General features: G+C 42.2%; 3 protein-coding genes across 6 annotated transcripts; 2 read left to right on the top strand and 1 right to left on the bottom strand.

The window, feature by feature from the left end:
* Window positions 1-18,050: 18,050 nt before the first annotated feature.
* On the bottom strand, window positions 18,051-45,303 carry rbl1 (retinoblastoma-like 1 (p107)). 2 transcript variants are annotated; one of them, XM_083770519.1, is made up of 23 exons: window positions 44,992-45,303; window positions 41,843-41,979; window positions 41,352-41,451; window positions 40,633-40,736; window positions 40,471-40,535; window positions 39,947-40,075; window positions 39,291-39,469; window positions 39,111-39,175; window positions 36,402-36,549; window positions 35,815-35,984; window positions 31,828-31,940; window positions 31,451-31,554; window positions 29,912-30,049; window positions 29,254-29,418; window positions 27,616-27,760; window positions 26,460-26,753; window positions 24,720-24,928; window positions 24,205-24,381; window positions 23,083-23,154; window positions 22,400-22,490; window positions 20,623-20,774; window positions 19,452-19,646; window positions 18,051-18,406 (listed from the first exon to the last, which is right to left on the bottom strand). In XM_083770519.1, the coding sequence occupies exons 1-23, from the start codon at window positions 45,160-45,162 to the stop codon at window positions 18,173-18,175; spliced, it is 3,357 nt and encodes a 1,118-aa protein (XP_083626645.1). In that variant the 5' UTR covers window positions 45,163-45,303; the 3' UTR covers window positions 18,051-18,172. The 2 variants fall into 2 exon arrangements, with proteins under 2 accessions (XP_083626645.1, XP_083626646.1); XM_083770520.1 differs by having other exon boundaries at window positions 35,815-35,981.
* A 4,922-nt stretch (window positions 45,304-50,225) lies between these two features.
* Window positions 50,226-81,023, top strand: znfx1 (zinc finger, NFX1-type containing 1). The gene is made up of 17 exons (XM_083770518.1): window positions 50,226-50,761; window positions 50,950-51,184; window positions 51,572-51,921; window positions 52,618-52,797; window positions 55,400-55,506; window positions 56,397-56,635; window positions 60,887-61,021; window positions 62,426-62,574; window positions 63,250-63,402; window positions 64,763-64,883; window positions 65,505-65,737; window positions 71,935-72,074; window positions 74,150-74,282; window positions 75,949-76,116; window positions 77,546-77,656; window positions 77,810-77,905; window positions 78,122-81,023. The coding sequence occupies exons 1-17, from the start codon at window positions 50,252-50,254 to the stop codon at window positions 80,555-80,557; spliced, it is 5,496 nt and encodes a 1,831-aa protein (XP_083626644.1). The 5' UTR covers window positions 50,226-50,251; the 3' UTR covers window positions 80,558-81,023.
* A 27,479-nt stretch (window positions 81,024-108,502) lies between these two features.
* On the top strand, window positions 108,503-129,877 carry nat8l2 (N-acetyltransferase 8-like 2). Of its 3 annotated transcripts, XM_083770997.1 has the most exons (4): window positions 108,503-108,560; window positions 110,793-110,918; window positions 125,846-125,908; window positions 129,168-129,877. In XM_083770997.1, the coding sequence occupies exon 4, from the start codon at window positions 129,170-129,172 to the stop codon at window positions 129,872-129,874; it is 705 nt and encodes a 234-aa protein (XP_083627123.1). In that variant the 5' UTR covers window positions 108,503-108,560; window positions 110,793-110,918; window positions 125,846-125,908; window positions 129,168-129,169; the 3' UTR covers window positions 129,875-129,877. The 3 variants fall into 3 exon arrangements, 2 of the variants coding, with proteins under 2 accessions (XP_083627123.1, XP_083627122.1); XR_014569633.1 differs by lacking the exons at window positions 125,846-125,908; window positions 129,168-129,877 and adding an exon at window positions 112,194-112,364; XM_083770996.1 differs by lacking the exon at window positions 125,846-125,908.
* Window positions 129,878-138,526: the final 8,649 nt, after the last annotated feature.

Genomic DNA, 138,526 nt, shown 5'->3' with positions numbered 1-138,526 from the left:
GTCGTCTCTGTCGGGTGGAAGAGAAAATAGCAAAAGTAGCAGATCTAGGGGCTGCAGTGGCTCAGGGGGTAGAGTTGCCGGTAGAACGGCCGGATGGGAAAACCGTGAGGCTCCCAGTTCAATCACGGTTCTTGAGCAAGACGTTAAAAGGCGCACCAATTTGGTTACACCAACCTGCACATCAGGAGCAATAGGCCTATCTCACAGCCCTTCCTCGCCCCCTTTCCCCGCCACCTTTTCTGAGCTAATGGTGTTGACGTGACGTCACTCCATAGACATTACATGTTCAAAGACCTACATTCAGAAGCAGGTAGGGATGTAGCTCTGGTCCATAGCCTTACACATGGACCAGAGCTACATCCCTACCTGCTTTCTCTGCATCCAAATGTTACAATGTAAAAGACCAATATTATTATGAAGAAAACAAGATAGTACGACCGCTAAAACAAATAGAATAAAGTTTACCTTCAGAAAAAGCGTTGTTTATGGCTTCTGAATGTAGGTCTTTTAACATGTCTATGGAGTGACGTCACGTCAACACCACCACTAGGTCTGGAAAAGGGGTGTGGAAAGGGGCGGGGAATGGCTGTGAGATAGGCCTATAGAGCGTCGCAGTCCCGCCCCCTCGAGAGACCTGGAAAATAAATCACCGTTCATTTTCCTCATAGACTTTTCAGAAAGTATTTATTTAAAGACGTTTACGCCGCAGACAAAGCCAACTCTTGTCGTGACAAATCATGACAACAAACACAATTTTTCGGGCTGAACAAATAATTAGAAAGAAGAAGAAAACGGCAGGTTACAACACTTTTGTTTAGTTTTTCTTCTTTGTAATTATTTGTTTGGTCCAACATATCGTGTTTGTTGTCATGATTTGTCACGACAAGAGTTGGCTCTGTACGACCCGCTTATAAGGTCTTTAAATAAATACGTTTTGAAATGTCTATGGGAAAAATGCATTGGAAACTATTTCCTGGGCAGTCGCCGTTCTGAAAGGGGGCGGGACTGCGACGCTCTATTAGGGGTTCAGAGTCTGAACCCATAATTGCGCCTGATGTGCAGGTTGGTGCCTTGCATGGTTGCCTTACTTGCCTCCGCCATCTATGTATGTGCACTTAAGCCTCTCCAGCTGATCCAAAATGCCGCAGCTCGCTTGGTCTTCAACCAGCCAAAATTCTCACATGTCTCCCCCCTGCTCCGCTCCCTCCACTGGCTCCCGGTCGCTGCCCGCACAGAATACAAAACTCTGATGCTGGCATTCAAGGCAACCAAAGGTATGGCTACCCCATATCTTGTATGATTGAACCCTACAAACCCTCCCGCGCACTCAGATCAGCCACGCAGGGAAGCTGGAAGTACCCTCACTAAAATCGCCGGGACAACGCTCCACACGTCCCAAACTCTTCTCCCTTCTGGCTCCAAAACTGTGGAATGCACTTCCCATTGCAGTCAGAACTGCAGCATCACTCCCAATCTTCTGCCGTAGTCTGAAAACCCACCTTTTTAGACTCCATCATGGCCCATAGCACTTACCCTACCCCCTTAGATAGCATTTCTGTAGACTTAGATAGCATCTGATACAGACTTATAGCATGTTATGTAGACGGCACTATAATTGCATTGTATATAGTCCTAGCACGCCATAGTACATATGTATAGCATAGTAGTATATATATACCGGTATATAGTTTATATGTATAGTCTCATAATATAGATATTCCACTGTTACTTTCTTAGCTTACGCATGTTTTATGATAAATGCTTTTGTGATGTATTTCCCATGCTTTTGTTCTTGATTATTGTAAGTCGCTCTGGATTAAGAGCGTCTGCAAATGCCTAAATTGTAATTGTAAATTGAATGTAAAGTTCTTTGGATAAAAGCACTATATAAATGTACCATTTTACAAGCTGGAAATGTGTCGCTTAGGAGCTTGTGGATCTGCTGATTTTGATGTGTGCTGTCTGTGTTTACCTCCTCCACGGCAAACAGCCTGACGATATTGTTGTGGTTCAGCTTCCTCAGCATCTCGAACTCTCTCATCTGGACCTCGTACGGACGGCTGTAACTCTGGATGGTGAACACCTTCACTGCTACCTGTTCCCCTGTCCTCTACACACACACACACACGCACACACACACACACACGATCCACATCAAAGCCCAAATGGTTACATTTAAACCCCAGCGTCCGTATTAAAAATATCGACAAGCTCTCTCCCTTTTCCCGGTGTTTCGCACAGGTGGGCGGGGGTTTGAGGTTAGGTTTAGGCATAGTTTATGTGAGGTTAAAGAAGCAATAATATGGCTACCTTGTTGCGTGCCTTGTAGACGCTGGCGGTCGCACCTTGACCCAGGACATCCTCTACTGACCACAGGAAGTTGGCTGTACTGGCCGTGGTCATCTCTCTCTCTCGCACACACACACGCACACACACACGCACGCACACATGCGCACACACACACACACACACACACGACCCGCGCTGTCAAAGACAGTAACACATACTCATTAAGAAGGGTGGAGCCAAGTTTGGAGAAGAAAGCAGCATGACGTCCGGAAGGTTCGCAGAAATTGAAATTGAACTTGCCTGGGCCGGCCTAGCGGTCCGGGCACCTAGGCTGCTAATCCAGCCTGACAGCTTGTCGCGGGTTCGACTCCCACTCCTGACGACCTTTGCTGCGTGTCACTCCCAAGTCCCCATCTCTCTCCTCTACCCCCTTTTCCTGTCTGCATATATCATTCATACCTATCAAATAAAGGCAGAAAAAGACCCAAAAAATATCTTCAACCCTTCGGGTGTTACATAAGCCGCTCTAGCCCCGGGCCCCACAACCTGCGGAGTGTCAACTTCATAGGCATCACGCTGGACTCAGTCTCCTACGCGGGACGGCTGAGCCCAGACAGAGTCAACCACCTACTGAAGTTTTGGGCACGGTTCAAGACGGGTCGCACACGCTTGGAACATGCCTACAAAATGGCCGGCCTCATGGCTTCGACCGTTTCCTTGGTACGACTATAGGCAGACTACACATGAGACATTTTCCAGCAGTGGCTGAGGTCTCTGCCCAACCAAGTTCACACAACGACTCGTGAAAGTGTCTCCGACCTGCACGCTGGCCCTGAAATCGAACAGGAGTGTCCTGACAGAAGGGGTTCCTCTGACCAGGAAGGTCACTGGTCACCACGGACGCCAGCCTCTCGGGGTGGGGGGGGGGCCAGTGGCCACCCACGAAGGCAGATCGGCCAGAGGAGCGTGGGACGGAGCCCTGCGCTGCGGTCCGCCCACATCCACTATCTGGAACTCCTGACGGTCCTCCTCACGCTGCGGGAGTTCGAACCGTTCATCGAGGGTCACCACGTCTTGCTGCGTACCGACAATAAGTGACTTTCCTTCTCGAGTCGCTCAATTAACTGAGGTTACTAAAGTAACCCGAGAGTTTTCTCATGCCGATAAAAGCTCCTTTGGATTGAATTGTAACACCAACAAAAAAAGTAACTACAAGAATATTGAAACAAACTTGACCACTTGATCAGAGTAAATGCAGAAAAATTATAAATTATTTATTTACGTTTTTTTATAAAGCAACGGTTGTTCTCAACCAGTGTGGTCCGGGGACCACCAGTGGTCCGTGAGGGGTGTTCCAGGTGGTCCCCAGCTAAATGATGGAGAGTTGGTAACCAAATGGACCCTTATAGATCTTTGAAATGAACCCATTCTACATACCATGAAAAATTAATTTCAATCATCAACCAATTAACCAACCAACCAACTATCAATCAATCAATCAATCAATCAATCAATCAATCACTCTTGACCCTTGTTATGGGTAAGGTTTCATTTTACACTCTCAACTTCTCAAGAGTTAAAGTATTGTTAAACGTCTGCATTACTACATTTACAAGAAGTCTACAGAATTAGATAAAGTAGAAGAATTGTTATTTTATATCAACGTTTGCCTGCATGGTAACAACATCAATACAGCATGGATTTGTGGACTAAATCCTATCCACGGTACCACCAATATTTCCCGAGTGGCTAAATCTCATCAAATGACGAATACATAATGGACCTTGATATGAAAAGGGTTGAAACCCGCCACTGCTATAAAGTCTATAACAGTCTGCGACAATGCAAGGCTCTTCAGATACTACTGTATAACAAGCCTTACCTGTGTAGAATGAACAAACAGCTCCTGTAAATGTAAAACCTTCTGTAATGAAGTAAAATAAGTTGTATTCTAGGCTACAGGCTGGCGCAGTGGCACCAGACCCTGGGCACAGTAGGTACAGTTACAGTGTAGTTGGAGATTTTGGTTATCGGGAATCTAATGAAATTTAGCCTGAAACTTTAAGAATGACATGACTTCCTCGTTCAGTAGTGTTTAGTAGAACCTATAAGAACCCAAAGATCCATTCACTTTGCATGTTTGCATATCCGGCCTGGACAGGATACGGAAACAGTCCATGTTATGTGTATGCATGTGTCTGCTTCTGCTTTGGCAATGTAAACGTATGTTTTCTCATGCCAATAAAGCCCTTTGAATTGAATTGAATTGTGTCTGCGGTGAAACAACCGGATGGCGTGGGCGGGCTCTAGACCAGAAGTTGTTTGTTATCAACAGAATGAGAGAAAAAAGGCTTTCGCTTTCCACACGTAACTGCGGAAAGCCTAGAATGACGCAAGGTTAAGTTTAGCCCAATAAGAAGCGCTTTGTGGTTTTATTTATAACCATCTTCAGCATATTATTATGCCGAGGTCGGAACAGTGAGTCAATCATTGGTAGATTACATAATCCATATAGCAGCAATATTACCGTAGATTGAGTGAAGGGAATTGAAGATATTATAGCTAATCTCTTGCTGTGCCTGTGCATTGATGACACCTAGCGGTAGGCTAGGGTGGCTGTGGGTCAGGAGGTAGAGCAGGTCGTCCAATGATCCCTGGGTCGGCGGTTCGAATCCCGGCTCCTCCTGTCCACATGTCGAAGTGTCCATGTAATGGGCAGTGTGAATGTGGGAAGTGAGGACGCTGGCGTCGACTGTTCTCCGCTTCACCTCCCAATATGTGAATGAATGAACCATAAAAGCACTATAAAAATGCAATTAATTAGGCTAAATGATCAAATGCTGTATCAATTTTGTTAAAACAATAATGATGATCTCAAATAACGTATCGCAAGGCTACATGGTATTTCAATTATCTTGGCTTTTAGCGATAATAATCAGTCCAAAGCAATGATATATATATATATATATATATATATATATATATATATATATATATATTTATAGCAAGCAATATTCATTAAAAAAAAATCTACTACAAGAACTACACATTTAATTATATAAGGCCTTGATTAAACTACTATTGCTATTACTGTACAATATTGTACAAAAAAGAGTGTACCTCTGCAATGTACAACATTGTATATACAAAGTAACATTTTGAACACAGGATTATCCAATAATACAGAGACAACTATAAATAGATTTGACGTTACAGTCATTTTTTTCTCTCTTATCTTTTTTAGTTCTGCTGTTTTCAAACTAAAAAAATGCATATTTAACAATAAGTCAGTTCCAACCAAAAAAACGAAAACAAGTCATCATCCCCATCCACACACCGGGTTTTGCTTCAAGTGCACAATAATGATTGATATGAAACTGAGAAGGTTGGTGACAGGAAAATCTCCCAGCTTTCTTCACAGCCCAGCCATGGGCCCAAGCAAGCAAGCAAGCAAGCAAACCAACCATACACTCACTCACGTACGTGTGGGGCCTTCAATGTTCTTCAGGCCAACAACCCCTTTAGCTAGAGAGAGAGAGAGAGATGAAGCAGGGACCCCCCCACAATATTGGTTTTATGTTAAATGTGTGTTTTCAGACCACCATTTAACCATGCACTCAAAACGTGACCTTTGGCTCTGTACTTGGCTGGTCTGCTATTTTTTCCCCCTGTAGTCCTACACGCCAAATCTCTTCGCAGAGAATAGACAATCTGTGCGATGCGTTGGGAGCTTACAGATGGGCTCACCCCCGAAAATAGGGATGCTAGGGTTCAAGCAATATGGGAACCCATAGGCAAAAAAAACAAACATCTTGAGAGATTAGGGTTGAAGTGGTTAATGTAAAATAAATAAATAAATGAAGTCCCTATCACACAAAGATTTTGATGGCCCTCTACAGTATCTCTGAGGACCCCCTAGGGGGTCCCAGACCCCCTGTTGAAGACCCCTGACTTAAACCATAATTATGTGTCAATCGTGTGCTGTAAATGTCACGTAACGTCAGTTTCTGAACGTAAACCATGAGGTTGGTTTGTCTATTGGCTGAGTTTTACATAGGCAGCGGCTCAATTTACATATAAGACAGAGACGCCATCCTATACCACACTGGATTTGTTTACATTCAGTATGTATGTTAAATGTATATATATCTGCCCTCTGTAATTTATCTTTTCGTTCCCACAACAATATACAGAGAAACATGGCATATTTTGGACTATATTACTTGCAGGCAGCACACTTAATGTATTTTTATTTCCTTTGTTGACTTATATTTTATACTTTTCTGACTGTTTAGTCTGTTTTAATGTTAGTTTTACCCTCTATCATTATTTTGCACAATTTATTTGTTTCTTAAAACAAAGTTAATTTAAAGTTCTATGTTCCAATAATATAGCTATGGGATAATAATCATATTGTCGGGCACAAAACTCCCATCTCCATATTTAAGCTTATAACTTTGTTTAATAAATCAGTGCTAATGAACAGCCTTTATGTCGGTCTGTGGGTTTATAAATCACTGCTGTTGAACAGCCCTTATGTCTGTGTGGGTTTATAAATCAGTGCTATTGAACATTGTGTCTGTGTGGGTTTTACAAATATTGATACAATGAAATGTATTAAAAAGTGCTTCTTACTAAACCGCCTAACTCCATTGGATCCTCAAGGCTCAAACTGTTGTTCAAACACCACTGATATACTTTGGCATATCTAAAATAGATCTACAAGGTTGGAAACAAGCCACCATTTGGCGGACGCGGACGCGCGGGGTATTTGACAGGGGCGGGTGGAGGTGCCGCGCGCTCAAATACGGAGCATGTCAAACAAAGCACTGCGCATTCAGTGGCCTCTCCAATATGACACAGTCACAGTGCATGCATCATCTATATCAGAGGTTCCCAAACACCGGTGCCGGTCCGCGGGACACGTGGCACTGGTACGCAAGAGGGGAATTCTAAGTTTTGCGTCGTTTAAAAATGTCCAATCTTTGGTATCTTTAGCAGCAGCAGCTGTAGGCTATTTTGTGAAACCAAACGCTACACGCGGTTCCGGTACAGGATTATTATTTCATGTGAATCATGTCAAAATGAAAAGATGATGTTATCCAGGTAAAGTAGTGGTATTGGCACACAGCGCAGCAGCAGTGCAGCACACAATAAGAGATATAACATTATTATTCTCCTCCTCCTCCTCCAACAACTCGATAACGTTCTCATGTTAGTTTGTTACTCATTTTCTGAGCCATGCAAATAAACAACAACCCGCACTGACCGGAGACGGAGAGGTTCATGTGCCCTGCGCGTAAAGCTTAGCCAGAAACAGACAGTCATTGCGTCAGCATGAATGTAGCCTCGGGAACCCAGACGTTATATTTCCAGCACGGAGGTGAGGGGGATATCGTTTGGGGGTAACGTTTGCGTGCTTCTATCTGTTACTTCTCTGACACAGCGCAGTTCAAACAGACTTCAGCCAGTCAATAGTGGGACACCGCGCGCTGAGAGCCACATAGCCTACACAGCTGCATTTGGTTTTTAATTAAGGGCGCGTTCTGAATGCAATGAAAAAAGAAAAAAAAAAAAAAAAGAAAAAAGCTCAACTTTCGACTCGCGCTGCTGCGAGTCGACTCGTGACTCGTTTATCGATAAATCGATAAATCGATTTTTTGATGAATGCCCTAATGCATTGTGACCTTGTAGATCTGCTATTTTCAAACACTTTGTCCAAAATAGGGACACCTGGATGAAAGTTTTTAAGTGTGCCCAAAGCACACCCGGGCTTCCCGCTTCCCAGTTCCCATAGACGTTTTTATATCGCGTCAAATAAGAACTGTGTTCCAAAAATAAACAAACGCTCCCGGCGGCTTGACTCATATGGATTATGTAAAATCAACTGACAGCGAGAAACCGCTAATGTTATACCACCGCCAAATTAGTTACATTTTCACCAAAATCAGACTATCAAAATAATATGAGTGATGAAGAAGTGACGTCAGGACTTCAGTGCCCTATTATGTTACATTTAACGGACAGTAGGCTACAGTTTTTCTTCATCTTCATTTGATGCCTTTAGCCTACAGCTCGTCCCTCACTCTGCCCAGGTACAGTATCCTAACCTGTGGGAAACAACACAACAACATGTCTGACTATCCATTTCAGGTCACATGAAATCACTAGTCCTACAGCAGTGTTTCTCAACGATTTCAGGCCACAACCATCCCCCCCCCCCCCCCCCCTCCCAAATAATCCTATTTGAACTTAGGACCCCCCAAAATACTATTTGAACTGAGGACCCCCAAAAAATGATCTTATTTGAAATTCAACCCCCAAAAAATAATCATTTAAAACTGGGGACCTCATAAAACAATCAAAATTCCTTAAATTGTCTTGAAGCTTGTCTGTTACCTTCTGGGACTCCTGGTCGGGGAGCTGTGGGGAGAAGCCCATGGTCGACGACGTCACAACCTTCTGGTAGAGACGCAGCAGAGCTCTGAAGGCGTGGCTCTCCAGGGAGTTGGCTGCTACGGTGCTGCTGCTGCCAGCAGCTTTCACCCGAACCGTGACTTCATCCCGAGAGAACTCTGGCTCTAATGACACGCTGTACTTTGTCTTGATGTTCGCCAGCACCCTGTCAAACGTCATAGTCATTGCCATCCAGTGGCTCTGATGCATGGGCAGCCCGCCGGAGACCGACGGGTCCTTCCTGAACATGCCGATCTTCGGTGCAGCTGTAGCTCCTCCAGCCACCGCGGCTGTCATGTTACGGTCTTTGTACACGTCGTGAATCAGCCTCTGCATCTCTTTACTGAGTGTGTTCGTCAGATGACCCAACGCTGTCCTCGCAGTCCCCACGTATGAAGATGGATGGACACTGACCTTTGTCCAGTCCTTGATGGATACAGGGATGTTGATGGGTGTAAAGTTCTGGAGAAGTTGGAGGTGGTCTTCAGTGTGTGAGAGCTGCTTCAGCTCAGAGCTTCTCTTCTCCAACTGAGTGATTTCCTGTTGCAGCTCTTTGATGAAAACGTCAGCCTGTTTCTCTGTTGTTTTCTGCTTATGTTCGATCACATTCCTGACCTCAACCTGGCTTCTCTGAATACAGCTGATCAGAGCAGTGAAGACCTTCGCACTGTCTGCTATCTCTCTGTCTGCAGCTTTCTTGCTGAGCTCTACTGATTGTCTGGCCTCGGAAATCTTCACTTGTCTCTCCCGTATCATCAGCTGAACTTCAGCCTCTGTCTTTCCCAGCTCAGCCTTCTTCCCGTCATATGCCTCTTTCAGAGATACGATTTGATGTAACTTGTGGTCCGACTCAGTGCAGAACTGACAAACACACACAAGGTCAGTCTTACAGAACAGCTCCAGAGGTCTATCATGTTTCTGACACATAATGTCTTCCAGGTTCTTCACAGGGTCGATTAGTTTGTGTCGTTTAAACGCTGTGGCTCTCAGATGAGGCTCCAGGTGAGTCTCACAGTAGGAGGCCAGACACACCAGGCAGGACTTCAGGGCCTTGGATTTTGGCTCAGTACAGGAATCACAGGACACTTCATCTGGTTTAGCAGGTTCTTGGTTGGTGATGGAATTCCTGAACTGATCAGCCATCTCAGAGAGGACTTTATTAACGGAGCATTCTGGTCTCTTATAGAAGGTTTTGTTACATAGTGGACACTTACACACAGATTCACTGCTGTCCCAGTGCTGTGTGATACAGGCGTTGCAGTAGTTGTGTCCACATGGAGTGGTGATTGGATCAGTGAACACAGACAGACAGATCGAACACAGGAACTGCTCTTCAGACAGCAGACTGCTGGCAGACGCCATTTCTACACACTGGGAATGGAAACAAAAGTTGTGTTTTTGAATGATACTTGATGAAACCTTGATTCATAGAATAGTGTATATACAATACATTTTGTATTGACTAAATACTAAAATTGTCGTTCTGATAAATAGAAATGTATCATGGACTTAAAATGTAATTTATTTCCCCATACGTGCATACTGTGCTTTCAACGCTGAAATAAGTGTTTTTTCAGTGCGTTTTTTTCAGCAGCCACATCTTGATCTGTTCAATCATCTGCGCACTTATATCCTATTTCCACCCATGTACAGAACTGTTTATAAACATGTTTTTAACTGATTTCTCCCCGCTTTTACTGTATACAGGCAATACACAATTTAAAGTAAAATAATTTAGTGAAGTGACATGGTATTTAAGCCATGCCCATAGCCTACTAATGATGAAGCTGGAATTTTCACAATAGGGGAGAAGCTTGTTACGCACGCCATTGCTCCATTGATCATAGTTCATACTATATGCACACATGGCATCAACGCATGGTGTTGTGTGCAGGCAGCCAGGCACCCCACACTTTGTCTTTCTTTTATCTGTATTGTACTGTGTTTTTGTATGGACGTGGTGTTGGGTGCCTGCACATATGCACACATGGCATCAACGCATGGTGTTGAGTGCAGGCGCCCCACACTTTGTCTTTCTTTTATCTGTTGTACTGTGTTTTTTTATGGACGTAGGGATGGGTGCCTGCCTGCACATATGCACACATGGCATCAACGCATGGTGTTGTGTGCAGGCGCACACTCTTTCTTTTATCATTTACTTTTTAAGAGCCTGCCTGCCTGCTTTTCTCTGTCCGATGAAGCTTTTATTAACTTATAAAATTTGACCGATGTCCGTGTGTATACAGCTCCATCTCAATGAATTATAATATTGTGTAAAAGTAAATTTTCTTCCGTAAAAACAAATCAAAAAGTGAAACTTTCATATATTCCCAATTCATTGGGCATAAAGTAAGTATTTAAAACCTTTTTTTTGTTTTAATCGTGATGATTATTGCATACGGTACAGCTCATGAAAATAAAAAAATCCTATCTCAACAAATTTGAATATTTTACGAGATACCACTAAAAAAAAAAAAAATTTTAAAACAAGAAATGTCGACCATCTGAAAAGTATATTATTGTATGCAGTCAATACTTGGTCTGGGCTACTTTTGAACAAATTACTTCATCAATGGGGCGTGGCATGGAGATGATCAGCCTGTGGCACTGTTGAGGTTATGGAAGGCCATGAGGTTTGTTTGATAACAGCCGTAAATTAATTTGTATTGTTGAGTCTCATGTCTCACACCTTCCTCTTGACAATATAACCTATCTCTGTGGGGTTCAGGTCAGGCCAGTTCGCTGGTCAGTTAAGCACAATAATAGGGTCAGTACACCAAATACTAGTAGTTTTGTCTCTCTTCATGCCTATGCATGGAGAGGTCCTTGGCCTGAAAAACATTGAAGACCCCTGGTATAGGATATGCCTTTCAAAGTAACCCGAGATGGGCCACCCATAAAGTAGGCTACAGTTTGATGTTGATACGAGCACAAACTCGCCCAGCTATACCTTTGATATCAATATAGGCCTATGCCAGCCTGAGCCAGCCATAAATAAAAAAATAAAAAAATAATATTAATAATAATAATAATAACTAGATAAAGTCCCCCTCGGGGCACGGGTCTCCACCAGGGCAGGTCAGGTTAAGGCCTCATGGTGGCGCTATAATAGGCCATGTGAAAAGGGTGCAATTTCTTCTTACGCCTTGGATGGCAATTGGATGATTTGAGGCATTTTGTTCCAAAAATGTGTTTTTAAAAATCCACCTGTTGGTGGCTCTATAAAAGGGCAATGTGAAAAGGGTGGGATATATTCCTCGGCCTAGTAGGAAAGTCTGTGAAAGATTTCGCGTAAATTGCACGCTGCGTTCATAGTTTGAGGCTTTTTGTTCAAATTGGGCAAAGCCTGCCAACTTTGAAAGCCAATGTTAGCCAATTAGGATGGAATATGAAATATCGGACAGATCCTTCTTGAACACATGACTATAGAAATAGTGTTTTTGGAGAGAATCTGGAGGAGTAAAAATAGTTTTTCCTGGTGGCGCTATAACAGTTCGTGGAAAATCGACCGGGTTAACGGTGCCGGAGATTAGCTGTACACAGACGGACGGACGCAGACACACACGGACGGACACACACACACACACGGATGCAGTGCAAAACATATACTCTCTCTCTCCATGCCTTCGGCCTGGTGGAGAAAATAACAATAAATAAAGAAATAATCACGATATTGGTTATTTGATCCCATTATAGGCAGCCTTGGATTACAAGATGGTCGTGAGTGACAGCTAGATGCAGTCTCTTGAAAATTGTATCATCAAGGCTAGCCCTGGAACATGACTGCCATGATGATTATCATGACAGTCATGTTCCAGGGCTAGCCTGCTCCACTTTACATTGTGCAAATGCAACGGCAGTAAAGTGCAGGAGGCTATTAAGGCTATGATCCCAATTATGATTTTAAACCAATTCGAATGCCATTTTAACGTGACGTATGCTCCGATATGTTACAGCACTTGTTTGGTCTATATTCTGAAAACATCATAGTCTAAGTATTTAGATGACTATTATTGGTAGCCTGGTAGGAGACTCACTCAGTCACTGTGTTCGTGGTGTTCCAACAACTTCCAGATAAATGAAAGTGAAAGCGTCACAGTCTAAAAACACATGACTGGTGAGGATTCACTTTGGTGTTTGCATATCCGCTCTAGAGTGCAGGATACGGATACATGGTGTACAATAAATCACATCGTGTGCCGTTGGGATTCCGGCATGTGTTTATTTATATTATGTAGCCCATAATATATATTATATAATGTATTGTAGCCTATATTTTAAACTGTCATTTGTAGAGAACAGCGTGCATTTTGTGTGGTGGTGATTGCTGATCGAGCGTTACAGTTTGTGGGTGGGTTAGGAGCATCTAAAATGAAAGATCTTCTCTGTCAATCAATGCCAAACACCTTTTGAACTTTGTTCCTGCTGCCCATAAAACGCTGGTACACGACCATAGAGCTAGTACAGGCAGGAATGAATGCAGTCCACTAAGGGGCACTGTAACACAGGGGAAACAACACAATGTATCTAAAATACTACTGCTAAGAGGATTTAAACCCTTCATACTCAAGGATGTAAAGCCTTCATATTAGCCTACTCAATGCATTAAAAACATTGATTGATTGATTGGTTGGTTGAATGATTGATTGATAACTGTATTAACAGTTTGCTAAATAGTACAGTGGTATAAAAGTATAGGCCTACAATGCTGTTAAAAGGATTAGGCCTAAACAAAATAAATGTTAGAGAACCACTGTCCTTGTGAACTCCTAATAATCCAAATAAAAATAAGAACATCATTTTGTGTGTAAAAAAACAATACAAATACATAAAGAAAAATCTAAAATGTGCCACAGACAAGGACAAATCAACATAAATTGCCCAGTTTGGGACCTTGGAAGTCTTGCCACATACACATTTGTTCATGAATCAGCCCATGAGTCAGTGTCCTGTTTTATAACTGTTCTATGAACTATGAGTTTCTACATTCACATTATTTGTGTTGTTCAATTTATTGGCAAATATTCTAAAATGAGTGATGATTTAAAACAACCCCCAGCCCCCCCCCCCCCCCCCTATAGCTCCAGGATTGGGGCAACTTATGAACAAATAAGTAAAATGATGAAAATAAAGGAGATGACAGTAACACTGAAGTTGACACATTGCTCCAATAATACTAATAATAAATCCTTGTTAAAAATGTTTTTTAGTTCCCTTTTAAAAGCGTCAACAGACTGTGGTGCTCTCAGATGGTCAGGGAGGACATTCCACAGCTGAGCAGAAGGCCTGGTCAGTCCCCCATGGTCTTGTCATGTCACATATGACTCAATATATGACATGTGATGATGATGACAGTGATGAGGAGGAGCAGCATCTTGCAGTTCCTCCGCCAGTACTTCCTCTTCACCTTCCAGGTGATGGTCTGGAGCTGCATCCGGGATGTGGTACTATAGTCAATCAGAGAAGAAGGGCTGGACTTTTGCCTTTGAAATGTTTTGTAGTTTCTGAGTTATTTAACTTAAACGCCCAATGCATTCTCAATGGCAATATAATAGCACAAATATGCTACTAGTCCTACATACTTACACCTAGAAACCTGGCCCATTCCAACCTATTTAGGTTAATTTTACGGTGGCCATGTTTGCCTGAAAAGGAATCTTTGAAATGTCTCATAGTTTTAGAAATATAGTGCTTTCAAATTTGAGAAATGTATAATGGGGCTCAATATAGGGTTAGGGTAGGATATTGGCACGTCAAAAAAGCACTTTCACCTAGAAACTCCATTCACACTTTTTATCAGCTTTCTGTGGAGACACATAATGGAACTTTTTACTTTGAAATGTTATGTAGTTTCTTAGTTATTTAACTTAAACGTTATATAATTCAGCTTTCTGTGGAGACACATGTTGGAACTTTTTAATTTGAAATGTTTTGTAGTTTCTGAGTTATTTAACTTAAACGCCCAATGCATTCTTAATGGCAATAGCACAAACTTTGGCATGCTACTACATACTTACACCTAGAAACCCCATTCCAACCTATTTAGGTTCATCTTACGGTGAACATGTTTGCCTGAAAAGGAATCTTTGAAATGTTTCATATAGTTTTAGAAATATAGTGCTTGCAAATTTGAGAAATGTATAATGGGGCTCAATTGCAGATCTTGGCACGTCAAAAAAGCACTTTCTCCTAGAAACTCCATTCACAGTTTTTATAATTCAGCTTACTGTGGAGACACATGCCGGAACTTTTTTACTTTGAAATGTTTTGTAGTTTGAGTTATTTAACTTTTTAAATACAAACGTTTCAAAGGTTCCCCTTCCATGACCATCATCATCCATCACCATTCTACCATCTCAGAAACATCTGAAACATTTTCTAAATATGAATTTAAGCACATGCTACTTGTGTCTCATTTTAATTCAGTCATGCTAGTGTTAATGGCTCAATGTTTACAATGTTACAGCTGGGCAACCACAGCACAATGGGTAAAGTGACTGCCTCATAAGCACAATGTCAGAGGTAGGCCTATGGGTCCCCAGCAGGTAAAAACTGCCGGATGCTAACTTGCAACTTAACTAGGCTAAACAAATCAATGTAGCATGTGATGTATCAAACTAGGGCCTTTTTATGAGGCTGAATCCATTCCAAGCATTAGTTTTGCAAAACAAATAAAACACACTCCTTGGGATATAAACGGCCATAGGTACTTGCCCAAATGTGCTGAAAGATGGCTATGGCTGTTTTTAACACAATGAGAATGGGAATGGATTCAGCATCATGGAAACCCCCTAATGCTTGGAATGGATTCAGCATCATGAAAACCCCATATGGCACATGCTACATAAAGCATGATGATATTTTGAATTATATTTCATAGTCTCATATTTTGAACCTACTTCTGTAGCCTGTAGGTTGTTAATGGTGTGGTCTATGCCAATTATGAAAATTGCTCAACATATATGTTGATAGTTAGCATCCGGCAGTTTCTACATGCTGGGGACCCATACTCAACATTTCTATCATAAAACGTGGTGTACTCAACATGCCTTGGTAGTCGGTTCTATGGACTACCAAGTGGACTATCAACAGAGAATTGAGGAGAAAATAAATCATAGTAGGCCTACAGTCAACCTAATTTGATCTACAACATGCTGATTTGTAGTAGAAAATGCCTCCCAAATTCACTGGGTCAGTCCTTTCAGACTTCTTACATTAGTTGTTCACATTTTACAGGTTAATGTGGAAAATCAGGCAACATAAAAGCTTTGCTGCCACCATGTGGTGACAATGGACAATCGCAGAATGCATCAACAGTGATATGCGCTTTATTTTTGGAAATCTCTATGGGAAAAATGAATGGCGTGAATTTGAGTGGAACCACATAATTGCTGCCACTGCTATGCTCTACTATTTGCACACATTTCAACCAACTTTAAAACAAAGTTAATTCAATAAATAACAGCGTGGTGATAAAACAATTAACCCAACGTTTTATTGTACAAATTGCAATTTAACATATAAGCAGAACATATTCCACTTGCTGAAAAATAATAGTAATTCCTCTGTTAAAACAGAGTGTTCAGTTTTAGTCATTTTAGAAAAATGTGATCTTTGAACATAATTGTCGTTAGAAACTCAGTTGAGATTATTTACATACAACATACGATGATTGGGTGTCTTATAAATACAAAGCTGACCGGAGTCCCCCAGGGGCCTGTACTAGTCTCCCTCATTTTCACCACGCCTCTCTACACTAAATATCTTCGCAGAAAATAGTCGAAAAGCTTTATAGATCAGTGGTTCTCAAAGTGGTCAAAATGTCGAATAATTTAGATTTCTTTCTTTTTCTTTTACACAATCATCTTCAATTATCTTTAAAGTCTTCTCTTCGGGGGTCCGCGGCTACATAAATATCAATTTGGGGGTCCTTGACGTGAACAAGTGTTGAGAAACACTTTTTGGAGATTTTGGTCTGGGGACCACAAGTGGTCCTTGATTGGAACATGGGTTCCAGGTGGTCCCAATGCAGCTAAATGATGTAATGTTGGTAACCTACACAATTAGAGAATGTGTAGAATAATTGCTATTTTTGATTGCCTGATTGAGTGTTTGCCTGTTATCTCTCCTAATGGTACCAACATCAATACAGCATGGAATTGTGGACAAAATCATATCTGGAAAAAAAAAAAAAAATAATCTGAGGCTAAATGTCACAAATGATGGTCCATGGCTCGACTAATGCCAATAAATAATAGAGCTTGATATGAAAAAGGCTGAAAACCACTGATATAACAGAAGCAATATGATGAGAGGCAACTGGGTGTGAGTTTTGGGACATTAAACAGCATTAACAAATACAAATAAAACATTCGATTAACAATCCAAAAAAAAACGCTCCTCACAGAACACACACTTCCTGTTGGAACAGACAAGTTACTGTCCAATGAAGTGAAATTTTAATATTACTTGTGTCGACAGCTTTCCTGTCTCTCTACACAGAACTGAACCGTCTGAAATTAAGCATCCGATGACTAAAATATATATAATATGAAATAAAATAAAAAGGCAAACAATCATAAAATGTGGACTTTCCTATATTGGGGAAATAATTTGTTCAGTATGTCCAGCGCTGACGTGTATTATTCTTCAAATGTCACTTTGTAACAAATTGTCCCGCTAGTGTACCGTCTGTATATTGTGAAAATAATATAAGAGTACAAACGATTCACATCGACGATCCATAATGGATTCACATGGATCCACATCGCCTCCTGGGAAACCGCACCATGTTCATAACTTTGTTATGTCTTTCAGCTGAATGTTGTGTCGCTAACTCTCGTGAGTCCGAATCATTGAATAGTTGTCACTGTGTGTCGTTTTACTGTTGCTTTGGCAAAACATGCCAATAAATGATCAATCTACGCTTTTCCTTTCCATCGTCACAAAGCGATGTGACAAGAGGAGCACAAGATAACCGTGGTTAATTATAAATGTATTATTATTATTATAAATGTAATTGTCAACACGTCCTTTAGATGTGTTGAAGAATGATGTCCTTTTCATTACCGTGTGTGTGTGTGTACACATGTCACAGTATGATTGGAAAAGGTGCACTCGGTTTCACAGAGGTTGAGGATGACTTGCGCCAAGAGAGGCACCGGATGACATATTATGTACCGAGGGGGACAGAATCGTGAAACTGGAGGCGAAGAGACCGAAGAGGAAACTTCGTGAAGCAGCCCCCACCCCTGTGTGTGTGTGTGTGCATAACGTGTGCCCCCCCCCCCCCCACACACACACACACACACACACACACGTCATCAGAATACTTGTGTTTTTCCAACAGAAGATTAAATGTGTTTGAAAATGTTCATGTTAAACATTAGTCCACTTCCAACATTTCACTCGTCTGTCTGCCTGCCTGTCAGAGACTCTGTCTCTCTGACACAACGTCCTGCAGGCGTTTTAGCAACACATCGGGGCCGCCTGTCCCTCCCACGCCTGTCCCTCCCCCGTTCTCGGGACACGCCCTCTTGCTGGGTGATTGGCAGTCTGGCGGTAACGTCATCGGTGACATCATTACGTCTCCGTCCAAGGTGAACGCCCTCTTCCTGCTCACGCAGCCCTGACGAATCATCCTGTTGATGTCCGTCAACTCCTGTGTGAAAATAATAATAATTATACCGTCAACTCGTGTGAAAAGTATTTATATATACCGTAAAAAAACAAACTATAACTGATTAACATCTTGAAGGCTGGCATGCCTGCATCTGCCCCCAAAAACAGCAGATCTACAAGCTACAAGCAATGTGACACGTTGTGAGCTTGTATGTAGATCTTCAATTATTTGACAGAGAGATTTTGTAGAAGGAAAAAAACGTAGACCAAGTACAGCGAAGAATAAGAGGGTTAAAATCATATAGAGCGTCACAGTCCCGCCCCCTTTCAGAACGACGAGTGGCCCAGGAAATTATTCTCCATTCATTTTCTCCATAGGCTTTTCAAAAAGTATTTATATAAAGACGGTTACACCGCGGACAAAGCCAACTGGGATCATGACAATAATTACAATGTTTTGGGCCGATCAAATAATTAGTAAGAAGAAAAACAAACAGTGTTGTATCCTGCCTTTATTTTCTTCTTTCAAATTATTTGATCGGCACAAAATATTGTGTTTGTTGTCATGATTTGTCACGATCCGAGTTGGCTTTGTCTGCGGCGTAACAGTCTTTATATAAATACTTTTTGAAAAGCCTATGGAGAAAATGAATGGAGAATCATTTCCTGGGCCACTCGTCGTTCTGAAAGGCGGGACTGCGACGCTCTATAGACATAGAAAGGTAGACGCCTCCTTCGGTTCTGGGGGGCGAGTGAGTACTCAAGTGAGGGCACGTTGGTGCTTCACTAGTCTCGCGTGGCCAGACTAACTATATAGAGGCAACAGTCTGGCCACATGCGACTAGTGCTTCACAGAAGCTTCGGCATGCGCCACAGAGCGGACGTCCGGGTCTGACGCGCCCCGGAAAAGTACTGGATAATGTGATTGGCCAGTATAGTCACTTGAGTGACAGTGTGACGGCATGGCGAAAGCGTGTCTTCCGCCCTCCCGTCGCTCCAATGAACTGCAGCGGCCAATGAAGCTATTTAAAAAATATATATATATATGGTTCAAATGGTGTGTGTGTCCTCTAAGGTGCGCTCACCTTAGAGGGGCTCCCGTTGATCCTGTAGGTGTAGGAGGAGCCCCCCGGGGTGGTCATGTGACCTGGGGCGGTCATGTGACGACTCGGGGAGGACTTGTGAGGAGAGACGTACAGAGAGTGTCTCTGGGACACGCGGCGGGGCGAGAGAGGCTGAGACCGGAACGACGGGAAGGGCGAGAGAGCAGGGGCGTCCATCTGAGAGAGAGAGAGAGAGAGGGCGGGACGGGACAGACAGACAGAGACAGACAGACAGACAGACAGACGTTAGTAACCATTTGGCATATCGGAAGTGACAGTTTGAGAAGTTCACATGTCCGGAGCATTGTCAGAAACAGAACATCCAGAGATTAGAATAGGCTGCACTTTGCATCCCAAAAACGCAGTTCATAGTTAAGGGACGCAATAAAACAAATGACCTCTGCATCCACGGCATGCACTACTGTAGTACTGTACTGTTTTTTTTATTCTCGTTTATTTAACCTATTTACATCACTGAACGTCGTCAGTGAGAAAGGGGGCATTTACATGCGTTTATGTTCATTCTATTCAGATTCCCTGAACAGATATAGAGTTCCTCTGCTAGACACTTCTTTTCAGTAGCAAAGCAGTACAATTAGCATTAGGCTAATCAGTCAATAAAACCTGCAGGGAAAACATGCATTTTCAGAAAACGTTCAGGAAAAGATCAGGAAAGTGTGAAGAGTTGGAACGGTACATTTTTTGAGGGGCGATAGACCCCCTATATCCAGCTTGTAGTGTGTGTGCTAACACAAACCTTGTCCTACACAAACATTGAAGACGAAGGTGAGGACGCAGATTCTGATTGGCCGGAATGAGCTGATGTATGATGATGTACGATGATAAGATCTCCCCTCACTTCACACGGGTGTGGTTTTTTTTACAATCTATTCTGTTAGAAACTTTGTGTTTTTTTTGTAAATTAGTGTCCTACTTGATCACACTACACTACAGCGTCACACAAAAGCTTCAAAAGTACCAGATCTACAAGCCAGGAACACGGTGTGTAAATCTACGCTTTTCCTTTCCATCGTGTCTCTGTCACAAGACACGTGTGTGTGTGTCCAGTGTGTGTTTGTGCGTGTGTGTCTACCTTGGTATCCATGGTAACGTATGTGTGTGTGTGCGTGTGTGTGCGCGTGCGTGCACGTACCTTGTTATCCATGGTAACATATCTCAGGGCGAAGCTCTTCATCTTGAGGACAAAAACGGAGTTGTAAAACTGGATGAGGTCGCCGCGCTCTTCCTCTCCCGATTGGCCACAAGCAGCCCCGCCGCCCTCACCCCGATTGGCCTTCTCTGCAGCTGAGGATTCAGATCAATGATAATAAAATAATGTTAAAATCAATGAATATATATATATATCTATCTACACCCCCCACATGGGGGTTCCACACCCACGCAGGGAGTGCAGTGCCCGGTGTCGAGTCGGTCGAACCCACGGTTGTCCAGAACCGCCACAAAAGGCCTACATGGAGCTGGCCTGTTCCAGTGATGTTCTGACATCGGCATAGATCAGTGTTGTTTTCGTCGACTAAAACTAAGACGAAAAATGTTCGTCGACTATGTTTTTTCACTAACGAAAAATAAATGGAAACTAAATTAAACTAAGCTATGATGACTAAAACTAAGACTAAATGAAGTTGTGATTTTTATTATTTTATTGTAAAGCACTTTGGTACAACTTGTTGTTATATAAATGTGCTATAGAAATAAAGATGGTATGGTATGGTATGGTAAATATACTGACAATTTCGTCAACAAATAAAAACTAGACTAAATGTTAGGAAGGGACTAGTGGACAAGAGATCCAGTGTAAGTCATTTTACACTTGTTTGCATGCTGAAAATAGCAGATCTACAAGCTGACAACGCGTCGCAGCGAGACATATGTCAAATCTGCCATTACGACGGCATCAAGGCCAGTCAGAATTCATTTTAGTAGAGTAAATCAACTGTAGATTTAGTCGACTAAAAGCTCATGACATTTAGTCGACTGAAACTAGACTAACACTAAAACATTCCGGGTGACAAAAACTAAATTAACACTATTCCAAAGACTATGACTCGGGGTCTCCCAGGGCTCTGCACTAGATCCACTAGCGTTTCCCTCTACAGCGGCCATATCTCTTTGTAGTAAGCCGATCTACAAGCGCACAATGTGACAAGCTGTGAGCTTGTAGATCTGCTATTTTCACCCAATCTCTCAGACCCAGAAAAGGGACTGATATGAAGCATATTTAGAGAAATGCGTCGCTAAATGAGTTTCTAAATCCAGCTCATCTTTGGCCACCGACCAAACGTTCATGCACTTTCCTCCATCCGGCCCCTAAGTTGACTCAAATGCTGATGTAAGGGCTTTATATTGTGTTTGCTGGCACATAGGCTACAACAGTGAGCCCTTTACCTGCGGAAATGTACCAGAGTTAATCCAACTCCGACAGTGTTATCGACTCTGAGAATTGACTCCGAGACTCTCCAGATGTTCTGAAACAATGTCACTTTAGATTGAGCTCAGTTCAAGTGTAGAAAGCAACATGGAGTGTATTTAAAAAAAAAAATACATTTCAGGTACAGAAAGTTGACATCATCGCTCAGCAGGCATGGACACAACCGTGTCCATTTTGTTCGAGGAAAAATGTCTGTCTACCTACGACCTTTTGTTCACTGATGAAAACTAAATAAAAAACAAAACCATGAAGTCTCCTCTTCTCTCACACCAGCTAACTTCCTGTCCTCTTTCACTACATCCATGAATCATCTCTTTGGTCCAATCTCAACATCCTTCTACCGATATACTCACTATCCCTCCTCTGTACATGTCCAAACCAATCTCAGTCTGGCCTTAGTGGTGTGTGTGTGTGTGTGTGCGTGTGCGTGTATGTGTGTGTGTGTGCGTGCACGTACGTGTGTGTGTGTTCGCTCACTTACATTCGGCTCCTGAAGCAGGATCCACCTCCATGTTTTCATCTGACGTTTGTTCTCTGCTCTCTCTTCGACGAAGCAGAACACTACGATATACCTACACACACACACAAAATGGTGAATTGTTGGTCCATAAATCTTAAAAAATCTGGATCAGACCCCCCCCCCCAAAAAAACATGCATGGATTAAAGTGAAGCCATACCGCCAGGTGAAGAAATTGTGTGTCACTTAGTTTAGATTGAGCTCAGTTCAAGTGTAGAAAGCAACATTTGTGTATTTTAAATAAATACACTTCAGGTACAGAATGTTGACATCATCGCTCAGACAGACAGAGTTACAAATAACACCACTCAGAGTTACAAAAATGTTGAATAGAATTTGGCAAAAACATTTCTTTCTTCTTTCTTTTAAACCTCTTAAAGACCTATAGCTCTGTGATGGTATGAAGAAGCGACTGCTATTTAATGATTTAAAGGAGAAATCCCAACTACTAAGTGCAAGCTAGCGATGGGCTGATTCATCATGGGTACCTGTGTTTTGGTGTGGATTTCTCCTTTCAATCATAAAACGATCCTGAAGCAGGACAACATCTGGTGGATTACATGTAGCAGACAGACAGACAGGACAACATCTGGTGTGTGTGTGTGTGTGTGTGTGTGTGTGTGTGTGTGTGTGCATGCATGCTCACATGGCTGCTGGCTTGTGGTTGGCTGCGGTAACACTTCATAATGTCCTGGAAGGTGTGTGTCTCTTTGGCGATCTGAATGAAAGAGTTTAATATGTCATATGTCAACATTACAGTGTGTTTACCGTGGACATAAAAGTAAAACGCACACACTCTGTATTCATATTAACGTGATTTCCACCAATGTCTCTCACTGACTAAGACGTCTTTGACGTCTTTTTAGTTTTTTGTAGTTTAAACACTAGGTTTTTATTGATTCATTTTAGGTTTTTATTGATAACGTTTCCGATCACTCTTCACCACATTGAATTCCGTTCATTGGTTCAATATTTGTAACACCCAAACACAGATGTAAAAACTGCACAGACATAAACAATTAAATAAAATAATCGAAAGATAGTTGGTTTCTGCCCGACAGCGACGAAATATGACAGTTCGCTCGTAGCGCGCCACTCGGTGGCGCGCTATGAGCTTGTAGGTCTGCTATTTTTTATTATTATCGAAGAACCACTGACATAGAAACATAGCTTTTTTCAGAAAACTGTCAGGATGTAGAAGAATTTTCTTTAGAATCTGATCTCAGGTCAGAATGGGACAATAATAACCTTGGAGATGATGTAGACGCTACAGAGCAGTATCTGATCTCAGGTGAGAATGAGACAATAATAACCTTGGAGATGATGCAGACGCTACAGAGCAGTATCTGATCTCAGGTCAGAATGGGACAATGATAACCTTGGAGATGATGCAGACGCTACAGAGCAGTATCTGATCTCAGGTCAGAATGGGACAATAATAACCTTGGAGATGATGTAGACGCTACGGAGCAGTATCTGATCTCAGGTGAGAATGGGACAATAATAACCTTGGAGATGATATAGACGCTACAGAGCAGTATCTGATCTCAGGTCAGAATGGGACAATGATAACCTTGGAGATGATGCAGACGCTACAGAGCAGTATCTGATCTCAGGTCAGAATGGGACAATAATAACCTTGGAGATGATGCAGACGCTACAGAGCAGTATCTGATCTCAGGTCAGAATGGGACAATAATAACCTTGGAGATGATGTAGACGCTACGGAGCAGTATCTGATCTCAGGTGAGAATGGGACAATAATAACCTTGGAGATGATATAGACGCTACAGAGCAGTATCTGGTCCAGGTGTCTGTCCTTCATCAGGTCCGTGCAGTGGACCACGGCGTGCTCCAAACACGTCCAGATCTTCCCCCGGAGCTCAGAGGAGATGTCCAGCTTCACACACAGGTCTCTGAGACGCACCGAGGCCAGGTGGTACACCTGGACACACACACGCACGGACACACACACACACACACACACACAGTGTGAGTGGTTGGGCCAACTTGGGGGCATGACGATATGGTGAATTGTTGGTCCATAAATCTCAGACCCCCCCCCCAAAAAAAAAACATGCATGGATTAAAGCGAAGCCATACCGCCAGGTGAAGATATTGCGTGTCACTTAGTTTAGATTGAGCTCAGTTCAAGTGTAGAAAGCAACATGGTGTATTTTAAATAAATACACTTCAGGTACAGAATGTTGACATCATTGCTCAGACAGACGGGCAGAGATAGGCAGGCAGGCAGGCAGGCAGACAGACAGACACCCATCTTACCTTCCTGAAGAACAGAGAGAGAGACCCGGTGCGTCGAGGCTTCTGGCTTCCAGGCGGGGGCTCGGAGGCCACGGGGGGGGCCGGGCGGCTTGGGGAGGGGACCGGGCGGCTGGGCGAGGTCAGCAGGAACTGGGCCGTGATAGGTCCAGAGGGGTCACATGGGCCCGGCTGAACCTGGATCAGAGTAAAGGTACCGTCGTTCTTTATGCCTGGAGAGAGAGAGAGAAAGAGCGAGAGAGAGAGAGAGATGTTTAGTTTAGTGGACGCTGTAGTGGGATAGTGTGTACTATGTTTAGTTTACTGGACGAGTAATCCGTTTGTCAATTACGTTCACTAAAATATATTTAGGGCTCATCTTTTTATTTCCATTTTGGCTAAGCAGCACGCTATATGTGTTTAGATGATTTCTATTTATATTAGTGAAAATTTGCACGACTGTAAAGACGAAACGGAAGTGGGGAGGAGGCTCCACTTCCGTTTTACATTTTACTCATGATCAGAGCTTCCGTTGCTCCAGACTGTATGACGGTAGAATTCGAAAATTGCGAGAGGCAACAGTCTGGCAGCGCGAGACTACCTTAAAACGGCCGAAATCCTCGCGTGCACGGTCGATCACGCACACGCGTGGTCTTTATGTGCATCGTTGCGTAAAATGCGATATTCTGAGCTTAATTTGACTTGGATATAAAAATATACGATGATAGCTTAGCATCCCGGACATCTGACAGTGCAAAAAACTAGCGGATGTTATTGTCCGTTGAACCAGAATTTCGCCAGCTTTGGTCAAAATCGTCATAATGTTGAAGTTACCGCCACCATCAGCCAGGACTGGGTATAATACTACAGGATTGCCGTGTCAGAATGAGATATAGTGTGTATATCACAGATTTGTCTATTGGCATTAAAATGGTGAATTAAAAATCTGAATATAGAGCTGGCAGAAGGCACTGAAAAGCTGCTATTGTGCTGGCAGTCCGAGGTTTAAGTTGCAGTGGGATACGTTGGTGTGTACTATGTTTAGTGTGTAGTTGGCAGTGTTTAGCGTAGTGTACTTTGTTACCTTGCAGTGGGATGCAGTAGTGTGTACTATGTTTAGTGTGTAGTTGGCAGTGTTTAGCGTAGTGTACTTTGTTACCTTGCAGTGGGATACAGTAGTGTGTACTATGTTTAGTGTGTAGTTGGCAGTGTTTAGCGTAGTGTACTTTGTTACCTTGCAGTGGGATGCAGTAGTGTGTACTATGTTTAGTGTGTAGTTGGCAGTGTTTAGCGTAGTGTACTTTGTTACCTTGCAGTGAGATACAGTAGTGTGTACTATGTTTAGTGTGTAGTTGGCAGTGTTTAGTGTAGTGTACTTTGTTACCTTGCAGTGGGATACAGTAGTGTGTACTATGTTTAGTGTGTAGTTGGCAGTGTTTAGCGTAGTGTACTTTGTTACCTTGCAGTGGGATGCAGTAGTGTGTAGTGTACTATGTTTAGTGTGTAGTTGGCAGTGTTTAGCGTAGTGTACATTGTTACCTTGCAGTGGGATACAGTAGTGTGTACTATGTTTAGTGTGTAGTTGGCAGTGTTTAGCGTAGTGTACTTTGTTACCTTGCAGTGGGATACAGTAGTGTGTACTATGTTTAGTGTGTAGTTGGCAGTGTTTAGCGTAGTGTACTTTGTTACCTTGCAGTGGGATACAGTAGTGTGTACTATGTTTAGTGTGTAGTTGGCAGTGTTTAGCGTAGTGTACTTTGTTACCTTGCAGTGGGATGGTGAGCTGCTGTCCCGTGGACGTATTGACCGTCAGCAGAGTGGTGGTCTGGCTCCCCGCCGTGCCGATCTTCAGCCCCCCCGCTGGGGTGAACGTCAGCCTCTTATTGGCCAGGGGGAGAGGGGCAGAGGGGTCGAAGGTCAACCTCTTGGCCAGGGCCGGGGACGGGCTACCTGGCGCCGCCCCGGGGGAGGGGTCGTCGCCGAAGAGACGCCGTTTGGCGCTGCCGGCCGCCGGAGAGCTGTACCGGTCATGGACTGACAGGGGTGAGGGAGGGATGTCTGGAGAGAGAGAGAGGTCATGACATGCGATTAGCGTCAATCAACCGATGAACCAAAAGCAAAGCGCACAGAACGGCTGGCCAACATTGAAGCTGCCACTACCCTGCTGACCGAAAAGTGGAACTGCAGCACTTTCCGGGACGTCCATGGATCGGTCGACGAACGTTCAGTGACGTCATGTGCGTTACCATCGTCGAATCAATACAATGTTTATCAGAATAGGAGTGATTGACTGTCGTAAACGATACAGAGCCACCTCCCCGATAATAGCGCAGAGACGGTTTGTTTATCTTTGGACCACGATTCTTATGAGTCGATTCTAAGATGAACCAATTGTTACGGTTCGCTCTCCATCACCTCTACATCCTTGTGCTGTGGGTGTTTTGGGCACTTCAGCGCCACCAGAGGACTCCAGAGCACCTCTCTCCCTGTTACTATCTCCCCACCTGGATGTCGTCTGCAATCACCTAATGAGCCTACAAGAGCCAGGCCTGTCTGCAGCTCGGCGCCAGTTCTTCCCCAGTCTACGGTTGGTAATGTTAGACAGCTAGACTTAGGCTCTCAGTGTTGTAGTGTTAGACAGTTAAACGTCACGCCGTTACCGTGCTATTCCCTTTACTCTGTGACCTTCTCTTCTCCCCTCCAGTGTTTCCGGGACCCGAGCTCTGTGGAGCAGCCTACGGACCCCTGCACTCCTTTCACCCCCCATTGGTGGTCATAACACCAATGTTATTCTCCATAGAGATTGAGAAATTACTTCCGGGAACAAGGGCATGAGCGGGTGACATCAGGACTATTTGAACCAATTTTGAGCAGAGTGGCGGAGAAATAATCGGAAACACACAGACAAAACACACTGTACCTTTCCGGGCGCTGCCCAGGCCCATCCTGAACTCCCGGATGCGAGGGTGGATGATAGGAGACAGCGCCACCAGCGGGAGGTGGGAGGGAGGTGCAGACGGACCGCTACCTCCGCTGGTACTGTCCAGACCTGACGAGAAGTTCACCTGGGGGGGGGACAGAGAGAGAGAGAGAGAGACAGAGAGAGAGAGAAAGGCATTTAGGCCTTTAAAAAAAAAACTTTGGTTTCCGGTTGCCGACCGACTCTATTAAATATGCGCGACCCATATTATTTTATTGGCATTTGGTGAAAAAAAAAAAAAAAGCTCAGAATACGACCGAGTCAAGACCAAAAAGGTCTTTGATCATTAAAATTATCTTTGATGAGACCATCGGGACAAGCAACCTCATCCTACGTTATAAAAAATAAAATCCACTTAGGAACCACTATCGTTTGTAACAACACTGTCAACACAGCGCTCTGTGCGCCGCCATGTTGCTCAGCTCTGACCGCGGAGCGGAGCGCAGCCTCTAGACTAGAGCTGTTTAAAGACATAGAGTGACGACAATGGACTGATCAATGACGCATGCAGCCCCACGAATAAGCAGTGAACGGAGATGTCGCAACTCTCTCAACTAAACCGCGCTGCCTCCGACAGAAATATTTAGGGGAACATGTTTTAACGTGACATGCAGACCCGGTTCAATGGGAAACACAAACACACATTGAATAACACACGCCGATATTGTTGTGTTTCTGTTGCGTGTGTGTTGTGGTGCCACTGCCACAGCACATTAAAATGCCACCAAAAAAATTGCCAAAGCCAACCGCAGGGCAGCAGAAAATATCAGCAACCCTATTTTCTAAACATGCTGCCTCTACTCCAGGTATGTCACTGTGTAATGAAAACAATGTAAAGTTGTATTAACCATTAAAACTGCCACAGTTATTAACAGTTAAGCCTATCCATCATTGCCGTAGGATTTTTTTTTTTTTAATCCTTGCTAATCCCATCCAAATAAATAAATAAAATAAAATAAATTCCTTGCTACCCATCCTTCCCACGAAAAAATAAAAATAAAAATAAAAATAAATCCCTACCTACTCAGCCCAAAAATGAGCCAATCGGAAACCAACGTTTCTTTTTTTAGGCCTTATCAGGCACTCTTAATCCAGAGCAATTTACAGTATGCAAGAACAAAACATGGCAATACATCAAATACATAGTCATCAGGAATCATACGTAAGCTAGGAACCTAACATCTGTCCAACAGTGGAATACATCTATATAATGAAACTCTGCATATACACTATAGAGTGCTATGTCTACATAAAATGCTATCTTTATTACATGAGTTGAGCCTTTGCATACGCATGTAATGTCGTCAAGGCAGGGCAAGTGCTACGGGCTAAGATGGAGGCTGAAGAGCTGGGTTTTCAGACTACGGCGGAAGATTGGGAGTGAGTCTGCGGTTCTGATTGCAATGGGAAGTGCATTCCATAGTTTTTGAGGCAGAAGGGAAGAGTTTGGGACGTGTGGAGCGTTGTCCCGGAGAGACAGATTATGTATACATTTCAGTTGTGTATTGAATGATATGTGGACAACGCATGAGTCTGTGTGTGTGTGTGTGTGTGCGTGGTTGTGCATGCTCCACTGACCTCCTCGATGGTGGGCACCTTGTTCCCCGCAGCCTGCAGGGCGTTCCACAGGGCTGAGTCCGAGGTCCACGCTCTGCTCTCCAACACCTTCTCCTCGATGGAGTTCAGATGTTTCACCATGTCCCTGGAGAGACCCTCCTCTGAGCGAATCAGGACCTCGATCACCTGAAAATAACACCACACAAAAACGCCCTTTTGATGACTGGGAATTATTTTGGGTGATTCTGGTACCGGTTTGGTGGTTCCCGGCCTGGTGACTACAAACTAACCAGACTACAACATGACGCAAGTCATTTTAAATTGAACTGCGCTTCGGCAACTCGCTTTTAAGGGGCCCTCTGGCGCGATCACAGAAGCATTACATAATACGCTCGCGAGCAACGTCATTGGTTGGTTTTGACCACATGGGCGCCTGGCAGAACGTTTCTCTCCCCTGCCTGTGTTTTATGTAGAAGACTTCCATGGCCTGTTCTGACATCACAATGACGTCTGCATAGACTCCATATTTGGGCATTCCTGACGAAGAACTCCATATATGGGCATAAAAAGGGACACAGACATAATATCTGGGTGGGGCATATTTCCAAGTTGGAAGTTCCAAGTAGGCTAGTGCCCAACGGGCAACGTAGAGTCTCCAACAGGCACCGCTCTAGTGTACCTTGAAGAAGTAGAAAGGAGGTATCTTGTAGACGGCGGTGATCCAGGGGAACGTTCTGTTGGAGTTGTAGGAGAACAGAACCACCTCCACACAGCAGGCCAGCAGAGACGAGTGGAACAGATCCTGCTCAAGGAGAACCTGCACACAGACACAGACACACACACACACACACACACACACACACACACACACACACACACACACACACACACACACACACACACACAGTGTGAGTGTTTGGGGGGCATGACGAATGGTGAATTGTTGGTCCATAAATCTCTAAACAAGCCCCAAATTGATTAAATCAATTAATTACCAGCTGCATTATAATTATCTGTGGGTCTCTGCTGCTGATGTTATGCCACTTTTTAGCTGCGCTGCTCCGCTGTTATGCTCAAATTAGTGACCCTAAAGAATTCTGAGGCAACATGGCTGGAGACGAGGCAGCCAATCAGAACTGCTCGACTAAGCCATGCCGTGCATGACGATGGGATGTTATGGGTTGTTGCCAGTGGTGGCAACTGTCGTGACAGAAATAAGCTAAGCAGCCTCCGAAAACCAAACCAGGCAAGCAACTGTGAATGAATCCACGTTAGACTGGAAATATGCAGGCTTGGCAACCAGTAGCAGAAAATGATCTCCAGTGTGTACTACCCGGTCGGAACTATGGCAAGCTAATATTGACCAGCTTGCAGCTGGTAAAAATCAGGATCAGACCCCCCCCCCCAAAGAAAATAAACATGCATGGATTAAAGCGAAGCCATACAGCCAGGTGAAGAAATTGCGTGTCACTTAGTTTAGATTGAGCTCAGTTCAAGTGTAGAAAGCAACATGGTGTATTTTAAATAAATACACTTCAGGTACAGAAAGTTGACATCATCGCTCAGACAGACAGACAGACAGACAGACTTAATTTATGAATGGCAACTGGTAATTGATGTTCATCTTGTTTCCTTATTACAGTGGGAGAGTGCAATCATCCAATCCACTAAGACTAAGGCCTCATTCACACGTACCAAACACCAATCAAGCAAATGTTTGGTCGTTTTTTTTGGGCCACCACAATGCTTTTCCAATGGGAGTCACATGGTTTGACCAAACATTTTTGTTTGATGAGGGGGAAGGGGCAGAATACCACCAGCAATCAGCAATCAAACACAAATGTTTGATCAAACCATGTGACTCCCATTGGAAAAGCATTGTGGTGGCCCAAAAGAACCCCTAAAAAACGACCAAACATTTGCTTGATTGGTACGTGTGAATGAGGCCTAAGCAACTCAAAGCAATGGTGAATACCAATACTAATATTTGCCAATTAGGCACATTTTTGGAGGCGGTACCCACACGTTTTGCATGTTGCTCATTCCACAAATTTCTGATAAAAGCTATACCTCGTTGTAAATGTGTCTAATCAGTGAGAAGAAAAGGTATAAAATACAATAGCAAGTACCGTATTATTGAAAAGGGAGATATAGTAAAAGTTACATTTCCGAACTTTTGGCATTACAAACACACGCACACACACACATACACACTTACACTCATGTCCTTGCCGTGCAGTCGTTTGGTCTCAGCGACCATCACGTTCTCCAGAATCTTATAGTACAGGATCTCTGCTAGCTTCATACGGCTCTCTGCAAAGTCTGGAATGGAACCATGAAAAGACAAAATACACACATTTGATGAAATCGATAGAATAACGGATAACGGCTTGGATAATGACAGTTGCAGCCGCTAGAAGGTATGGTGTTACCTGTGCGTGCGCGCGTGTGTACACTACAGTGTGCAGAAGGGAGTGTGTGCACTTACCTATGTGTGAACCAAGTGTGTGTGTGTGTGTGTGTGTGTGTGTGTGTGTGTGTGTGTGTGTGTGTGTGTGTACAGTGTGTAGAAGGGAGTGTGCGCCTACCACCTACCTATGTGTGAACCAGGTGTGTCGTCACAATCTTTGGTGTAATGTTCTTTAAAGGTCTCTCCCAGAGTCTTCACTCTGTTCACGATGGACTCTGTAGGATCTCTGGAACAACCCCTAAAAACACAATACAGTAGGATTAAATACATTTAATGTGTTCTGGAACAATTACTACTATACTATTACTATGTAATGTGTTGGGGGGGGCTCACTCCCCTTTAGCTTAGTGACATTTAACACTGTAAAAACTATAGGTTAAGTGGAAAAACACCCACAATGAATTGCAAAAAAACTATAACAATTAGTTGCCGATTTGATTATGATTACTAAATTAGTTGGCAACTAATTGAATAATCGATTTGATTGCGATTAATCGTTGCAGCATTAGTGTTCCTCCAGCCTTTTGTTCTAAAAGTCAAGTTTGAGCTGAAACTATGGAGTATTACCTCAGGTTTACTATCGTCTGACAAATACTTTCACGAGTTTACGAGTTAATGACGAAAAGTGCATTGTTGTGTTTATACTTCACGTTGAGCAAGAAGATTTAACGAGAGTTAAGAGAGTTAACGTCATTGTATAATGCTCATAATGTGTCTGGAGTTACGGAGGTGGTTTGTAAACAATTTCGTTATGATGAGTGAAGTACTGTATCACCATTTCTGGTGACCAAATGTGTAGCATTTTCATTCCATGTTGTATTTATTGTGTGTGAACATCATTCTCTGCTGTGCCTTATGTGACCACCAGGGGTCGGCTCTTTTCAATTATAACTGGACAGTTTGGTTGAAGTGAAAGTCAATTATAAGCTTCTGTTCGAGTGTGAAGAGCAACACTACTAATGTCTGCAGATGTCTTAATATAATTCATACAAGGCCCTCTGTGGGTGATTCTTACCATTGTAAAGATCTTTCGATACTCATTTGTTGTTATGTTGTAATTGTTAATATGACAGTGGCTAATTGTAGATGTATTCTATTGTGTTATTACCATAGACTGTAAAAAATATGGACAAAGCGTTCCCCGGGTCTAACATGAACGTAAAATGAAGCCCGTCAGTCCTTGAATTGTAAGTCGCCATCTTTCTAGATCTGTTTGGGCCCCGCTGGCCCATTGGCTGGCCCAGACAACGAGGCGGGACTTCCCCCCTTCTTCTCCGTTGGTTTTTATTTTGACTCGAGTGGGAGGGGAATCCCGATCATAGACTGTAACGGTAGCCACACCCCTCAGAACATGCGCGACTTTATGGTAATTTATTTTATAAATGGGACCATAATTTTCCAAAAAGAATATTATGATTAGAAATGAGACTTTAGGCCCAGGCCGTAGCGTAACGGTCTGGGCACCGGACTGGTAATCCAGTCGCAGTGTGCCGCGGGTTCGACTCCCGGACCCGACACAGCCTTTACTGCATGTCATCCCCCCATCTCTCTCCCGTTTCCTGTCAGCCTACTGTCTGTCCCTTCAAAAATCAATAAAAGGCGTAAGCCGCAAAAAAAATATCTTAACACATCGATTGCGCAAAACGCTCTAAAGCGCTTTATTAATATCGAACGCCGTCTGCGCATAACGCTCTAAAGCGTTTTATTGGTTTTTTTTATGATTAATGTGCTTCATATTTATACGCGCCCGGACAACATAGAAAGTAACACCGATGTCTCTAGTAAGGTCCGTTATGTGATCCGGGAGTTAAAAGCCCCCCCCTCCTGAAAAGAGGTCTGGTCTATGCTGCATGCCGTATCCATTACGACGTACTGGAGGCGGCCTCGCCGGCATGCACGGCATAGACCAACGCAGATGTCAAGGGGATCTAAAATGGAGGTACCCATGCTAGTGTGTGTGTGAATACACTTGATTCCCCTCCCCTCCTGTTTCTACATGGTTTCTCCCGAGGCAGCAATGTAGGCCCCCCCCTCTTCGTTTCGGATCGTCGCATTTCAGTTTCAGTCCCCCCCCCACTCACTTACCCACTGTGGCTGTGCCTCGAACTGCCTTTCACCGCTGCTTCGTCCTCTCATTCTCGGAAAGAAATAGCCCTCTGCCCGACGTTACTAGGAGAGATCACCGCCGTGGAACCCCCCCCAGGCCCGCGTTGTGATCGCTTTGCATCTCTCTCATTCTCGGAAAAAGGATATAACGCCTCCAACTGCAACCGCCGCTTCGTCCTCTCATTCACTCGGAAAAATAGCCCTCTGCCCGACGTTACTAGGAGAGATCACCGCCGTGGAACCCCCCCCAGGCCCGCGTTGCGATCGCTTTCCACCTCGTCCTCTCATTCTCGAAAAAAGAGAGCCCTCTGCCCGTATATAAGAATAATCTGCAACGGTCGCCATGTCATAATGATACGCGAAACGAATGACGTATTATGAGAGAGATGATCAACTGGCCGCTTTATATGTCTTGACCACCCATGTTTGGGCAAATAAGCCCGTATAGCGATTCTCGACTCGACACCGTGGATCACCATTAGCCATAGAGCCTTCGCCAGGCAACACTATCCGTACTCCGTAGTGTGGTTGTAACCGACTTTTTATTCATTATAATTGCAGTGATAAGACCGCAATGAAGGCGTCTGCGACGTAATCGACCCGTTTGTAATGTACAGTATAACGAATACACATTGATTAGAGTCTCTCTCTCTCCTCCTTTCCACCGCTTATCTCTCCTGAGGTTCTTTGCCCCAGAACATGTCCAGACATGTCTGTCAACAACGACTAACGTGTCTCACCGTTACACAATACACTATCGTTCTGAAACGATCGGAAGGTAGACTGCCTGGTACACTGATCAAGACATGTGTTGCCCCCCCTGTTACTGAGACAATTTCAGATATGTCTATAGTATGTACATGTCGCTATATGCCTTGTCTAAAATACTATTTTTCAGAGAGGATTTCAGAGAATGAAGGACCTGAAGAACTATTATTCACAAAATAAGGCCTATAGCGACATGTACATAATATATACCGTATGAAACAGAAGACTCTCTGCTTTCATAAGAAAAAAACTAATACTGTAATAATAATAAAAATCACACCCATGTGAAGTGAGCAGTGCAATGTTGTGCAACATTGCACTGCTCACTTCACAGGGGTGTGATTTGTATTATTATTACAGTAGAAGTATTTTTCTTATGAAAGCAGAGAGTCTTCTGTTTCATACGGTATATCATATGTACATGTCGCTATAGGCCTTATTTTGTGAATAATGGTTCTTCAGGTCCATGCATTTTCTGAAATCCTCTCTGGTGGGCGCAAGCTGCATTCAACAGCCAATTACTGACAAACTATACATGGGACCATGTGTATTTGTTTTCCTCCTAAAAGTAGACATTCAGGGCTTTCATTCAGTGTGTAGTATGTATATGATATTATTTGTGTTCATTTTTATATCTGTCTGTCAATGTCTGTCAACTTCAACCTTCCATATCTCTGCTGTTTTTTCAAAAGAGCAGCGTGCAGCGAAAAGCAGGTTTTAGAAAAAGGTCAATATCTCCAGAATGGAAGATGGTAGAATCATATTTTTTTTTTTAAATTGAAGTGGACTAGTTTGGCGTTCTTTTGATTTATGCGATGTGCGATGTGCTATAAGAGGCCCCTCGCTGTGGGCCCCTAAAAAGTTAAAAAGTCCAATGTTAATCGTGTAGCACAAGCAATCCTGAGTAGAATTTCAAGCGTTAGCAATCAATGTGTTAAAAGAAAAAAAAAGAAATGAGACTTTAAACTAGTGACTGGAAGCAAAAAGTATTCATGACCATGTTTATTAAGGTAATACAGTCTAGGTGAAGTTGGGCCCAAATACATGGACCTCTATGGGGCTATGGGTTTTTTTGGGCCCCAATGACAGCGCCACAACAGGCCATTATATGAACTTTCAGGAAATCCCGATTTCCTTGTGCCTTCACAAAATATCTGTCTGACTGCCCCCCTGGTTATTACACAAGTGTTGTTGTGGTGTGTGTGTGTGTGTGTGTGGCGTGCTGTGCATGTGCTCACTTGAACAGGGTTTGGAGTTGCTCACTGGGGGCGGTCCTAAGCCCGCCCACCATGCTCTGGAGGCGGGACACGCTCTGCGTCGCCGCGGAGACGGGCGTAACCAGGAAGTCCTTCTCCTTCAGGTAGACACGCCCAGTCAGAGGAGTGGAGGGAGCCAAGCTGTCTGTCTGCTAGAGAGACAGGTAGAGAGAGAGACAGTTAGGAGTGGGGGGGAAGGCTGTCTGTCTGCTAGACACAGACAGGCAAGGCAGACAGTTAGAGTGGAGGAAAACAGGCTGTTTGTTTGCTTCGCTAAACCCCAGGCGGTGGCTTGCCAACCATTACCGTGTGCTCCCAAATCACACAAACATGATTTTTGTTATCGCGCACAAGCGTGCAGACGCAGTTGTTTGTGCACATCTTATGATCACGCGTACAGTCTGTGCACGACACATGCACACACATTTCACGTTTCAAAACTACACACCCACACGTGTGGAGCAACACAATTCATGTTTAATAAAGAAGCCGATGGAGCCTCATAGTGTGTGTCTGTGTGTTTGTGTGCGTGTGTGTGTGTGTGTGCTCGTGTGTGAGTGTGTGTGCACCTTCTTGTCTCTGTGTGTGTGGGGGGGATCGTGGGGGACTTTTCGGGGGGTTCCGATCTCCTCGTCAGCGTCCGCTCCCAGGAAAACTCTTTCATCAAAGTCTCCCACCGTCAGAACGAACTCCTCATACTCCCTGTTGATGGCCTTACTGGATCCCCCACACACACACGCGCGCACACACACGCACACACACACACACACACACACACACACACACACACACACACACACACACACACACACACACACACACACACACACACACACACACACACACACACACACACACACACACAGACACACAGACACACACACACACACACACACACACACACACAATAAGAGTCTAGACCTGAGGCCGTTTCGACAAATGTCTTCCAAATCCAAACAGTTTTCTGATAAACTTACGTTGCTATACATCAGTGGTGCTCAATTATTTTTCATGTCAAGGACCCCCAAAATTATATTGTATTCGGCCACCGATATATTCGATCGGCCACCGATTTAAATCGGACGATTTTCACTCTACATGACTCGATCAGTGATCGGTAATTTACCCGATCTGGAGAAAAGTGGTATAAAAGTTAATCTGATATAGTATAATGTCGTTTTGCTTTTTTGTGACAGGCCTAAACACTCCCCTTCCTCCCCACACACACACACACACACACACAGGAACTAACCTCGCGTCACCAGGCTTTCCACCTCGGAGGAACGCCTGGTCTAGAGCGGATGATATCGCTATGTCATGTTGTAGTCATTGTTTTGTAGTCATCATGCAGGAACCATCATCTGTAACTTCCTTTCCCTCAAACCGGAAGAACAACAATAAAAGCTCTCGTAGCCTGCTGCTTTTATTGAGAAAAATCGGTTTGAGGGAAAAGGAACTTCCAGATTGATGGTTCCTGCCTGCTAACTACAAAACAATGACTCCAACATGACGTAGCGATATCATCCTGCTGACTACAAAACAATGACTCCAACATGACGTAGCGATATCATCCTGCCGACTACAAAACAATGACTCCAACATGACGTAGCGATATCATCCTGCTGACTACAAAACAATGACTCCAACATGACGTAGCGATATCATCCTGCTGACTACAAAACAATGACTCCAACATGACGTAGCGATATCATCCTGCTGACTACAAAACAATGACTCCAACATGACGTAGCGATATCATCCTGCTGACTACAAAACAATGACTCCAACATGACGTAGCGATATCATCCTGCTAACTACAAAACAATGACTCCAACATGACGTAGCGATATCATCCTGCTGACTACAAAACAATGACTCCAACATGACGTAGCGATATCATCCTGCTGACTACAAAACAATGACTCCAACATGACGTAGCGATATCATCCTGACGACTACAAAACAATGACTCCAACATGACGTAGCGATATCATCCTGATGACTACAAAACAATGACTACAACATGACGTAGCGATATCATCCTGACGACTACAAAACAATGACTCCAACATGACGTAGCGATATCATCCTGACGACTACAAAACAATGACTCCAACATGACGTAGCGATATCATCCTGACGACTAAAAAACAATGACTCCAACATGACGTAGCGATATCATCCTGACGACTACAAAACAATGACTCCAACATGACGTAGCGATATCATCCTGACGACTACAAAACAATGACTCCAACATGACGTAGCGATATCATCCTGATGACTACAAAACAATGACTACAACATGACGTAGCGATATCATCCTGACGACTACAAAACAATGACTCCAACATGACGTAGCGATATCATCCTGACGACTACAAAACAATGACTCCAACATGACGTAGCGATATCATCCTGATGACTACAAAACAATGACTCCAACATGACGTAGCGATATCATCCTGATGACTACAAAACAATGACTCCAACATGACGTAGCGATATCATCCTGACGACTACAAAACAATGACTCCAACATGACGTAGCGATATCATCCTGACGACTACAAAACAATGACTCCAACATGACGTAGCGATATCATCCTGATGACTACAAAACAATGACTCCAACATGACGTAGCGATATCATCCTGACGACTACAAAACAATGACTCCAACATGACGTAGCGATATCATCCTGACGACTACAAAACAATGACTCCAACATGACGTAGCGATATCATCCTGCTGACTACAAAACAATGACTCCAACATGACGTAGCGATATCATCCTGATGACTACAAAACAATGACTCCAACATGACGTAGCGATATCATCCGCTCCAGACCGGATCATAAACCCGAAAAGGAATGCTGCCCAGGCTTAGCAGGCTACACATGGTGACGTGGGTTTTGACATTATAATAATTTTGGAAATATTTAAATGTTCCCCTATAAGGCACAATATCGGCATCAGCCAATCGTGAGGGAAAACAAAAATGTGATCGGTCCCATAAAACCTGATCGGCACCCCTACCGCATCTCAAAATACTTTGAGATGGGGTTTATACCTCAATAAGTTTAGTTAAAAGTATTTAAGCTTGTAAATCTGCTATTTTTTAATGGCCAAAGTAATAAAATAATGGTTAAAATCTCAAATTACATAGATGCTTTCCCGGATTGAATGGGTTAAAATAAGATTATGTACTCGGAATATTATATAAAAGCATTTCAAATAATCATGAACATGACTGACTGACAGACAGACAGACATACTTGTTGTCGATAAAGTTTTGTGGATCCAACAGTCCTGTCAACATGTCCTCGTTTCCTTTCAGGATCTGCAAGATAAAACATCACAATCAGTGTGTGTGGCATGTGTGTGTGTGTGTGTGTGTGTTTGTGTGCGTATCAATCAGTGCGTGTCTGTGTGTGCGTGTGTCTGTGTCTGTGTACCTGTCTGTCATACAGCTTGGTGATGTAAGGGTTAAAGTAGTGAGTTTTGATTGACAGTGCGTCGACCACCAGTCCGTCATGGAGCTCACACAGATTGGCCAGAACGCAGGGGGGCAGGACGTCGTCTGGAGAGGGGGCGTGTCTGTCTGACGACTCTGCGCTGTACGCAGCGGGTAGACCTGCACGCACGCACGCACGCACACACACACACACACACACACGTTTGTATTACTGTGCTTGTGAGGACAACCTTTTGGAGCTGCCGAGAAATAGCCGATCTAAAAGCTCACAGCTCGCTTGTATAACGATATCAGACGTGATTTTACCTCTGCAAAGGTTTTGCCTTTTGTTGTGAGGTTGAACTTCATAAATTAACTTCTTTCTCATTAGAAGTGAGAGTTAGAGGCTGTCCTACTTTTTAACGTTCAGTGGATCCATCACGAGGGAGCAAAAAAAAGAAAAGCCGATCTACAAGTCGGTATGTGGTGCGCCCCGACCTGGTACTGCTGTGTTGTTAACGTGTAGATCTGTCCATTTTGAAGCGCGACCACGTTTACGCTTTCACGTTCATAAACGTGAGACCGCGTTAACGTCACCATTCATTTAGGCAAGGATTTACGGACCACGCGCACGCACGTGCACACACACACACACACCTTTAAAAAGGGGGTTGATCAGATCCTTCCTGTTGGCACACAGCAGAGCGTTGCCAAACACCAGGTCCAGACAACACAGTAACAGGTGGTAGGAGTTCACCAGATCATCTCCGATCATACAGAAGTTACCTACAGAGAGACACAAAGTCCAAATTAAACACTAAGCTTAACTTTTGTCCAACCATCACTTAGGCCTGGGCTACACCTATATAGCTTTGTCATTGGTCGAAATGACTGACCAATCAGTTAGTAGACAGGCAAATCGACCAATGACAAAGCTTCTAGCCCCTAGATGTGTCACAGAGACCACATTTGTTTTGGGAGCGTTTTACCCATTGCTAGCTATTGAAAAATAGCAGATCTACAAGCTCATAGTGCGCCACTCGGTGGCGCGCTATGAGCTTCGAGCTACAAGCTACGAGCTTGTAGGTCTGCTATTTTTGAAAAAATCGAAGAACGACTGTCAGGATGTAGAAGACATTTTTTAGAATCTGACCGCAGGTCAAAATGGGTTAAAGACTTACCTTTGGTGTACACAAACAGAGTCCAGCAGAACTTAAATACGTCACTGATGTGGCACGGCAGACGTCTGGAAGAGAGAACACCGAGTTAGATCACATGTATACAACAGAGAGAGAGAGAGAGAGAGAGAGAGAGAGAGAGGACAGCGAGACAGACAGACAGACCTGTGTTTCCTGCTGCGAGGCTGTCGGGGCGGCTCGCTGCCCTGTGGGTTCTGGAACATGTCCATGAAGATGGGCTCGAACTTACGGAATATCACCGTGGACACCTGGAAATTAACCATATATGGTCATATATGAATATGACTGTGGACACCTGGACACTCTCTCACACACACACACACATATATCTAAATGACGGAGCGGTTGCGCAAAGACCCGCCCGGCAGCACTGTTTAATGCAATTTATTTGTGGAAGTTATAAGTATTTTAAATTACTCGTGACAAAGTTGTAAAAGTCAACAGTATGTATATCCATAAAATGAAGAAGCAGCACACACAGACAATACACTAGTTCTTACTTTCAACCATTTTATTTATATTATTATTATATTTTCACAATCTGATACACAGATACGCCAGCTACTTTCTAATGTTTTGATAATTCGTGCGACAGATGTATGCATATGACGGTATAGACTGAGTTTCAAACTAGTGTATTTAAGAAGATGATCAGGTAATATAATTGTGAAAATAAAAAAATATATAAAATTATTGAAATAAAGAACTAGTGAATTGTTTGCTAGTGTGCCGCTTGTTTATGTTATTGATATACATACTGTACAACTGTCATGAATAATTCAATAAAAGAAACATATATAACACGCACAAATAAATTGCATTAAACAGTATATGCCCCCCACACACACACACACACGTTATACCTGGAAGTTCCTCTCTAGACTGTCCATTCGATGTCTGAAGTCCTGAGACAGGTTGGACATGTCTGCCCATTTCCTCATCTTACTGAAGAACTGGATCAGACTGCACGCGCACACACACACACACACACACACACACACACACACACACACACACACACACCACACACACACACACACACACACACACACACACACACACACAAGTTGTCATGAGGTGATGATGCAATGCACGCACACGGGATACGGAACATTTTTTTAATAGTTTTCACAAGACAGCATAATCAGCATTACTCAAAGTGTTAATGTAACACACCTCTGTTTACACCTTTATTGTATTCCTATTGGTATTCAATGTTTATTTGTACGTACATTGCTTTATCTTGTCTGTATTGTTCCACTTTTTGGCAATGTAAACGTATGCTCTCTCTCTCATGCCAACGAAGCTCCTTTGAATTGAATCGAGTTGAATATGAAATTGGACGTGTACAGACCTGAGTTTGGCGGAGCGGAGGATTCTGGTCAGAGACACACAGTTTCCCTCCATCAGTCCTTTACCCCCCACGGTGGGGGTAGAGCCTTTCCTACAGGCCGAGTACAGAGCACAGGCCAGCCAGTGGACCACTTCTCCCTGAGGATGACCCACAACAATAACATGTTATTTATAATTATTTTGTTCTGTACAATTAGAAGGGGTTTCTCAGAGCGGGTGCCTAAAGGCCTATTGGTCTGGATTTTCGGTGGTGAGGTGACCACCGCTCCGGTGATGAGGTGACCACCGGAGCTCAAATAACGTTGAGCGGTGGTGAGTAAAAACAGAGAGAAGGGCTGGAGCGGTGGCGGTGGTTTTCTCTTCACCGCGGCTCGTGACGTCATGTTGTAGTTCGGTGGTCACCTATTAAAACCACCGAAAATCTAGACTATGTATGAGCCTTTAGTCCTGAGGTGTCTCAGAACACTTGATAATATTTGGAATGTTATATATCAATCATGTGACTTCAGATTAACCACTTAAACACTGCCTCGCCAAAAATAGCCGATATACAAGCTCACAAGTAGCCCATCTACAAACTTAGACATGTTGTGAGCTTGTACTATTGTAGATTGCCTATTTTATTTTCGGCAAAGAGAGATATTTGGTGCAGAAGATAAAATTATGATGTGACACACGTTCTCTTTAACCGAAGTCGCTGTGTGTGTGTGTGTGTGTGTGTGTGTGTGTGTGTGAGAGAGACGTGTGTGAGAGATGCAGTCAGGCAACTTTACAGATGTGTAGTTTAGATCAGTGTTGCCAACTCTTCTCAGTCTCGTGAGAGAAATAAGCCGAACGGAACCAGCTGTGTGAATGTGTGTGTCTGTGTTGTGTGTGTGAGATGCAGTCAGGCAACTTTACAGATGTGTAGTTTAGATCAGTGTTGCCAACTCTTGTCAGAGAAATAAGCCAACCCACCTCCAAAAACAAGCCATCTCCCTCTATGGCCCCATCCCCCAATAATACTGTAAGGCCATATAATCCTGATAAAAAGACTTGTATTGGTCCATTTATCATAATAAATACTATGTAATGTCTATAATAATGAATGTTTTGGTCATTAATTATACTATTACACAGATACTTTAGCCAGGGCTTAAAAAGTAGAGACAACAGACCTATTATGTCACTCAATGTGATTCACACTCCCCCAAACCTATGGGTATTTATAGTATATGTAAATCAAAGAAATGTTTGCTTGTCAAAACAAGCCCCCCAAAAAACCACAACTTTGGGACAGGTACTTTGTGGTAAATAAGCAGACTTGGCAACCCTGGTTTAGATAACAATGAGAGCTGAAACTTTACAGATGTGTATTTGAGATCACAATGGAAGCTGAGGTCTAAGGATGGGTGTGGTCACGGCAAGGGGTCAACAAATACTGGCTAGCTGATATACCACTCTGTGACTCAATAGTATCAAAGGAAAGGAAAGGTACTATGTTTACCCAGGGTAACTGGACTAAGCTCAAGAACTTGTTTACAGACAGGCCCTGCTCATAGAACATTTCATGGTAGAGGTCCAATGCCTTGTCCAAGGGCACTTCAGCGGTGGTAATTTTAACGTGCCAGTCCGGGGATACGAACTAGCGACCTTCCGATATCAAGACCGCTCCGCAAACCGTTCGGCCACCGCTGCCTCAATCAGCATTGTCACAGCATAACAAGGTAGTCACACACACACAGCACAACTCTAGAGAAATGACCCCTCAGCCAGCTGGTCCTGCCAGGACCGGGACCGTCCTGGAACTCTGTGCAACAAACACAAACAGAGAGACAAAAGACTAGTATGCACCCACCACTGCACACAAAACGAAGTGGAAACTGAGCTACACTTCCCTAACTTCCTAAACGTCTGTCCACTGTACCAAGACATCAGAGACACATACTGTCCACTGTACCAAGACATCAGACTCTGATGTCTTGATGAACAGAGACACATACTTCCCACAGGTTACAATCACAGAAGGAGATTTTGAAAGCATGACTAATGGCAAAAACATATCTGCTCTCATATCTGCTGGGCGAAGTACAACAATGTGCAAACACAGCAGCCAGATCTGTGAGCTGCTGTGATGCCCACTATACCAATAAATCAGAGACACATACTTCCCACTATATACACACACATCGGACCCAAAGTGAGTTTTTGTTAAAACTACGACTAGCTACAAAAACTCCCATACCTATATGTGCAACACAGCAGCAATATTTGTGAACTGTTGTGACAAAAGAAGGCTAACCAATGGAATACAACCACCCTAAGAAGGACTACTATCTGCACATGTACACAGAGCTGCTACCTTCACATCTTAAATCTGAGTTGTTGTTTTTTTGTATGCCATTTAAAGCTTTATACCCTGTATAAAACATGTATGTAACGACACATTGTGAATTTGTGACAGTCACATAATTGCTCTTTACAAAATGCTGTACCCCCCTTTCAACTGTTTTTAATTATATTTTGACACTTGCTTTGGCAATGTAAATGTAGGTTTTCTCGCATGCCAATAAAGCTCCTTTGAAATGATAGAAGGATATGAAATTGAACACAACCACCCTAAAGACTACTAATAATACATTGCGTGTATTTCTGACCTGCACTTATATCTGTATCAAGTGATCTTCAATTGTACATACATTTTGTTTTGATCGTATTGTTCAACTTTTTTTGCTTTGGCTTTGTTTCCATGTTTTTTCATGACAATAATAAAACCCTTTGAATTGAATTGTCAGTCAGAGTTTGTACTAGCACTGCTGCACCCAAAAAACAAAGGGGCTGCTCCACTATCGTATGTATAACTACAGCCCTACAGTACTCCCTAGCTACCTACTCTCATGGCTAATAACAGGCTGGTGCAGTGGACATTCTCAGATGTTTAGAAACATTTGATTTAGGAAACCAAAATTAAACCAAATGGAGTGGACCAATAATATAATAAATAAGCCTGTTTAACCTTAAACCTAGTTATAATTACCTCTAGAGTGTAAGTGTTAAACATCTTTACAACGATACCCAGAGCTTCTCCAGGTCTCCTTATCCATGTTCAGATCTTGACACAGAACCTCCAGAGCCCAGACTATATAATTATTATTATAGAAATATATTTACCTCTAGAGTGTAGGTGTTAAACATCTTGGTGAACACCTCCAGAGCCTCCATGGATGTGTCTTCATCCATGTTCAGATCCTGACACAGAACCTCCAGACTTCTCTTCACAGAGCCACAGTCCATACCGGTGCTCAGAGAGTCGCTGTCGGACTCGTCGTCTCCTCCTCCCATCGTCCAGGAGGATCAAAGGATAATAATAATAACAATATTCTATAAGATATATAAAGATAATACAATAAAAAGATGACTAAAGAACCCTGTTAAAGTATTAAAACAGCCCGCAGCAGACTAACCAAACAAAAACACAGTCAAACTTCCCCTCTCCGGTCTGACTACTTCCGCACATGGTTGCCAGATTGTGTGAGAGAAACAATCAGCCAGGTCTACGAAAACAAGACCAAAGAATAAACGACTACTGCAGTGTTAATTCTGTTGACTAATACTAAGACTAAGGTTTTTTTATATATATATATATATATATATATATATTTAGTCGACTAAGACTTTGATTGATTGATTGCATAATGTATTAACAGATTAGAGAATCACAGTACATTTCAAGCACAACTCAAACACAAAATTGTTAAATGTGGACGACACCATAAAGCATTAAACTTAATTGTTGACAATAGGGTCCACCATGTTCAATTCATCATAACATTTAGAGACGTACAAATAAACATAAATCACCGGAAATCACCACTAAAACATTTCATTAGTCTAAATAGACTAAATGAGACTATCAAAATCAAATGGGCTATTTGAAAACAGCAGATCTAAAAGCTCACAACGTGTCACATCGCAATGCTTTGTGAGCTTTAGATCTGCTATTTAAAAATAAATCTTGGGAAAAAAAACGGACAAATGTGAAACATTTTAACAACTCATATCTGAGTGGCACAACATATCTTTTTTAGATGTAGGGGTGACGGGTCCTTTTACATACAAATGACATACATTCATCTGGGGGTCCTTGACATGGAAATATGTGAGAAATTGAATCACTAGTTTAGGATGACCTGATGAAGATCAAATATAGATCGAAACGTTGTCAGATTTCTCAATAAAGAAAGTATTTTTGTACCTGTGGTGTGCGGGCTCCATCCATCATCTGCTGAAGTTTCTTTAGCCCAGCACCCAGCCTGTCGATTTGCGTAAACACGCCCAAATAAACAAACGCATGAAGAAACAAGACCAAATAAACAAAGTTCTACACTTTAGAAACAAGGCCAAATAAACACAGTTCTACACTTTAGAAACAAGACCAAATAAACAGCTGCACTTTAGAAGTGTATATCTCTACGTCTTTAAATGTTCTGATGAATTGAAAATGGATGACTGATTCAAACAAGTCTTAATTTATATTGCTTTTCAGTTTTGTACTCAAAGTAGAAGTTTTTGTATTGACTTTTGTTTGAAATGTAGGCTACTCTTTCTGCATACTGTGAAATAAAAGCACCTTGGTGTTCTTGCTCAGTGAAAGTCAATGACCTAAAATTTTAACAGCTGTCTCGTATAAACAACACGCCACTCAGAAACTATTACAGAAAAAACAAGCCCAATGTCACTTATAATAAGGGGACATGGCAACACTGCTTCCGAAGAGCTTATCCCACAATGCACAGCGCGGGTGGCGCGAAAACGGCCGCGCCGCGACCAATCGGAGCGCTGTAAACAGAGCCGAGGACCAACCGGAGTGAAGAAGGGAGGAGCCTAACACCGCCGGGCCCGCCCCCTCCCTTCCCCCTCGTGCTTCCGACCTCAGTCTGGATCCCATAGCGCGGAGGGCAGCGGTCAGCGCTGTGTTTGGCCAGTTGGTTGGTTGCTAGGAGAGACGACCCCATCTGCCCTGGCCCCTGCCGAGTGCCGACATGGTGCCGACGGCAGCGATACACGCACGTCGCACGCACGTTGAATAAACATTGTCTATTCTATCTATGCAATGGTTCCCAAACAGGGTCGGGACTTAGAGTATACTCTAAGGTCAGGACTCGGAACCCATGGGTCCCGGACAAATTTTTATGGGCCCTATTTATTATTGGTTCCTTTAACTTTTCCTTTGACTTTACTATATTACTTTCCTATATTTAGTTTTTAATTATTATTATTGAACATTTACAAAAACACCCCCCCACTATATTACTTTCCTATATTTAGTTTTTAATTATTATTATTGAACATTTACAAACCCCCCCCCCCCCCCCCCCAAAAGCAAAAATTTCCATGAACTGAACAGTAGCCCTTATTTGCCCCCCAAATAAGCCCTTGTTTCCCCCCCACACAAGCCCTTATTGGTCCCCCACATAAGCCTTATTGGCCCCCCACAAGCCCTTATTGGCCCCCACATAAGCTCGTATTGGTCGTCGTCGTCGTCCCCCCCCCCCCCCCACACACACACACACACACACACACACACATGTCCTCATGTTTTTTTTGTGTGTTTTTTGGTGAGAAAGGGCACTTTCTGCAAAAGGGCAGGTGCTCAAGCCCCCCCCCCCCCCCCCCCCTCTGCACGTGCCTGCACTACAAACCATGTCTCCAACAGGTCTGAATAAAGAAAATGAAATGAGACATTCTATGTAGCTTCTAGCCCATGCCCTTTCCCTCAGTCCTTTTAATGTGAGTTGCTTCTGTGTACCTGCATCCTGAGTCACCACTAGAGGGACTTAATATATGAACCCTCCTATATCCAAATGGACCCTTACTAGTTATTCTGTATTTTCTGTACTTATGGTATATGCTCAATTGTTCTATGTCCACACTCATAATGTGGTACTGGAGTCTCAACTAGAGAGAAATGTTTTTAAGTAATGTTTTTAATATGATGTATTCTATGTAAATGGTGTGTATATAGGCCTACAAGTATATTTTGTATACTGTCACAATTCTGGCTCCTCAGGAGTAATGGGATTCACCTGTGTTTTGTGGGGGTGGAACATAACGGGGGAGGGACTCAATCTGAAGGAACTAGATAAAAAGTGATGAAATGTTTGCATGAAGGCTATACTGACCTGATGAAGATCTGTGAAGATCAGATAGGTATGAAAAACAAATGAAGTATGTAAGACAAATGAATTGTTATCTATTATGATTTGTACTGTAGGCCTATTGTGATACTCCATGTGCGAAATAAAATGAAGTGAAAAAACGTTGTCGATTCAATAAAGTTATTCTTTATAGAATGGTGTGCGGGCCCTACCTCGATGAATGTGGGAAGTGAGGCATAGATTGTGTTAAGAAATGTATCATTCATCTATCTATTTATTGTGTTCTCATATGTTTGTTATTGGCATTCAAGTGACATTACTGTAAATATATGTAATCCCCCCCCCCCCCCCCCCCCCCACACACACACTTTTTTCCCCCTCATGGCCAATTGCCACCTAGGGGCAAACTTTCATGATTCTGAACCCATTCCAAGCATTTGATTTCAACGAGTGTTTTTCGTGCAAAACGAATGCTTGGAATGGGTTCAGAATGATGAAAACCCCCTAGTTTGACACGTCACATGCTACTTAATTAAAGCATATGAAATTTAGAAAATTTTGCCTCATTATTGTATGGCACCCCAACCTCCCAACTCAACTTCAAAAAATCCTCTAGGGTGGTTGAATAGAAACCAATGTGGGATATGATATGTTAGACACCTTTACAAACACATTGGTGAAGAAACTTCTTGGTAAGAAATGTTTTCCCAGATTGTATTAATATCCCTGATACATTCAGTAACACAGCCTGCAGGCACACCGGGTTCACTACATGACTACATGGCTTTCGCTTTCCTATTTAATTTGAGTTGTGTGTTTCCTGGAAGTGAAACACTAAAAGTTTCTAGACTATAAAACGAAACTATACAAGACGTAGGCGTAGCTATCTGCACACTCTGAACAGCTGATCAGACATGCAGGCTATAAACAGCGGTGTCGGTCATCATCATGTTTAAAAGGCTGCTTACAGCGTGCCAAAGGTTTCTATTGTAGCTGCTGCACTGATCAGTAGCACTCGTAGAGCTCTCTGAGATCTCTCTTCGTCTTTTTCCTGTGATTGGTAAAGATACAAATGTTTTAAGGCTCCTCATTAAGGTGAGTTATTATAGTTTCATTATTACCGGTATTATAGTTACATTGTTGTCATTTAGAGGTAACTGAATTATGAATAGATCAATGAAAAACACCGTGAATATAGAAAGGGATATTAGAAACGAGTTCAACTATTGTTTCTAATATCCCTTTATATCCCTTTCTATTCACGGTGTTTTTCAACTACATACAACTATAATAGTTGTATTTGTAGAATTGTTAGGCTATAGTAGCCCAAGCCAATGCTGTAAAAATGTATTGTCATCATATGAAGAAAGTAGCCCAAACATTTAGATTCTCGTAGAGGTTTTTTTCGATTCTGACGAAAACCTCTACGAGAATCTAAATGTTTGGGCTATGAAGAAAGTGCCTTAAAGTAGACGAATTATCATATGGTAGCCTATGGTGTTTTCAATGTTTTCACCTTTGGCATACCAAACAAATAATTGCTTCCGCCTTCCCGATAAGCTCGTGCATTGGTAATATATTTGCTGCTGTATCATTTGGAAGCTATTTCTGGTGAAATGAAACCTATTCACTTGCATTTACTTGTGGGCTCCAGCAGGTGCCGCACATGCCCTATAATGGTTGAGTCCAAATCATATCACTTCGTTTTTGTTATTTTTCTTTGGCATCTGGTGCGTGCAGTGCTTAATATATTTAATACAGCATAGCTGTAGGCTATAATACAGTCCACCCTCCCTGGAGTCAATTTGTTATGCACTTCAGATAGAATACAGCAAACTGAGAAAGATGTTGTTCAATTGTTCGGGGACCCCATGAAATTGGGTGGCAGCCTCACCAGCCTCGTGCCTCCTTGGTGCCTATTGGCACTTTCTTCTGATTTAGACTTGAAAATGTGTTGTATGTGTTTTGTATGTATAAATGTTGAGGCTTTCTTCACTCACAGATTGCCCGTGTGATTGTCCTTCAAAGTCATCGATCTTTAAAGGTGTGGACAAACAAGCAGTGGTGAAAGTAACTGAGAAAGGGGAGAGCTACAGATGCAGGCTGGAGGGAGAGGCAGAGGAGGAATGGACAGAGGGAGAGGCAGAGGAGGAGTGGACAGGGGGAGAGGGAGAGGAGGAGTGGACAGAGGGAGAGGACGAGGGTTTGGAAGGGGAGACAGAGGAGGAGGCAGTGGGGGACGGGGAGAAAGAGGCAGAGGTGCAACGAGAGAAATGGATGGAGGATGGGGTAGTAGTGTAGCTGTGAGAGAAGGAGAGAGAGGGGACATGGGGGCTGCAGGGGGTCGACGTGGTGGTGAGAGAAGAGATGGCGATGCGGGTGGAAGGCGCAAGAGGAATGGGGCGAGTTCAGCTTCTACGAGCAGGGATGGCACCCCACACGGCGGTCATTGGCTGGGCTACAAAACGTTAGAGGAACTATCCGGGAAAGATCCAGCCCAGGTCGCCATCACCCTGTCCTCGAACCCAGCCCTCAAAGCGATGCTGGACGAGAGAGAGATGAGGCAGGACCTGGTCCAGCTCCTATGCTTCGTCTTGGGCAAGGCCTTTCAGGCACAGACGGACAGGGCCACCCTGCAACACCTGGCTGACACGGTGAAAAACTCTGGCTTCCTCCGCACCATTCTGCCACACTATGTGGCCAGCATGGCTTCAGAGTCCAATCCCGACCGCAGGGATCAGTACCCGCTGCATCTGGACAACATCCTGGCTGTTGTATTTGAGGTAATTACGTCCTTGTCTTACAGAGGTTTGTAAAACGGCTGTAAAACGTGCAAAATTGACATTACAAAATGTCCAACTTGGATTATATATTTTCTTTTTTGTGTGTGAATGTTGAATTATTGTTTCTCCTTTTAAGCTTGATATCCTCTGCAGTTTCCTTAACTATATCCCCATCCACTTTGTTCCAGGTGCTCAAAACCTTCCCTGCCAGTTCTGTCCAGTCAGTGTCCATGCTGGTCATGCTGCTTCCAAACTCCATCAACACCCTCAGGGCATCAGGAGTGGACATCAACCCTCAGACGGATGAGAAGTTGCAGGAACTCCAGGGCCTGGTCAACCATCTTCAGGAGAAATCCAGGGAGGGGACCCTACGCTCAGACAAAGACACCTATAGCCTTCTGCACGCTGCTGGAGAGAACCCTGGTAGGTAATGTCCCCTGCTAAGGGACAATCATATGAACACTGCTGTACTCCTTTATTGACATTACCATTTCAATATAATCCTATTAAAAAGGCCAAGCTCTCTCTCTCTCTCTCTGTGTGTGTGTGTGTGTGTGTGTGTGTGTGTGTGTGTGTGTGTGTGTGTGTGTGTGTGTGTGTGTGTGTGTGTGTGTGTGTGTGTGTGTGTGTGTGTGTGTGTGTGTGTGTGTGTGTGTGTGTGTGTGTGTGTGTGTGTGTGTGTGCGTGCATGCGCGTGCACGCCATCATCACAGTCATAAACAAGCTGCACAAACCCATCAGGGAAATGCGATGTCAAACCAGTTTAAAGGAAATCTACAGTATGCTGTATACCTTTTCTGCCTCCTATAGGTGCGGAAGAGCAGCAGAATTTCAAGACCCTGCCCATCTACCCCACGCCCGAGGAGTTCCAGGAGGAACAGAGGCCTTTCCTCAGACCCAATCTCACCTCTCGTCACTACGCCAGCACCCACGTCTACCTCGACACGCACTTCCGGCTGCTGAGGGAGGACTTCGTGCGGCCGCTTCGCGAGGGGATCCAACAGCTACTTCGGAGCCAGAGGGACGTGGGAAGGAACGACGCGAGGAATGCTGCGCGCTTTGACGACATCAGAGTGTACCTCGACACCCGTCTGGTGGTGCCGAAATGCACGCTGGACGGCATAGCCTTCATCGTTCAGTTTGACCCGCAGCCTCTTAAGGTCAGTTTACCTGGATGGATTTACGCAAACGTTTTCTCCTGATGCTTATTCATAGTTTGGATTTTTGGTGGTGAGTTGACCACCGAAGCGGTGGTTTGGATGTCGCCAATGTTGTGGTTGGATGAGCGGTGGTGGGTAAAAAACAGAGAGAAGGGCTGGGGAGAGCGGTGGTTTGCTCTTCGCCGTGGCTCAGTTGTAGTTGCGGTGATCACCTCACCACCGAAAAGCCAGTCTATGAAAGACCTTTACACGTTTGTCACATTTCTTTATGGAATTGCTTATAAGGCGACTATTGACTTTATTGTTTTGATTAATAAATAAAAAATCAAGAAACACTGAATCAACGCAAAACAATGCTGATTGACTTTTAATTCTATCAATTAAATCAATTAGTCTGATTATCCACTTAAGCCGTATTTCATTTATACTTTGTTGTATAATGGTGTCATGCAAAAATATACAGCAAACGGACAACTATTTTCGGCATTTACACATACATTTTCACCTATAATGACATGCTCAAAGAACCCCCCAATTAATGTTTTTGTATAATTATGAATTGAATCCGAGTCGTTCAATTATCTGTTGCACCTCTAGAATGGATAGATATTGACAGACTGTATAAATGACAAATACATGCAATATAATTGGCTAATATGGTACACGCGCTACCACACATTCTCTTTCTCCCGACAGTTTGTACGCTGGGAGAACTCGAAGAGGCTGCTCTACGGGTCCCTGGTCTGTCTTTCGTGTGACAACTTTGCGACCTTCCTGTTCGCCACGGTGGCACAGCGTGACCCTGAAGAGCTGCGGAATGGCCGGGTCCAGCTTATCTTCTCTAAGGAGAGCAGAGACAAGCTGGTGACAATACAGGTAAGACCCTACAGTGTGTCTAATGGAGGGCAGAGACAAGCTGGTGACAATACAGGTGGGACCCTACAGTGTGTCTAATGGAGGGCAGAGACAAGCTGGTGACAATACAGGTGAGACCCTACAGTGTGTCTAATGGAGGGCAGAGACAAGCTGGTGACAATACAGGTGAGACCCTACAGTGTGTCTAATGGAGAGCAGAGACAAGCTGGTGACAATACAGGTGGGACGATACAGTGTGGGGGTGTAATGAATGATAGGTATTACATACATTTCAACAGCGACACGATACGCATCCCGATAACATGGTTAACGATACGATACGATATTGGTTCATTCATGGCCATATGATTCGATGATTTAAAATTGATACAGTAACTATTTAGCAAATAAATTAAATCTGTGTGAAACGTGCGGATAGTGCTGCTTTTTTTAAGGGAAACCTTTATTAGTATGGATTCCCTGGCAAATCCATGGACATAGTATTTGAACACATATGGACAAACCCTTGACATGAACACAGAGAATACACACATGTATCGATAGACCAAGTGGCTATATATTATTTTCTTCTTAAAATTGCTAAATACAACACACCAGTACTTAATATCGATACAAACCATACAAGGTCAAACAATACGATATGTTGCTATTTACATATCGATATACTTTGATTGTTGAAATTTAAATTGATCTTTCGATACAGTATCGTTACACCCCTACAACAGTGTGTTTAATGGGCTATGATAAAAGGCATGTCCGGACAGGCTTTTTGACAGTTGCTAAGGATGCATGAGGTCACCAACAAAGCACTGTATTAACACTGTTTCATTCAAATCCTGGCCCAGTACTGTTCTTATCTAAAGAAAGATTCAGACAAGCTGTGTAATGAATGTTAGACAGCTTATACATTGTAGCACCGCTGTTGCCTGACAATACGTTTTCCCCTGAAAAAAAAAAAGTCAACGCAAGCACAATGTGCCATTTTGGTCAAGTGAAAAAGTATAGCATTTGCCTTAACTCTGCATAAAATGCCTCTACTTGCTGCACAGTTGCTCCATCCTTTAAGACCTATTGTTTGGAGAATCCAGGAGTTCATATTCACCTGACTATACAACGTATCATATAGAATAATTATGGTATAATTATGTTCCAGGTGGTCCCCAGCTAAATGATGTAGAGTTGGTAACCAAATGGAGCCTTATATAGCTTAACTCTTTAAGATGGAGTGCCACAATTTTTGTGTCTATGAGGTGACAGTACTTCATTAGACACCCTGGAGTCGTTTTTATGTGCAATGGTGTATTCACTTTGTATTTAGGGTTTCTTCCTGGAGGCTGAACCCTTGACAGTCAAACGGGCCAATGAAATAAACAGTAATATAGTGACACCACACTATCAGCCCCTCCCCTAACCCCTCAGCTGTTAGTGCGGCTTCAGTTCAGGTGGATCATCACCCATCACCACCACCAGGCAAACCAGGCATACTTAATGAACTGGGGGGCATGCCCACATAAAAACAACATTTTAACAAATACTGTACACTTTTTTGAAAAAGATGATACCTCCTTATATAATAATAAGACCTGATGATCATGTTTTAGGGTGGAGAAAAATCACAGCACTCCATCTTTAAGGGTCCATTTGGTTCCATTTCACGCTCTCAAGAGTTACATCTTTGTTGTACATCTGCATTACTTAAGTTAATTTCTACACAATTAGAATTACAATGTAGAACTAGAAAAAGTGCCCTTCTGGGCACAGGTCTCCACCAGGTTATCCACAGATCCGTGCAGTTAGAGGTAAAAACACTTTTTGGCCAGTTATAGCGCCACCTTGAGGCTGAGTTGAAATTGTTCATGTGGCATTTCGTCCTCTGCCTAGTGGGAATGTGGGTGCACAATTTCACGGAAATCACGCGATGTGTTCATGATTTGCAGCATTTTGTTTGAAACTGAGCACTCCTGTGAAATTTGGAAGCCAATCTTAACCAATCAGGATGGAGTCTGAGAAATGTGAAAGACCCTGTTTCGTTGAATGGCTCTAGAGAGACTGTGTACCAATTTGCGTGATGTTTGGACAAAATCTGTAGGTGTACTGTGCAAAAACTTGTTTTGCACAAAGCGGCCTCCTGGTGGCGCTATAACAGGCCGTTCTGGAAAGTTTGGGGCAGAGGTTCATCGTTGGCATCCAGGGAGTGTGTGTGCAAAATTTGGCATCGACCGGGTTAACGGTGGCCGAGATTAGCTGGTCACGGACGGACACACACACACACACACACACACACACGGACGGACGGACGGACGGACGGACGGAGTGCAAAACATACTCTCTCCCCATGCCTTCGGCCTGGTGGAGACAATAATTGTTATTTTGATCAATGTTTGCCTGTTGTCTCCTAATGGTACCACATCAATACAGCATGGAATTGACAAAAACCTTATCCAACGACAACAACATATTCAAAGTGTTGGGTCTGAGAGGCAAAATCTCATCAAATGGTGGTCCGTGGCTCAAATGCAGAGTAAATAATGGACCTCGATATGAAAAAGGTTGAGAAGTGGCTGCTATAATATAGAGTAACACAAATGACCTGATCCCTCAGACAGACCAGTCGTTCCTGATGGTGGAGACCACTGCCTACTTTGAGGCCTACCGCTATGTGCTAGAAGGCCTGCAGGAGCAAGAGGAGGCCCACATGCCCTTTCAGAGGTGTGTGTGTGTGTGTGTGCGCGTGTGTTGCTATTATTCATTTCCATGCAGGTCTGGCATTCTTCAAAAAATTACGGTCTCAGTTTCCCCTCTAAATCAAACATACACAAAAAAGTACATGAATCCTTGAGAGAGAGAGAGAGAGAGAGAGAGAGAGAGAGAGAGAGGTCGCGGTCTCCATTATTTTCTATGCTCACTTTGGCTCTCTGGCACACATGGATGGGTTCGTAGGTTCATGTACCTTGTCTGCACTCCCTGTGCCGTCCAACAGCTATACATTACCCTCAATGAGGGAGTATCTGTGTGAAGGCAGTTCATTTGGATTCTCGTCTCCCAGTCTCTGCTCTACTCACCGTAGCATGAGCCATAACTTTAAACCACACTGTATATTCATCTCAAAAGGAGAACAAGTTAGCTCAAATATAATTATGTTAATATTGACTAATAATTGGTTGTATAGTGGTTTTCTCCAGTGAGCATTTCTTTAGCTAGACTTTTCCAATCAATCCACACTGTAAAATGTATTCAAATTTCAAAATCTAAGTTTATTTTAATTCCTTACTACAATTACTGGAATCCAACAGCTGGCTTCGTCGTCATGTCCAGTTCACCAAGAGTTTAATCAATAGCCAGGTACACATGCCAGCCCACAAGTGTGATGCTTTAAGTCTCTTCATTCCCATTTCCTCATAAAATGAACAATAGTCCAATCTTTAACTTGATTGATTGATTGGGTGATTAATAGTTTGCAGAATTACAGTACATTTCAAGCACAAATCAATGCAAAAACTGTTAACTGTGACTGGACGACACCATAAAGCATTACACTTGTTTACAATAGGGCCCGCCGTTTTCAATTCATCAAAACATGTACTGCACATCTCTCATAGGTACATAGTGGACTGCAACTCTGATGTGCTGCCCCCGGCCTATCTGAACCAGAACGATTCATACAATCTGTCAGACATTGCTGATCCTGAGTACAAGGACACGATTCAGCCCTTCCACTGTCTGAAACCAGAGGCCTGGCCCAAAATGGAGGAGTTTGGGCTGGATGAGTCTCAAATGAGAGCCCTCCAGCTGGCCCTCACCAAGGAGCTGGCCATCATACAGGGACCCCCTGGCACTGGTAAGTGGCATTACGTGGCATTTCCAAAGTTTTGGATGGGAATAATTAAGTAATGGGTTGGAAAGGTATTGAAACTGAATTAAACATGAGCCTCTGGGTTGAGTCTGGCGCTGGCTCTTAAAACATGGCCTCAAGAATACCCATGATTGTACGATAGCATTATAATCGTAATATCTGCTATTAAGTTGGGGTATAGTTGGAGATAGTGAAGGAACCTTTAAATATTAGATGCTTTGATGAACAGAAAGGAAATAAATTAAAACACCTGAAGGAAGGATTTTAAAATGCATGCGTGTTCACTCCTGTCTCAGCACGAATCATTTGGGTTTGTAACGAGAGGAACTGGTTGTGAACCGGTTCTTACACGTGTACGTTATACAGTACAAAGGTTTTTACTTTTAAACAAAATGAATGGGATGGAATTCTTTATAGGGAATAGCCCTTGAGACAAACTATCTTGTTTTATTTATTTTATTCTTTATTTTATTATTTTATCCCACAATTTTGTAACCCCCTTTTCACCCCTGTGTCAATTATCTAATGTGATCCTGGGCTCTACACACCCTCCACCAACCTAGTCCCCATATATATATACAAGGGGAGAGCAACGGACTTGAACTCATGCTTCCTTCATGCCTGAGTGTCCAAGTTGTTCCTTTACACCTGACAGGGGGGCGTTTCCCTGGTTGGACATAGCGTGTGGAAGGAACACGTTATTCCAACCAGTTCCTTTCCCCTCCATCAGGCCAGCCGGGGCGGCCAGGATGAGGCAGTTTAGAGACCAGGATTACTGCATGTTTTTTGTGAGGGTACCTACCCTAGGGGACACATGCAAACTCTACACACCATCTTGTTTTCAAGGGGGTCTGCATTCCATAATACAAAAAAGAATCGCACCCGTGTGAAGTGATGGGCGCTAATATATGAACCCATTTAGGCCTGACCTCGAAATTAAAAAAAAATCTTCTAAATCCTCCAGTTTTCTGAAATAAATATTTTCACGATTTTTCTAAAATAGCAGACCTACAAGCTCGTAGCTATGAGCTTGTAGATCTGCTATTTTTCAATAGCTAAATTATAACATAATGTTTAAAACACCAAAAAGGGTTCCCGCCCCAAAATGGGTTAAAGTCTAACTCATGTTTAGGTGATGTAATGGTGATATAAAACGAACGGTGCAAACACAAACATTAAACGCCATTAAACAATAAAGAGACAATATGACATAAATGACACAAAGTTTCCCTTCATTGTCAATGCGTTTACAAAACTAAAGACAAACATTAAACCAATAAAAGGTCACATTGCAGAGCAATAAAACAAAAGTGTATTTGTTTTACCACTGCTAAGGGCTTTTTTTTTTACACAGACTAGATTATATTATCACAATCTGCCTTTATGCCCTTCTCTGACACGTGTACACGTACGGTTCAGCGTCAGAACACACACACACACACACACACACACACACACACACACACACACACACACACACACACACACATATATATATATACACAGGTAACATACTTCATTATCTCATAACGTCACGTAACACATCACCCATTGGACTTGCAGTCAACAAGGTCCCGTAAAGATATCGTGTATCTCACAACAAAACCCAATGTATCACAGCATAATGTTAACTAGAAAGGTCGCAATTTAAAAAATTGCAAAGTGTGGTTGCCGCAGTCTCTTACGTATGGCCCTCCCACTAATATTGCCACAATTAACAATTACCTACAATGTCGCGTCACCCCTGTGATCATGTGATCATATTCCCATACAAATGGGCATGCCCCCTTTTGTGCCCATATATGGAGCTGACTGATTTGTTTGCGCCTGATGCAATGACTTTAAGGTTAGACGCACAGACACTCCATATTTGGGTGTAGCTGCCATTGGGAACTCCTTAAAGGACCACTTCACCACTTTTCAACCTATCTTCATATAATAGGTCCTCACTAATAATCATGATAAAATGGCACGATTTTTTTCTACTCAGTCTGTGTCTCATAGGAGGGCTGTGGGCAGTTCAGAAATCGTCTTCCAGTGACATCATCATTAGACAGATTATTTTTTAAACAAGATTTTTTTACAAAAATGTTTAGATTTTCATTATCGTGAAAACGATGGCTTCCATTTTCTCATTGACTAGAAAGCCTGCAGTTTTTCCCCCATCGATGATGTCACTGGAAGACGGTTTCTGAACTGCCCACAGCCCTCCTATGAGACACAGGGGTCGATTAAGGACTTCTATGTTACTTACTTCTATATTACTAATCTAATTACAGTATTATGATCTGGGGGCGTGTAGTATGTCATATTGCAATTTTGGGCATGTTAAGAAGCGCTTTTGACACCCCGCGGAGTGCGCAAAACGGCCTTGAATTAGTCATGGGTGTGTTTAAGGCGTGTTTGAGACGTACCCAATCAACATGTCCGTACTATTCTCTTTACCAGTCAGCTGATGTCACATACGGAATGCGCACTTTGGGGGTCGTGGTATGACATTTCTTCAGGCTGGCACCATAGAAGACATGACATGCCTTTGTCACATTTGGGTTAATTATTCCTATTGCACTGCATGCTGTCACCTTTATGCCTCAAAAGAACAGACCCACCTTTCAGATCGGAATGGAATTGCGAGTAGATAGCAGCATATTGGCAAATTGCCAATCCATGCGTAATTAATTAATTCGATAACGATAGAACCATGTACCATACAGCGAATGAAAGCAAGATTCCTAAGGAATATGGAGATTTTTACATTTAATAAAACGGTTGAGAAATGAGAGAACCATGAGTGTTTATAGGCTAATATCAACGTTTTTTTATGAAAGACCAAACGGGCTGTGAACTTGAAGAGCTCAATCACCATCCCGACACGGAAGAAATATAGCCTAGTGCATGCATGTATATGCACTTGCACACAGTAGCCTACACACGCTCTTTATTTGTTTCTATTGAAAAACACCAGTAAAATAACGTTTATTATATTTTATTTCATTCAAGTCAAGGAATGAGTTGAATGCGTGCTGTAATGCTGTGGCCCCGATGGTATGGTCTTCGCTGAGTTCGCTCGTAGCATTTTATTGAAGAAGACTTGAATCGGGTGTGATACAGCATATGAAAGCACATTTCCCACGGATTATGGATATGTTTTTATTTATTTTTAAGGTTGAGAAATGAAAGAATTATGGCCGTTTCTAATCTCAACATTTTTTTTAAATAGACGCAAAACGGCCATGTCTCATAGAAACAAGTAAATGGGTCTATAAAAATAAGCGCATATAACAGGGGTCTGTAACCTATTTTAAATGAAGTGCCATGTTTTTATTTTCTAAATAGTGAGTCTGCCATATCCAGATTAATTTGAATGACACCACATTAAAATAAAAAAACATATTTTGATTGTCCACAAATATAAATTTCTTCCTTCTTTTTAAATATGTTCTTGCACATTGTTATAATGATCATTATATATCCCCCTGCAGTCAGAGTTCATAGTTTTAATGAATGAATGTGATGCATTGTGAGCTGGTATAGATCTGCTATTTTCAAAAGTAATCTTTTTATTTAATTTTTGGATTAGCTGTCCTTAGTTGGGCAAATGCATTCATCTGGGGATCCTTGACATGGGAATGTGCTTGTTTTGCACTGGTTTAAACAACATTAGGAGAAAAGCCCAAATAACCACTTTAGAAACAAGAAAAGCAATCACACAGAAAGCAACTTTACAGAAAAATAAGCCGCTTATAATAAACAGACATGGCAACACTCTACCAGCTTCCCAGAGCCGCTCAAGTGTCAAATCAAACAGTGCTTTTTGCGTTTATGAGGTGGTCAGACCCACGTCTAATCGTTATGCGCTGAGTGTCTTTAGGTCAAGGGGCTTAATAGCAAATTGCGCAAAGCGAGAATAATTAACATATGGACACTCCCACAATGCTAAAATATTCAGGGACGCGGTATGCCAAATGTGTGTGCGTTCAACACGGGCCGAGTGCGTTCAACACGGGCCGATATGCCTTTCATAATATGAATGTGCGCAGAGCGAGGCCAATTTATGTATTTCCATTGGTAAACCGCACCTTCAAAATCGACCTGACAGACTGAGTAGGAAAAGATTGCGCCATTTTATCATGATTATTAGTGAGGACCTATTATATGAAGATAGGTTGAAAAGTGGTGAAGTGGTCCTTTAAGCCAATTTTAACATAGGATATTCCCTTCCTCCTCTGTCTCCAGGGAAAACCTACGTTGGCCTGAAGATTGCTCAGGCCCTGTTGACCAATAACAGCCTTTGGAGTAGTGAGCTGCTCGGTAACGCCCCCATGCTGGTGGTGTGTTATACCAACCACGCCCTGGATCAGTTCCTTGAGGGTAAGTCATTCAGTGAGTTACTTTCCTTTAATTGGCCTATCTCACAGCCCTTCCCCGCCCCCTTGCACCGCCCCCTTTCCAGACCTAGTGGTGTTGACGTGACGTCACTCCATAGACATTACATGTTAAAATGCCTACATTCAGAAGCCACAAACAACTCTTTTTCTGAAGGTAAACTTTATTCTATTTGGTTTTGCGGTCTTAACATCTTGTTTTCTTCATAATAATATTGGTATTCTTTTACATTTTAACATTTGGAAACGGCCTTAAGGCCTTGCAGGTAGATATGTATAGCTCTGGTCCATAGCCTTACTCATGGACCAGAGCTACATCCCTACCTGCTTTCTCTGCACCATTTAAGGCCGTTTCCAAATGTTACAATGTACCAATAATATTATGAAGAAAACAAGATGTTAAGACCGCTAAACCAAATAGAATAAAGTTTACCTTCAGAAAAAGCGTTGTTTATAGCTTCTGAATGTAGGTCTTTTAACATGTAATGTCTATGGAGTGACGTCACATCAACAACACTAGGTCTGGAAAGGGGGCGGGCTGTGAGATAGGCCTATTGCAACCAAGTGAATTACTTAAACCCTTTTATGCTTGGCTGGATTCTAAAAACAAAACAAAAAAAGAACAATTGGGCCTACTAGATGAGCTTGTAGATCTGCTCTTTCCGCAGAATCTCCACCTATAATTTTGTGCCAAGAATATGGATGCTAGGGTGGATGTGGTTAATCCACAATCAAATTGTACTACTTGCCGTGTAGTTATACAAGTTTGACAACCTTGTTGCGGTGCCACTACGGAATATCGTTGTTTTTCTATATTCATTTGATTTGTGATTTATTTCTTTTTTACTCTTGATTTTGACATTTTGGTCGTTGGGACCTTCATCAGGACGAAGGTGATTGTCTGTCTGTCTGTCTGTCTGTCTGTCTGTCTGTCTGTCTGTCTGTGTGTCACTGTGACTGCCGTAGCTCATCACTGCCTGCACCAATCACTCCCACTTTTCACACAGGCATTGACCATAATAATATGGAGGTCTTAACGAAGACCCTTTTTCCAATTTAACAGCTTATAAATTAATAATGGATTTATTAGTGAATAAAAAAATGCGAAAACGCACCCAGGGTGCAGTTTTCGGGAGGGGGCAATATCTCACAACGTGTAAGGGGGCTAGTCGAAATAAAGCGCAACATTGTTTTGCAAGTTCCTGACAGTGTGCGGGTCCTATTCTTTGTCATTCAGAGATCCCCTTTACAATATAATGCACTTTGTCCTACGCAGCCTGTCACCAACCTTCCGAGGTGTGCATCAGCTTTAAAAAAACTAAAACATGTTGAATTGATGCAGTGAGCATAACTAACTTTACTTAACGTAACCTAATACTCTGTAACACAGGTATCCATAAGTTTCTGCCAGACGGCATTGTCAGGGTAGGAGGCCGCAGCAGCAGTGAGGTCCTGAAGCGCTTCAATCTCCGGGAGCTCACCCAGTCCTTGAAGTCTAGACGCATCATGCCGCACCACCTGAGTTCTGCCTACAATGAGGTGAGTTGGCATGTGAGGATATTATTGACATAGATGATTCTGTTTAACATTACTCTACCTACCACTGATACAAGGTCTCAGGGCTCATTTGTCCCTCAATGTAATCACTTATGTTCACATTAAGAGAGCTCACATGTTGTGAGCTAGTCGATCTTGTCAATCTGCAATTGCATTTCTACGGTATGGCCTTGTAGGAGATTTCTTACTATGTTTTCCTTTTACAATATCTTTTATGGTGGTTCCAAGAGTTCCCAAGGTGGGGTCCGTGGACCCCCAGGGGTCCTTCGGGGAGTACCAGGGGGTCCCCAGCTAAATTATAGTTTGGAACCAAATGGACCCTTAGCCTATGGGTCTGTAACTCTGAGAGTGTACAAATTAGATAATTTTGGTTCCTACTTAAACTACTGCGCTGAAACTGACACAGAGGTTATTAGTGAAGACAGACAGGAAAGTGGGAGGGAGAGACACGCAGCAAAGGTCGTCATGAACGGGACTCGAACACATGACGCGCTGTACAGGCCAAAGCCTATATGTGGCATGCGCCTGGATCACTTGGCCAGCGGGGCGGGCGCCCCCAGGACTTACTTTTAACAGACTATACATAGCCGTATTGATACTTCCCACAACTGCACTCAGAGCCCGTTGTGGTGGTTGTTTGGCTTGTGTTTCCCTCAGATTTACAGCGACCTGCGTCAGGAGGAGATGGAGATCCAGAGTCAGGCGGTGAAGCTGGAGTGCAGTCTGAAAGGGGTCATCAGAGAGCTCTTCCTAGAGAGGTTCATCTCCGAGGAACACTGGGGCAGCCTGCACCGCTGCCCGGCCGTGCATGTGAGTCACAAAACAAACACACACACAAAGGAAAATTTGCCTGATTTATCGTGTGGGACATTAATTAAAAATGCATTCTCTTTTGCCAAGACGTGGATGATCAGTACAAGACAAAATACATTTACGTGAAAGTCAATTATACGATTATAATATATCTGTTCAACAGAACTGTTTGTGTAATGGTCCTCTGCTTAGGACCAGGATGAGTTTGAGATTATAATTTTATTTATTTTGAGATCTTTTTGAGGGGGCCTCATATAAACATCAATAGTGTGGATTATGTCTGAACACAAACATTAGTCTATGGGCTTTAGAGTGAAGTTTACAGAATGCATTGGACTCAAGTCTATGGGCTTTAGAGTGACAAACAGGTTACATGAACCACGTGATCTGGCTGTTTTCTGCCCACTCTCTCTTTCTGCATAACTCTCATTTAAATGGCTCTCTGACATGGAGTTCCACAGGGCTCCTTGCCTGCCAGTGACGCCTTTGCTTTAAGCAGTGACGTCAAGCTCCAATGCCCAGCTTTGTGTGTTTGTGTGTACCACATAGTGATTTTGATTGGCTGAACATGGAATGTGTACCACATTTGTGATGATTCAAAATTGGATGGGCACGGAATGTGATGATGTATGAAGATATGAGCGCCCCTATTTTCTTTAATGAATCATGAATTATATATATATATATATATATATATATATATATATATATATATATATATATATATATATACTGTGCTTAGAACCAGGATGAGTTTGAGATCTCTTTTTATTTTTAATTGAACTCTGCTTAAAACCAGGATGAGTTTGAGATCTCTTTTTATTTTAATTGAACTCTGCTTAAAACCAGGATGAGTTTGAGATCTCTTCTTATTTTAATTGAACTCTGCTTAAAACCAGGATGAGTTTGAGATCTCTTGAACTCTGCTTAGAAACAGGATGAGTTTGAGATCTCTTTAACTCTGCTTAGAACCAGGATGAGTTTGAGATCTCTTTAACTCTGCTTAGAACCAGGATGAGTTTGAGATCTCATTTTATTTTTATTGAACTCTGCTTAAAACCAGGATGAGTTTGAGATGTCTTTTTATTTTTATTGAACTCTGCTTAAAACCAGGATGAGTTTGAGATCTCTTTTTATTTTTATTGAACTCTGCTTAGAACCAGGATGAGTTTGAGATCTCTTTTTATTTTTATTGAACTCTGCTTAGAACCAGGATGAGTTTGAGATCTCTTTTTTTTTTTTTTTAACTCTGCTTAGAACCAGGATGAGTTTGAGATCTCTTTTTATTTTAATTGAACTCTGCTTAAAACCAGGATGAGTTTGAGATCTCTTCTTATTTTAATTGAACTCTGCTTAGAACCAGGATGAGTTTGAGATCTTCGGTGAGAAGAAGAAGAAACCCTGTCTGATAATGGAGTGGTTGGGGATTGGTTCCACCGTCTTCCAGCAGAGGGCGACAGAGGAGGCAATATTCACAGGTGAGCTTTTAAAGGGCTGCCATTCCTGAACAAAGCAGGCTCATATTAATAAGGCAGGATAACATATTTTTTGAGTGGTGCAACCACTCCAAGGAACAGCAATGTCCGTGTTCCTGGGCCGTGGCTCAGTGGTCCAGGCACCTTGGCTGGTAATCCAGTCTGGCAGTGTGCCGCGGGTTCGACTCCTGATCCTGACAGCCTTCACTGCATGTCACCCCCCCCCCCCCCCCCATCTCTCTCCCCATTTCCTTTCAGCCTACTGTCTGTCCCTCCATATAAAATAAAGGCAAAAGCCACAAAAAAAATAGTGTGTGTGTGTGTGTGTGTGCACACGCGTGTGTGTTGTGGCAGATGGGTAATAGGCCAGCAGTGTCAATCGTTCATAACTTGATTGACTGGGGGGATTTATTTGCCTTCATGATTCCACCATTTTATAGTACACAGTTTGCACTATTCCCTTGCATGTGAGCTCCTGTGAACCTCTTATTATTATACAGTGTTTGTGCTGATGGTGTACTGCATGGCGAATACCGACACACAAGCTGTGCTTGGAATTAAGTGCAAAAAGAAAAAAAAAGAAGAAAGCAGCCTCGTATCAGATTTAATTTGGATTTCTTCCAGCTATGGAGACGGGGGAGGAGGAGGAGGACGATGACATGATTGACATTGCGGAGGAGGCAGACCTGATCCAGGCCGAGCGATACGTCGAAGACACAGAAGATCACAGAAGCGACAGAGACAAAGAGAGGGCCAGAGTCATGGAGGAGACCCTCAGGGAGGTTCAAGACATGATGCTGGCCACCATGTTTGAGGACACCCAGATACAGCTGGAGCAGAACGAAGGCGGCTTCCAGGTAAATGAAGATGTTATCTCTCAGTCTATGTTCAGTATAGAGCGTCGCAGTCCCTCCCCCTTTCAGAACAACGAGTGGCCCAGGAAATGAATCCCAATGCATTTTTCCCATAGGCATTTCTTAAATGATTTATTTAAAGACCTTTTAAGCGTTGTACGAAGCCAACTCTTGTCGTGACAAATCATGACAACACACAAAATATTTTGGACCAAACAAATAATTACAAAGACGAAAAACAACAAAAAAAGTATTGTAACCTGCCGTTTGTTTCTACCTTCTAATTCTTTGTTTGGCCAGAAGAATTGTGTTTGTTGTCATGATTTGTCACGACAAGAGTTGGCTTCGTACGACGCTTAAGGTAAATTAAATAAGAAATGCCTATGGGAAAAAATGCATTGGGATTCATTTCCTGGGCCACTCGTTGTTCTGAAAGGGGGAGGGACTGCGACGCTATAGCCTTGTACTATTATATAGGCCTGTCACAATGATTACATAATCACCTAATCGCAATTGTTTGAGATAATCACTTCTTTTTCTTTTTGCATAATCCTCCATCGTTTCCGTGTCGACATCTAACATCTATCTATCTATAAATGCACCACGTCTCTGTGTGTGCGTCTGCAATCTACGTAACTCGAGAACCGTTTGCCCCACCAACTTCAAATTCGACACACAGTGCCTGGCCTTGGGACGGGTCGGGTCGGTCGGACCCACGGTTGTCCAGAACCAGACATATAAGTCCAGACTTATAGTGGCTTTTCTGTTGATCTGACTTCATGACTTCATGTCATATTGACGCAATATTGACGTAACAAAATATGATACGGCGGCTCGATCGCCCCCCTTCGGAAACACACTGTATATGAACCTTTATTGAGACAGGATATCCCCTTGAGATGCATCATCTCGTTTTCGAGGGGGTCCAGCAACATACAGCAAATACAAGACAATACAAGTACATTCATTCATACATAATCGAGGACAAAAACAACAAAGCTCTCCCAAACTAGCCGCTCCCATTAGTACTGCGACAATGGCCCCCAGAAGTCGGCATACCCCTACCGGAGTTAGGACCAAACACAACATAGTTTTTCCTCATCTCTAAGGCCTCCCATACATGAAATGGATTCTTGTATAAAAATATTTTACTGCAAAAGTGGTGAAATTGTTATTTAAAGTTATACACTTCAAACTAAAAATAAAGCCTGTCCGTCTGGTGGTTGAGGCACTTAAAGGCATGTAGATGCACAATGGAAGCTCTGAGAGGTTCAAAACTTGGCATACTTGAAGCCAGAACATACCTCTACATTCTAGAAAAGACTGAATGTCAATATCTGAATGTCAATATGAGATATAGTCATTTGAACACATACTTACAGTAGGCGGAATTGTACATCTATGTAGATGTCTTCTCTACTTTGTAGTGACTCTGGAATGGATTGTCATAGCAACACATATGATGGCTTGTAGGAAAGGTGAGGTTCTACTGAATCCAGCAATACCAATTGTGTAAATGTAGCTTGCATAATCGTGGAGTTATGCCACAAAACGTATATGGTGTCCCAAACGGGGGGAAATAAAACTAATGAAATCTACAGTATCACATTAGTTTTATTTTTACTTCACTTCATCAAGGGTGGGAAAACATAAACAAATCACTTGAGTAGAAGTCCCTAAAATGTATGAAATGTCTCAAACTTGAGAAATGAGAAATTGTGAACAAATAGATGCCGCTTCAATAGAGAAATATGCAAGCCTAGATTGGAACTACTAACTATTATTATGTTGCAGCACATGACCTGGATCAAGCTCAAATCTCAATATTATCCTCCTAAATATAGATAATCAAGTTATTCATTTCTGTTATTTGAGTTATTTGGTTACAGTCAAGTTATACTACAGTATGTGGCTCCACCTGCATCTTATTGCCTACAGTATGTGGCTTTCTTCATAAAATGACCGGTAAAATCATTTCACATATTTTGGAATGTGAAAAGATGAGATGAACCTTGTCAAATCAAGTAGCTATTTAGCTGACTGGAGTGGAGAGTGACCTAGTATTTAGTTATCTTTAATGTAACAGAGCCTACTGCCTGTCCAGTCTACACTGACAATAGCAGAACCCTGCCCTGACACTGTTTCACCAGAATGGAAAATAGACTTAATTAGTATCACTTGTAATATGGTTACTGCACATATACTATAGCCTAAAAATAGTGCGCGTAATGCACAACATAGATACTGTACAAATTCTGAAGTGTGTCTTTAAAATTTTACCAAAATGGAATATTGGATCCAAATCTTTGTATCATCTTTGCTAAACAGTTGGAAAAAAGCACGAAACAAGACCCATAATGTATAAAGCCCACGGCAGAAGACCTTCAACACATACTAACTGTTGTTCAACAGAGAGATGATGTTCATAAAACCCTGGCAAACCCAAATTCAATACTCTCCTCTCCTCATCATATACTGTATCATGTTGAGAAAACTACTCCAGTAAGACCAGAGTGAGAGCATGCCGTCTCGTCAAGAAGACTGAATAGGGTACAACATTGTTGAATAGGATACAACACTGTTTAACATACAAATATATTGTTTCATTTGTGGGAAGGCCAGCACAATTGATTGATTGATTGATTGATGGATTTAATAGTTTATTAGACATAAATGTAAAAACAGCAACAGAGTACAATACAATCATACATACAATACAATACATACATACAATCAGTCCAAAAGGGATAGCACAAAAAAGTCATTGCGGTCTTGTGCAATCAGTTCATAGACAAAACCAGGACTACTGGTCAGAGTACCAGAGACAGGGCCTTCACATGGTCACTGGTCAGAGTACCAGAGACAGGGCCTTCACATGGTCACTGGTCAGAGTACCAGAGACAGGGCCTTCACATGGTCACTGGTCAGAGTACCAGAGACAGGGCCTTCACATGGTCACTGGTCAGAGTACCAGAGACAGGGCCTTCACATGGTCACTGGTCAGAGTACCAGAGACAGGGCCTTCACATGGTCACTGGTCAGAGTACCAGAGACAGGGCCTTCACATGGTCACTGGTCAGAGTACCAGAGACAGGGCCTTCACATGGTCACTGGTCAGAGTACCAGAGACAGGGCCTTCACATGGTCACTGGTCAGAGTACCAGAGACAGGGCCTTCACATGCAGCATCAGAAAGATTGATGAAGTTGTACATCGGCTGCTCTCGTACCCAGATCTCTTTGCATATGATGACAAATATCATAAATGCTACCTAAAACACTAAATATCTAAACGAAATATAGCAGCTATAAAACAAAGAATTAGAACAGCAGACCAGTATCTATGTCAAAGGTTTTATTAATCTCACTGAAGTAGTTAACATCTTTCTTTAAATAAATGAAAGTGATGACAAGTCATCACTTTCAATAAATAAGTTAAGACATACTGAAGACACTGGTCCATGGTTTTCTTCATCGATATATCTGCAGGTCTATGTAGTAGTTCTGGATTTTCTTGGAGATTTGCATCTTCTCTCATTGTGCCCATTTCCCATGGGCACACTTTTAGAGCATGCAACATCAGACTTTCCATGTTCTACAAATTATAATGCTGTATGTTTCCAGGGTTTGTATTTAGACAATATAATCTTCTTCCTCAGAGTCAGTGTCTTCTGTATGTCATCATAACAGTCAAGGAGTTTATATACCGTAAATGGAAATTGGTGCATTTACAGTATATAGAGCTTTTATCCAAAGCACTTTACATAGATTGTGCATTACATTCACACATTCAGTCACACACCGATGGCAGAGGAAACCATACAAGACACCGACCTGCACATCGGGATCAATTAGGGGTTCAGAGTCTAACTCTGGGGGAGCCCTGGATCGAACTGAGAATATGGTATGATATAGTACTACCGGTATATTGTTAGTTCACACTGAATTTTGTCTTGCGAACCTCACGGTTCTCCATCCAGCCGCTCTATTGGCCACTCTATCCCTGAGGCACTGCCGCCTCGGCATATTACCGGTATTATACTGTATATTGTATATTTGTCATCATACACAAACAGATCTGGGTACGAGAGGAGCAGATGATGTACAACTTCATCAACCTTTCTGATGCTGCATGAAGGAGCTTAAGTCTCTGGTACACATACCAGTACCAGCCATAATGGCTGTCAGATGTTCTGGTCTTGTACTGGTCTTCACACAAATTAAAAATATCTTTGTATGTTAAACAATGTTGTATCAACCCTATTCAGTCTTCTTGATGAGACTGGTGCAGGCATGCTCTCACTCAACATTTGCAACTTGCTCATTACTGCAGCATATTGTCTGTATATAGAGCCACGGTTTTATGAACATCATCATCTCTCTGTTGAGCAACATTTAGTAAGATAATTTTAATTTTGAGTATCTGTCGATACCGATTTTTCCCCATCTGAAAATTATATTTTTATGCAACTCCTCCAATATCACAATAGTACAATATCCCAAATCACGGACAATATACAGTCTAATAATATGATATGGATATCATATTGATACTAGGGATGTCCCAATCACATTTTTGTGCTCCTGATCTGATCATTTAAAAATGTCATGATCGGCCCCGATTTCCGATACACTTCACATTATAAGATCACATAAGATGCACATAGGTGGAGCCAAATACTGTAGTATAAATTGACTGTAACCAAATAACTCAAATAACAGAAATTAATAACTTGATTATTTATATTTATGAGGATAATATTGAGATTTGAGCTTGATGAGGGAACAGGCTTTCGCCTTTGCTGCCCCAACCCTGTGGAATGCCCTCCCTAAGGCACTCAGAGATGCCCCTACCCTTCAAACCTTCAAATCCACCCTCAAAACCCACCTCTTCAAAATTGCCTTCCCTTTTCACGGTCTTTTAATGTCCTTTTTCTATTAAAGTTGTTTTTAATTTGTTGTTACCTCTGTAAACCCCCCCCCCATGTAAAGCGTCTTTGGGTACTCAGAAAAGCGCTATATAAGTTTGAGATATTATATTATTATTATTTAACATCCAGGTCATGTGCTGCAACAATAATAGTTAGTAGTTCCACTGTAGGCTTGCATATTTCTCTATTGAAGCGGCATCTATTTCTTCACAATTTCTCATTTCTCAAGTTTGAGACATTTCATACATTTTAGGGACTTCTACTCAAGTGATTTGTTTATGTTTTCCCACCCTTGATAAGTGAAGTAAAAATAAAACTAATGTGATACTGTAGATTTCATTAGTTTTATTTCCCCCCGTTTGGGACACCATATACGTTTTGTGGCATAACTCCACGATTATGCAAGCTACATTTACACAATTGGTATTGCTGGATTCAGTAGAACCTCACCTTTCCTACAAGCCATCATATGTGTTGCTATGACAATCCATTCCAGAGTCACTACAAAGTAGAGAAGACATCTACATAGATGTACAATTCCGCCTACTGTAAGTATGTGTTCAAATGACTATATCTCATATTGACATTCAGATATTGACATTCAGTCTTTTCTAGAATGTAGAGGTATGTTCTGGCTTCAAGTATGCCAAGTTTTGAACCTCTCAGAGCTTCCATTGTGAATCTACATGCCTTTAAGTGCCTCAACCACCAGACGGACAGGCTTTATTTTTAGTTTGAGGTGTATAACTTTAAATAACAATTTCACCACTTTTGCAGTAAAATATTTTTATACAAGAATCCATTTCATGTATGGGAGGCCTTAGAGATGAGGAAAAACTATGTTGTGTTTGGTCCTAACTCCGGTAGGGGTATCTCGAAAACTAAAGCACTTTTTGACTGTTTGTTGCAGGACTACATCCCACCTATTCCCCGCAACATTGTATCAATAAGTCAATATAGTAATGATACAAGTAAACAAGATGATGAACATACACCGGAAAAACAACAGGCCGAGCATCATGACAGACATTGCATTAACAACATTGTCAGTACATCATGACCAAGTACAAACATGCACTTGAAAAAAGTAAATAAAATACTAAGTAGTAAATGGTAAATAGTAAATAGTAGATAGTAAGTAGTAAATAGTAAGGAAAGAGAGAGCAATCAGAACAATCGGAGGCATTTATAAACAGGAGTCTGTCCAAATGCAAAGGCCTTTGTGTGGGTCAAAGTTCAAATCACACAATGCTCCCGTATGTTTGCCTTAGATGCAACGGCAGCAGATAAAAAGGATGAAGAACAAGATGAAGAAAGAGCTCGGCAAGAGCTCGGCCATGAGTGAAGAGGAGGAGCAAACCATTTGGGATGTGTGGGCTCTTGGACTTCCAGACAGATGGAGACTCTATCGGTAGGACTCCGTTTCTCTACTGCCTCCTTTCTGGATGCTACTGACCATCTCTCCCAATTGTGTCCACTATAATACTTTAATGTCTCTACCACTTTTATGTCTTGTTGTCTGTCTGTCTGTCTGTCTGTCTGTCTGTCTGTCTGTCTGTCAGCAATATACTGTATCGATCAGTGATGAGCACATTTGCAATTTTGCACAAACCCATGGTGGAAAAGGTTGGCCCTGGGCCAAGTAGAAACGCATTCACTTTTCACATTAATTGGCTTGCCAGTGACCTGTAACAAAAAAAAAAGAAAGCTGAACGGATTAACATAACTAGAATTTCGCCGCTCATCCCAGAGTTACGTTGCAGCGCAATTATGGGAAGAAGGACATTGCGGGAGTTGACAGACTCCACTTCATGTTGCAGCTGTGTTTGTAAACCCAGTATTGTGTAGAAACGGATGGGTTATTCATTTTGATTATGTGTTGTTGCGCGCACACACACACACACACACACACACACACACACTCACACACAGTCACTGGTTACTTTGAATCCGTGGTGGGACTGGGAAATAAATAATGCGCGGAAGAAGATTTTTTGTGGCGATGAGAGGTGGTGTTTGTGTGTGTCTGGCTGGCCATCGTAGACGCATGCACGCACACACACACACACACACTCACTCACTCACTCACTCACGCACGCACACACACACACACACACACACACACACACACACACACACACACACACACACACACACACACACACACACACACACACACACACACACACACACAATCACTTCACAGTCAACTTCAAAGAACTGTATTTTTCCTTTCGGAAACTTCTTTTGTGCAGTGGTAAAGACAACAGAAATCACAGCACACACAAACACAGTTACTATATAAAAGATCATAAAAACGACTTTTTATTAATATTTTGGCCCTCGCCCACCCCTGGCCTAGACCATGAGCAGTTGAGACGAATACCGTCCATAGTAATTTTCCATGGTGTATAGATGATGGTCAGGACAAAAAGGCCTTTTCTGGGAGGGGTCAGAAAGAATACATTATGGACTTAGTTTTCTAAATCATGTCAATTTTCTGAAAGATTTGAGGCACATTTTAACGATTTTTCAAAAATAGTTCATAGCGCGCCACTATGAGCTTGTAGATCTGCTATTTTTCAATAGCTAAATTATAACATCATGTATGTAACCACCAAAAGGGGTTTCCGCTCAAAATGGGTTAAAGGACAACTTTAGTTTTTTTCAACCAAGGTTCATGTTTTAGGTTGTTATTAGAGAAAGTTAATTATGAGTGTTAATTTTTTTACATTTGCTGCTTTCTTTCGTTTTAGGGATTTTAGCTGTTTTTGACGGGGGCATTCGAGCATGGGGCTAAATATGTATTATTTTACAAAATGTTCTAGCTTTTTCTTTTTTTATTATTTACTATAGTCCTACTAGACCTGATCTAGATCTGGCCACAAAAGATCACGAGATCTACTGAATGTGTCAAACTGCCATATTGAGCCTATGACACACAGTGGCTTCCCCCCATGTAGGCTACCTTCACATTCAGTAGATCCTGTGATCACCTGTGGACAGATGTAATTTCCTGGGGTCTAGGACTATAGTAAATGATAAAAAATGAAATCGCCATAATATTGTGTAAAATAAATACATATTTAGCCCCATGCTCGAATGCTCCCGCCCCCCCTGTCAAAAACAGCTAAAATCCCTAAAACGAAAGGAAGCAGCGAATGGAAAAAAAACATCGCGATCTATCAGTATATCACAAAGGCTGTGCAGGTAGACAGACCACATGACATGTGTAAAGTCACATAGGTTAAAGTCACATAGGTTAACAAACACGGACATTGCTGTTCCTTGGAGTGGTTGCACCACTCAAAAACTCTGAACTATCCCTTTGTGTAATTAATAAAGCCAAAAAAACAAAACCTGATACTGGCAGTTTTTCCACCCTATTTTCGTAGTTTTTGCCGTCTGCAAAAACAGAGGGGTTTTGTGATGTTATTGAGTCAGTTGCCACAACATAGACTAATAAATATTAATTTCTGTCTGCAGGTTGTGGATTGCACGCTACCGAGTGGAGATGCGTACCAAAGCCCTGCAGTCTGAGCAGGCCTATCAGAATGCTGTAGACAGACTAGCGGATGTACGGCGGCACGAGAGTCTCTGTGTCCTCAAGAAGGCCACGGTACAGTCATTTTAACGTCGCATCACAGTTAATGAGTAAAAAGTAAAAAAGTGGGTGAAATCCGTTTTCGTATGTTTTTTTTAATCAAAGAATAGAGTGAGAGGGAGGTGGGGTAAAGCGATGAAGGCAGGAAAGAAGAGGGTGGGTGCATGTGTTTGGTCCTACAGTCATGAGTCCGACACCCTAACCTAAACCTAACCTCACAGGAAGCCACAGGTTCTTTTAACCTGCCGCGCATGTCAGGAGCCAATGGTGAGTTTTTTAACCCGCAGCACGGGTTAGTTGTAACCCGCAGCGCATGTCGGGAGCGACGGTGTTGTCGAACTAATGCCTGTCGGACTGTTAGTGTGTCTAACCAACGTACAGTTTCAGATTCAGATTCAGATACCTTTATTTGCCATTGTGTAAAACACATAGGAATTTGCTTTGACATTTGACATGTGTGCATTTCTTATAATTTTTTTCACATATAACGAAAAAACAACAACAACACAAATACAACACCGTGCAGGAAGTATAAATATAAAGTGCAGAGTTTATGGAATAGTGCAAAACATGTCCGGTGACACTCCCTAAGGGGCAGGGGTGGGAGGGAAACCAGAGTCATTTAGCAGCCTGGCGGCTGAGGGGAAAAAGCTCAGTCTGTGGCAGACTTTTGTAGCCTTCGGCAGCCGCAACCGTCTCCCAGAGCGGAGCAGGGTGAGGAGGCCGTGGCCAGGGTGGGAGGGGTCGGCCATGATCTTTCTTCCTCTCTTCAATGCCCTGGAGTCGTGCAGCGACTTGAGGGAGGGCAGAGGACGGCCAATCACCCTCTCTGCAGAGCGTATCACCCGTTGCAGCTTGGCGAGATATTTTGCAGCTGCAGCGGGGAACCAGGGAACAGTATGCACCCTGCAAAGGGTTTCAGATCATTTTAAAGCTTGTTTCACAAAACCTATAAATGAATGCTACTACGCTAGCAACAACAGCAGCAATGTAATACTTCACTGCTTGATTTGTTTATTTGGACTGGACAGTACATTATTGAACACGGCAATAAAACAAGCAAGATTTTGAGCATTATTTTGTACAGCCTAAATGTGGGTTAGATACTTCAGGCTGCACTATATGAAATATGAATTAGCCAATAAAAAATACTATTCATGACTTGTTTATAAATTATTTCTATATTATTGATATAAAACAAAAATAAAGTAATGTCAATATTGACCAACGGATTCGTATGAAAATCAGTCAAATGCAATCGAGCCAGCAGGCTCACCTGGGGCCGACTGGCTTTGATTAGGAAACGCGGAGGCGTCCGTCGGTCGCGTTGTCGGAGTCTTACTAACCCTAACCCTCAGTCTTAACCCGGCCCGTAAGTCCCTAGCCTCATATCAGTCTTAACCAGCCTTCGCTTCAGTGGCAGTATTTTCACTTATGTGTTTCCGAATCGCAGCAGAGAATACATGCAGTCAGCTCCAGGGGAGCCTGCTGGCTCAATTCTATTTGAGTGATATTAAGTAACCTACTGGTGATTTTTGGTTGATAACATTCGAAGAGGGTATATTGACAGTATTAGTCGGCAAAGTGATCGTAGAATTATTGCATAATGATTACATAATTGGTCAATAATACGTGTCACTGTTGGGGTTACAAATAAGCAAACAATCTGTACGCCACCCAGGTCATCGGCATGACCACGACGGGAGCAGCCAAGTTCCGGAAGGCTCTCCAGGAAGTTCAGCCCAGACTGGTGATCGTGGAGGAGGCTGCCGAGGTGCTGGAGGCTCACACCATCACCACACTGAGCCAGGCCTGTCAGCATCTCATCCTCATCGGAGACCACCAGCAGGTTCGAAACCTCCAAAACCAACAGAGCGACGACGCGAGACATAGAGTGGTTCTCTCGCACGATCGTGTCAAGACGCGTCACACGTCCTGAGCACAGTGCGTGCTCAGGACGTGTGATGCGTTGTGAGCTTGTAGAGCGGATATCTTTGAATAGCCGAAAGATATAATGGGGCTATAAAGTGTTTGAGATTGTTGCAGATTTCATCATGTTATCACTGTTATAACATCATGACTGCATACAATGTTTAAATGAGCCTTCAGTTTAGGTGTGGAGGACTGTGTGTGTATTATGTGAGTTGGTGTGTGTATTCGTACTGTAAGCCTACACTATGTGTTCATGTTGCCCCGATTTTGTTTTCCTTTTTAACATCTGTGTGCTATTTCTTTGATTGGAGAGAAGTACAGAAATGCTTACGTTGCCCTGTTTACACATGACATTAGCCATGCACTTGTGTAGCAACATACTGGTACTACAGTACCCTGCAGTTGTATAAGTCCAGCCAGCGTAGGAATCAAATTAGAAATCGAGTTTGTCTTGAAAATTGCTGTTAATGTAAGCCATGCCTTCATCAATTGGAATTCAATGGTCCTTTTCATACAGCAGTTGGTTTACATTTAAATGGAACTAACATGCTCTGCCATGGCCTGGAATGCTTCTTTTCATTTAATAACCTTTTTAGACATAATACAGAATGGGACGGTTCACTTTCAAATGATCCACTGTGATTGTATGAACATTCATGTTCAGTGTTTTGTTTTGTTTTGTTTTGTGAAGCGTCAGGCTCAGCATGTAATGGGGTGGATGGATCATGCTTTCAGGGTAAAATAAGCTTTGGCATTGTTGTGCTGTTCATTAATCACAGGTTTGGTGTTGAATCAAGCGGAGCGCAATGCTTCACATTTATACCAGAATTTGTCTCCCTCCCTCGCACCCCGCCCACGCACACAGGGCACAAGCTCATGCTGTCCCGTGTGCGCATACACACATGCATGCTCACGCACGCAAACAAGCGTGCAAGGCAAAGCAGCAAGAAACTAAACGGACATTTAGGGCTCTGTTTTCGTCCATGCTAAACCCATTATCCCTAAACTACTTTGCCTTTTTTACTAGTTTGATAAACAGAAGTATGTAGAGAATACAAGTCATCTCAATTCCACTGTTTCTCTTCTCTGTGAGAAACAGTGGAATAGCGATTGAGGGGTCCGGGCACCCCCAGTGGTCCATGGGGGGGGATCCAGGTGGTACCCAGCTAAATGATTGCCGGAAGCAAATGGACCCTAATGGGCCTGTTGACTCAGAGTTAACTCGGAGTTAAATTAACACTGTAGATTGGCGTCTCAGATTATAATTTTCCCAAATGCATATAAAACTGCGGGACATTAAAAAAAGGTTGTGAATCACAGCTCTATTCTACTGTGTGTCTCTTCAGCTACGGCCCAGTGCTACAGTATATGAACTGGCCAAGAACTTCAACCTGGAGGTGTCCATGTTTGAGAGACTGATCAAGATGAACTTCCCCTATGTTAGACTCAACTACCAGGTGGGTGCTTCTTTTTATGAATCAGCCATCTATAGCTTTATTACTAATAAAACTAACTTAAAAATCTATTATTTAAATATAGGGATTCCAAGTGGTGTTTACTTTGGATTCATCCCTGTTGTATGTGCGTGCTTGTACCCTCCTGCTCTGCAGCATCGTATGAGGCCAGACATTGCCTGTCTCTTGACGCCACACATCTATGATGAGCTACAGAACCACCCCTCCGTTTTGGACTACGAAAACATCAAGGTTTGCTTTGCATTCACGTCCATATCAGTTCCCCTGGCTTTTCACAGCAGTGCATAATGAGTCAACAATGTATGAAAAATGAGTAACTTGTTTTATTCCGTCTTTGTACCCCCCTCCTCCCCCATTTAGGTAATACAGTTTTCTGAATGTCATATAATACCATACCATGAATATATGATATAACACAAGTTCATGCTAATTATTATTGCCTTGCAGGGCCTTAACGCCAATCTATTCTTTGTGGAGCACAAACACCTAGAAGAAGAGATCAGAGATGGGAAGAGCCACCAGAACAAGCACGAAGCCAATTTTGTTGTTTCCTTGTGCAATCACCTCCTCTTGCAGGGCTACAAACCAGAGCAAATAACCATCCTCACCACCTACACCGGCCAGTTCCAATGCTTGCGCACACTTATGCCCGCCAAGGCCTTCTCCGGGGTCAAAGTACACGTGGTTGATAAGTACCAAGGGGAAGAGAACGATATCGTCCTGCTATCTCTGGTCCGCAGCAATGCACAGGGCAAGGTCGGCTTCCTGAACATCCCCAACCGTGTTTGCGTTGCCTTGTCGCGTGCCAAGAAAGGCCTCTACTGCATTGGCAACAGCGCAATGCTGGGCAAAGTGAAACTGTGGAGCAACATCTTCCACACTCTGCGCGGGAAGGGCCAGATGGGGACGGCTCTCACACTCTGCTGTCAGAACCATCCAGACCGTCGTGTCACAGTCTCCTGTGCTGCGGATTTCAACCAAGCCCCGGAGGGAGGCTGCAAAGAGCCTTGCGACTTCCGTTTGGAATGTGGTCATGTTTGTGCAATGGTCTGCCACCCTTATGACCCCGAACACAAGAAGTACAAGTGTCTTAAGAAGTGTGAGAAGGTTCTATGTGACCTTAAACACAAGTGTCCGTATAAATGCGGAAAGGCATGCCCCAAGGAGTGCCCGGTGAAGGTTGAGAAGACCATACCAAAGTGTCGGCACAAGCAGACGATGCCTTGCCACCAGGACCCAGAGACGTTTGTGTGTCAGGAGCCCTGCCAGAAGATGCTCCAGTGTCTGCACCCATGCGATTCCGTTTGTGGGGTGCCATGCACCAGTAAGTGCACGGTGAAAGTCCCCTTGACGCTTAAATGTGGGCACAGCAAGTTAGACAGCTGCTATTACAAAACAGCAAAAGACGAGCCTAACTGCAGCGCCCCATGTAACCAGCAGCTAAAATGTGGTCACACTTGTAAAGGTACTTGCCACGGTTGCCACCAGGGACGCTACCACCACGTTTGTGCGCACCGGTGTGAGCGTCTTCTGATCTGCTCCCATAAGTGCCGGGAGCCATGCCTTCCTGATTGCCCTCCCTGTACAAGGCCTTGTGAAAACCGCTGCATCCACAGCAAGTGTAAGAAAAAATGTGGCCAGCCGTGTGCACCTTGCATTGAGCCCTGTGCCTGGGAGTGCCCTCACCAAAGGTGTACTAAGCATTGTCATGAGCCATGTGATCGCCTACCTTGTAACCAGCCCTGTGACAGGAACCTGCCGTGTGGCCACCCCTGCATAGGCCTCTGTGGAGAGAAATGTCCAAACAGTTGTCGCATTTGTCATCGCGATGAGGTCACTGAGATTTTCTTTGGCTCCGAGGACGATCCTGATGCTTTGTTCGTTCAACTAGAGGACTGTGGACATATCATTGAATCATCAGCTATGGACACATACATGGGGATGGATGACGACCGACAGGCTAACGAAGGAGAGGAGGTGGCCATAAAGCTAAAAGAGTGCCCCAGGTGCAGAACTCCAATCCGGAAGAACCTCCGTTATGGAACTCACATCAACCGCAGTCTGACCGAGATCGAGAAAGTGAAGGAGAAGATCAACGGCTGTCCAGCCGATATTGCACAGAAGAAGACGACCCTGGAGAAGCAATGGAGAGAGATGCGGGAGCTTCAGCAGTATCTGCAGAGAGAATACTTGCAGATTGAAGGTGAACTGAGCACTCGCCATGTCACAGAAAAGGATCTGTGGGTTCTGGAAAACAAGATGGCCTTCCTTGAGAGAGTTGGAAAGCTAAAGAAGGTCCAAAAACAACAAATCTCGAGTGTACAAGTCATCAGTTTTAAGGCGAAAGTTAAGACATTGGTGAAGTGGCTCCTCGATGTCAGGCAGAAATTTACTGACCAGCAGGTCTCGGATCTGCAGAGTGAGCTGGAGAGGCTGACACTCTTAGCTGAGCTAGAAGCCCGTTGCTACATGAGAAGAGGAGAAAGCGCCATGGTTGATGACGAGATCGAAGTTATCAGGAGTGTTCTGGGAAAGCCGGGCCCATTCACTGAGCAAGACGAAGTGCATGCCAAACGACTGTTGAAGGATCTGAGGATTCCACACCTAGGAATCAGCGAAAACGAGAGGAAGATGATCGTGTCGGCCATGAAGATGCAGCCGGGACATTGGTACAAATGCCCCAATGGCCACATCTATGTCATAACAGAGTGTGGAGGTGCAATGGAGAGTCGGCAGTGCACTGAATGCAACACTACTATTGGTGGAGCAAATCATACTCTGGCCACGGGCAACCAAGTAGCGTCAGAGATGGATGGAGCACAACACGGTGCTTGGTCTGAGGCCAACAACCTGCGCAATTTTGATCCAATTAACTTCTATTAAGCACATAAACCCTATATTGTCTGTTGTGTGTCTCGACACGTTGTGAACATTTCTGCTCTTGTTCGCACGCCTATTTCAGTATGACATGCTCAGAGTAATGATTTAAATCTTGTAATGTTTTGGACTTTGGAGTTTTGATTTTAATCCTTCCAAATATAACCAACCTTTCATCTACTGCTCTACTGATTTGTTTTGTTTGATTCTTGCACACGGAGGGGTGAATTGTTTGTATATATGCACAGTGCTGCATTAGGTTGTCATATGATCACATGAACCAAAGGCATTGCAGTGCTTTATCGAAAACTGTCACTGAAACTATTCCTGGAATACACACTTGATACTGCTGTATGAACATAACAAGGAGTAATCACTGTGGTATTTTATTCTTGCATAGAAGTGAAGGGTTTTAATATAAGCTACTACTACTTGATGTATGTATGAACACATAATTAAATAACTAAAAACTATATCGATTCATTATTTCAATTGTCATTTATTTATTTATTTTACTATTATAGAATGTATAGAATTATAGATGTTGAATCATTCCATTCCTTTGTAATCTATGCCCATCACTATTCTGTTTAATAGATACGGTTAATTAAATGTGTGAGTTATGGATTAAATAATTTAATGATAATGCAATTTCAGGATTTATGAAGTAATTGTAGGGAAACGGAAATGGTGATCAATTTATTTTGAAGTTTCAACATGAAACACCGGTATGAAGTTTCTGAACCAATCAGAGCGTCGCATCCCTTCAGGCGATGGGACGGTAGCTATGCTATCCGCACTGCAGCGTGGTGTGTTTGTTTACAAATTAGATGGTTGGCCAGCTGTATCGGTTTACTGTTATGTTGCTTATTTCTACCCTAATGTTTTCAGATACATATTTTAGCGTGATGATTAAGTTGAAACCGAGTAATACACTGTCTGGATGTTATCTTGAATGGGAATAAAAACGGAGGATTTATTTTAATCAGTAGCAACTGTGTTGGACGGATGCGCAGATATGGGGAATTAAACGGGGGGTGAGCTTCATTTTTATTGGCTTTTATCGATGTGTAGCCTATCTCTACACGTCATCACGCAGCACGTTTTAATAAATAAATAAAACATCGTTTTTATGGACTTTTGATATAAAAACCCACAAATGAGAATTTTCCCCATTTTTTTGGCATCCATTGTTAGGTATGCCCATATGATGACCACGGATATGGTCTAAAAGTGTGAAAAACGTATTTTTCATTTCACTAGTCGCCTTTAAAGGATAGGCCTACTGTTATTTTTAAATATCTAAGCATCCACTGAAACTAAGTTTAAGGTTACAATTCAACAATAGATGGCAGTAAAGCACTGTAAAAGAACAGTATAACTATACATGACATGGTACTCCATTTCATTTTAACCACCTTTTTAACCATTAATTTTAAACTTCAGCTTTTGAAAAAGAGCAGATATACAAGCTCATAGCGTGGCATGCACTATGAAACATATAGTAGAAGCCCTAGGAGGGGTCCACGCGCACCCCCCTTATTTTTTTTTCTAGTCTGGTTTTTTTTCATCCTTAGGACCTCTAAAATAATAATTTTGATGATCCCAAGAACAAAAATTGTCCCTTTGGTGTTTTTTTCACTGTTTTATGAGTCATACAAGTGCTGCGGGATTACTGGCAGGAACGCCTACGAGCCCGCCGTTTAGAGACTGTGGCACGCTCAATAGCCCAGATAGCCCAAAAGTAAACATACCATTTTATTCTAGACAACCTCAGGTTTCCAATGAGACCAACCATGTCATGCTCCCATGTCGGGAAGGGCGGTCAATACGTAATGATTCAAGTTAAAATAACATTTCGTGAGGGGAAAAAAGGCCATCAACCATTTTCCGAATGACCCCTTGACCTGTCACTTCAATATATGTGAATGGAAATGGGCTGCAGGGGTAGCTACAAGCCTCCCCTATACAGACATGCCAAATATATGCCAATTTCATGCAGTTTTGGGCAAGAACCATGCAGCTTTGTGAATGCAGTACAAATCGTGGCTTAATCCCCATAGTGTTGTTGTAGTACGGCAGTTAACCAAACCTATTGTGCATTTTATGACTAAAGCATGAAACTTTCTACAGTGTTTCTATATACTATGAAGTTTGTTTTCAGACGTGGAACCACTTCTGAGTTGATGTCTGTAACTCGTTAGAGGCTGTACACATATCGGGTTGTCAAAAACATGCATTTTTCCCTTTTTTGCAGGCACAAAGACAGTATCAATACAATAAGAAGGGTTCTGGAACCCACTAGTCATCATCAAATTGCTTTAATAGGTTAAATTAACAGTAGAAGATATGTCAATTGGGTTTCATGGGTCATTAGGTCACACAAACACCTCACATAAACTCAGACACAAAAATCGGATTTTCAACCATTTGTGTTCAATTGGATTGAGCATTGGACATCTCTTCTTAACATATCCTATTTGCAGTAAAGAGTGTCTACCATGCAATGACATTATTAGAGAGGCCTAACAGTCTCCTGAGAATGAACAAAGGGCAGACTTTTTGCACTTGCATCGCTTCGTGCACCCTTTCTTGCAACCACAATGTATCAGTTCATAGCAGCTCTGTGAGGCTTCTGGAAGGGTGGTCCACAGTGGCTGCCATCCCAATTCTTCTTTCACCCAGCCCCAATCAGAAGGCCTAGGCTGGATGAAGGGAATGGCATAGAAGCCACATTGATGACCAACAGGGCACAGTGGCACAAGTCCTGTCGAGTAAGATACAATCAAACCAAACTTCAGCGACGGCGGAAGTCGTCAGAAGAGGTGAAACAGTCTGTAGTACCCAAAGTTCACACTCGGTCTACTGACACTGACAGCCATGTCTGTACTAAGGACAGGGTGTGCTTCTTCTGCAACAAGCTAGCAGGCTCTCAAAAAAAAAGAAAAACTCAGAAACAAACAGTTGGACTTCAATGTTAGACAAGCTGCTTTGGAAACGGAAGACACTGAGTTACTAGGCAAACTTGCACCTGGGGACATGATAGCCCTCGAGGCAAAGTATCATCAAAACTGCCTCCGGATGCTTTACAACAAATCAAGACAGGCGCATTCAAAGGATGGACATGAGGAAGAGAATCTGGTGCATGGTATTGCTTTCGCAGAGTTATTGGCCTTTATGGAGCAAAGTAGAGGTGATGCGCCCCAGTATTCAAACTGGCAAACCTGGGTAAACTGTACCAAGAACCACTTAAACAGCTTTGTGCTACAGTAGATTATCGTGTCCACACAACCAGACTGAAGAACCGGCTTATGTCTGATTTAACGGCTTGTACACAAGGAAGGGACACACTATTAACATTTCAGGATGATATCGGACATGCTCTCAAGAAGGCCTGTGATCACGACCGTGATGCCATGCATTTAGTGAGAGCAGCACAAGTGGTACGGAGAGAGATGTTTTCCAAGAAGTTAAACTTTGATGGCTCATTCCATCCTAACTGTCAGAAGGAGTCTGTACCTACATCTCTTTTGGCCTTGGTGAACATGATCCTGGATGGGGCCAACATCAAACACCAGACTCAGCTTCTGGAAAAAGGAACTTCTACCGCTGCTCTTTCAATCTCACAGCTGTTGGTTTTCAACAGTGTCAAACATACACGAGCAGAAAAGTCATCAGGTACAGTACGTCACAACCATAACCGTGAACCGTGAGCATGATAGGCAGACCATGACACCCAGGTTGCCTGGTTGGTTTCTGGATCATCCAGGGCTGCCTTCACAGTTCTCAACCACCATCTTCTTCTTCTCTTGTTCTTGCTGTCATTTGGAAATCCAAGACTTTCAAAGGGCCTTTTACTGGAGAGGCTCTGAAGGTCTTTGTCATCCGAGCAACTGGTGGCACATTGGTGTAGGCTTGTGGCAGTGGCATGAATGACCTAGTGGATAGAGTGGACTGGTCAATCACAAGCACACCACGGTTAGAGCCTACACTTTCATGTGTAGGGTGCTGCATCAAGGAGATCCCAGTGCCATGAAAGGAGTCCTTTGCTGTTCCAGAGCTCGGATTGTGGTCAATATTGTCCTCCGCAGCTGTTGTAAAGAGTCCATTGCGCATTTTTGCGGGCACACAACATCTTCTGCCATGAAACGCTGGCAGACTCCATTGGCAATGTCAGCTGACACCTGCAGCAGGCGATCATATGCCACACACATACCCAGACTGAAGAGAGTGTCAATTAGCCCTCTATTGCGTGTGACAGCATGGACTTTCATTGCCACATACAGAGGAAGTGGAGTTTCACGGTTACGGTTGTGACATACTGTACCTGATGACTTTTCTGCTCGTGTATGTTTGACACTGTTGAGAACCAACAGCTGTGAGATTGAAAGAGCAGCGGTAGAAGTTCCTTTTTCCAGAAGCTGAGTCTGGTGTTTGATGTTGGCCCCATCCAGGATCATGTTCACCAAGGCCAAAAGAGATGTAGGTACAGACTCCTTCTGACAGTTAGGATGGAATGAGCCATCAAAGTTTAACTTCTTGGAAAACATCTCTCTCCGTACCACTTGTGCTGCTCTCACTAAATACATGGCATCACGGTCGTGATCACAGGCCTTCTTGAGAGCATGTCCGATATCATCCTGAAATGTTAATAGTGTGTCCCTTCCTTGTGTACAAGCCGTTAAATCAGACATAAGCCGGTTCTTCAGTCTGGTTGTGTGGACACGATAATCTACTGTAGCACAAAGCTGTTTAAGTGGTTCTTGGTACAGTTTACCCAGGTTTGCCAGTTTGAATACTGGGGCGCATCACCTCTACTTTGCTCCATAAAGGCCAATAACTCTGCGAAAGCAATACCATGCACCAGATTCTCTTCCTCATGTCCATCCTTTGAATGCGCCTGTCTTGATTTGTTGTAAAGCATCCGGAGGCAGTTTTGATGATACTTTGCCTCGAGGGCTATCCTGTCCCCAGGTGCAAGTTTGCCTAGTAACTCAGTGTCTTCCGTTTCCAAAGCAGCTTGTCTAACATTGAAGTCCAACTGTTTTGTTGAAGCCTCATTTCAGCACTTTTCTGAGTTTTTCTTTTTTTTGAGAGCCTGCTAGCTTGTTGCAGAAGAAGCACACCCTGTCCTTAGTACAGACATGGCTGTCAGTGTCAGTAGACCGAGTGTGAACTTTGGGTACTACAGACTGTTTCACCTCTTCTGACGACTTCCGCCGTCGCTCAAGTTTGGTTTGATTGTATCTTACTCGACAGGACTTGTGCCACTGTGCCCTGTTGGTCATCAATGTGGCTTCTATGCCATTCCCTTCATCCAGCCTAGCCCTTCTGATTGGGGCTGGGTGAAAGAAGAATTGGGATGGCAGCCACTGTGGACCACCCTTCCAGAAGCCTCACAGAGCTGCTATGAACTGATACATTGTGGTTGCAAGAAAGGGTGCACGAAGCGATGCAAGTGCAAAAAGTCTGCCCTTTGTTCATTCTCAGGAGACTGTTAGGCCTCTCTAATAATGTCATTGCATGGTAGACACTCTTTACTGCAAATAGGATATGTTAAGAAGAGATGTCCAATGCTCAATCCAATTGAACACAAATGGTTGAAAATCCGATTTTTGTGTCTGAGTTTATGTGAGGTGTTTGTGTGACCTAATGACCCATGAAACCCAATTGACATATCTTCTACTGTTAATTTAACCTATTAAAGCAATTTGATGATGACTAGTGGGTTCCAGAACCCTTCTTATTGTATTGATACTGTCTTTGTGCCTGCAAAAAAGGGAAAAATGCATGTTTTTGACAACCCGATATGTGTACAGCCTCTAACGAGTGACAGACATCAACTCAGAAGTGGTTCCACGTCTGAAAACAAACTTCATAGTATATAGAAACACTGTAGAAAGTTTCATGCTTTAGTCATAAAATGCACAACAGGTTTGGTTAACTGCCGTACTACAACAACACTATGGGGATTAAGCCACGATTTGTACTGCATTCGCAAAGCTGCATGGTTCTTGCCCAAAACTGCATGAAATTGGCATATATTTGGCATGTCTGTATAGGGGAGGCTTGTAGCTACCCCTGCAGCCCATTTCCATTCACATATATTGAAGTGACAGGTCAAGGGGTCATTCGGAAAATGGTTGATGGCCTTTTTTCCCCTCACGAAATGTTATTTTAACTTGAATCATTACGTATTGACCGCCCTTCCCGACATGGGAGCATGACATGGTTGGTCTCATTGGAAACCTGAGGTTGTCTAGAATAAAATGGTATGTTTACTTTTGGGCTATCTGGGCTATTGAGCGTGCCACAGTCTCTAAAAGGCGGGCTCGTAGGCGTTCCTGCCAGTAATCCCGCAGCACTTGTATGACTCATAAAACAGTGAAAAAAACACCAAAGGGACAATTTTTGTTCTTGGGATCATCAGAATTATTATTTTAGAGGTCCTAAGGATGAAAAAAAAACAGACTAGAAAAATAAATAAGGGGGGTGCGCGTGGACCCCTCCTAGGGCTTCTACTAATAGGTAGACACAGGTTTACCAATAATCACAGGGCATCACTAGCTCCTACAGGCAGGGGACACAGTCGCTGACTTTCCGTTTGGCTTTTCTTTTGCAACAGCTTGCATCACTTGTTTATTCCATGATGAATGATCCAAATGCTCTGCAGGGAGAATTGAGGAACAACACAAATACAACAAAATGTACACAGTAAACACAGTATGCTGCTTTATCACTATTTATAGGGGTTCAGGTATCAGGCGGTGAGTTGGATTAAGGAGGTAGGGGAGGATGGGGGAAGATGAACCGTCGGGTAAGTTGAACCACCCCCTGTATCTTTAAAACTACACACATGAGTTGTCATGTGACCTCAAAATCAGGACACACCCACCATTTCAACCTGCCTGTGAAGATGAGAGACACATGGACAAAGTGGAAAGTACATTTATACACAAAAAAGTGTTTTTTGCTGGTCAAAGTAAAAAAATTAACTTTTCTGGAATAATCATTTTTATATTAAAGCAAAAGCACCCAGGTCTAAACTTATATATCATGCATGTTGGTGATATACCAATGTATAAAACCCATGTGAATCATTTAGCTAAACATTATCCTGGAGCATTAAGCTAGCCATGTTTTGTCAAAAAGTGGCCATGGGGCAAGTTGAACCAATTCCTTGGGGTAAATTGAGCCAATTTTCTTAATGTGAATCACCATTCATATTTTTGTATTAAGTATTAGCTACTCAAATTATACTGAATGACCTTTAATTTGGATGTTTGCAAATGTTTGCAAATTTGCTATATTGTATTAACAATATTGCAAATATTATAAGGTTCTGAATAACAAACTTTATTTAATTGTCTTTATATTGTTTAAATAATAAATAAACAGATAAATAAGACTATTTGCAAAAGGGAAAACTGTTATTAAATTATTTTCAATACGTGAATACATTATCTGTTCAAGTTTAAGCTCTTTACATTAAAATATCATGTGGTTAAATTTTGGATCAACTTACCCCTTACCTGGGGCAAATTGAGCCACTTTTTTTTTTTTTTTGAAAAGGTCATATTTTCATGGCCCTTTGTCATAGCTGCTTACTCATCATTTCAATTGATAGAGGACATCCTGAAATATGTGTAGATCATTAGATTTGACTGCCATCTCATTTTGCCTTGCTTCCAGGACAACTTAAGTAAAAAGTGGTTCATCTTCCCCCATCCTCCCCTATAGGTAGTGCACAGAAATGGTAATATCCTGCAGTCTGCACTGTCTCATCTATCATGTCAGGTCACCTTAAAGCATATGTCAAACTCAAGGCCCGGGGGCCAAATCAGGCCTGTCAATGAATTATCTTTCTATTTAATTAGTATTAGAACTGGCCCTCTGGTATATTGCACGGACCACCATAATAGCCTACTACTATCATTAACTGAGCTTAATAATAATAATGCATTTTCAGTTTTAAATGCATTAACTTTTTTGCTATTTGCCTGGGACGTCCTCCTGACCGCGGTGCCCGTGTGTTGAAACACAGTCCGGCCCTCGACTTCTACCAATTTCTTTATTTTGGCCCACCGTGTATTTGAGTTTGACATCCTTAAAGGATGTTACTGTCAGTGTTTTAGCAAGTCAGCCGACTTATACAGTATACATAGTTTGATCACTGCTTCTTGCAAATAGGCCTATAGCATTTGGTGGACATGGATGTGGCCTAGTAGACAGACACACACACACACACAGACGCACATATAACTGTAGTCTGGAGATGAATGAAGCTAAAATTGAACCCTAGAACACTAAACATATTTTTTGTTACACCATCACTAAACATGGGCCTATATTTTACCCAATGTAAAATATTCCAGAAAAAATATTTCTCATCAAAATATATTGCAGTACAGCATGGCAACTTGAGGTAGGCCTATACTCTTCTTTACTATTTCATCATGACTTCACAAAAAAACATCATGGGGGTGAAAAATGTGCATATATATTTTTTTATATTCCTAAAAAAAATTGGAATGAAGTTGGGAATTTCTTCTTTGGTCCACTCATTCCTAAGACAAAGTGAATTGTGGGAGTATTGGATTTTTCTCTATCACACTATCACTAAACACGGTTGAAATTCACCCGAACACCTGCCTGTAGGAAAAAACAGGGAAACTACCTTCTATTATACACTCCAAAGTGTATGACCTAAATTATTCAATGGTCATCGTACTCCTGTCTATAGTTACTGTGATGTCCATGTCGAGGATGCCCTTGCCTATGAGCTGGCACCAGTCTTAACTGCCATTGTTCACAGAGGATGGAATGCAAATATATGTATATACCTTTATTGAAAGGATGAGCCCCTTGAGATGCTTCATCTCATTTTAGAGGGGGTCCTCAACACAGATGAACAGTAATAATAAACAGCATCATCAAATAAGCAAGGTATAAATATGAACATGCATATTGGAAAAGAGGCAGCACTTTGTTTGTTGTAGAAAGACAAAGTCCAAGAAAGATAAAAAAAAATAACACCCGTGTGAACTGAGTGGTGCAATCCCCCCCCCCCAACTCTCTCTCTCTCTCTCTCTCTCTCTCTCTCTCTCTCATTAGCAGGCAGCAGACACAGCACTATCCCTCTCTGTTTCTGGCGCCCCCTACGGGTACTAATAAGTCATATACTCGTGCTCATGGCCATTATAGTCACATAGGTAGGCACGGGGTAGTCATTCTCTCATTCTCTTAGTGGGCATCAACTGCAAGGACAATGATACAGACCAGACCTCCTATAGGCAGCTGAATGTAATGCACGAGGAGGCACAACGGACCTTTCTGTCCAGACAAATCATTACAACTTTATCACCAAAACTACATCACCTCCAAACAACGCGACTTCCGATAACCCCAGACCTAGGATATTCTATCTACTACCCAAAATACACAAGGATCCACAGACTTGGACTATTCCCTTCGAGGTGCCTCCTGGCAGACCTATAGTGTCAGACTGCAGCAGTGAGTCTGACTCCTACCACATAGCACAATACATAGACCACTTCCTCAACCCCCTCTCCACCATACACGCCAGTTATTTAAGAGACACATATGATTTCCTAGAAAAGATCAAGCCCATAGCCGTGCCACCACACATACATTTTCACCATAGACATTGACAGCCTTTACACTAACATACATACAGCCACTGGTTTACAGGCAGTTATAAATCTTTTTCAGACACACCCGGACAATACTAGACCAGACAATGCCATTTTACAACTATTAGAACTCAGTCCTAATTGCAATGATTTCACCCGCTTATGCATGAGTGAGTGGGAGAGAGAGGCCTTGGCAAAGTGTCCACTACAACCTACAATGTATTTCAGATTTTTAGATGACATCTGGCCACACACCTTACAACAGTTTGATGCATTTTTACAGATTTTGAACACACACCATGCGTCCATAACCATCAAACACATAATTCATCCAACAGAGATTAACTTCCTGGACGCCACTGTATTTTTTCATACAATAGATCATACACATAAACGACTACTGACAAAAATATATTTTAAGGACACAGACACACACTTACTACTCCATAAACACCGCTACCACCCAAAGCACACCTTTGCAGGAATCATCAAATCACAAATCATTCGGTTTTTCAGGATTCCATCCAATAGGGAACATTTTAATCAGACCACACACACACTCTTCACAGTCCTCAGAAGGAGAGGCTACAGCAAGAGATTTTTGCGTACCATCAGGAGCGTCAATAATATTAAATCGCGGGACATTTGGCGTTAGTTGGCACTTGGCATAATGGAGGTTTGATGCTGAGGCACCAAACTTGATTGATCTCATGATGAGATCATGTAGCCTACAGTAGTAGCCTACAGCTACAGTTGCCTATTATAAAAAACATATATGTGCTGACCAATGTTGGGGACACAGCCTACATATTTTATTTGAGGTTTGGGGACTATTAATTGATTCAGCATGAAGACTAAAGCCTTCTAAATAAATATACGCATGCCTTGATCACTGGTACACCACCCTCTGAGCTGAAATGAGCGGATTTTACATCTGTCAACGTCACGGCCAAGTTCAATTTCATGAATTCCACACGTAACATGGCAATGCTAGTAAATGTCCTTATGCTCACGATATGAACGTAAATGGCGTTGTGAATCTGGCCCCTTGAAACTTGTAGATCAGATTTTCAGGGGGCATACAATCGCCTGTACAGGAAAAGTGGTGCCCTAATCCTAATGTACACTGATGAGTAAAGAAAACCAAGGACAATAAGTGAATGTCCTCCAAAATGTCTGCTACTTAACAAGTCTACTACAACTTAATTCCACTGTATGTGTCAACATTTTCAAATGAAATTGTCCTTTGCAGGCAGTAAGAGAAACTTAAATGACAATTTGCACACCTTGACCAAACCACTTTGTAATTATAGAGACCCCGGAGGGCTCTGTCTGCAAAGCGTGTTCAAGAATAGTAAAGGTGCACTTGATCCTTTGGAGGGGAAGAAAGATGGGTTTTCTTTAGTCCAAGAAAGACAAGGCAAATTGATTGGGACTTGGCCGGTCTAATCGTCTCTGGTGCTGGAGGATTTTCTTTTTCAAAGCTTTCCTCCTCCATCTTCTTCCCGTAAGGCATTGGCAGGACGGCCAGGAGAGCACAGATAAGCCCAGAAAACTGTTCTCTATCCCCAGGTAGTGTGCAGCCCTCTCTCTCTCTCTCTCTCTCTCCCCACCACCCCTACAGAGAGGTGTTCAGTAGAGAGGCACGACTTCCACTGAAGATTTGGACCTCAGAGTGACCACAAAGTGCCAAGAGGATTGGTAGGAGGGAAATGGATCTCTCAGAAATACTCCCGGAGATGAACTGCTTAATTGCTTGGAGGACACGCTCGGGCGGGGGGTGTGTGTGTGTTGGGGGGTGGGGGGGACCAGGGTCTGCTTTTACAGTTCCTTCCTCTTGGATTAGCCGTGCTGAGCGACGGAGAATCCTGCCGTCATAAAGCTCTTTCACTCAAAAGGTTGTGGGTGCAATTTAGTGGTGAAATGCAGCCTAGCCTCAGCCTAGGGGTCTCTTACGGGTTTCACACTCAAAAAAGAGGCTCAGGGGCGACCGCGCCTTTGCTGTCTCAGCGCCCACTCTGTGGAACAAAATTCCCCTCGCGGTTGAGTTGAGTCTTTAAAATCACAACTTAAAACATTTTTATATTCACAAGCCTTTGCACCACCGACATGATCCTGCACCTTTCCTTTTAGATTATTCTGTCCTATATGCCTGTTGTTTTATTATTGACTGCACTGTATTGTATTGTATTTGTGAAGCACTTTGGTACAATGAGAGTTGTTTTTAAATGTGCTATATAAATAAATTTGATTTGATTTGATTTAGGTTAATACCGCAGATGTGCTGTGTGCGTCTGCAGTCAATCTGAGGTCACCATGCAAATAATTACTTTGATTATACAATATACTGTATTTCATTAAATGCACTCAGCAGGCATCATAACTATTTCATGTCACGCCAAACTACAGTGGCATGCAAGTGAAGCCAAAAACAACACAAGAAGAATGACAAACAAACATAATTGTGCAATCTCACATCTTTGCTATTTCGTCCCTATCAAGCTATTACTATGCGTCAGCTCTAATTATTTTCGCCCTACCTCCTCCAATGAATCACAGCAATTCCTGAGAAAAAGCCTGCTGCCTAACAGATAATGTTATTGTCACCGCATCCCTTCATAAAATGTTGTTTATTCCGTTAATTACTATTCCCCTTTAATGTGTCGCACCGTAGCCATGGGGGCTATCTGCTGGATGCAGCCAGGCAGAGCCTGTAAAAACCCTTCTGGAAGATTCATAAAAATATAAACCACAGGCAACTCCTCCTGAGGGCCTCTTAATTTAATGGGCCAGTGTCTTTCACAGAGAGTTAAAATGTAAATTATGGAGTATATTTTACACTTCTCAACAGCCTGGGGAACCGTGAGAGGTGGACCCTGTGGGTACTTATCTCGGCCAGAGCTCTCCCTTAATCTTCCACTGAGTCAGCGTGTGTGTGTGTGTGTGTGTGTGTGTGTGTGTGTGTGTGTGTATAAACATGCATGCATGCACACACATAATCCTGAAAATATAGTGGAACACAAAGTTATTTGTGGAGAGTTTACCTCATCTGTAACAGTATCTGAACTCAATTTCCATTTCCCACATCGTGCCAGCTCCATTAGATCACAAGTACATTAACTGGCTCTAACAATGCCATAACACTCAGTGGGGATAGCCTCACTTGTCAAATGAGCAGCACGACTGACTTAGTTTAAGGAGCTGTTTTTTCCAGAACAGTCTCTGATGTTAGCGAGTGGAAATGGAAGTCCCTCCACAGAGATATCGTTGCATCCAGTTATCAGCAGCAGCTCCATCAGCCAGCTGCCATTCGGGACCAGGTATTTTTTTTTACTTTTTATGTATTTATAATGAGCGAGGGACATCAGGACTTCGGTAGAGATTTCACCGCCTGTCCGCTCCACTGTAGTGCTGACATAATGAAACTGTGACATTATTCCGGTAGAGTGTCTCAGCCCTGCGGTCGCTTCTCATCCTTCTCGCCTTTAAGGCCTGACTCACACCTTTCGATCTAGCATACAACATTGATGCATGCTAGATGTATGAGACCTGTTTACTGATGCAAGCTCCTAATGCATTTCCAATGGAAGTCACATGGTTTGACACAACATTTTTGTTGTACGGCTTTCGGCTGTGTTTCGACTGCCCCGGCCTCCCCCTCATACGACAAAAATGTTGTGTCGAACCATGTGACTCCCATTGGAAATGAATTGCAAGCTTGCATCAGTCAATAAGTCTCATGCATCAGCTATACATCAATCTGTTGTGAAGGTGTGAGTCAGGCCTTACTGGTGTATTTATAATATCCCCCACTGTGTTGTTGTTGTTGTCAGCGTTTCAAAGCAGTGTCAGCAGTGACTTGAGCCTGAGAGGTGCGCCCGAGAGAAGTGCCAGCCGAGTCAGTGAGTGCCTGCCACTCACTGAGCGGTGAAAGCCCAGTGCTGCCAAATTGCATACTACTGATAGGCAGAGAATAGTATAAATAATCCTCTCTCTCTCTCTCTCTCTCTCTCTCTCTCTCTCTCTCTATCTCTCTTCTTAAAATCGGATTCAAAATTGCACATGAACATCAACATTTGTGGTTCAAAACAACATTCTACGTAGGCCTACAGTATCTTGAGATTTCTTTCAGTGCCAACATTGTCTTTGGGGACCAGGCTGCGGATGATGAGGTTAGAGAAGTACAGGGCTGGACTGGCCACAAGTACAGGGCTGGATTGGCCTGCCGCGTCAGGCCACCAGGAAAGGTCCGGGACCGGGCGTGCATGCTGCCATTCTACCAGTGCCATCATGATAATGTCACTGTACCTGTATCAGTGAGTGACAAATAAACCCTCTACCAAGGGTTGTGTAGTTGTCTGTTGGTTTGTAGCCTATCATTTATGTTGTTCTGTAAAAGTGGGGCTTGTTTGTTTGTGTGTGCCTCGGCGGAGTGGGCGGTAGAGTTTCTGCTATCTGCGCACTGGTTGTGGTCGGCCGGTCTGGGCCAAATTCACGCGAAAATGACGAATTTTTGTCCCAGTCCAGCCCTGGAGAAGTAGGATATACAGTAGGTCAGTGGCGTGGGGATGGCTTGGTATGAACTGACAAGTTGCCCGTAGGTCTGTCTTGTGACATTATGTGACAACTGCAGGACTTAAAGAATTACTTTAAGTCATCAAATGTATTATTAATTATTATTAATAAGTAATATATTCAAAATATAAAGTAATGCACCAAACACTGTCTACTATATAATAGGCCTATAGACTTACAGCTACGGACTAGGGAGTCATGCATGTAGCCAGAGCACACTGGTTGACTAACTAAATCACGCTTAAAAAGTTTGTTTCAAAAGTTCTGTGTGTGTGGGGGGGATCAGTGACCAGTGACCACACTAGCCTCGGAGACTGCAGGCATTTTGTTATGACCACACAGACGAGGCCTGTGAGAGTAAATCGGATCTTAATAAACCTTTAATCCTCACGAAATTGTCGGCCATTTTTGCCTGCCATAGGATGTTAATGGTAGGGTCACAAGAAACCCCTATAAAATAAATTGACCAATACTAACAGCCGGTCAGCAAGTGGATTCATTAAAATATGTAGACAATATTTTAGGCAAATAAAAAAAGACTATATACCAAATTTCCCACCCGTCCACCTCGACTGCCGGACTATAACAATGTGTTGTTTTGAGGGAAACATTAATTTTGAGGCAGGTACTCCCATGCTGAAGCTCAGTAAATAGCAGCTGCTAACAGTGGCAGTGTTTACCCACAGGCCAGCCAGATCTTATTAAGAGAGAAAAATTTGAACACAAATCTGGCGCAGCATCGTCGCTTTGCCAATGCTGCGTTAGATAACATTAGATCAATTGCCCCAGCTCATATTTTCAGGGTGGTGAAATGATATCCTGTGGTTTAGCAGACCAATAAATCCCCACAGTACTGTCATTATATCCCACCCCAGGCAACACCATCCTCCCATGCATCATAATGTGTTAGTTAGTTAGTTAGTTAGTTACTGTAGTTAGTTAGTTAGTTAGCCTAAATCTGTATGGTAGAGTATGTTATGTTAAAACAATGTGACTTACTAACTATACTGACTTACAAATCAGATTCTCCAGCTTTAGTTTCTTTGGTCCAGGCATTATTCTTTGAGCAGAAAGGAATATCGCAGCCTAGCTGCGACGGACTATGGTGAGCAAAACGAGACATATAGAGATGAAAGAAAGAGATTAGTTTAGTATGCTTAGTGACAAGTGATGAAGTGGAGTTCATCCTCTTGCCAACATGCTGTCATTCAGACGAAAGGCTGAAAAAAGGTGTCAGATGAGCAGGAAAATGTAGAAAAGGGAAAGGCAAATCAATTAAACAGACTGAATCATAGGCCTATACCATAATGACAGAAACATTGTTTTAAAATAAGGCGTGTGTGTGTGACGTGTGTGTAAGTGTGTGTGTAAGACGCCCTGAGGGAGAGAAGCGGCAGGGTTGCGTGCACGCATCCGCCTGAGTGACGGCAGACTGCTAGGCGAGTGCTGGCGCTTTGGCATGGAATGAATTCTGTCTACGTGCACGCAGTGGCCCAAGACATGACACAATATCAAAACCAATATATAGCACCTGATGCTCAGCAAGCAGTACCAGACTCTATATGCCCCACCGATCCACCACGGTTTCACAAAATCCTTTGACCCCGGCCCAGACTGTGATGGCAAAATCATGCCTGAAGCGACGGCTCATGACACTCGGGTCACTAAACAGCAACAGGGGTCAAACAGATGTGACAAGTTCTCCACCTGGAAGTCACTCGTTCATGATGTTGTTCATTGACTGTTAAAGCAAAATGAGTGGCCAGTGGAGTCATTATCAAGGCCATCGCCAGTGACAAGAGTGATTACAAGGTTCATGTTAAAATTGTTACACAAGCAAAGTGTACCTTAGACCTGTGTCGGAAATGATTGTTCTCTTGTCAAGTGAAAAGTAATGTTACGTAGGCTACTCTGTTATAGTAATAGTGGTATACAAATGATTATACCAGACGGGGAGTGTTCTGGACCCTGACCCACTTATGCACAACCTTGTGGTTGGTTTGTGTTATTTCATCTCTTTTTTTAATGGTATGTTCCAGTTGATGGTATATGTTCCAGTTTAGGTTTCGTTTCAGGGGAAATTCAAAGCAATTAGTTAATTCCCTCATAGAGCACCGAAGTCCTGACGTAACTCGCTCATCCCTTCGATTCCCCTGGTTCACGGAAGTAATTTCTCTATGGAGAATAACATGGGCTCATCTTAAAATCGTTGTGGTCCAAAAATAAACAAGCTGTCTCGGTGTTATTGTCATGGAGGTGTCTCTGTATCGTTTGCAACAGTCAGTCACTCATGATACAATCTGTTTGTAGCGAAAATGTAACTAATTCAGTAGCAGTAACATTAGCGTTTTCTCTCAGTCAGTTGATTCTTAATATCCATATGAGTGAAACGGCCGGGTGACATGTTTATTTTTCAAACACAGTTCTTATATGAGGCGATCTAAAATCCCCCTATAATGCAAATAAAAAGTACACAAACCTGTGGATTTGCGCCCTCTACCGATATTAATGTCAGACTTCGGTGCTCTATTGCCATTTGAGAAGCAAGCATGCAGCAGAGTGTTCTCCACAGCTCTCCAACGTTTTGTGTTTTGGTGTAGATATGTCTGTGAGTAAACTCAAATATGATTATGCAAAACTGTTAAAGAAAATATTTGAACTGAGAAAATATTTGAACTGAAATGTGAAGTAAAATTAGTAGTGTTTGTTGGTCTTCTAATTACCTAGCTCTGGTCCATAGCTTTAATGTGTTGCATTTAGAGCTACAGTATGTTACTCTTGACTTCCGCCGCTTGCATGAATGAACAGACCAGCCTCTCGTCTTTAGCGTAAATAAAAAGTTTTACTACTCACCAAAACAAAGGCGTATTGTGTCATTAGAAAGCCTACTTTCCTTAGTGGAAGCACTCTAAGCCCCCCACCACACGTAAACAGTACTTTTTGGCCAGAAAGGGATTTGTTTTCACCAGAGGAAAAATATTCTCTATGAGGCAATTCTCTGGGCAATATCGGTAGAAGGCGCAGTGGAGTAACTATTTTGCCGTTTATTAGGGGTGTGCTGAAATATCGATATTGCGATATATCGATTATTAAAATATCGATATATTTTTTTATTAGAAATGTTGTTCATAATGAAGTGATGAACAACATGTTTAGAAAAGGAGGAAATGACAGCTAAAATAAAGCAAATCCCACTCTCAGATTCCACAGCAACCAGAAGTACTGAATTACTGGATGGTGATTTGTACAAATAGCTTTGTGGGAATACAAAATGCAGAATGCATTTCCTCAGCAGTTTTTTAGTTTACAAGTATTTTGTAGTTGCAGATATCGTGATATATCGTTGATGACATTTCATACAATATATCGTTATATCGCAAATATCGCAATATATCGAATATCGTGATATTATCGTTATTGAGGGCCTAATATCGCGATGTATCGTATCGTGAGGTACCCATATCATCCCACCCCTACCGTTTATACATGTGGTGGGGGGCTCAGAGTGCTCCCACTAAGGAAAGTAGGTTTTCTAATGACACAACCCACGTTTGTTTTGGTGAGTATAGCAAAAACGTTATTTCTCTAAACTCTAAATGCAACGCATTAGAGCTATATATGGACCATGTTCTTACCTGGATCAGGTAAGAACATGGATTGGCCTGTTATAGCGCCACTTCAATTGTTTTGAAGTGTCATTTCTTCCTCTGCCTAGTGGGAATGTGTGTGCATAATTTGACGGAAATTGCATGTTTTGAGTCTTCCCCCCCCCCCCCCAAAACGGACCAATCCTGCAAACTTTGGAAGGAAATATTAGCCAATGGGGATGGAATATGGGGAAGCGGATAGGTCCGTGTTGATCACATGACTATAGAGATAGTGTATACCGTGATGTATGGATAAAATGTGTATGAGTAATATAAATACATTTGTTTTGCAATAATCGTCTTTATGGTGGTGCTATAATAGGCTGTTGTTGAAGAATTGAGGCAGAGGTTCGTCGTTGGCATCCAGGGAGTGTGTGTGCAACTGTGCACAGTTTGGTGCCGGAGATTAGCTGTACGCAGACAGATGGACACACACGGACGGACGGACACACACAGACGGAGTGCCAAACATATACTCTCGCCATGCCTTCGGCTGGTGGAGACAAAAAGAAAATGAGACAAAGACAAAGACAGAAAAAAATCAGACCCGTCTGAACTGAGTGGTGCTGTACTGTACTCGTGCTGTAGTACTGTACTGTACAAGCCCTCCTCCCTGGCCTGTGTGTGTGTGCACGCATACCTACATTAAAAATAGCATACAAAGATGACAAACAAGTGCGGACATAGCCCACATTAAATCATAAATTCATATACAGGCTTACAGGCAATGGTTCCACAGTTTAGAGACAAAGCTGATAATATACAGCTTGTAGATTGGCTATTTCCGAATAGCCAAAATATTTTAGGTATTAAAAAGGTCTTAATGAAGTCGCGTTCAACGCAGATTCAGGAGTAGAGAACGCCCACTGCTCAACTCCCCATCCCTATATTTCCTTATCAAGTTCACCTGCGTCCCTATAGTCTCACAGCCAATCACGTAACATTCCCCCCAACCTCTCACCTCATCTCTTACCCCGTTTGATATTGTGTAAAAACACTCATTACGATGGCATCAAGACCCACCAAAATTATTTTTTGTCAACTAAATCAACTGTAGATTTAGTCGACTAAAATCTTATGACATTTAGTCGACTAAAACTAGACTAGTTTCAGTCCAAAGACTATGACTAAAATAAAATAGAAGTTTGCTGCCAAAAACAACACTGGTGGCAGCGTCCGAGCCGAGACGAGCGACCGCTCCCGAGCAGAGCACGGCAGTCGTCAGGCTCCCGAGACTATACGCCCCCCCCCCCCCCTAAACTTGAGCAGTTGGTTATACGTGTGATCTCTTACTAGTGAAAAAGCTCTTAAATTGTCACTGTCATCTGGGGACCTCCAAAAGTCTATGCATACATTAAAGTTTAGATGCAAAGGCATACATTTTGGTCACTATTGTCAAACAACAATACAAACCATGACATACTATAAGCCATCTGTGTAATCGTTATAGAATATGGCCATATTATGGATTGATAAGGCAATACAAATGGATTTGCTCTCAGTAGCCTATAGCATACAAGGAGTCATATAAACGTTGTTACGATTTAAAACCCCACAATTAATTTATTTCATCATTAATTGTTTGTACACAATAAACTACATTGAATCATTTTCTCCTACTTAAAGGTATATTCAGTGATTTCACTTAATTCAAATATCACTTATTTTTTTGTTTTGTTGTGATAATCCTCTCTACTATAGAGTGTGCTGACCATATAAGGAGTTCCTCCCTGTCCCCAGTTAACCCCTGGGGGTCAAAAAACCTTAGGTTTCGTTTTTGGCTCTCTATCCTGATTGGATGAAAGGCTTAGGTCCCAGCCAAAAACTAAACCTAAGGTTTTTTGAGTGAAATCACTGAATATACCTTTAACAGATCAGGATGTAAAAATGTGATTACGTTACATGTTAACAGATAATATCAGCAAGTAGCATTTTGTATCAAGCGTTATTGGCTTGGTCATTATTTCAGGTCATGATTTTTGTTCATTTTACAACAGTTAAACATGCCGTAGAATAAAGTCAACAATATGACTTTTGGCTGAAAAGGTATGGGCTGAAGCTTATTTTGCCCACCTTATTATACCATTTTAATTATCACAGTAGAATAAAGAAAACATAAGAGCAAACAAAAGAAAAGTAAGTATAAACAAAGCTTCAATCATTACATCTCAGAGTAAACAAAACAAAAATAAACAATATTTTGGTTTGCATACCTTAAACTGATCATATACAATATTTCCTATATAGTAGCATGAATACATCACTATTAAACAATTTTACTAATTATATTATATCAATGTTTATTACTATAAAAAAAGGAAAGATCTGAAGAAAGATGCCACCCCTTTCTGGCATAAGGCCCTCAGGGCAAACTCCTGCATATAAACAGGTGAGGTAAGACTTCACGTGTCAGAAATCAGTAGTGGCTCAGAACCTCTGTCTGATGGCCTAATAAAGCCTAATATCTCCCCTTTAGGCTAGTGGTAAAGATGTTGGCTTTACACATGGGAGACTCATGATTCGATTCCTAGGCGTTACATTGGTTCTGTGAGGCCTATGTGTCAGAGGGTGTGAGTGTGTGATTGTGTGTTTGAGTGTGTGTTTGTTGTGTGTGTTGCATCGGTAAGAGTGTGTCACTAGTACATTGTCCAATTGTAAGTAGCTTACAGTGTGGTGTTGCTTGAGGTGATTTTACACTTTACAGAGAAGCTTTTCTCATTCAGTGGTATAGGTCTTCTCTCCCGTATGACTTCTCTCGTGATGTTTGAGATTAGAGTTTGTGGTGAACCCTTTCCCACACTGGTCACAGTGGTAGGACTTCTCTCCTGTATGACTTATCTTGTGTACTTTGAGACTATTGCTGTGGCTGAACTGTTTCCCACACTGATCACAGTGGTAGGGCTTATCTCCTGTATGAATTCTCTGGTGATATTTGAGACCATTGATGTGGCTGTACCGTTTCCCACACTGGTCACAGTGGTAGGACTTATTTCCTGTATGACTTATATTGTGTACTTTGAGACTATTGCTGTGGCTGAACTGTTTCCCACACTGATCACAGTGGTAGGGCTTCTCTCCTGTGTGAATTCTCTGGTGACCTTTGAGACTACTGCTGTGGCTGAAGCGTGTCCCACACTGGTCACAGTAGTAGGGCTTCTCTCCTGTATGAATTCTCTGGTGTCTTTTCAGATAGCTGCTAAAGCTGAACCGTTTCCCACATTGGTCACAGTTGTAGGGCTTCTTTCCTTTGTGAATTCTCTGGTGATGTTTTAGATTTAGACTGTATTTGCTGTAGACATGCTTCGTCGTTGGTAGTTGGGCAGGAAATACATCTTAGATGGAGAATGAGAAAAGGAAAAAAGGATAACAAATCATAAAATGTTTAGAAGTAACATGCAAGGTGTGTTGGATTACCAACTTATAATGTTCTAAATTTAAACGCATCTCTCTACTTCTTTCTTATGAGTTTCTATTCATAGAGTTTATCACATGCACCAGCACCGATCAGTTGACAGTATATTTGTTGTACTGGGCGGCAACAGTTATTACCATGCACATATTGGCCATTCATGGACAACATATACTGTACAGTCGATATTATTTTATATTTACTATCATTAACATATAAAAAGGCGAGGTCTGCAGAAAAGCTTCTTTCCACATACAATCAGGTACACGAAGGAACTGTCGAGAACGAACCAGGGCAAAGAGAAACGCGAGTCCCGCCCCAGCCGACCCTTTCTTGCACTATTATGCTTGAACTGCACCTACCTATATCTGTACATAGAATATACTGTGAAGTTAATTGTTTACACAAAGTTAGGTAGCAGCTACTGGGAAAATAATAATGATGCTGTTGGTATTTACTGTAAAATAGCCTATACCAATATTATATGCAGCAGCACATGTACATTTGATGATGCTCTTGAATCAATGTTATTCTCTCTTTGCTCTTATTATTTTTCTTTTTATCTATGCTGAAGGAAGCCAAACCAAATAAGTTTTACTCTTATACACAAGATGTCTCTATAACTCAGTGGCTCGCAAACAGTGTAGTGTTTGGAGACCACCAGATTATGAGCTCTACTCCAGGCCAAGGCTTCGTCCATTGGAAATGGATTATAATAAAATCATCTTTGATGTCCTTCTACATCACTAAGTAGACTACACTACAGCATGCACAGCACATGCGCATGTAAGCTCGCTTGCGCGCGCACGCACACACACACACACACACACACACACACACACACACACACACACACACACACACACACACACTAGCACTAGACATTCGAAAAACAAACTTGTTGTGGACACAGGGGTCAAGGGTTGAAGGGAGAACAGGTGGGGGAGTTCCCAGATCATAAGCTTTTTGTGCAACATTGGTCAACATTGCAACATTGGTCAATAATGGTCATTGGTGGAGGCCAAGAAGTTGTTACTTAAGTAAACGTATATCAATACCACAGTACTGTAGACATACTGTTACTAAAAGTAAAAGTCTGATATTCAAAATGTACTTGAGTAAAAGTATAACAGTTCAAATATGATTGTTTAATCAACTCCACAAAGAACCTCTAAGGGCTCTATTTTCGTCCATGCTAAACCCCTTATCCCTAAACTTATTTGCCTTTTATTTTTTACCATTTTGAAAAACATTTTTGAATAGTTCACCCATTCTGAACGGGAACCCATTTTGGTATTAGCATCATGTCGTGCTTTAGCTATTGAAAAATAGCAGATCTACAAGCTCATAGCGAGCTTGTAGGTTTGCTATTTTTGAAAAATCGAAGAACGACTGACATTTTTTTAATCTGATCTCAGGTCAGAATGGGTTAATCAGACCAGTGTGTGTCCAGTGGAAACCTCGTATGAATCTGATCTCAGGTCAGAATGGGTTAAACTAGCCGATCTACATCGACACGTTGTGAGCTTGTAGATTGGCAATATGCGTACCAAAAGTGAGTACCCAAAGTGTCTTTGGGTACTCAGAAAAGTGCTATATAAGTTTGAGAAAAAAAGGCAAAGAAGTTGAGAGATAAGGGGTTTAGCATGGACTAAAATAGAGCCCCAAATGTCTAATCAAATATTATTATTATATTATTAAAACACAAATATTGTGAAAATAGCAAGTCTCGTGCACATAAAAAAAAAAAATAATAAAGTAACGCTTTGGACATTCATGGTTTTCCACTTGACAGCACCGATATATAGCAACACATGTTTGTTACTGGACAAATGAATGTGCCCATCTCAGATAGAATATAAATGATTTCCCTTCTGTCTCTAAAGCCAAATAAAGCCTTCCTGTTAGGAGAGGATTGACATGTTGTGTAAGCAACTGAATGGTAACAGGATAGGTGGCCACTATGAGGAGGACATCTGAGCCCCTCCATGGCTATTTTGTCCAAAATGTATGTGTGTGTGTGTGTGTGTGTGTGTGTGTGTGTGTGTGTGTGTGTGTGTGTGTGAACTTTTAGTTTTTATCTTTAGGAGCCTAGGGCATGTGCATAAGTTGGTTGTGAGGGGCTTACAAATGGCCGGCCTTTCCAAAAGGAGAGCCAAGCAGTTAGCGAGGTATTGCTCAGTTTCAGCCATTATAGGAAGCCGCTCAATTTGGAGGAGGCGTTGTTTCCTTTATCCATGATTTATGTCTGCCCTGTGTCCGACATGTCAGCTGTACTGTATGTATGTAACGATGCTTTGCCGTCCATGCACGTTGTAACTGGCTGCTCTCCCACTGTCAAACTGCACTGGCAGTGTTTATGTCCTGATACGACATACAGTAAGGTATTCCTGTACTTCTCATTATGTGGACATAAATAAACATTTCAAATGTGTGTGTGTGTGTGTGTGTGTGTGTGTGTGTGTGTGTGTGTGAGAAAGCAACTACACACCTATTCTGTGTAACTTAATCACAGGCTGCTTCAGCATCGCTTTTTCTGACGCCGCTGAAAAGCTCTTGGACGACATCTCGATTTAAAAAAACAAAAACAGAACAGTTAATCTTCTTCGATCCACTTTGACACGTTGATATTTGAGGCCCGGTATCGTCTTGAGTTCAGTTGGACATTAGTAAATGATGACTTGATAGATAGTTGTCTATTCCTACTGAAAGCTCTCCCAGATCCACACAGGACAGAAGTGCTTTAGTTATAGGATAACCAAGACCCACCCACTCTCCTGTTCCAGCACTCCCGTCACACATTGGCAGCACACACGCACACGCACACGCACACGCACGCACACACACACACACACACACACACACACACACACACACACACACACACACACACACACACACACACACACAGCGTGTGAAGAAGCAAGTTAAATAGCATGTGTGCTCCATGTTCTGAACTTGATAACATGTGACACACACAGCAAAACAAGGAACAGTTTAACCACCTTAACCCCATTTTATACTTTGAAAATAGCCAAACTACAAGCTCACAACGCGTACCATTTTGACCTAGTAGATCGGCTATTTTCGAAACGTTTAGATAGATCTTTAAAAAAAATGGCCCTAGCATAAAGTATTTTCAGATGGGGGTCTTCTGCAGAATGCATGTCAATTTGGCGGTCCTTGAGATAAAAATGTTTGAGAACCACATGCTTTAGAGCAGGGGTGCCCAGAAGGTAGAAGGCTTTGCAGGTAGACCACATGACATGGCCCAAAATATAATAAAAAATAACTACTTGAATTAAGGTGATTGATTGATTGATTAAAAGAGCCTTTCAGCTCAAACACACAATACAAATGCAATACAAATACAAAGTCATATACAAATAACTACGAATTCCATTTTCCTTTCTCTATTTCCCATTCCAAGTGTGTTTGTCTTATATGTAACGCCAGTGCTGTATTCAGCAATGGGATAATACATGTTTAGGTGAGTAGATCTTGTTGAGCTGGTCATTGTGAAAGTACCTCTCAAGTCAAAGAAGTGTAGGCACCCCTGCTTTAGAGTTTTCAACAGGCCACCTAAAGCCAAGTACCCTACCCACCCCATTTTGGCAGGCCTTGATGCCGTCGTAATTCCTGATTTATGTGCCAAAAAATAGCCGCTCTACAAGCTCAAGTTCTACTGGATCTCTTGTCCACATTAGAGTCCCTCCCTAATATGTTAGTCTACTACTCTACTTGTTTGTTGATGAAATTGTCATTGCGACCAAAGGTCACAGTTAACTATGGAATCGTGCATTTCCCGTCAGTGTGTTGGTTGGTCGAGCATGTGACCTCACGTGACATCATCAGGGACAGAGCATGTGACATCATGTGACATCATCAGGGATGGAGATCTCTGCTGTCAACAATATTGACCAGCAACTCTTCTGACTCTTCAAAAAACCCTTAGATCTCCATGCAGCTGACCTGTTCTGACATTCCATATGTTTATCCTTCCCCACCCGTCCATCCTCTTCGATGTCTCCCTTTTGACATGATACCTGTCCATTCAAATGTCAAACTCGGGCCTGCCCCAAAGTTATTTGTGCAGCCGCGCCCTGCTAGAGTTCTCAACAGCCCTGAAAATTAAGATCTTACCCCCCATGCCAAAGCACCAGTGCTCGCTCAACAGTCTGCTGTCACCCAGGCGGATGCGTGCACGTGACCTCTTCCATTAGGGCGAGGTCGCTTCTCGCCCTCATCTTACTGGTTCTATTTAGTCATAACTTTAGTTAGCTAGTCAATTCAATTCAATTCAAAGGGCTTTATTGGCATGAGAAAAACATACGTTTACATTGCCAAAGCAGAAAGCACAATACAACAATACAGCAATACAATCAAAACAAAAATGATGTACATTTGAAAGTCAGAATCTTCAAATAGATCAATTTCTATGTACCAAGATCACTGGATGCAGGTATAGTGCAGGAATATACACAATGATTAGTCTTTAGGGTGGTTGTGTTCCGTTTGATATCCTTCTCCTATCACAGCAACTCACAAATCTTGCTGCTGTGTTTGTACTTCGCCCAGCAGATATGGGATTTTTTGTCATTGGTCATGTTTTCAAAATCTCCGTGTGTGGTTGTAATCTGTGGGAAGTATGTGTCTCTGATGTCTTGGTACAATGGGCAGATGGTTAGGAAGTGTAGCTCGGTTTCCACTTAATTTAGTGTGCAGTGGGTGCATAGTCTTCTCTCGGGATACAGGTCTGCCTATGACGGCCTTTCTCAATCTTTTTGAGTGGTGCAACCACTCCTACAACCAGCAATGTCCGTGCGTATCTATGTGGCAGTGGTCATGAGCACGAGTATATGACTTATCAGGTAGTTTTCAATTAATTACTTTAATTTATCTCAGAGAATAGATTTTGATCATGTAATTTACTGTACAGTTGATCCATATAATCCATACTGGAAAGCTTACTCACTCAACACTGAAACCGCATGAGTATTTACTGTATGACTGACTTATTTCTAATGTACTGATTTCAGCTCATCTTGCTCAGCTGACCACCATAGACACCAGGCTGACTGCTGCTGAAAGCCTAGTGCACCAACTGGGGAGTAAATGTTGTATAAATATATATTTTTACTAACATATTATTATTAAGTATAGTGTGAGATACATGATTATATTGGGATTCTGAAGTATATGATTAATACAGGCAACGGGAATACCCCCATCATATTATTTCATTTGATTGTTCCAATACATGATTGTGTTTCATTTAATTTAATTAGTTGGTTACGTTATACTGTGAACTGTGGTTAAGACATTTTGCATGATTATACATTTACTAGAGCTGTGAAACAGTTTATCATTCTTGGTTTGCACTACAATGAATGAGTGATGCTCATTTGTGGACGGGCAATCGTTTGGGCAGCTAAACACACTGTGCAAGGCACTACTTGGACAGCAGGGGTCCTGATCAGTTAGGACCAGAGTTTGCAACAACGTGAGCAGTGTTGCTTATTGTGTGCCTTCTGTCTGTGTGTTTACAGGTGAGAAACGATGAGATAAAGTGTAGAAATGTGATAGTGAACATGTTAAAGGAAGGTATAAACGGAGAAGGGTATCTGTGAAGCATATGTGTGTGTGGAATGCACATGAGTTGTCATTAGAAATGCTTACCTTGATATACTGAACATGACGTGTTGGGTTGGGTTAAGAAGCTCATATGTAGCCTGGAATGAATGATGTGGATGTGTGTTGTGTAAGATGATTTCATTATGGTAGCCAGAGTAATGTAATGCAGCTGATATATTTCCGTTTTTGAGAGTTAGTTAAATAATACTGTGAGAGTTATATTGCAGACACTTTAGTAGTTTGTTTACAAGGTGAAAACGTTTTGCTATTGATAGTAATGTGACATTTTATGTATTTGATAATTGTGATTATTGTGGATAACAAGAGAAGTCATTTTGTGGTTTCTGTACACTAAACAAATACAAGAGTATTACTGCTATTTCATGTATACCAACTGAATGCACCTTATTGACTAGTATTGTGATCTTTGTGATAAGTTACCTAGGACCAGAGTTTGCAACAACGTGAGCAGTGTTGGTTATTGTGTGCCTTCTGTCTGTGTGTTTACAGATAAATAAACCTTCAATTCCTGCACACTGGAAAATCATCATTTTTATCCAAGTGTGTAACAATAGTATACATGTATATCAAAGGTAGGAATTTAAAAAAATCCCCAAAAGATTAAATTAAATGGATTACAAACTTTAACAACGAACAAACGATTAGTAAGTATGTTTATATACTAATATACTGTAAGTATGATATACTAATATGAAATACTATACGAATGCTTAGTAAACATTATGTTCAGTCTTCATTATGTATGAAGACTGAATACTAAGCACTATTCCCCAAATATGTGTAGAGGGTTGGAAATAGATTAAAGAAAAACAGGTACCCCTATTTCTTTAAGTTTCATTGAGTTTAGTCATTCCTTTAATTTCACAGAAGGTAACAGATATTTGTATTGCCTTTGCATTGGTGATAATGGTTTCAGTGTGGTTGCTGTTTCACACCCAGGCCGCTAGAGGGCGCCTGCGGTTTTGGGATCATTATGCTACGTGCTTGCGGACTCTTTCTCAGAATAAATCCAGCAGTGAAATGAGCGACATATAAACAGAGCCTGTTGTCTTTTCTTATACATTCTACAGGTTAGTAAAACGAATATAATGATCAGGATATGAATGATATGAATGTTAAACATGTATGTGTTGTAAAGGGTTGAACTATAAGTTCATGTATGGTCTCAAGAAAATACGTTTTGAGGAGTATTGTACAACACTGGTTTGTGCTGCCTAGCTGCTGTGTAGCATACTAATACTAACGTGTCCAATACTAATACTATTGTTACTGTTAGCATGTTGTCACATGGTGGGACGGACACTAAAGCATAGATGGTGAAGAGAACATGGAGATGGTTGGTTATATAAGCACAAGGATAATGACAGATGAGGTTTATTGCATAAAAGACAAGCACTGTTTTCTTATTTGTATCTTGGTAATGCTGTGAGTATTCACGTGAATACAGTACAACTAAGTGCCTTTATGGAGAGAAAGTATTGTATATTTTTGGTGATGTGTATTGTTGTTGGATAATGCTGCACTGTATTTAGTGGAAATACTGGGAAGGAATGTCTGTGTTAAATGTGTTCAAATGGCCAAGCCAATATATTCTTGATAGCCTAATAAATTGAATATATGAAGTGATTGTTATGTCCTATTATTTTGATATTTGAAATGGAGATTTCTCAGAATTATTCCAGCAGTAAAAAGAGCGACATCAGAGCCTGCTGTCTTTTCTTATCCACACTTTTCCTGGGCTGTGTGTGCTCCAGTTCCTGTTGATTTCATTGGATATCATTGGTCATCTGACCAGTTTCATTGGCTTTCATTGGATCAAATCGACAGGAACTGGAGCACACACAGCCCAGGAAAAGTGTGGATACATTCTACAGACTCTGGTTACCCGCCCTCTGACCCCTAGCGGAGGGGGGCAACATATGCATAGGAAATTAAATGAACTGAAACTATAGTTCTGTGAATCAGTTTAAAATAACCGTAGCATAACTATTAATTGGCACACACACACACACACACACACACACACACACACACACACACACACACACACACACACACACACACACACACACACACACACACACACACACACACAAAGAAGCTCACAAAGAAGTGTGACATGTTGTGAGCTTGTAGATCTGCTATATTTGTCAAATAAATACTAGAAGACCTTGAATACAGCCCTGGGGGACCCCGTGAGGTTTAAAGTGGATATTAATGAGTGATTATGTGTAAATATTGATGGTACCGTCACACTCTACATTTAACCAAAGTAATGACTTTACTGTCTTCCACTATTAAATGTCATTGAGGATCTGACCATTAAGGTGAATGAAATATTTAGGTTTACAGTTTTCTGGATCCCCAAGGACCCTGTTTTGTTCTACACTATATATCTTTGCTGAAAATAGCAGATATACAAGTGCACAACAATGCCTAGTTCAACACATTACAAGAGAACTGCAATTTTTTGCTCCAGAACAGAGGTACTAGGGTTCAAGTAATTAATGATAAATGATAATAAATCCTGTCTCTGTATTTGACAGACAATAATATTATTTTAATATTAATAGAGTATTGTTAGTGACCGTTTAGTTTTAATAGCCTACCGTATATACTTTGTCTTGTTGGAGCTGTATTAAGCTGCTTTACAACAAGATTGATGTATTGGCCTAATAGTATAATATTATGTTTTTGTCTCCACCAGGCCGAAGACATGGGGAGAGAGTATGTTTTGCACTCCGTAACTGCGCTATAACTGGCAGAAAAGTGTTTTTACCTCTAACTTCACGGATCTGTGGATAACTTTGCATGTCAACTCCCTAGAGGCCGAGGAAAAACCTTTGCCTGGAATTTTTCACATCTGCTCTTTATAGCGCCACCAGGAGGCCGACATATGTAAAACACATTTTCTAATATTACTCCTTCAGATTTTATCCAAATTTAATGCAAATCGGTACACATGCTCTCCGTAGTCATGTGATCTTTTCAGGAGTAGCCCGCTTTGTACCCGTTTTGTACAAATCGCCACAACTACTCCACACAGCGTCCGATTGTGGTGAAACTGCATGCATATTCCCACTAGGCTTTGGAAGAAATGCCACTTGATAGTTTTCAAATCAGCCTCATGGTGGCGCTACAACAGGCCAAGCCGCGTCACACACACACACACACACGTTTATATTGCTCCTGAACATTTTGCCAAACATCACACACACACTCCTATCCTCCTGGTGGAGACCTGTGCCCAGAAGGGCACTTTTTCTATTAAACAATTTAATAATGCTCCTGTGTGTTGACAGACACACCCAAGGTGGCCTGCTCTGCTGGTTTGGCTAATGGAGGACAAGTTGGGCCGTATAGTTCTGATACCACTCTGGTCTACAAGAGAGTCATCAGTAACATCGGAAACGCCAATCCATCTACAGGTAGGTGGTGATTAAACTACAATCCATCTACAGCTAGGTGGTGATTAAACTACAATCCATCTACAGGAAGTTGGTGATTACACCTACAGAAACATTAGCACTCACCAACTAATTCCCAGTGGTGTAAAAAGTACTCAAAGTATCAATAGCCTACTGCAATATAGAACTGCTCTGTTACAAGTCTATGGCCTGACTCACACCTTCGCAACAGATTGATGTATGCTTGTATGAGATGTATAGCTGATGCAAGCTCACAATACAATGTGTGAGTCACATGGTTTGACACAACATTTGTGTTGTTTGAGGGGGTGAGGGGCAGTCGAAACACAGCCGAAAGCCGTACAACACAAATGTTGTGTCAAACCATGTGACTTCCATTGGAAATGCATTGGGGCAAGATGTATCACACCCTTTGTATCTACTGTAGCATGCATCAATGTTGTATGCTAGATCGAAAGGTGTGAGTCGGGCCAAAGTCCGGAATTCAAAATATACTTGAGTAAATGTAAAATGTACTTAAAATACTAAAAGTAAAAGTACTCATGCAGAATGTGCCATTTCAAGATTTCAAATGAATAAAAATTTAGATTGGCTTATAGATTGGCTATTTTCAAATGGCTGGAATGTATATAGGGCTGAAGTGGTTAATGTATGTTTAGTAATAATAATCAAAATCAAGTAACTAAAACTAAATGTAGTGAAGTAAAAGTACAATATTTGGATCCGAGTGAAAGTAAAAGTATTGGAAGTATTGTCTTCTAGATAATGAAGCAACTTAATTATAATAATGTAAAATAGTTTACAAGTCAATGTGTGATGACTTCCTACTATTTAGTGCAGGGGTGGGTGGCAGTTTGTGTCTTGGAAAACAAATAACTGGTAGACTTTACTTGTGATTTATTTATCTTGGTTAAATGTTCAGAGTCAAGAGTTGTTGTTAATCTGTGGTTTGTAGGAGTGCTGTGTGTTCACATGTGTTCACACATTTAGCGAGTAACATAAAATAGAGAGTCAATAGTAAACTTTGTCATTTTAAAGCATATAACATTTTATAAGATGAATGAAGATCACAGTATAAGGAGCAGTTGTTTCTTCATCAGAGCTGGTTCTACTTGGTTCTGTTGTGACTGAAGGAATATGTCTCTGCTTCAGTAACAATTCACTGTACTGACAGTACATACATTTATGCTTTTAATACTACAGTATGCAGCAGTTCGTTAGGTTGTGATTGGCTAAGAGACGGTTCTATTGTTCTCCTCTTCCACTAATCCACAGTTAGTGGCTCCACCTCAGGCTCTCTAGTATAAGAAGAGTTGCTCTGTGTCCGTTCTCCACAACTGCTCCAGGATATCAATAATTTCTGATCAGATCTGACTGTGGACTCCAGACTTCAGGAGAAGATGAACTCGGTCAACCTCGACTCTGCTGAAGAGGAGGAACCCAAAGACAATGGTATGTTACTTGCCCCTTTCACCTGTCATATTTGGATAATTAAAACATTGCATTCTCAATATTCCGCTTTTCTTTTCATTGTAATTTGATTCAGATCGTGTTCTGGCCTTTATATTGTCTCACAGGTTCATTCACTCAAGTGCTTGTAGTGGGCCTATTACTTACCACTGAATCATTATATAATCATGTAATTTATTATTATTGTGTAATAGTTAATGTACATTTCAGTCCATAAAAGTCGTTCAACCTCTCAATGTGTTTTTCCTTTATCTTTGTTTCCAATCCAGTGTTGCATCATCAGTCTGGCCTCCCTGTCTTACCAACAGTAAATGAACATAGAATCTTGGCTAAACCAAAACAGCACGACTGTGACCAGTGTGGACAACGCTTCCATTACAAATCCTACCTTAAAAGACATCAGCAAATTCACACTGGAGAGAAACCCTATGGATGTGATCAGTGTGGACACCACTTCTCTCAAATGTCCGGCCTTAAAGCACACCAGCGAATTCACACTGGAGAGAAACCCTATGGATGTGATCAGTGTGGAAAACACTTCTCTGAAAGGTCCAGCCTTAAACAACACAAGAGAATTCACACTGGAGAGAAACCCTATGGATGTGATCAGTGTGGACACCACTTCTCTCAAATACACCACCTTAAAGCACACCAGCGAATTCACACTGGAGAGAAACCCTATGGATGTGATCATTGTGGACAACACTTCTCTCAAATGTCCAGCCTTAAAATCCATCAGCAAATTCACACTGGAGAGAAACCCTATGGATGTGATCAGTGTGGACAACACTTCTCTCAAATACACAACCTTAAAAGCCACCAGAGAATTCACACTGCAGAGAAACCCTATGGATGTGATCATTGTGGACAACACTTCTCTCAAATGTCCAGCCTTAAAAAGCACCAGAGAATTCACTCTGGAGAGAAACCCTATGGATGTGATCAGTGTGGAAAACATTTCTCTGAAATGACCAGCCTTAAAAACCACAAGAGAATGCACACTGGAGAGAAACCCTATGGATGTGATCAGTGTGGACAACACTTCTCTCAAATGTCCAGCCTTAAAAAGCACCAGAGAATTCACACTGGAGAGAAACCCTATGGATGTGATCAGTGTGGACAACATTTCTCTGAAATGTCCAGCCTTAAAAACCACAAGAGAATGCACACTGGAGAGAAACCCTATGGATGTGATCAGTGTGGACAACACTTCTCTCAAATGTCCAACCTTAAAACGCACCAGAAAATTCACACCAGAGCTCAAAAGATGTAGACTTTCACAAGGTTGTACACAATGGATTTAAACTGCTCCCTTGTGGTCGATGTGGAAATAGTTTTACTACATCAAGCACTGAACATCAATTTGATTAAATAGAGGCCGGTACATTTCAGCACATCTACGTAAAAGTGTTGCATCATGATTTATTTTTTGATCAATGTGTTGATTAATTGCAAGTAAACTTAGCATAAATAATGTTAAAGGCAAACAAGTCAGAGGTGTTTTCTGTTTTTCTTTTTTTTCTTTTTTGTTATTAACATGTGGTAATTCCAGTCAATGACATGAAATACACTTTAGAAGGCAATAACACACCATGTAACAGCAAGATAAATTAAGATTCTCTTATGAACAATAACAACTATAAACACAATTTAACAGCTTCATTTGGACCAAGTGCAAATTAGGTTTCTAATTGTGTACTTGATTGTCACATATATCTGAATGGTTTCTAATTGTGTACTTGATTGTCACATCTATCTGAATGGTTCTGCTTGAATAGCAAGTGGAACGTGAGGAAGACTCATACAATGACATGAATATGGGTTTAAATGTAATCCAAATGTAACTCACAGCAGAATATGCAGAATAATAGATCACATGTTTTCCTTCTATTCACAATATTCCCCTCACCCATAAACCAAACCACAGAATGCAAGAAAACACTACATTCTATAGTTGTTGTACAGTTACAGTAGGAATAGACTTGAGCAGATTTAAGAATGGTATAAACAGTAGGTCATAGTTTATCATAACATATTTGACTTATTGTACGTCGGTCTTGCAAGAGCATAATTACGGTGTTAGTTCAAAGTAGTGACATTGTTTGCATCGCGTAAGCGTTCAGTTCTGAGCTTGTAGATCTACCATTTTCATGTTTTCCTCTTTCATACACAATGTTTGACCATTTGGTATTAAAAAGGTCTTAAATGTAGAAATGTGCAGATACCCTGCGTAGGTGTAAAGTGGTGGAGATTCAATAAAATATTCTACTGTAAAATCTAACAGGATTGTTCATGGATAACAGAGTTGGGTGTAACAAGTAACGGAAAATCTCGTTACTGTAACGACACTCTTTGGTCGGTAACGAGTAATATACCGACACTACTCCTCCAAATTGATAATCACATTACAGTTACTGGTCGCTGTAGCGCTGCTGTTACTCGTTACTTGCGTCATGTGGCTGCTTTCAGCAGTGTTGCTTTGGAGAATAATGCACACAACGGAGATGAGTTGAACATGAACACTAATGTTGCGCTGGCAACGCAGTATGCACTAGCTGAGTCGCGGACTAGAACATGTCAAACCGGTGTCAGCAGCACAGCACTTCTCGTTACTGTCGTGGACTCGTAGGGTGGCCAGACATCCGGTTTTAGACCCACCTGTCCTCCTCCCACCTCAACCTCTGGCCGGACACATCAATGTCCGTTTTTTTGTGATATAGCCTACAGTGCTTGTGTCATAACTGTCATTTACGTCGTCTCGGTATTAAAATATCTGCAGCACTGCTCCTCTCCACAGCAAGCTCCCAGTCTCCCACTGTCACAGAGACAGAGCAGGCGTTGGGGTGTTGCCATGTCGGCTTATTATAAGCGACTTTGGGCTTGTTTTATAATAGCCCAGTCAGGCTTATTTTGGGCTTGTTTTCATAGACATGGCTGCTTGTTTCTCTTCTAAAACCTGGCAACACTGCCAGTGGGAGGGTCGGTTTGTTTGTTGTAGAATGTGTGCTCTCACAACGACTAGTTAGTTAATGCAGAGATAAATAAACCAAATGCCGAAATGAAAAACTACATTTAATGAGCAATGGAGCAGGGAACTCCACATCATAAAGAAAGGGATCCTAAAGCACTGTGAACATAGGCTACTGATATCTCTCAGTCTCATTATTTAATTTTAATATATATTGGGAAAGTTAATATTTGCCTAGAACCACGTGGTACAGTGGTTTTCAACCATTTTCATATCAAGGTCCAGTATGTATTCTGCATTTTAGCCATGGACCACCATTTGATGAGATTTGGCCTCACAGACCCCAAACTAAATACTATGTTGTCGTAGGATAAGATTTTGTCCACAATTCCGTTCTGTATTGATGTTGGTACCATTATCATTAGGAGAAACAACAGGCAAAATAAGTTAAAGATATAAAGGTTAAATATCTAATAAGTGTACCAACTCTCCATCATTTGGCTGGGGACCACATGGAACACCCTCAAGGCTCAGTGGTGGTCCACGGACCACTGGTTAAAATCCACTGTTACATACCATGTACATGACCCCCCCCTGGTGCTTTGATTAATTGAATAATCGATTAGAAGTTTGCATAGAAAAAGTTTTACAAGGTCAAGAGAACCACTGCACTAGACCATTTTGGAAAGGCCCATTTTGTTTTATTCCTCCACAACCTGGTAAAGAGCATAAAGAAAGATCTTGTGTATGTCGTCCTCATTAGGATTATAAAGATTTGTTAAGTGTTAAATTATGTGACAGGCGATGTTATGGAGTAACGCAAAAGTAATGTAACGAGTAGTGTAACTAGTTACTTTCTCCAGGGAGTAATCAAGTAATGTAAGGCATGACCTTTTTCAAAAGTAATATGTTATGTGTAGTGTATTACTTTTTTGAGTAACGGACCCCAACTCTGATGGAGAAGAACATGATGAACAAGGACAAGGTTCTCACTCTCAAGCATGTAGGCCTAGGTCTTTATTGCATATTGATCACAGACCATATCATTTTAACTTATAGTACTAAGTTAGTGACATGTAGGTCTTTATTGCATATTGATCACAAACCATATCATTTTAACTTATAGTATACACACAGCTATGTAAATCACTACTTTATTCTCAATGAGTCAATGGTCTGACGGAATTGCATCTCAATAGCATAGCTAAATACCCCATACACACATCAACAACGAATCTGTGTAACTTGGGTCAAATGGTGAAATAGCAGGCAAACAAATTCATGTTTGAAATATTTACACTTGCTATGAATGTGATTTTCCATCTAATTTCTTGTTTCCTCTGCTGTAAAGTATTGGACTTGTGCATTCCTTGCTGATTTGAGTAAATGCAGAAACATACTAATTTAATTGTAGCTTCACTGTCTTGTATGTGGGCTAATCGGTCATTTTATGATATTCTGTACAAAACAAGACCAGTCCTGTGAAACCAGAAAACTGTCTTCTAGATAATGAAGCAACCTAATTATATGAATGAATTAATTAATTAATTAATTAATAGTTTACAAGTCAATGTGTGATGACTTCCTACTATTTAGTGCAGGGGTGGGTGGCAGTTTGTGTCTTGGAAAACAAATGTAGTGCCATTTCAAGATTTCAAATGAATAAAAATGTAGATTGGCTTGTAGATCGGCTATTTTCAAATGGCTGGAATGTATATAGGGCTGAAGTGGTTAATGTATGTTTAGTAATAATAAACAAAATCTACAAAGTAACTAAAACTAAACTTGTCAAATAAATGTAGTGAAGTAAAAGTACAATATTTGGATCCGAGTGAAAGTAAAAGTATTGGAAATTGGAAATACTCAAGTAAACTGCAAATACCAAAATGTTTTACTTAATTAAGTTAAGTACCTACAGTACTAAAGTAAAGGTAGGGCCTACTTTACTATACTTTCCAGCACTGTGTGTTTCACATAGAAAGCAACAGTCCAGAGGGGATGATTAAAGTAACCTCTTAAGTCTCACACAACTTGTAGATCTCACTTTTTAATTAAGGTTTTCATTTTTACAAGTGTATTTTTTCATTTTAATTTCTATTAATTGAATGTGTTCTCTCATCCTGTGTCTCTGGGATCTTCTCTGCGCCGGTCAAAGCTTCACATTTATACTGCGCATCACTTGTGGCCTTTAGAGTATTTCTGTGTCTCCATGTATAAGAATGCTCATTGGCCTGACTCACACCTTCGCAACAGATTGATGTATCCTTGTTGTATGAGATGTATAGCGGATGCAAGCTCGCAATGCATTTCCAATGGGAGTCACATGGTTTGACAACATTTGTGTTGTATGAGGGGGTGGGGGGCAGTCGAAACACAGCAGAAAGCCGTACAACACAAATGTTGTGTCAAACCATGTGACTTCCATTGGAAATGCATTGGGGCAAGATGTATCACACCCTTTGTATACATAAAAGTGCAGTAAAATCAGATTAAAATGCTTATTTTATTTATTTATTTTGGCATTTTCAATCATGCTTTATTCAGACAGATACAGTGAAGAATGAGACAGGAAATACAGACAGAGAGCAAGGGAGTGACATGCAGCAAATGGTCCGGTCAGCTGGGAATGGAACCTCACCCTACCCTATAGGCTAGGGGACACATGGAGAACATGCAAACTCCGAGTTCACAGTTTACATATCAAAACAAAATGCTAAAGTGTTTGCTATACAAAATCACTGTGATGAGTTAGGCAAATTAACGAGGATCCTCATCGCGTGAGTGTTTTATTCAGTCAATCCAAACTGGTTTTGAGGTTGAATAAGGATAATTATGCCATGATAATAGAGCGCCGAAGTCTGACGTCACTTTCAGTAGAGGGCGTCTGTCCCCAGGTTCATGTATTTTTTTAGTTGCATTGTAATCCCCATAGGGGGGATTTTAGATCGCTTCATATAAGAACTGTGTTTGAAAAATATACATGTCATCCCGGCCGCTTCACTCATATGGATATGAAGAATCAACTGACTGAGAGAAAACGCAAATGTTACTGCTACTGAATTAGTTACATTTTCGCTAGAAGCAGACTGTATCATATATGAGTGACTGACTGTTGCAAACGATACAGAGACACCTCCCTGACAATAACGCCGAGACAGCTTGTTTATTTTTGGACCACAACGCTTATAGTAGACGATATTAAGATCACCCCATGTTATTCTCCATAGAGAAATTACTTCCGCGAACCAGGGGAATCGAAGGGATGAGCGAGTTACGTCAGGACTTCGGACGGTGCTCTATAATCGTTATGCAATGCAGGTTAGACCCAGGATTCTGAAAAAACATATGAGAAGGTCTAGAAACATATCGCACAGCCTTTTGCCAAATGACTCTGCCATTTCCTCCATTTCCTTTTCACTCAACTCCTGAGCCCGCGTATAGTCTTTGCAGTTTTCTGTGCCTGTGTGGAGAAAAACACAGGTTATGTTTCACAAAAAACACAACGGAATGATGAGAAACTAACAAGAAAAAAGAGCACACACCAGTGTTGCTGAGTTGCTGACCACGGTGCAGAAGACTTTAAATGAGAAAGAAAGAGGCCGCACTGCTCATAGCCATGATGCAAATAGTATTTTAATGAAAAACAACCCCAGATGAGTTCTTCTTCAGGGATTGAAGCTCGCAGAGTCCGCCGACACCTCCCCGACCATTTCTGAATATCTAGCACGTTTGATATTACTCTGTCGCCCTCTGTGCGACTGCGCCCCGATAAGGCCTGTATTACAGTCAATGAGAGCACACTGCTCACAGCACTGCTGTCTGTCTGTCTGTCATATGATAAGGTATATAACCAGGGCTGCACACAACTTTTTTGGTCTAGTACTCAGAAGAGCACCTGGAGGAGTTGCTTGGTGCTCCTAAAATGCGGCGACCCGTCTCGCCAGATGGATAAAAGAGGGATGAATAACTTATAGCAAAACAATATTTATTGGATGAGTGGGGAGTCAATGGAGGGTATTGCAACTCTAGATTTAGCCCTAGAATGGCTCTTGTTGTAGATTCATCCCATTATTAAAAATATATAAATTTGCTAAAATCTAGGTCCATGTGTGGTCCAGCCCTATGGAATGCATATTATAATAAAAACAAGTTAACAACTTAATACTTCCTAAGGATAATATGATATGAGCATCAAAGCAATATTTAGATTTTTTATTATTTTGTATTTAAATAACCAATCTACTAGCTCACAACGTGTTGCGACACGTTGTGAGCTTGCAGATCAGCTATTTTTTTAACATGCGACACATCGTACGGCGAAGCATACATCAGGCTTCCCTAGTTCCCTTTTGTTTTTAGATGAGGCGACGTACGTAGTCAGACAGTCAGAAACACATGGCTCCTCGGTGCAAAAATAAACAGTGTACACTACCCGACTTTACGATAATAAGGCACAGTATGTCGAGACACGGTGTTCATGTTGGGCAGCAGCAGTGCCAGTCCGCAATGCTTTAAACTCTTCCCACTCCACTATGTCGGAACTAAAACCTTAGTACCCGTAAAAAGTCGGTGGCCGGTGCCTAGGCTGTGAGAGACGCTAATATGGTTTCTGCCTCGGATTCGGGTTTTGAGACGGCATCGCACACGAGCAACCATGCTGCTCCAACAGCCGGAAAACAAACACAAGCACAGCGGCAAATGGGAAGAGTGCAAAGCATCCAAAGCATGACCTTTTACACCGGGGACTACAGTAGTTTGCTATCTGAAACGGAGAAGAGAAGACGAAACTATTTGTGTAAGGTTTTCCTGTCAACCGCCCTCCGCCTCCTCCCAGGCTCCTAGCAGAAAGCAGCATGGATCCTCCCCCTTTTGAGTAAGGACGCGCTGTGATTGGGCCAGTAGCCACTTTGAGTGGCAGTCGGTGGGAAATGCTCTCGCCACAACATTTTCTAGTATTCTGGCCATAATAATCATTCTGGGCGGCCCCAGCTGTTGGTACGCAGAAGCGCTTCCCGGCGCTTGATTGACAGCGCATTTTTAATTTTTACCGCGCATGCGCACCTGCGCACCACTTATGTGCAGCCCTGTATATAACCTTCATTCCATCTGTAAATCCCTATGTCGTACATATTGGTATATTAGCCCAATATTGCCGTTACGCATTTCACTTGAATCAACAGTGCAGAGCAAACTTTTGGACCTTGTGCGCTGTGTGTTATTTAAAGGACCACTTCACCACTTTTCAACCTATCTTCATATACTAGGTCTATTTTGCGCAATTTTTTTCTACTCGGTCTGTGTCTCATAGGAGGGCTGTGGGCAGTTCAGAAACAGTCTTCCAGTGACATCATCGATGGGGAATACAAGCTAATAGAAACTGCAGGCTTTCTAGTACTGAAAAGTTGCAATGCGAAAATGGAAGCCATCGTTCTCACGATAATGAAAATCTAAATATTTTTGTAAAAAAATCTTGTTTAAAAATAAATCTGACTAATGATGATGTCACTGGAAGACGGTTTCTAAACTGCCCACAGCCCTCCTATGAGACACAGACTGAGTAGAAAAAAATCGTGCCATTTTTTCATGATTATTAGTGAGGACCTATTATATAAATATAGGTTGAAAAGTGGTGAAGTGGTCCTTTAATGAAACTGAAGATTATAACGTCCTGTCTTGCTATAGCGCTATCACAAACATGTCGCCCTGTGTAGCCACAAAGATAATATGACAGCCGATTCTTTTTAAAAGACTCCTGTAGTGTGAAATACATAGCGATCTGATGACTCGCCGACAACTTTAAAACTCCTACAGTGTGTAGGGGCCATAAGAAGACCTTATCTGGCCCAAATGTTGGTTGTTTTTCATTAAAATAATGTTTGTATCGTGGCTACAAGCAAGCAGCGCGGCCTCTTTCTTCACTTAAAGCCTTATTTACACACATAGACCTACACACACATTTCTACAGCAGCATATCTCAACACTAGGTCACTAGGTAAACTGCTGAAAAGAACATCAGGTGGTGCTGCTTGTTCTATTTATGCTTGGCTAATCACAAAGATAGCAAGCGTCTATGAGCCTAATGAAAAACTAAACAGAATTATTCTCACCATGATCTGTGTTCAAAACCTGTACTTTTGGCCAGCCAAGACATTCCGCCTGTTTCTCAAACTCTGTCATTTCAGCAGCGGTGACAATTGTTCTCCTACCTGGTGAAGAGATGATATAATACGATATCATACAGTACATATATGGACATAAGCCATGTGATGATGTACATTAGAGAGATTGCAGTAAATGGCAAGAACCCTAGTCAACAAAAATTGTCACATACTGTAAGTGTAAAGAAGAAGAATTTAGAGCTCAAAAGAAACTAGTATAGTACATCAAATCTAACATCTCCCGAAACAACATACTACTGCAATATGACCATCATTGTTCGTTTAGCAATGTAATACTTCTTCCCTTCGATTGGAAATCAACCCTGAACCTGTAGTTTATGTTATGTAGTTATATATATAGTATTTTGCGTAATTTACGAGTTATCAATTGTGCCGTTGATTAATTATACAATTTCACTCGATGGAGTGTACAAGTCCAAGTGACAGTAGAAACATTAGAAACCTCTTCTATTCTGGCAAATGTCTAATATTCAACTCTACGTTGGTGATTCCTCTTTGTCTGGTTTTGTGACCATGTCCCTATTATTATATTATATTATATTATATTATATTATTACTCATGAACATGATGCTCCATGTCCATGTACCATGTACCATGTCCCTTACTCATGAACATGATGCTCCTGCTCGTCTTTTGGACAACACAGTCAGGGCAACCTGTATGTAGGTATACTTCGTTAGGATCAGTGCCATCTTGGGAAGCTGATAATGGAAATGAAAGAATGAAGTAAAGTTGAATACATTTTGAATTCCGTACATTTTGTACATTTTGAATTCCCGACTTTTACTTGTGAAGGCGTATAGTTCTACATTGCAGTATTGATACTTTTAATTAAGTAAAACATTTTTTTCCACCACTGCTGGACACTCAGTTACAGTACATGTAATGTTTGTATACTTTGTGTACATATACTGTAGCTATATACACATACATACCCTTGCTAACTGTAAGGTTCTCAGTCTCATTCATACAATATCCATACCTGTCAAGGAGAAGCAAAGGTTATAATAGCTATAATTTCAGCAGCAAATATTTAAGCACGAAAAACAAATGAAGAACCATAGCTCAATATATACCTACATTTTCATCTTTACATTGGCATTATAAGTGTTCACTGTGCCTTTGGAGGTGACGTCCATTGAAAGACTTGGCCACAAAAACAAATTCAGTAACAGTGCCTGCCAACAGCTCTCCGTAGACATAGCTATCACATACCAGGTCCCCTTTAACTGAAATAAAAAATAAATCATATCACTTTCTGAAACATCTATTATGTTTTTTATATAGCTTGAAAACACACACACACACACACACACACGTGCACACACAGATTGGGTTGAGATTCAAATGCAAATTATTGTGGGTGTGGACGCGCGGACAGGCATGTCCGTACCAGCAACACACATGAAGCATTTGATTCTGGAACTTTCTCTATCTCCTATTCTGTCTCTCCCTTCTTCTCTCCTCCTCTCCTGACTATAGTTCCTCCTGGAATCATCTGCATGAGCTTGTGTTCAATCAATGTGTTGCACAATATGTTATCAATTATATGCACAGCTCTGCGTCTAATGATATCCCCTTGATGTATACTCATGTTAACTTAATCTTTGAATGTGCTTATTGGCTACTGTATATATCTTTACCAATCGATGCATGTAGATCTATGTGCATATTTTAATGTCCAGGCCAGGGTAGGTTACACAACAGGGAAAGGGTGTGTGCATGGTTTCTATTTCTCTCATACTCAATTACAAAGGATACGTAGAAAAAGGATTGTCTCATCGCTGCTGAGGCTGAGCTAAACCAAAACCTTGCCTGTATTACCTTGTACTGAATGCATGGGTTCCATTCGCTCCCATCCAACAATTTGCTAAATGCCTCAACTGATCGTAAACTCTCTGTTAGAGCCATATTATATATTATTTTAGCCTACTTATACTTTGCACACATTATGCTGCATTTTATGCACCATCATACAATTAAGTATAAATCAGGAGGAGAGCGACTTACATCTACTTCTTTCTCCACTGGCTTGGACAGCTTCTCACAGACCATTGGAGCACTCCAGCCCACTGCGAGAAGACTCAGCACAACAGCACTAAAACACACAGCCTTCATCACGCTATTAGATATGAGATCCCTCTCTGCCGAGCTCTCTCAGGTTCTCTGGCTGTTATACTGTGTCACTGTCCAATAATATGTGCGCTTCACTGGACCATGCACCCCCAGTCATCTTGGCACATAACAACTATTTCACCATGTTGTTTACTCAAAAAACAAAGAGCTGCGTTTACACTTACCGGACCTCACGATATTCTCCTTTGCCCTTGTTTTCCAGACCCATTTGTTTGTTTTTCTAGTGAACCTTGTACCCCTAGCCTGGCTCCAGACCCTGCATCTCTAGCCGAGAGATTGAAATATCAGGTTGAGGCTCATAAGATTTTGGAGTCACAGTTTTTCAGCAGGACTTGGGGAGTAAAGCAAATGTACACAACAGGCTGAATACAGGTGTGACAAGATATAAAGATGGGGCAGACCATGAAGGGAGAGTGACATCTGCTGGATAGGAGCAGTCATGACAGTATCACCTACTCATTTTGAATGCTCAGACTCAGTAAAAGGCTCAGACTCATAACATTCAATTTACACAACATGAAGACAAATGTTTCAAAAACTATTGTTAAATATTGGGTATATCCCTAGCTCTGGTCCAGACTCAAAGTGTTAGCATGTTGTAATTAGAGAGAACTCGCCAACGCTCTGGACCAGAGCTAGGTCTATCCCTATAGATTTAACAATCCATTATTGTCTCCACCAGGCCAAAGGCATGGGGAGAGAGTATGTTTTGCACTCTGTCTGTCCGTTACCAGCTAATCTCCGCCACCGTTGGCCCGATCCATGCCAAAATTTGCACACACTCCCTGGATGCCAACGACGAACCTCTGCCCAAAATATTATTCAACGGCCTGTTATAGCGCCACCATGAGGCCGATTTGGGCAAAACACATTTCTGTAGATTACTCGTACACATTTTATCCATACATCACACAATTCGGTATACATACTCCATAGTCATGTGATCAACACGGATCTGCACCATTTCCCCTCTTCCATCTTGATTGGCTAAGATTGGCTTCCAAAGATCACATGATTGGTCCGTTTCAAACAAAATGCCACAAATCACAAACACAGTGTGCAATTTCCGTGAATTTCCTGATTTCCAAATCAGCCTCATGGTGGCGCTATAATTCCTGTTTTTAGCTATAACTGCATGATCTGTATACAACTTATATATGCGCATTCCCTAGGCCATGGGAAAACTATTGTCCCTGCATCCCTCCACATCTGCCGGTTATAGCGCCACCATGAGGCCGATTTCTGCAAAACACATTGCTTATGTTAGTCGCACAGATTTCATCCAAATCTCACGCAAATCGGTACACATGATCTCTGTAGTCATGTGATCAAGACGAGTCTGTTGTATTTCTCAGATGTTATACTGATTGGCTAACATTGCCTTCCAAAGTTTTCAGGAGTAGCCCGTTTCGTTCAAAATGCTGCACATTGTCATGTCCTGTCATTGTACATGTCCTGCTCTAGCCTGGCTAATAAGCCAGACCGAATCAGCCGTTGGCAAAAAAGAATTGCCTGCCACACGACAGTGTGATTTGAGTCTGGCTTATTAGCCAGGCTAGTCCTGCTCATCCAGAATTCTATCCTCAGAAGATGCTATGAGTGATCTGGCTCTGCATTTCCTCAACAAAATGAAGAAAATTGTTGCAAAAAACTAAATTGTGGTCGTAGTGACTACATCTGTCATTGAAAAAATTAGATTTTTTCAGCGATTCTCTTAGTTTTAAGTGTAACTGTTGTATAATTGCAATATTACACTCGAGGGGGTGGTTTAACGTAATTAATGCACTTCTGCATTGCTTTCGATACCTGCAGAATCGCAGGCGTGCATTAATGACGTTAAACCACCCCCTCTCGTGACCAGGGTATCCCAGGGGTCTGTCCTTGGCCCCCTCCCTTTTTATCCTCAATCTCTTCGCTGATAATGACTATAAGCTCACAACACACCATAACGACATATGTGCACTTTGTGTGCTGAATGTTCGTCTATTATCAAATTCCCAGAATAGGTTCCAGTGCACTTTGATCCTATGGACTAACCCTGTTCACTACCAACAATGATAGGCTACACTGTGCAAGGTTAATAGTTCTACACAAGTGAGCTAGTTGTTTCTTGGACTTTAACCCCATAAGTTATTACAGCAATAACAAATTCAATATTACATGCTTCTTTCAGTTGCCCCACAGGCACAATCCTAGACGACAGAAAGAGTTGTTGCGTGAGCCTGCCACCAATACAGTAAGGGATTGCTTTGTTTTATTGTAAAAGGGACATTACTGCAATATTAAAGTTGTGTTTTACAATATAGTCCTTTGTGGTTTGAAGCTAAACAAATCTTTTCAAATCTATACCGGCATGAATGGTAAGGTAAGGTAAAACTAAACTCCATGATCCATTGATTCCATGATTGATTTGTTTGTCAGGCAACTTTTTGAGGGGATGGTGGTAACCCCTCCAACATCTGGCTTTCCCCTGTGACATCATGTGGCAGCCAAGTCTATGGACTTTTTGTGACGTACATGTGGCAGCCAAGTCTATGGACTTATTGTGACGTACATGTGGCAGCCAAGTCTATGGACTTATTGTGACGTACATGTGGCAGCCAAGTCTATGGACTTATTGTGACGTACATGTGGCAGCCAAGTCTATGGACTTATTGCGACTGTAGGTCGCATTTACTATATGCATCTCCTGTCCGTCCGTCCGTCACCCACGCATGCCTACATATATGGTCACACCTCGCGACATCACGTCTCCATATATGGGCACGGCACCATGAAGACCCTTAGATCTCCATATGTGGTGCCTTGTGACACGTCACGCCACCATATATGGCCATCTCCATATATGAAGATCACAGCACTGACCTCATCTAACGAGAAGACTGGATCATCACCTAGATCTGGCATATATGGAGTCGGCCAGCAACTCTACATTATATCGAGATATAAGGGTTTGATGTTTGAGGTCATATGTAGACTACATATGACCTCAAACCCTCATATCTCCATATATGGAGCTTACCTGTTCTGACATTCCATATGTTGATTCTCCCCCACCTGCCCTTCCTGTTCTGACATTCCGTATGGACAGGTGGGCAGGTGTTTCAACCCCTGGCCCCTTTAAGTACTAAACAGTTTTTGTAATGGTGGCCACTAATTTGCATATTTAGGAGTAACCTAATTACAGGAATTGTACATCAGATCATAATATACATTTCTATATTAGATCTGCTAGGCTCTAACCTCCTTTAGGCAATTTTTCTAAATTTCCACCTGACTACTATGGGTTAGCCTGACCTAAGCAGAGACATTTCTGGCCTAGATGGGAGGGTCGCGCCTCAGAAAAGCGCGCACCCTGATTGGATCTCATCAATCTGTCCGTCACCCCCGGCCCCTCCTCTCCCCCCTAGTGCAGCGCTACGTCACATCATTTAGAGCGACGCCCACCCGGAAGGGTTGACTCCCACTTTTAGACTGGTTCAGCCCACGGCTTTTTCCAGGCTTTCATCTTTCGCGCAGACGAAATGAAAGCCTGGGTATCGAGGCTAACTATGGGTTGCCTTTCCTGTAGCCTGGCTAAAGCCAGACGCGAATCAGCTGTTGCCAAAAAAAAACTTGCCTGCTGGCGGATTACACACAGTGTGATTTGTGGATGGACTTGAGTCTGTTTTATTTAGCCAGGCTATAAAGCCTGATGACGCGAGGTTAGCCACACTCAGAACTCACTCGGAGTAATCTAGTAAGAGAGTTTGGACACTAGCATTGACTCCCATTGTAACAATGGAATGCGGAAGTGCTCATCCTATCTCAATCATGGGATAGTTCCAATTTTTGGAACTAAATGGGCACCTACGCTTTGCGGCGAGATCAAAGCGTGTCGCCACTCTCACTATTCCACTCGGTCAGTGAATTGAGTTTATTGTTGAATTCATTTGACGGGACTGGGTCTGGGGACTCGTTTGTAGGAATACGAGACTGCTCGTAGCCTACTTTTACACTACAGTAAGTAGGCCGCCACCTAAAGTAATAGGTATAAAACAATTGCGTTCAGGCGAAAAAGGGCAGTTTCGTGTTACAGTTAGATTGATTAATGATAAGTGGAATTGAGTAGGCCTACCTACAGACTGGTGCTACTATGTGGGCTACACGATAGCCCCTTTCGGGACTCGAGGGTTCCAAAAGGGGCTAGGCTGCACGATAGATAACGGAATTAATAAAGGAACACAGACGTCCCACTGACTCCCACACTTAGAGTATAAGCTCCCAAACCATTACCAATAACTGCGTAACACTTGTTTTTGCTACAGATATGAATTATACAGTGCTGGCGAGTTCGGAAACGTCATGAAAAAAACCCCAAAACATTTTACTATTGAAAACTACCCACTGAAAACTACCCAAACTCAGTGTGAAGTGAAGGGCACTCTCATTATCATACATCATCATAAATCATCTCATTCTGGCCAATCACAATTTGCGTCCTCACTTCACTTCACTTTTCTGCCCTCACTTTTATCTTCAATATGTACTTTCCTCAGCCAATCAAATCACCACTGTGGAGTGATCAGCCATGCAATCACAAGCCAATATTTGTGTTCACACAAACCCGGAAAAGCTGGGCATACATAGAAATAATACAGAAATGTATAGAACATACACACCTAATGCACACAAATATAACGGAATAAATAATACATCTTTATGTATCTTGGAATGGCGTGCCCTAATGATGCACCACATAGGTCTACCATACAGTCTACCATAACATTCACTTTGTATTGTTATTATTAACCTAACCCTAACCCTTTTATTCATATTGTCCTTGTCTTTCTCCCCTCTCCCTTGTAGACCGAAATCTATGTAAATTTGGACAAGCGTATATAAGCTTGAGAGAGAGAAAGAGAGGGCCTATTTGACCCATGCTTTAACCCTGGCAATGCTGGGTACCACCTCAACAACTGTTGAGGGGGGGAAAGAGTAGCCTGTTGTTTCACCCACACAGCCATGTCAATGCTGAGTAGCGTATCGGAACATTGACACATTTTTTCTTTCTAAAGAACTAGAGGTTCTCTCCCCTCTCTCTCTCTCTCCCTCCCCTTCCTCTACCCTGCCCTTTGGTTATCTCCACTCTCCCTCTCTCACTCCCTCCCCTCTCTCCTGCCTCCCTTCTCTCCCCCTCCCCTCTGAGTCTCTACCTCTCCGCACTATCCCTCCTTCTACCTCCCACTCTCTCTCCCCTCTATGCCCCTCTCCGCCCCCTCTTTCTACCCCTTCTCTCTCCCCATACCTCACTTATATTGACTCGTGTGGCACAGACGTTATGCAAAGCACACCCATATATTGAGATCCCTGACGTCAGCGCAAATTGGTACATATCTAATGTTCACATACGTATAACTCAACACTGAACTCGGGAGGACAAAAGAAAACATGCATAAATGCAAATGAACATTTACCACCGTTCATTTCATGACCTCGTCTTTTCTCCTATATAGACATGCAGCTGGTGATCCGTCGGTACCGCGGTTCCTCCGACGAGGACGCCGTTCGGACCCTCTTCAGCCACGGCATCCTGGAGCACATCAACCCATGCTTTTACAACGCCATGACCAGCCCTCTCTACCTCGCCATCAGTCTCGGCATCTGTTCTGCCGGCTACCTCCTCCTGGGCTCCGCGCCATGGGCCCTGCTGTTAGCCGGAGGCTGGGTGGGGTTCGTCTACCACTGCTGCTACAGGTTATACAGCGACTACGTCAGGTCGAGGCTCCGCACGGACATGCTGGACATCCCCGCCAGCTATCTCACTCGGCCCGACGACTGCTTCTGGGTGGCGGAGGCCGAGGTCGACGGCGGCGGGAGAGCGCCTCGGCTCGTCGGCATAGTGGCCGTGGTGGCCAAACGGAGCGGGACGACGGAGGAGGAGGAGGTGTGCGGCGAGCTATTCAGGATGATCATCTCTCCGTCCTGCCGGCGAAGCGGCCTGGGGTCTCGGATGACCCAGACGGTGATTGACTTTTGCAAAGAGCGCGGCTTCGCCCGCGTGACGCTGGAGACCAGCTCCACACAGGCCGCCGCGGTGGCTCTGTACAGGAAGATGGGGTTCCACCATACGCTCTCGCACACCACCGGAGAGTCTCCCGGGTGGGTGGTGAAGGTGTCTAGGGTCACCATCCTCAAAATGGAAAAGCGCATACAGGACTAAAAAACACACCTGTGTGAACTGAGTGGTGCAATTCAACATCCCCCCCCCCCCCCCCCCACCACCTCTCTCTCTCGCTCTCTCTCTCTCTCTCTCTCATTAGCAGGCAACAGAGCAGCACTACCCATCTCTCTGTTTCTGGCGCCCCCTACTGCTACTAATAAGTCATATACTCGTGCTCAGATACACAGGCATACGCACGCACGGACATTGCTGGTTGTAGGAGTGGTTGCACCACTCCAAAAAAATAATAATCAAACAAACAATTTGATTTGTAGCCTATATGCTACAGCAAAATGGTGATCATGAAATAATAAATGAACAATATTCCTCTATCAAGGGGGAAATTCAAGCTGGACCTCAACTTCCAATATTTAATAATAGGCCTATAGAGATTGTGTACATTTCCTTTTTGAGCCATGTCCTTTTTGAGGGGGCTGGGGCTATAGCGCCCCTCAAAAAGTCCACACTGATTTAGTAAAAAGCTCCCAATCAAGCTTATCAAGGCTTTATTATAGATTAACGCAAGGTTTTCATTCTGAAGAATATTTTATATTGCCTAATCCACAGTTTTATTGTTATATTAGGGGAAATATATATATATATTTTTTTTTCTCATTTATATATTTTTTACATAAATAGATTGTTATTATTAATTATTATTGTCATTATTAATCAATTTTGTTGTTCATTAAAAATACACTAAATCATGTAATAAAAACACTTGCACCATATGTGTATCTTGTTCTTCGCAACCCCCCCTCCACACTTTTCCAACATCTTTATTTGCATTCACATTTAACAAGACATTCTTAAACACAAACAATAGTAGAAAACTTGGAAAGTGCTTCAGGTCAGATACAGATCATGGGTACAGGGAGCATCGTCTTCTCCATATGGCGACTGCCAATTTTTGACACTGAATAGAATTTTGCCAATGCCTTGGGCATGCCCGCAATCTGCAGGCCCCTCACAACTGATTCATGGACATTGCCGAGGCTTCCAAATATGAACACAAATGCCGTGTGAAGTGCTTATACATTTTGACAGATGATGAAACATTTGAACTTATGTCCTTAGCTAATAGGTCAACAATGCTGTTGTGTCTAGCAATGTACATTCCTATTATACATAGCAGCTATTAAGAATATGTGACAGTGTTACTGTGTTTCTGTTTCTGGAGTGTGGTCAAGGTGCAGACAATGAGGAGGAAACGTGTTAGGGTACCACAGAGAGAGATTGAGTCTGGTTGGAAGGACCTGTAATCTGGCTTTGACTGTAAAGGTGACTATATCCTCATCAAATGCATAATTCTTGAATATTGTATGAGATACAGTGTGGTCTGCATTGGGAAGGCAAGCTAGCTTCGCCTGTAGTTTAAACCAGTCCAGTGTTGTTGTTTTTGTTGTTGTAACATTACAAGGTACCTCCGTGCATTGACTGGTGATACTGTATATGGTGTTTGTTCTGTATCAATAACAGTACCCCTTAGTGAGATCAAACAGTTGGTAATAATGTCCTCAGAAACTGCTACAGCCCAGCAAGCCAAATGGCGTCATGATGACGTCCTCCGGTGACTCCGGTGACGTTCAGGACTATAGGCCAGATCACAGCCCATATGGGGATGATCTTTACGTCATTTCCAGGACGTCTTCAGCAGTTGAAATAATATAGCATATTCTGGGCCAGTTCTGACTAGTTATGATATGACTTAAGTTGATTTGGCCTCGATTGGACGATCTCTCTGATTCATCCAGGGACGTCCGTCTTAGTGGTCAGAATTTATGTTGGTTGGAGGCCTGGGCCGTGGCTCAGCGATCCAGGCTCCTTGGCTGGTAATCCAGTCTGGCAGTGTGCCGCGGGCTCGACCCCCATTTCCTGTCAGTCTGCTGTCTGTCCCTCCATAAAAAATATTAAAAAAATGCGAAAGCCTCAAAACAAAACATTAACAAAAATTAAAAGAAAATATACGTTGGTTGAAATCAGGTGATATACTGGGCCAGATCTGACTAGTCTAAGGTTTGCTTGATTTGGCCCCAATAGAGACGTCATTAACCCATTTTAGGCGGGAACCCGTTTTGGTGTTGGCATCATGTCGTGCTTTAGCTATTGAAAAATATCAAACCTACAAGCTCGTAGCGTGCCACCGAGTGGCGCGCTACGAGCTTGTAGGTCTGCTATTTTGGAAAAATCGAAGATTTTTAGAATCTGATATCAGGTCAGAATGAAAACTGTCAGGATGTAGAAGACATTTTTAGAATCTGATCTCAGGTCAGAATGGGTTCATTTGTCCAGGTCCTGACCGTGTTTGCTGGGAGGTCATTGAGGTCAGGCCCAAACACATTGTTAGGAGCAGCTTTCCATGCATTGCTCTCTTCCTCATACATTAACGATGGCCGTTACAACGGGTGTGTGTGTGTGTGTGTGTGTGTGTGTGTGTTTTAGATGTTAAATTGTTAATACATCTAAAACAAGTTAGTTTAGGTTGAATAACTGCCTCCAACCTTTGCATGCTGTGTCAGAAGCTGTCGCACCTCGGGCACACACACAAACACAAACACACACACACACACACACACACACACACACACACACACACACACACACACACACACACACACACACACACACACACACACACACACACACACACACAGTAACAGTACAGTAACAGCTAGCACAGCTTCGCATGTGGACATGACGTCCAGACTAGTGGCACTTCTTCTTGGTGGCAGGCTGTCTGTGTTGGCTTTGTTGTTTGCAGCAGCAGAAAAAGGTATGAAACACTATGCATAGTAGTTACACAAACAGTACACATAAACAAACAGTTCACATAGCAGATACCAAAGTACAAAGGTGCACATAACCATTAAAGTGCAGGCGTTAAAGTGCTATGCGATAGGTCATAGAAAGTGCGTGTGCATAGACATTAGGCACGAGACCAATACAGTAAAAAGTTATAAGGTTATTTCCTTGATCTACCCACACCAGCATTTAGTGTGCAAATAGAGACAGGGACAAAGGAATGTTTGTGCCTGTTTTTTGTGGCACAGGAGGCTCGCAAGCGAAGGCCGGATGGGAGAAGGATGTACTCTCCGTGTAGTGGGTGAGCAGCATCAGCTCGGATACACCTGTTTCTTAAAGATCTGGTCTAGGCTGTTCATTTGTGAGCCTATTATTTTAGAGGCCACTTTTACAATTTTCCCTAGGGAATTCTTGTCTCTGATGCAGAGATTACCATACCAACAGATAATCGAGAAATAAATGACGGACTGTAGGCACTGTAAAATAGTTTCATCAGAGTCTTGTCGACATTGAACTTAGCCAATTTCCTTAGACAGTAGAGGCATCGTTGACCTTTTTTATACATCACATCAGTATCTAGGTCGAATTTCAGCTTGTCATCAATAATTGTGCCTAGATATTTGTAGCTGGGTACAATATCTACAGTCTGTCCATTGACAACACTCTTCTGGGGGGATTCTGGGGAACGTCTAAAATCTATACATAGCTCTTTTGTTTTAGAGACATAAGCTGCAAGAAGACATTGTCACACCAGGATAGAAAGTCGTCTACCACTTGCCCGTGACCGAGTCGTCAGCGTACTTAATGATGAATCTGTTGTGGAAATGGCTAACACAATCGTTGGTATAAAGAATGTAAAGAAAGGATGATAAAAAAACAACCCTGGGGCGAGCCAGTAGAAGATGTCAGGAAGCTAGACAGTATCTCGTTAACCCTTACACGTTGAAATCTGTTACAATTTACAATTTACAATTTAGGCATTTAGCAGACACTCTTAATCCAGAGCGACTTACATTAAGCAGGAACAAAAAAGCATGGGAGTACATCACATAAAAGCATTTATCATGAAACATGCGTAAGCTAAGAAAGTAACAGTGGAATATCTATATTATGAGACTATACATATAAACTATATATCTATACTACTATGCTATACATATGTACTATGGCGTGCTATGACTATATACAATGCAATTATAGTGCTGTCTACATAACATGCTATAAGTATATCAAATGCTATCTAAGTCTACCGAAATGCTATCTAAGGGGGTAGGATAAGTGCTATGGGCCATGATGGAGTCTGAAAAGGTGGGTTTTCAGACTACGGCGGAAGATTGGGAGTGATGCTGCAGTTCTGACTGCAATGGGAAGTGCATTCCACAGTTTTGGAGCCAGAAGGGAGAAGAGTTTGGGACGTGTGGAGCGTTTTCCCGGCGTTTTTAGTGAGGGTACTTCCAGCTTCCCTGCGTTGGCTGATCTGAGTGCGCGGGAGGGTTTGTAGGGTTCAATCATACTTGCAAGATATGGGGGAGCCATACCTTTGGTTGCTTTGAATGCCAGCATCAGAGTTTTGTATTCTGTGCGGGCAGCGACCGGGAGCCAGTGGAGGGAGCGGAGCAGGGGGGAGACATGTGAGAATTTTGGCTGGTTGAAGACAGAGCGAGCTGCGGCATTTTGGATCAGCTGGAGAGGCTTAATTTAGTTAAGAAGTCAAGAATCCAGCCCGCCAGACAAGGATCAACACCAAAGGAGTTAACCAGTTTATCAACCAAGACATGGGACTGTATGGTATTAAATGCTGAGGAAAAATCAATAAAGATCAGCCTGGCATGGGTGTTACTACCTAGGTGTTTGTGATATGAAAGCCTGATTGTTCAAAATTGGTCATTTGTGGGGATAGAAAACACATTATGGGAGCCCCAAAAACACAAAATAAATTGAAAAAGTTGAATTTTATGTTATAAGTCCTGTGTGTGCTATGAAATGTGGATGCAGTAATGGAGTAGGCCTATTGGTCTTTTTGTTTCATTTATGAATTAAAACACAAAAAGTAAAGGGCCGACCACATAAAACAATCAATTCTATAATTCACATTGGCGCCTGCTTTAAACCCATTGCTAGAATTACTTAAACCATTACGAGGGAGAACATTCAAGAGGCAAAACTAGCACATTTAGTTTCAGAAGCCATCCTCACATGCGGTTATTTTACCCAATTTATGCTGCCTTCGGAGAATTAATCCTGTGCCAACAGGAGACACAGACAGAGCTTTGTTTATTCCATAGGTAGTCCTAGTATGAACTCTATTGAAAACATGACGAAAATGAAACATGAATTCTCATTAGTGACCTTACCAGTACAACATCAATAGCTGTTCATGGGCAGCAACTTATCTACTGTTTTTATAAATAAATGCTGGGAAATTTTGAGAATGTAATTATTGCATATGAAATAGGATTAATTTCAAGTCATTGCTAAGTCGTGCCATAGACCCTTTTGTCACTGTTACTCTGCAGATGCGCTATTCCCCTGGTTCGTGGCGTTACATTATATTTTGTGTTAAAATCTTAGATTGCCTCATATAAGGGCTGTTTTAATAAAATTAAAATAAACAAATCACCCCAGAAATTGTACTCGTATGGATATGAAGCATCGACTGAAGGTGGAAATGTACAAATATACCCACACATAACACAATAAATGCTTGAAACGAGTCAAACAACCCAAAGACTATACATTTCCACGCTGCTGCCCGTCACACAATATATCATGTCCAATTTCCCATCGATTGTTGTCTTGACGGAACATGACGTATTTTTCTAGCGACACTGATTTGAATTTGAATGTATATACGATGCAGAGCCACCCCCTGACAGAAAGTCCTGGATGATTTGTTTATTTTTGGAAAACAGTTCTTATATGAGGCAATCTAAGATTCCCCTGTGGGGATTTTGACTCAACAAATAACCCCACGAACCAGCGTAATAGCGCCCTCTAGCAGCATTGACGTCAGACTTCAGTCTGTGGGCATTTTCTCAATGCCAAGCAAACTGTAAATCACATTGCGTTCATATTCAACGTAAGCCATTTTTCACTATTAACTTTTAACTTGATGTCCCTATTTTGAGCATATCATAATACTGTAGGGGAACAATACCCATGCATAAGACACATGAGCTTGCAGCTTGCAATATTTTTGGTGCAACACTGTTGTACGACAAAGTATAAAATAGGTTTTATACACCCAAAGGGGCGTACAAGGCTTCAACCCTGTAGCCTACGTCATTGACCAGGGTCATGCAGTTGTCTATACCTTCATATGTCCAAAGGTGTTACGTTTCAGGATTAAAATTCAAGAATAATGACACGTTTTGAGCTTGATATTTGTGCTCCTTTTGTGTGACACTGCAGTATGACAAAGTAGTGCATTAATGTACGAAAAGGGATGTAAATATATAAATATAATAAGAGGTTTATGCCCGACGGCAGGAAACAATTTGCTATTTTCAGTGAATGTTTGCCTATTGTTGAGATGCTATAGGGATCATGTGATTGAATGTGTTTTAGTTTAGAGATGCTATAGGGATCATGTGATTGAATGTGTTATAGTTTAGAGATGCTATAGGGATCATGTGATTGAATGTGTTATAGTTTAGAGATGCTATAGGGATCATGTGGTTGAATGTGTTATAGTTTAGAGATGCTATAGGGATCATGTGGTTGAATGTGTTATAGTTTAGAGATGCTATAGGGATCATGTGGTTGAATGTGTTATAGTTTAGAGATGCTATAGGGATCATGTGATTGAATGTGTTATAGTTTAGAGATGCTATAGGGATCATGTGGTTGAATGTGTTATAGTTTAGAGATGCTATAGGGATCATGTGGTTGAATGTGTTTCTCTTCTAGAGTTTTCTCCCAGCATGCAGTGTGCCTGTACTGTACAGGGGAGTGCTGAGGGGATGTTTGCAGGGCATGCAGGTCTATCAGGCAGTGCGCACACACAATATCCTCCCAATCCTCACAGGAAGTTGCCTTTGAAAGCCTGGTGTGTCTGACCGCTGGCATCACTACACACACATGGAGAACCAGAATCAAACTTGCAGGCGCACACACGAGCACACGCATGCACGCACACACACACACACACACACACACACACACACACACACACACACACACACACACACACACACACACACACACACACACACACACACACACACACACACAGCTTTTTGCACAGCATACAGCGCGAAATCATTTGGTAGGCCTAGTCATTGCGTAACACATCCCTGAGGCATTCAGTATGCTTGTGTGTGTGTGTGTGTGTGTGTGTGTGTGTGTGTGTGTTTCGCATGTTGTGCTGCAAAAACCTAAACCATTGCTAGATGATGCAAGTCACTGCTCCTGTAGAGTCCTCCTTGTCAGAGTGAATTATATGCACTCTTGCCCTGCATGTGTTTTTGCACTTTGGTACAGGTACATGAGCTGAATTTAATTCAGTTTGCCATCCCTACATAAACCTTCTCGTTTGCAGTGTCTGCCGTTTTGTTTGAGTCAACTTTTAATGTTATTCTAGGAACCCTAAACCACGAGTTGAATAAAGGAGCTGGTTTTGTTTTGAGAGAGGAGGCAAAATGGAGTAATATGTTTAATTGGACTGTTTAACCTCCAAGGTCCTCCATGCTAGACGGACAGATTCTCAGTGGAATGATGATGAAGGCTGCATACTTCATTGGTGAGTGCCTGCGACTCATGTGCCAACAGTGTATGCACTCTCTCTTGTCTCTTGTCTGATTACTGGCTTGTGTACAAAGCCTTCAGTTAGACACAGGGGTAAACATTTGCAGCGTATATAAATGCACCATTTACCAGCGTCACAAAGATTTATATTCTTTCTGAAAACATTGTTAAGCTCTTTGTGTTGCTCAGCGACTGCCTCTTCATATTTGAATAGCTTTGCGTCTGCTTACTTTGACCCTGAAAACTTTTGTCCGTCAGGAAAAACAATATCTTATGAGAGAGAACTCTCAAATGACTGACTGCTATATTTATTCGAGCGGCGGCACTTTTGTATTTCCTTCGCCCCTTTACACCCCCCCACACCTCCCCTTTCTCTCTACATTTATCAACTGAGAAATCTGGGCAAAGTGATATGGTAAAATGTCACCAGAAGTATATACAGTATGAGCAGATCATAAACATCCTGTAACTGCAATCCTTTTCACAGGTTGCCGTTTCATTCTTCTTCTTCTCTATGAATTCCTTTGAAAGACTCAAACAGGATTCAATTTCCCCAGTTTCTTCAAGTTAACTTGGTAGTAAATGTGTCTTTGGGGACTTGCAGCAAACCACTCACATGAAGGTATGTACTTTGAAATATCTCTTGTTGCTAAATGAAGCCCAACACACACCGTCTGTGAAGCGAGTGCGCAGCGACGCGGCACAGGCATTGCCGCGCGGCAACGCCTGGAAAATAGAACAGTGGCGTATCGGAGCGTCAGGCGAGGCGTGAACGCGCGCCAGCGAGTGTCGGACGCCGCCGGTGTGGGATAGGTTCATTGAAAATAACATAGGTGGCTGTTTTGACGTGCGGCGTTCGCAGACGGTGTGTGTTGGGCTTAAGACTCCTCATTACTGACTGTTTTGTTTATGTCTTCGTATAGCTGCACGCCAATCACCTTCAGTAAGAGAGATATTAGGAGTAGCCTATTGTTGAATCAGAAGAAGATGAATTGTTATTGTATTGCCGTTGGTTGCTATGCTTACTTTCCTGTTATAAGCAATAACAAGGGCCCTCTATTGCCAACTTGGATCGTGACAAGTTATGACAAAAAACACAATTAT

Source organism: Protomyctophum parallelum, assembly GCF_964188405.1.
Source record: "Protomyctophum parallelum genome assembly, chromosome: 8".
Taxonomy (NCBI): domain Eukaryota; kingdom Metazoa; phylum Chordata; class Actinopteri; order Myctophiformes; family Myctophidae; genus Protomyctophum; species Protomyctophum parallelum.
Note: the sequence above shows the minus strand (reverse complement) of the source record. Positions and strands in the feature narration are given on the sequence as shown.

What these genes read in the sequence shown, in the direction of transcription:
- rbl1 (XM_083770519.1), bottom strand. Translation starts at nt 45,162, where the DNA reads ATGGGAGGAGGAGACGACGAGTCCGACAGCGACTCTCTGAGCACCGGT. An exon ending in AGGTGCCCACCATCGAGGAG is followed by an intron (nt 27,761 to 29,253) that starts GTCAGTGGAGCA and finishes TCCCCCCCCCAG; the next exon opens with GTGAACTTCTCGTCAGGTCT. An exon ending in AACCACAAGCCAGCAGCCAT is followed by an intron (nt 22,491 to 23,082) that starts GTGAGCATGCAT and finishes GTGTGTGTGTAG; the next exon opens with GTATATCGTAGTGTTCTGCT.
- znfx1 (XM_083770518.1), top strand. Translation starts at nt 50,252, where the DNA reads ATGGATGGAGGATGGGGTAGTAGTGTAGCTGTGAGAGAAGGAGAGAGA. An exon ending in GTGTCCTCAAGAAGGCCACG is followed by an intron (nt 74,283 to 75,948) that starts GTACAGTCATTT and finishes TACGCCACCCAG; the next exon opens with GTCATCGGCATGACCACGAC. An exon ending in TCATCGGAGACCACCAGCAG is followed by an intron (nt 76,117 to 77,545) that starts GTTCGAAACCTC and finishes GTGTCTCTTCAG; the next exon opens with CTACGGCCCAGTGCTACAGT.
- nat8l2 (XM_083770996.1), top strand. Translation starts at nt 129,170, where the DNA reads ATGCAGCTGGTGATCCGTCGGTACCGCGGTTCCTCCGACGAGGACGCC.